The sequence below is a fragment of the Chiloscyllium punctatum genome, chromosome 1 (assembly GCF_047496795.1).
Source record: "Chiloscyllium punctatum isolate Juve2018m chromosome 1, sChiPun1.3, whole genome shotgun sequence".
Taxonomy (NCBI): Eukaryota; Metazoa; Chordata; class Chondrichthyes; order Orectolobiformes; family Hemiscylliidae; genus Chiloscyllium; species Chiloscyllium punctatum.
In genome coordinates, this window is record NC_092739.1 from 151,058,718 (window position 1) to 151,196,813 (window position 138,096).

The 138,096-nt window shown below is 42.6% G+C and overlaps 1 protein-coding gene across 1 annotated transcript; it reads right to left on the bottom strand.

Annotated features, from left to right (window-relative positions):
- Window positions 1-34,905: 34,905 nt before the first annotated feature.
- suclg1 (succinate-CoA ligase GDP/ADP-forming subunit alph) lies at window positions 34,906-119,492 on the bottom strand. The gene is made up of 9 exons (XM_072576961.1): window positions 119,410-119,492; window positions 78,376-78,482; window positions 69,633-69,749; window positions 67,041-67,253; window positions 65,016-65,073; window positions 62,524-62,607; window positions 60,933-61,084; window positions 49,519-49,707; window positions 34,906-35,148 (listed from the first exon to the last, which is right to left on the bottom strand). Exons 1-9 carry the CDS (start codon window positions 119,441-119,443, stop codon window positions 35,122-35,124), a joined length of 981 nt encoding a protein of 326 aa, XP_072433062.1. The 5' UTR covers window positions 119,444-119,492; the 3' UTR covers window positions 34,906-35,121.
- Window positions 119,493-138,096: the final 18,604 nt, after the last annotated feature.

Below are 138,096 nucleotides of genomic sequence, written 5' to 3' on the forward strand. Positions count from 1 at the left end.
TCTAATCGAATCAAACTTTAATGATAAAAGTCCCTAGTTTAGATAGACTGAATTCATGCATGCTAAAAATTGCAAGGGAAAACATAGCAGGCACACAATTAATATACATAAAAAATGATAGTACTCTCTCTGAAGGAGACAATTCCCAGAGGTAACAGGGGCTGCCTTCTGAATGGAGGCAGGCAGCCAACTGATATGATTAATGGACCAAACAAAGGCAGCTTTCCCAAATCACTGGGCATTCTGCCAGTCACACTCCTGCCTCACGGGAAGGTCACCAGCTCTATCGCGACAAGGAGACATGCTGTCCATCTGAGAACCACTGAGATAATAGGATCTTCAGCACTACAAAAATCCCATACAGGGATTCTCCTTCACCTCTGTCCGGCTTCAGTGTGATTGGGGAATCAAGGGTTTTGGGAAAACACGGGGAAGTGGATATGAGGAATATTGGACCAGCCATGATCCTATTGAATGGCCGAACAGGCTAGAGGGGCTCCACCACTTCCACCCCCACCAGCGCCACTTACCTGCATTCTGCTGACATGCCCCCCACAGACCCCACTGTCACTATCCCCACCCCCCAGAACCCCGAGGGGAACACTACCCCTGCTCATGACTCCACCCCCATTCCCCCCACCATCACACCCATTCCAGGTACTGGCTCCGACCCCACTCCAAGCTCCACACCCACACCAGATCCCAGGTCCCGGCCCTGCCGAGTTTTCACCATCCCCCCAGACCTCCCACTCACTGAGGACGAACGATCAGTCCTCAGCAAAGGACTCACCTTCATTCCCCTCCATCCACGCATCAATGAATTTAATACACGCCGTGATGTCGAACAATTCTTCCATCGCCTCCGCCTCCGAGCTTACTTTCACAATCAGGATTCCCGCCCACCTTCCGAGGACCCCTTCGCCAACCTCCAACACACTGCATCCACCTGGACACCCCGCGCTGGCCTATTACCTGCCCTCGACCTCTTCATTTCCAACTGCCGCCGGGACATTAACCGCCTCAACCTGTCGACCCCCCTCCCCCACTCCAACCTCTCACCCTCACAACGCGCAGCCCTCCAATCTCTCTGCTCCAATCCCAACCTCACCATCAAGCCAGTGGATAAAGGGGGCGCAGTGGTAGTCTGGCGCACTGACCTCTACACCGCTGAAGCCAAACGTCAACTCGAAGACACCTCTTCCTACTGCCCCCTCGACCATGACCCCACCCCCCCCATCACCAAACCATCATCTCCCAGACCATACAGAACCTCATCACCTCAGGAGATCTCCCACCCACAGCTTCCAACCTCATAGTGCGGGAACCCCCCACTGCCCAGTTCTACCTCCTTCCCAAGATCCACAAGCCTGACCACCCTGGCCGACCCATTGTCTCAGCATGTTCCTGCCCCACTGAACTCATCTCTACCTACCACGACACTGTCCTATCCCCCCTAGTCCAGGAACTCCCCACATACATTCGAGACACCACCTACGCCCTCCACCTCCTCCAAGACTTCCGTTTCCCTGGCCCCCAACTCCTCATCTTCACCATGGATATCCAATCCCTCTACACCACCATCCGCCATGACCAGGGCCTCCAAGCCCTCCGTTTTTTCCTCTCCAGACGTCCCCAACAGTACCCTTCCACCGACACTCTCATTCGTTTGGCTGAACTGGTCCTCACCCTTAACAATTTCTCCTTTGAATCCTCCCACTTCCTCCAAACCAAAGGGGTAGCCATGGGCACATGTATGGGCCCCAGCTATGCCTGTCTCTTTGTTGGCTACGTAGAGCAGTTGATCTTCCGTAATTACACAGGCACCACTCCCCACCTCTTCCTCCGCTACATTGATGACTGCATTGGTGCCACCTGGTGCTCCCACGAGGAGGTTGAGCAATTCATCAACTTCACCAACACATTCCACCCTGACCTTAAATTTACCTGGACCATCTCTGACACCTCCCCCCCCTTCCTGGACCTCTCCATCTCCATTAATGACGACCGACTTGACACTGACATTTTTTACAAACCCACCAACTCCCACAGCTACCTGGATTACACCTCTTCCCACCCTACCTCTTGCAAAAATGCCATCCCGTATTCCCAATTCCTCCGCCTCCGCCGGATCTGTTCCCAGGAGGACCAGTTCCACCATAGAACACACCAGATGGCCTCCTTCTTTAGAGACCGCAATTTCCCTTCCCACGTGGTTAAAGATGCCCTCCAACGCATCTCGTTCACATCCCGCACCTCCGCCCTCAGACCCCACCCCTCCAACCGTAACAAGGACAGAACGCCCCTGGTGCTCACCTTCCACCCTACAAACCTTCACATAAACCAAATCATCCGCCGACATTTCCGCCACCTCCAAACAGACCCCACTACCAGGGATATATTTCCCTCCCCACCCCTTTCCGCCTTCCGCAAAGACCGTTCCCTCCGTGATTACCTGGTCAGGTCCACGCCCCCAAACAACCCACCCTCCCATTCTGGCACTTTCCCCTGCCACTGCAGGAACTGTAAAACCTGCACCCACACCTCCTCCCTCACCTCTATCCAAGGCCCAAAAGGAGCCTTCCACATCCATCAAAGTTTTACTTGCACATCCACTAATATTATTTATTGTATCCATTGCTCCCGATGCGGTCTCCTCTACATTGGGGAGACTGGGCGCCTCCTAGCAGAGCGCTTTAGGGAACATCTCCGGGACACCCGCACCAATCAACCAAACCGCCCCATGGCCCAACATTTCAACTCCCCCTCCCACTCTGCCGAGGACATGGAGGTCGTGGGCCTCCTTCACCGCCGCTCCCTCACCACCAGACGCCTGGAGGAAGAACGCCTCATCTTCCGCCTCGGAACACTTCAACCCCAGGGCATCAATGTAGACTTCAACAGTTTCCTCATTTCCCCTTCCCCCACCTCACCCTAGTTCTAAACTTCCAGCTCAGTAACTATCCCCTTGACTTGTCCGGACTTGTCCTACCTGCCTATCTCCTTTTCCACCTATCCACTCCACCCTCTCCTCCTTGACCTATCACCTTCATCCCCTCCCCCACTCACCCATTGTACTCTATGCTGCTTTCTCCCCACCCCCACCCTCCTCTAGCTTATCTCTCCATGCTTCAGGCTCACTGCCTTTATTCCTGATGAAGGGCTTTTGCCTGAAACGTCGATTTCGAAGCTACTTGGATGCTGCCTGAACTGCTGTGCTCTTCCAGCACCACTAATCCAGAATCTGGTTTCCAGCATCTGCAGTCATTGTTTTTACCTCGAGGAGCTGAACAGCCTACTCCTATATCCATTTCTTATGGCCCAACTTCTGTGTAACAACTTGAAGAGGTTGTTAGAAACAGTAAATAAAAACTGAAAGAACTGCGGACGTTGGAAATCAGAAACCAAAACAGAAACTGGTGGAAGAGCTCAGCAGCATTTGTGGAGAGAAATCAAAGTTAATGTTTTGGGTCTAGTGACCCCTTCCTGAGAACTGGGCTCAGAAGAAGGGTCACTATATCTGAACTGTTAGCTCTAATTTCTCTCCACAGATGTTTTTCCAGCAGTTTCTGTTTCTGTTAGAAACAGTCTCTCTTTCCAGAACACAGCCCCATTCAATAGAATGTGCAATGGAATGTCAACCCAGCCTTTAGCTTAACATTGTGAAACCAACACTTGGCTTTATCTTTTTCCCCTCGAGACATCATCTTCATTCAACTATTCCTCTTCAAAATCCATGAATCCATGAATGCAAATCCATGATGGTCTTTCTTGGAATTCCAACCTGTCCAGTTGAGATACATTGCCTGCCACAGTCATGTTTCATATAAGACCATAAGATTCAGGAGCACATCAACGTCACAAGTGTGACTGTGGTAAAAGTGAACTGTCCCTCCTCAACCTTCGTGACCTGTCTGCACTTGTTGGCATCGCTGACCGTACTATCATCCTCCACCATATCACAGCTGGCACAAGCTAAGTGGGTCTGCACTCACCCTTCCTTATCCACTGAAGTACAGCTAGGGGATTACCTACAATACCCCAATTCCCTGTTGCCACACTGTGTTATCTCTAATGTCCCCGAGGAATTGATCCTTGGGTTTCCCCTACCATGCATTTACATGTTGCCCCTTGGTGTAAGCTGACACCTCCTTGCATCTCCACCTTAACTTTCTACTGCTTCTAAATTATAAGATTACTTGCCTGACACAAGATACAATTTCCAACAATTTTTGCTTTATTTATTCTTATGTGAGGAGACAGATTTCCCTTCCTAGGCCATAGTGTGCCAACCTGGCGAAATTACAACACACAATTACTTGAGTGCCAAACAGCAGAAACAGCAAGTGATAGACAATTCTATAACGGTCGGATCAGTTCGAAGCTCTGTAGTTCTGCCGCGCCCAGTGGTGAATGGTGGTGGACAATTAAACAAGTCACATGAGGGGGAGGCTCCACTCATATCTCCATGCTCAATAATGGAGGAAGTCCAACACATCAGTGCCAAGATAAGAATGAAGCACCCGCTAAAGCAGTGCTGAGCAGATAGTTCGATGGTCCCCGAGATCACAGGTGAAGGTCTTCAACCAATTTGATTCACTCCACATGAAATCAGGAAACAGTTGGAGGCACTGGAAGCTATAAAAGCTATGGGCCCTAACATCAGTCAGGCAATAGTACTAGACAGAGTAGTCAAGATTTGGAGGTGCCGGTGTTGCACTGGGGTGTACAAAGTTACAAATCACACAACACCAGGTTATGGTCCAACAGGTTTAATTGGAAGCACTAGCTTTCAGAGTGCCGCTCAACCACCTGATGAAGAAGTTTGGTCTGAAAGCTAGTGCTTCCAATTAAACCTTTTGGACTATAACCTGGTGCTGTGTGATTTGCAAATAAATAGAGTAGAGTAGAGTAACTTCATTTGTCATTTCTACCATATACAGCTGGGACAATAAAAACTTGACAGCGTTCCTCTAGAACCAAGGTGCTATATGAACACACAGACTACACAAGAGTACAAAGTGCATTGAGAAGTGCAAAACATGCAAGAAGCACAGTAATTCCTGATAAGACAAGGCAAATTACAATGTAACAATGAGTGATCATTAATAAAACACTGACGTGCAGTCCAAACCTAAGTGTGCTCTTAGTCAAGATGTTCCAGCACAGTTACAACTTTGGCATCCACCTGATGATAAGGAAAATTGCCCAGGTATGTCCTGCACCCAGAAAGTAGGATAAATCCAACCCAGTCAATTACCACCCCATCAGTCTACTCTCGATCCTCATAAAGTGATTGAAGATGTCATCGGCAGTGTTATCAAGCAGCCCTTGCTCAGCAATAACCTACTCAGTGACAGGGTCTCTCCTGACCTCACTACACTCTTCACTGCAGTCTTAGATCAAACAAGAACAAAGGATTTGAATTCTAGCATGGTCAAGAGAGTGACAGCCCTTGACATCAAACCCTTGACATGGGCTTTTGACCAAGTGTGATGAGCTCTAGCAAAACTGGTGTGAATAAAAATCAGAGGAAACTCTTTTCGTGGGTTGGAGTCATAGCTGCCACAAAGGTAAATGGTTGTGTTTGATGGAGATCAGTCAGCTCAGCTCTAGGACATCTCTGCAGGAGTTCCTCAGAGTATGTCCCAAGCCCAAAGATCTTTAGCTACTTTATCAATGATCTACTCTCCATCAGAAAATCAGAAATAGAGTCTTTAGTTAGAGTTAGGGAAAGGGTTAGATTTAGGATTAGGATTAAGGTTAGGCTATGGTTTGTGTTATGGTTAAGGTTAGGGTTAGAGTTGGAGTTAGGGTTTGGGTTTGGGTTAAGATGATTGCACAATGTTCACCCCTGTTGACTCAGATACTGGAGCAATCCATGTCCAAATGCAGCAAGACCTGGACAATATCCGGGTTTGCACTGAAAAGTGGCAAGTAACATTCACGCCACACAAGTGCCAAGCAATGACAATCTCCAAACAAAGTGAATCTAACCAGTGCCCCCTGATATTCCATGGCATTATCACAGCTGTAGTGGGTGGCTTGAGGGAACTTGCAGATGACAGTGTTCCCAATCAAAATGGTAACAGTTATGGACTTGGAAGGAATGGAGTCTTGATGAATTTCTGCAGTGTATCTTGAAGATGATACATACTGCTGCTACTGTGTATCAGTGGCAGATTGAGTGAATGTTTGGTGATATGGTGCCAATCAAATGGGCTGCTTTGTCCTGGATTCTTGTGTGTTGTAGGGGCTGATCTCATACAGGAAAAGTGGGGAGAATTTCATCACAAGTGCCAAGCAATGACAATCTCCAAACGAAGTGAACCTAACCATTGTCCCCTGACATTCCATGACTTGTGTCTTGCGGATTGTAAACAAACTTTGGGGAGTCAGGAGGTGAGTTAATCACCAGAGAATTCCCTGATATTTTGTAAAGACTAAAGTCTTTGTTTTCAATCCCTATTCCAAACACACTCCAATGTCACTGAGGGTATGCATTCACGAGCAGCTATCTGAGGCTGAGCTAGACAGCTTGTAACCTTGAAGACATGATTCGATTGCAAATTTCCAACCACACATATATATGTATATCATCACTGAAGTTCGATGTTTCCAGATCCTTAATATTATCCATCTCCCACTCAACTCACCCACAGCTGAACTTCTCATCCATACCTTTATTACCTCTGCACTCGACTATTCCAATTCACTAAGGTAAAAACAATGACTGCAGATGCTGGAAACCAGATTCTGGATTGGTGGTGCTGGAAGAGCACAGCATCCTTGGATGCTGCCTGAACTGCTGTGCTCTTCCAGCACCACTAATCCAGAATATTCCAATTCACTACCAGCTAGATCCTCACAATCTAACCCGGCTTGAACTGGAGGTCATGCAGAATTCAGGTTCTTGTACTCACACTGAGCCCTATCCACACATCACTCCCATTCTCGCTAATTGGTTCCCAGTTAAGCAATGTCCCAACTCAAAATGTCATCTTTATTTCCCAATCTTTCCGTGACCTCACCCCTCCATATCGCCTCTCACCTAAACATCTGACAACATATCCACGCTCCTCCAATTCTGAGCTCTTGAGCACTCCAGTTTTAATTGCTGTACCATTGGGAGTTGTGCCTTCAGCTACCTCGGATTTAAGCTCTAAAATTCCCTTCCTTTCTCTGTTTTTCTCTATCCTCCCTCGCAATGTTTCCTTTAACCCAGTTTTTGTACATCTGCCAATTTTTTTGCTGGTTGGCTTATCTGTGAGAGCAGCTCAGGGCATTGAACTGCACTGAAGGAGCCGGTGCTCGCTGCTCTGCTTTATGTTGGAAAGTCACGTAGGGACAGCACAGAGGAAAGCTGGAAGTGAGAGAGTGCTTGAACCCGCAGAGCTGAGCATGTGTAATGTAACAAAAGGAGAGCTGCAGAGACTACAGGTGTCAGATTGTTATCAATGCAAGTCACGGAGCACGGCAATGATGGTGAATAGCAATTCTGCGCAACTGCACAATGCCAATACGTCATGGGGCCCTTGCTGTCTTCTATCTTGAACGTCAAGTATCTATTATTAGTGAAACAGCTCTATATTAATATGAAAGCATCCTCAATTACACCCAAATGCGTAAACAAATGCTGATTAAACTTCTGAAGCGTGGCAATTGCGTGTGAGCATCTGTCAGAATAAAATATACTGTATAAAGTAGGTACAGTCATTAAAGACTTGTTCTGCATTTTATTTATCGCACCTAAGTGCTGAACAAGTATTTGACATTTTCCATGAAAATACAGCAGAGTTATGTTTTCATTTGATTGGCTGCAGAGGGAAACGGTGATTTATAAATGGCTGGAAAAGATTTCTTGCTGCAACGGAAAATGAATTTAGTGTTTTATAACAGTGAAATGATCTCAGATTGGCTCTCTGTTGTTTTGTAGTAACTAACAGGCATTTAAATACCAAACAGCAATCACAAAGAGAGAAAATAGTGAGAGCAGAAGAGAGAGAGAAAAAGAGGCATAAACAGCGAGAAAACAGAAAGAGAATGAATGGGAAGATATAACAAAGGGCTACAGCTATTGAGGACTTTAAAACAAAATCTAGAATTTAAAATTATATTCATATTGGTGCCCATTTTAACTATTAGATTTTTATAAAAACCCAACGGATTTAGTGAAATCATTCAGAAAAAGAGACCAGCTATCCTAGGGTCAGAGTCATAGAGATCAGCAGCACAGAAATAGTCCATTCTGCCCACTGTGCTACACCAGTCAGAAACAGCCACTTGACTATTTTAATCCCATTTTCCAGATTTGGCCCATCAGTGTGCCTTGGTATCACAAGTGCCCACCTAAATACTTCTTAAATATTATGAGGGTTTCTGCCACTACACCCTTTCACAGTTAGAGTCACAGCACAAAAACAGACCCTTTCATCCAACTCATCCACACCACCAGACATCCCAATCTGATCTCGTTCCATTTGCCCACTATATGGCCCACTACCCTTTAAACCCTTTCGATTCATATACCCATCGAGATACCTTTTAAATGTTATAAATGCATCCTTTATTTCCTCTGGAAACTCATTCCATACACGCACTACCCTCTGCCATGAAAAGGTTACTGATCAAGCCCTTTTTAAACCTCTCTCCTTTCACATTAAACCTAAGTTCTTTTACTTGGTCTATGTTTACATCTGGTGTTTAAATGTAGGGGTACCCCATTCTACTCAATGAATCCGATCCTTTAAATAACTGATGGCTCATCTGTATCTCAAGCACATCTCTGTGACATAGTACTCTTCGTAAAAGTACTAATGGCAGATATTGCTGCTTAATTGTTTGAGGAAACAAGCAATTTATGAAGCTGGGAACATACCCAGGAATTACGTACTGTTCCAATGCTTCCAGTCTTGAAAAAGAAAGCAATTAAAAAAAACTAATTGTGAACTATTCTGACATGTGCATTGGTGCAGGTGTCTCAACCCACTTTATATTTCCTGTGATCTTGCCAAGTGGTAAGATTCATTTTTGCATGCTTAAAGGATTTCTTGAAAACCTTTTTTTCTTGTTAAAACCTACATCCAACAGGCTGGTCCTTTAATCCATTGGAAAACAGAAGTGTGATGTTCGGCATGGTCACACTACACAGTGTGGTGGGAGAGTTTATGTTGTGGAAAGGAGAAAAGTTCTGACAATTTTAAGTGTAACCAGTTGGAACCCTAATCTAAGAAATCAACTCGTGAGAACATAAAAATGTTGAGGATGAGGAAAAACCATTTGGCCCATCAAAGTTCACCCCCACACTACATTAACTCTCCCATTATGCTACCTAATTGTATCTTGCAGCTCTTGTTTCGATCTCTTTGACATTAACCTCTCCTAGTCACCACAAGTTGGCACTTGGAGGAGATCCTGAATTCTTGGTGACATTGTGCCCTGCTGCCTTTTACACTTGTTTTAATTGTCAGTTCATTCATATTAATGAACAATGAACCAAGAGCTCCACGTGTGAGATCTCAAAGAAAACAAAGGTAAGGCAATAAAAACAGAAAGACTAAATCAGATCATTGATTGTAAATTACATTCAGAGATAGGAAGCTACCACCCAATCAGACTACACTATGTGGTTGACCCAAATGACCCCTATGTGCATTAACAGCCCATTTCTAGTTATCATGAGAAGTTGGTGAGACCTCCTCTTGAAGAAATGGTGTTAGGCCACTTCACATGTTAAACCAGTAGTGTAGGAATACAATGACATGTTGACTCAGACCACAGAGGTCCCACCTTGAAAGAGCTGAGGGTACCAAGCCATTTTTTTCAATGATAACAGCAGCCTCTACTGTCATTGATCTGGTCCCACACCATGGACTATCCGAACAATTCAATTTCACAAACCTGTCAAGGTGTGAGCTTGATTCACAACCACTTTGATTCATAAACCTCTTTCTATTCATGGTCATAGCACAGTGTATTGTACCCATAGGGAAGGGGAGGAAATAATAGATGAAAAAATTACAGGCCAGTCAATTAAGCTTCAATGGGGAGAGTCATAGAGATGTATGGCACGGAATCAGACCCTTCGGTCCAACTCATCTACACTGATTAGATATCCCAACCTAATCCCATACACTCTGCGTGAAAAGATTGCCTCTTAGGTCCTTTTAAAACTTTCTCCTCTCACCTTAAACCTATGCCCTCCAGTTTTGGACTGCCCTATCCTGGCAAAAAGGCCTTGACTATTCACCCTAAATGTGCCCCTCATGATTTTATAAACCTCTATAAGTCACCCCTCAGCCTCCAACATTCCAAGGAAAACAGCCCCAGCCTATTCAACCTCTCCCCATAGCGCAAACCCTCCAACTATGGCAACATCCTTGTAAATCTTTTCTGAATTCTTTCAAATTCAAGAACATCGTTCCTGTAGCAGGTGCGGTGGTGTTCTTAGGAACATCGGGAGGTGCAGAAAGACAGAGGTCTGAAGAAGGGTCGCTGTTCTGCAGGCCAGTTCTGAAAAAGGGTCATTGGACTCCAAACATAATCTCTGCTTTCCCTCCACAGCTGATGCCAGACCTGCTGTGCTTTTCCAGCAATTCCTGTTTTTGTTTCAGCTTTCCAGCAGTACTTTGGTTTATCAGGGACTGTCAGCATGGATTTATTAAAGGAAGATCATACTTGATAGATTTAATTGACATTTTTGAGATAGCCAGGAATGTTGATGAGGCTAAAGCATTTGGTGTGTTCTATGTGGACTTTAGCCATGCTTTTGAAGACTGGGCAAGAAAGCAAAAGCCTGTGGTATTGAAGGCAAAGTGGTACATTGAAACCAAAGGTGGCTGAGGGGCATGGGATGTTAAAGGGATGTTTCTGTGACTGGAAATCTGTTTCCACTGCAGGAGTCCGTGCTGGAGCATTTGCTATTTATGCCGTATGTTTGTGATTTGGACTTAAATGCAGGGAACGTTTGCCAATGACAAGAAAATGGGCAAATAGTGAGGAGGATAGCCATGAATGGCAGGAGCTTAGATTCATCAGCTGTGAGGGAGGCTGCAAGTAAAATTCAACAAGGAAAAGGGTGAAGTAATGCACTTAGGGAGGGCCAAACAGGCAAAGGATTACATATGAATAGAGGACATTGGAAAATACTGAGGATCAGAAGTGTGCATATTCACAGGTCTCTGCATGTGACAGGGCAGGTAGTTATGATGGATAAGAAGGCATATGGGATACTTGCCTTTATTAGCCAAAGAACAAAATGTAGTAGTTAAGAAGCTATGTTGAAACTATATAAACACAACTGGAGTGCTGTCTGCAATTCTAGGCATTTTATTACAGGAGGGATGTGATTACCACTAGAGAGTGTAGAGGACGGTTACTTGGATGCTCTCTGGGTTGGATTAGGAAATATTGGATAGGCTTGATTTTGTTTTAATTTGAAAGGTTAGGAAGGGGCTGGATAAAGGTGCTTCAGCCAGTGAGGGAAATGGATAGGGTGGATACAAAGGTTCTTCTTCCATTAGCAGAGGGATCAATAACCAGCAGCATAGATTTAAGGTGGGAGGTGGGTTGAGGAGAAATGTTTTACTCAGAGTCTGGAATAGACTGCCTAAAAAAAGATGATTGAGTCAGAAACTCCCCTCACATTAAAGCAGTTTTAGATATTCACTTTTTAGATTGCTCCCAGGTCTATGTCCAAAAGCTGGAATCTTTGATTAGTGTAGTCAGATCTTTGCTGACTAGTGCAGACATAATGCGTTAAATGACTTTTAATTATGCTGTAAATTCGGAGTCTGAGTGCCTGTACCTATTAGAAGATGTGAGATATTGTGTTATGGATATCATTACTAACTCACTCACCAGCTGGCCATATTTACTAAAACAGGTCATTCTGTTATAACAAAGAGAATTCTAGAGAAAATTGTAAATCTATCTAAACTAAGTTTGACAAAATTTATTTACCATCAATGGACAGTTACTCAATTTTAACTCAATACAGCAATGAGTGTCATTGTCCTGTCAGACCAAAGGTTACAAGCTATCCAGATAAAAACTACATGGCAGAGGTGGGATAACTATTTTTTATTCATTCATAGGGCGTGGGCCTTGCCAGTATTTAATGTCTATCCCTCGGTACCTGTGAACTGAAAGGCTCTCTAAGTCAATTCAGAGGGCAGATAAGAACACACTGATGAAGCATCATCCAGGACTGAAAGATCAGCTTGCCACTCTCCACGGATGCTGCCTGACCCATTGTGATCTCCAGCATATTTTGTTTTCAGTTGAGAATCAACCAAGTTGCTGTGGGTCTACAGTCACAGACTAGGTAAGGGCAGTAGATGTCCTTTCCAAAAAGACATTAGTGAACCAGATGGGTATTTATGATAATGGTTACATGGTTACAATTGGAGTAGCATTTTATTTCAGGGCATTTCTTCACTAAATTCAAACTGTTGCTAGTTTTCATAGTGGGATTTGTATCAATACCCTGAAAGCTTGAATTAGCAGGCGCAGAAGTGGTACCCAAGTGACATTGCCACTATACCACTACCTCTCCTGGCACTGGAGTACGTTATCTAGATGGGTACATGAATAGGAAGGGTTTGGAGGGATAAGGGCTGGGTGCAGGCAGGTGGGACTAGATGGTCAGCATGGACAGATTGGACTGAAGGGTCTTTTTCCATGCTGTACGTCTCTCTACTATGAATCCTAAGTAGCAATTGAACACATAGGCTACATGAGAGTTGAAAATTGTGTATGCAATTCAGAATAATTTTTAAACGAGTACAGATGCCTTGGCTTCAATATCCTGAAAGTCAGAAATATAGTTAACTAGTTCAAGTGCACAACTGGTTGAGAAACAAATTGCAATCAACCAAACAGTCGACTCCAGAGGGCTTCAGAAGATTAATGGAGGAATCTAAAAAAAAGACTGAACCTGCCGAAATCAGTCCTGCCTGTGCCAACAATCTGTTTCATCAAAATAAGAAAGCTTATTGTCGAAATTACCTGAATTGGCCTCAGGGAGCTCTTTCAAACCGCCTATAGAAAGGAAATCACAGAATTTACAGGAATAGTCGATTTTTTTTTCCCCATCCCTGTCATCACCAATGGATCTTCACATGACAACCTACAGCAAAACTGAGGAGAACAATGTAATACTGAAATCGAGTCCATTGACAAACTTTCAGCTCAAGCTGTCCAGACAGCATACTACTGATTACATTGACAAAACTGTGCAGTCAATGCCAGCAACAGAATTGCAGCTGAGTGAACAACTAATCTTTCAGTAAAATGATTAGAAGTTTAAAAAAGTCTACTTCATCAGTCAAAACACAAAGCGTGACAGGAGATGTCCAACAAAATCAAAGAACTGTGAGAGAGAAACTGCATACCCAGGACATGGTCACAAAGGCAAAAAACACTTCCTGGTCTAATCATCCAAGTAACAGTGAACTAAAATAAAAGACTATCCTTTCCACTTTGGAGCAAATTATCTGATTCAGAAATCCAAGATACTACATGTAAGAAAGAATTTGATTCATATCATGTGAAATAAGGTCATTTCATCATCACCATTTACAGAGAGGGACGTCCTCTGCACAGTGCATTCACAAGATAAAGAATCCTCCAACCCAAACTTAGCTCCAACAGGACATCAACTCTCTGGAGGAGGAGGCTCCACAAATATCCCCATCCTCAATGGCAGAAGAGCCCAGTACATCAGTGTAAAAGACATGGCTGAAGTTTCCGCAGCAGTCTTCAGCCAGAATTGGATGATTCATCTCGGCCTCCTCCAGTGGTCCCCAGCATTACAGATACCAGTCTTCAGCCTATTCAACCAATGCCACATGATATCAAGAAACAGTTGGAGGCACTGGGTACTGCAAAGGATATGGGCCCTGACAACAATCCAGCAATAATCCTGAAGATGTGTGCTCCATAATGTGCAACAACCCAAGCTCTTCCAGTACAGTTACAATACTGACATCTACCCGACAATGTGGAAAATTGACCAGGCACGTCCTGTACACAGAAGACACTACAAATCCAACCCGGCCAGTTACCGTCCCATCAATCTACTCTCGATCATCAGTAAAGTGATGGAAGGTGTCATCAACAGTGCTAGCAAGCAGCATCTGCTCAGCAATAACCTGCTCAGTGACACCAAGTTTAGGTTCTCCCAGGGTCACTCAGCTCCTGGCCTCATTAAAGACTTTGTTAGAGACATAAAAAACTGCACTGTCATGGGTACGGCCTGGTTGATCCATTGGGGGAATGAATCCGGTTGGTGGCTGGAAGGAAGAGTCAGTCAGACAAATGGAAGGGAGGTAGGGCAGCTGGAAAGGGAGTTAGGGGCTGGGAAGGGAGTTTATTTACAATTGGAACTCTTTGTTGAGTCCTCCAGGCTGCAGGTGGAAGATAAGGTGCTGCTCCTCCTATTTGTGGTCTGATTCACTGTGGCAATGGAGGAGGCCAAGGATGGTCATGTTGGAAAGACAGTGGGAAGGGGAATTAAAATGGGCAGTGACTTGGAGGTCAGGTCAGCTCCTATGGGCTTGGCTGAGATGTTTGGTGAACGTGCCTTGAGTTTACGTTTGGTTTCCCTGATGTAGAGAAGACCACATCGGGAGCACCTGATGCAGTAAACTAGGTTGGAGGAAAGGCAGGCGAACCTCTGTCTCACCTGGAAGGACTGTTTGGGGCCCTGGATGGAGGTGAGGGGGGTGGTTACAATTTTGGGGGTAGGTATCGGCGGGGTGGGGAGGGGTGGTGGTTGGGGGCTATGGCAGAGAGAGTGGTGCAAACCAAAGGATTGTCAAAGGGAACAGTCTTTGCGGAAGGCAGAGAGGGATAGGGAGGGGAAGATGTTCTTGGTGGTGGGGTCTAACTGGAGTTGGTAGAATTGTTTAAGGATGATGCATTGGATGCGAAGACTTATTAGGGTGGAAGGTGAGGACAAGGGGGACCCTGTCTTTATTGCATTTGGAGTTGTAGGGTTTAGAGCAGCAGAATGGGGAATGGAGGCAGTGCAGTGGAGAGCTGTCTGGATGACAGAGGGAAGAAAAGCATGTTGTTCAAAATAGGTGGACATCTGGGATGCTTAGGAGTGGAATGTTTCCTATTCCAAGCAGATGCAAGGGAGACAGAAAATTGGGATGGATTGCTTACAGCATACTAGGTGGGAGGAGGTATAGTCCAGGTAGTTATGGGTATCCATGAGTTTATAGTAAACATCCATCCATAGACTGTCACTGGAGACGGAAACAAAGAGGTCAAGAATGGAGGGGGAGGTGTCCGAGATAGACCAAATGAACTGAAGGGCAGGATGGAAATTATTGGCCAAGTCTATGAACTGTTTCAGTTCAGACTGGGTGCAGGATGCAGTCATCGATGTAACGACAAAAGAACTGGTTAACAGTGCCTGTGTATGTACTGAAGAGGGACTGTTCAACGTAGGCGACATGGACAAAACAGGTGAATGCCAGAGAGTGAGGTGAGAATGACAAGATGCACAGCAGGAATTCAACAAAAATCCTTAATCAGCACTTTCCAGACCTATGACCTTTCAGACCTATGACCACTTCCATCCAGAAGGACAAAGGTAGTAGATATATAGGAAGACCACCACCTGTAAGTTCCCCTCCAAGCCACTTGCCATCCTGACTTGGAAATATATCACGGTTACTTCACTGTCATTGGGTCAAAATCCTGGAATTCCCTCCCTAATGACACTGTGGGACATCCCACAGCAGGTGAACTGCAGCAGTTCAAGAAAGTAGCTCACCACCACCTTCTCAAGGGCATCCAGGGACAGACAATAAATGCTGGCCCAATCGGTGACGCCCATGTCCCACGAGTGAATAAAGAAAGAAAGGGTGTCTAAGGAAATAATGCATGTGTGTACATGCATGATTCAATTAGGCACATGGAAGGGCTGAAGGAAACAAACACAAAAATGACAACAATCGCATCCTCCGCAATCTTCAGCACTTGCTGACCCCATCTAAACCCCAAAGAAACAAAGGGAGAGAGATGGAAAAGGACTGAAAGTCAAATATTTGTCCCTCACAGGGATATGCAGTAATTATCTAAAGCTGTGCTTTCACTGCTGGGCTGGAGATTCATGGAATGATTTCAATTTACTCATTTACTCATTGATGTAATTAAAACAGTGAGAAAAAAACCACTCGAAAGTCTGACCTGTCATGCTCATTGAATCCAATTTCATGCAAATTATAAGAATCCTTGATAGTAAGTTTAAAACTTAAATGTCACTGTGCGCGGTGTTTGCATTGTTTTATGTTTCTTTATCCATTGGTTGGATGTGGATGTCATTGACCAACCAATACTTATTACCTGTTCCCCAACTATCCCGTAGGGCACAGGAGCAGAAGGGCCATTCAACCGATTGAGCCCCCTCCACAATTCAATATGATTATGGCACATTGAGCACTTCTTCCTGTCCCCATAACCCTTTGCCTCATGGGGAAATGAGAAATCTATCTATCTCTACTTAAAAATGCTCAAGGATCGAGTTTCCACGGCCCTTTTGGTAGAGAATTCCAAACAGGCCAAATGCAAGCAAACAGAACTAGGTCAGGAGTTGGACTGAAGGGTCTGTTTCCATGTTGTATGATTCTATGACTATGACTCTATGATTTGGAGTAAAAGAAATTCTACTCATCTTCTTCCTCAACGGTATCCCTCTTATTTTTAAATTATGCCCCTTGGCTCTGGATTCTCTAACAAGGGAAAACAGCTTACCTGTATCTACTCTGTCTACCCTTCTCAACATTTTGTAGGTCTCTTCTTGTAGGAAGACAGGCCCAGTTTGCCCAATCTCTCTAACTAAGGCAGTCCCACTATCCTGGGAACAAGTCTGGTGAACCTTCACTGCACTCCCTCTATGGCAATAATATTTTTCCTGAGATAAGGAGATCAAAACTGCACACAATACCCCAGTTATGTTCTAACCAAGCTTCAAAACAATTAAAGCAAGATCTATCTAGTCAAATCTTCTTGTGATAAAGAGTGCCATTTCATTAACTTTCTTAATAGCTTGCTGTATCTGCAAGTAACTTATTGACAAGGACACCAACGTCTCTTTGCACATCTACATTTTACAACCTTTTAAGAAATATCCTGTATATCTGTTTCTCCTAGTAAGTTGAGGAGGAATTCCTTATCCTCGAGGGTCATTTTTCTGGAACTCCCTTATCCAGAGAGCAGTGGAGGCTGTGTTATTCAATAATGCAAGGCTGAATTAGACAGAGTTATAACCAAAAAGGGTACGGTTTGAAGAGTGGAGTTAAGGTCACAAACAAATCAGCCATGATCTTAATGCTTGGTGGATCAGGCTCAATGAGCCTACTCCTTGTCCAATTTATTTTGATCTTATCATTTGGAAAGTATGGGTGGAGACGGGAGGGAAGGGAGGGTTGCTGAAAGGTTAGGACTGGAATGGAGAGGGTTGTGGAGAGGGTAATCCGAGGGAAGCCTGAGGCACACCTGAGAGGTCCACGTGGATGCATTTGCCTGTACTTTAAATGTCAAAGCTGTCTTCAGACCACTTCATGTCCAGGCTGCAGCTTCCAGTATTAGGCTGTTCTCAGACTCAGACTGTCTCTCAGGGTGGGTCAGTGGTTAGAACTGCTGCCTCACAGCACCAGGGTCCCAGGTTTGATTCCAGCCTTGGGTGACCGTCTGTGTGGAGTTTGCACATTCTTCCTGTGTCTGTGTGGGTTTCCTCCGGGTGTTCCAGTTTCCTCCCACAATCCAAAAATGTGCAGGTCAGGTGAATTGGTCATGCTAAATTGTCGATAGTGTTGGGTGCATTAGTCAGAGGGAAATGGGTCTGGATTGGTTACTCTTCAGAGGGTCAGTGTGGACTGGTTGGGCCGAAGGGCCTGTTTCTATGCTATAGGGAATAATCCATCCTCTCTTACTGTCTCCATGCAACAAGGACATTAATATTGAGACAGTGGTCTAAGAATAAGGGGTAAGCCATGAGGTAAGGAAGTATTTCTTCACATTAAAGAGTTGTGAACCTGTGTAATTCTCTCCCACAGAAAGCTGTTGGGGCCAGTTCATTAGATCGATTCAAGAGGGAGCTGGACATGACCCTTGCAACTAAAGGAATCAAAGTGGATGGAGAGAAAGCAGGAGTGGTATTCTGAGATTGCGTGATCAGCCATGATTGTATTGAATGGTGGTGCAGGCTCGACAGGCCAAATGGACTCCTGCTGCACCTATTTTCTATGTTCCTATGGCAGGAAAGGACATGGGACTAATGTATTAAGTGGCACCTTATTCTAACAAAGGGACAGAAGTCAAAATTGGGAACACGCATAACTGTCTAAAACGTGATAGAGTGCAGCAAAAAATGGACAGCCAAATGGTTTTCTCTCTGTTTTTTAAGCTCAAATGTGGGGAGGGAACTGAGTGTGGAATGGCTATGGTTTCCCTTTATCTGTGATGGTATCTCACTGCACCCAATGACCAATTGTCAAAGGCGCCATGTTTATTTGGCAATGAAGCAAGATCAGTGGGGGTGTCTAATATGAACAGACACTGCTCCAGAAAGGAGGCAGTGCTACCAAAGGAGTAGAGTTAACATTCAGATGGACACAGTGAAAAAAACATGCCCAATATAGTCCAACAGCATCTCCTGAGCCTATGACAAACAAGTCACAGAAGGAAACAGGGGCCATTAATGAAACACCATCATCTGACACCATGTGAGAGAATACCGAGGAGTACTCTAGTGATTATCTTACATCTTTAATCCCTAAATTTGGATTCCTTTACAAGTGAAAACATTTCGTTTCATCTACCCTATCAAATATTAATGTCAAATGATTAATTAACATTTGCTAATACAGTAATTAAAACATTAGTTCATTGACGTGAATGCACGTGTTCAGTGAGGAGCAATTAAGGCTGCTCTGGAAATGATAAGCCTCAAGAGGAAGCCAGGTTGGTTTTTTTAAGGAGACCAGACATTTTTAAGATTGATAAATCTTAATTTTTTCAGATTATGAAAGAGAATTGACAATGTTGACGGCAGCAGACTAATTAAGCAGTAGGGACACTGATGAAGAATTAAGAAACCAAGGAAGTAAGAAGTTAAACAAATCAAGTGGAGGTGTTTATCTGAACATAAAGTCATGTTACTAGGGAGATGTCTCCCCCACACCATGAATTAGTAACAAATTAAAGAAATTTGCTTCGAGCCTGGGTCAGCTGATAACACAACACAACCTGCTCAGGGGAATACACTAACTTCTTTGCAGGAGCTGTTAAACTCTTCAAACATAAAACTGAGCAGAAGGATGTTAAGGCGTACAGCTAATGAAGAGCTGAATATTCAGATAAAGTAAAAAGCAGAACCATCAAAGTAGTAATCTCTGGATTGCTACCTGAGTCAAACTCAGGATAAACTGTCCCAGGATAAACAAAGGCAAGGATTTAAATGCATGTCTTAAAGATTGATGTGGGAGGAAATTGCCTCAATTCATGGAGTATTACAATAAGCATCAATCTATGGGGAAAAAGTTATAGTGTCATAGAGATATACAGCATGGAAACAGACCCTTCGGTGAAACTTGTCCATGCTGACCAGATATCCCAACCCAATCTAGTCCCACCTGCCAGCAGCCAACCCATATCACTCCAAACCCTTCCTATTCATATACCTATCCAAATGCCTCTTAAATGTTGCAATTGTACCAGCCTCCACTACTTTCTCTGGCAGCTCATTCCATACATGTACCAGCCTCTTTGTAACCAGTACTGGGTAGAAAGGATTTATTGCAGTGTGACTAGCTTCATTTACTGCACTGGCCTCAGTATCTTGGTAACTAGGGATAGAAAGGGTGTTAATCTATTTTATGTTTACAAAGCAAAGTGATATAAATGTGTTGCAAGGAAAGTATTTTGATAATGAAATCCAGAGGAGCATAGGAAGGGACAGAGTTCACGAGTGTAATGAAAGCCCATCCACAGACGCTATCTCCCTTTCTTGTTGCTACAGATGAGTCAACATCATCAAAGGCCCCTCCCAAACCAGTTATATTCTCATCCAATCTCTTCAGTTAGACAGAAGATGCAGAAGCTTAAACACATACACCAATAGATTAAAGAACAGCTTCTTCCCTGCTGTTATTAAACTGCTGAATGGACCTCTCTAATTTCAAATCTAATGTTGATCTTGTTTTTCCGCACTTCCTGTGCAGCAGTAACCTTGTGTGCTTCGCTCCATCTAAGCACCTTATGATCTTTGTATCCTTGTATGTTATAATCTGCTTTTACTGCTCGCAAAACAAAACTTTACACTGTACATATGTACAAATCAAATCAAACAAAAGCAATAAAAAGAGTCAAAGGGGGAAACTATGGTAAAAGGTCAAATTTAATGGGTCTTTACTTAAGTGCATGTGGTATTCAAAAGAATTAATGGCACAAATAGAGGTTAATGGGTCTGACCTTACATCCACAGAGCATAGAACATTACAGCGCAGTACAGGCCCTTCGGCCCCTGATGTTGCGCTGACCCGTGGAACCAATCTGAAGCCCATCTATCCTTCATTATTCCATTCTCATCCATAGGTTTATCCAATGACCATTTAAATGCCCTTAAAGTTGGTGAGTCTGCTACTGTTGCAGTCAGTGCATTCCATGCCCCCACTCCTCTCTGAGTAAAGAAAATAACATCTGTCCCATATCTAGGAATAATCCAAGGAAATTATATCATTTCAAAAAGTATGGGGTTATCGGTAAAATCACACATTTATGTTTTCTCCGAACATTTCACTCTTCAATCAAGATAATGAGACCACAGATGACACATTCAATTCATACTAAACAAACATACAGTAACCTTGTCAAGTTGTCTTTGAGTTGACTTTTTAATACTCCCCATACATTGTAATTTCACGGTTCAATAAGTCAGTTTCACAGCCATGCGACCAATCACAATTCAGAGTTCATGCACATGTGTCAGTGCTGACAATTTGCAAGAGCGAGTGTCAACTGTGGCCAATTGGAACCAAGTCAGCAATTGTCTCCTGAAGTGAAGTGTTACAAGGAATACTCATGATGCGTCGACAATATGCGCTGCTTTCAAACGAACTGAAATGTATAGGACAGGAGGTCACTCTGGCCTACCTGACCAGACTTTACTGAGTGACACGATTTCACAGGTGTATGATTCTGACTACATGGAAACTAGACACAGGAGTCGGCCATTGGCTCCTTTGAGCCTGCTACACCATTCAATGTGATCATGGCTGATCCTCACCGCAATACCATATACCTGCTTTCTCTCCATACTTCCTGATGCCTTTAAAATCTAAGACTTTATATCTTTCCCGAATGTGTCCAGTGATGTGTTCTCCACAGCTTTCTGCGATACAGAATTCCACAGATTCACCGCCCTTGGAGTGAGGAAATGTTTCCTTATCTCAGTCCTAAATGGTCTATTCTGTTCCCTGAGACTGTGTCCCCTGGTTCTACACTCCCCAACTCAGGGAAAACATCATCCCTGCATCCAATCTGTCCAGTCTTGTTAGAATGTAATAACTTCATAAAACAGTAAGAAATAGGAGCAGGATAAGGTATGCTTACCTTCATCAGTCAGGGCATTGAGTATAAAAGTTGGCAAGTCATGTTGGTGAACTGCCTTCTTGAAGTCCTGCAGCACATGGGGATAGGTACATGCACAGTATCATTAGGAAGTTAAAAGACCTTGACCCAACAACAGTGAGGGAACGACAATATAGTTCCAAGGCCAGATGGTGTGTGTTTGAACAATGTTCTCATGTATCTAAGCCCTTGTCATAGAACATAGAACAATACAGAACAGGCTCTTCGGCCCTTGATGTTGCGCCGACCAAAGAGACGTTTGCTGATCTGCCTTCACTCTGATTTCACTGTAAGCGCTTGAGATTGAGCCATTCCATTAATTGGCTAGTAACCAGGCACCATCCTCACCCACCATCCACATCAGGCCACCTTGTCCTTCTAGGAAATAGAGAGATGAGGATAATGCTGTCTATGGAGCCTTGATGAGTTACTGAGTGCATTTTGGAGACAGTATGCACCACTGCAAGTGAGCATTTGTGGTCAAGAGAGTGAATTTTGAAGGTGGGTATATGAGGTGCCAATCAGGCGGATGATTTGCTTTTGCTTCAATGTAAGCTGCTTCAGTTAAAGTAGTTTCTATTATCTGTTGAACTTGGATGTCAGTCTTTTTCTGAATAATGCACAAAGACTCCCAAACCTCTCTGTATTGCAGGTTTCAGCTGCTTTTTCCTCCATAGAAATAATATTCAGCTCCTCTATTCTACCTGTCAAAGTGCATAAACTCACATTTTCGCACATTAAATTCTATTGGCCGGGTTTCTGCCCACATTCTTTAATCTGTCTACATTCCTCGGCGGACTCTTTGCATTATCCTCACTACTTAACTTCTCACACATTCGTGTGTTATCCGCAAACTTTACAAACTCTTCCACCTTTTAAACGGCTGTTGTTTGAAGCTCCATTCTCATCTGTAGGTGTGTCATTCTGCAGACTGCTGTTTCTATCCAGACATTTTCTTTATTTACTCATGAAATATGGGTGTCATTGGCGAGGTCAGGTTTCCTGATGCTCAAAATGTCGATTCTCCTGCTCCTCAAATTCTGCCTGACCGGTTGTGCTTTTCCAGCACCACACTCTTTAATTCTGATCTCCAGCATCTGCAATCCTCACTTTCTCCTAGGCCAGTATTTATTGCCCATGCCAAATTGCCCAGAGGGCAGATACGAGCTAATCACATTGCTGTGGGTCTGCAGTCATACCTGGTCAGGCCAGCTAAGGATGGTAGTTTCCTTCCCTAAAGGACATTAGTGAACCAAATGACTTCTGGTTGGGTTGCTCTGACAATCAACAACAGAATCCATGACCATCATTAGACTCCTAATTCCAGAGTGCGATTGTATTCAAATTCTACCATCTGCCATGGCAGGATTCGAACCCAGGTTCCCAGAACATTACCTGGGTCTATGGATCAATGATCTAGCAATAATACCACAAGGTCATTGCTACTGAATTTACATACACAGGCATTCTATAACAGGAGAGTGCATCGCGCGGTGGGGGGAGGGTGTGCCCAGCGTGGTGGGGGGAGCGCTGGTCAGTGAGACTTGAGGCGGTATCAGAGGGGTATGCCCAGGAGTGAAAGATGGTGCCTAAGGACTTTGGTGTTAGCTGGGTCTGGTGATTGAGTCTGCTCAGAACCCATACATAGATAACCTCTCTTTCAGCTATAGCTGTCCATTTTCTCTTATTCTTAAACTATTAAAATGGCTCTAGATTATGGTAACAAATGAAAGGTTTTCACTGCATTTTATTGCATTTCACTGTAAAATACACGTGACAATAAACATATCATCCATTCACTCTTAAAAAAACACTTTTGAGGGGATCTTAGATGGTGGCGATCTGAGAAGATCACACGGCAGAGCTTCACATCGCAGCAGAAGCAGGACAGTCCTTTAACCCACCCAACCCGGGTCATCAGGATCTCTTGGGGTGTTGGAAAGATTGTGGAGCCCCAAGAAACATTTAAAAATTGACTTACCTGTATTTTCAGCTGTCCAGAAATGGCTAAAAAGGAAGGAGGAGCATCTGAGGCCGGGCCTGCAGCTCAGCCTGCAGCAGCCTCGGAGCAGATTACTCTCCAGGACCTGGTGAACCAGCTCTTGAAATCTCACGAGATGTTGGGGACACAGCTTGAAGAGAAGCTGGCTCCAGTCTGTCTCATGCTGCAGAAGCATGAGCAGCAGCTGGGAGACCTGGAGAAGAGGACAGATGAGGTGGAGCACAGGGTCACAGTGGTGGAAGCTGATGTCAGTTCATTCAAGGAAGAGATCCAAGCCCTGAAGACGCAGGTTCGTAATGTGCATGACCATGTGGATGATCTTAAAAATAGGGGGAGGAGAAAAAACATTCCGATCATCGGTCTGCCCGAGGGTAAGGAAGGTGAGCGGCCTGCGGAATTTGTTGAAGATTGGCTTCTGAAATTCCTTGACTTGGAGACTGGCATGAGAGGATTGAAGATAGAGAGGGCTCACTGGGTCGCAGCATGGAGGTCGGGTCTGGGTCAACGCCCTCGTCCTTTCTTGGTGTGGTTCCATCATTTCTGGGATAAGGAGAGAGTCATGGAGGCTTCCAGACTCCAGGGGAAGGATCCAAAGGCCCTAATTTACGAGGGGTCTAAGATCATGTTTTTTCAGGACCTTTCAGCGGCGGTGTTTGTATGTTTGTTAAATGTAGTGGTTTTAGTTTATATAGTTTTTAAATTTGGTGGATCATGCGACACTGAGGCTCAGCAATTTGTGGTTCGGGTTCCTCCTCTCTGGAATTTAAATGCAATTGCAGAAGATTATGGTTAATGATTTGCTTAAATGGTGTACCTGGAATATCAAGGGAAGTCACTCACCAATTAAGAGGAAGAAGGTACTCAAGTCTTAGAAAGGAGAAGGGGGATATTGCTTTGTTACAGAGAGACACATTTGGATGTCAAGGAGCATCTGAAATTACAGCAGAATGGCTTTGACTGAGTTTATTTTTCATCATTTAATACCAGAAGTAGGGGAGTGGCTATATTAGTTAGGAAAAATCTCTCATTTAAATTGTTGGAATGTGTTAAAGACACATACGGGAGGTTTGTAATTCTTAAAGCCTTGATAAATGGGGAAGAATATGGCATTTTAAATGTTTATTGTCCCCCAGCTCATCCTCTTAAATTCTTGGTAGATGCTTTTTCTAAACTGATAAGTCTCAAGTCTCGGCACATCATTGTAGGGTGAGATTTTAACTGCCTCATGGACCCCACAGTAGACAGGTTGCCTAAAGGTCCCTCGAGACCCTCTGCACAAACTAAACAGCTATTGGGTTTGTGTGGGGAATTAGGATTGGTGGACGTCTGGAGGTGTCTCCACCCTACAGGTAGGGATTTCACGTTTTTCTCCAATCCGCACAGATGTCACACGAGGATTGATTTTTTTTCTGACCCCTGCGGTAACCCTGGATCTGGTGGCATCCAGTACGATTGGTAATATTGCCATCTCTGATCATGCTCCAGTGTACCTCATGGTTAAAATGAAGGATGTTACAGTGGATTCAAGGTACTGGCGAATGGACCCGTTTATTCTCATGGACAGCATGTTTGTGGAGTATTTCTCTAGGGAATTTCGGGCATTCCTAGACATCAACATAGGCTCGGTTGATAGCTCATCTGTCCTCTGGGAAACTGCCAAAGCTTATGCCAGAGGGTTAGTTATTCCATATTCCACAAGTGGGAAGCGGCAGAAGGGTGAGCAGCAACGTCTCCTTGAAGCATGGTTGAAGGCAGCCAAGAAGGCCTATTTTGACAGAACCTCATTGGTCAAACTACAGAGGATTACGGCACTGCGGTCTGCACTAAATTCCGTGCTCACGCAGACGGCAAAGAAGGAGCTGGCTTTTGCAAAGCAAAGGTTATATGAGCGTGGTGACAAGCCAGACAAATACTTAGCATACCTTGCCAGAAAGAGAAGTGCCCCACAAACCATCACAGCGATTAGGGAAGGGTCTGGGAACCTAACATTCTAAAAAGATTAATGTGGCATTCCAGAGATTCTAATCTAAATTATATCAGTCTGAGAATTGTGAGGAGGGGCAGGCCAAAATGGAATCCTTTTTTAGAGATCTGAAGCTCCCGGGTGTGACTCCTGAACAACAGTCCTTTCTCAATGCCCCATTATCAGAGCAAGAAGTGCAGGAAGCTGTGAGGCAGCTTCAGAGTGGAAAGGCGCCCGGTCCTGATGGACTTCCCAGTGAATTCTATAAGGAATCTATAAGTATACTGTCAGGCCCGATGCTGAATATGTTTAATGATTCATACAGTCATGTTTGTCTCCCACCATCTCGGAGAGAGGCCAATATTTCACTTATCCTTAAAAATGGGAAGGATCCGGAAGACTGTGCTTCATACAGGCCCATCTCGCTCTTAAATGTGGACTTTAAGATCCTTTCTAAGGCTCTTGCGTTAAGGCTGGAGACTATGTTACCTTCTATTATTAAAGGGCTTCATAAAGGATCGCAGATCCTCCAATAACGTTAGGAGGCTGCTTAATGTAATTCAAGCATGCCAACAGCAGTCAATACAGGGATTGGTGATTTCTTTTGATGCAGAGAAGCCATTTGACTGAGTTGAGTGGCCGTACCTTTTCTATACTCTAGACCGGTTTGGTCTGGGCAAAGTTTTCATAAGATGAGTAAAGGTTCTCTACAGTGTATCTCTCGCTGCGGTCATTACCAACGGGGTACGATAAAGCAATTTTAATATTTCTAGGAGCAGCCGGCAGGGCTGTCCCCTTTCACCATTACTTTTTACATTGCTGATTGAACCATTGGCAGAGGCCAATTGTGGGGATCTCAATATATCAGCTCCAGAAGTGGGGTCAAAATTACATAAGATCTAGCTGTATGGAGATGATGTTCGAATTTTCTTGACAAATCCAGCAGTCTCAGTGCCTTGCCTGATACAATGCATTCACGCATTTGGCACTTTTTCAGGGTATAAGATTAATTTTGCTAAATCAGAGGCTATGCCTATGAGTGGTCTTACAAAAGAGTTGGCTCTTGAGAGTGACAATAGATTCCCATTTAGATGGTCACTGGGGGGCTTTGTGTATTTGGGCATATTCATTACTCCATTTCTGGATTGGCTGTTCAAAGCCAGTTTTACTCAATTATTTGAAAAAAATTAAACAATATCTCCAAAGATGGGAGGCACTTCCAGTCTCATGGTTGGGTCGGATTAGCGCTTATTGAGATGAATTATCTCCCTCAGTTTGCTATACCCTATACGGATGCTCCCCCTGATTTTCAATAAACAAACATTCAGGAGACTGAACAGTTGGTTCAGCTCTTTTATCTGGCACCATAAACGGCCCCTCATTAAATTAGCCAAACTGCAGTTGCCTCACAGATTGAGGGGAGTAGACCTTCCAGACATTAAACATTACCAATTAAGCTCGCTTCTGACCTACGTAAGTGATTGGGTTTGTGGGGACCCTCTTTCAATATGGCTAGATATCGAAGACTCCCAGGCAAGGTGCCCCCTTACCAGTTTGCTGTTTTTAGACAAAGTGAGGACAGTTAGGGAATATTGCCATAACCCAATAGTCATCAATACTGTTAAAGCATGGAGGGCAATTCGGCAGAGGGAAGGTAATATTGGCAAAACATCTTTGTTTACACCTTTAGTGGGTATGCCGAGTTTTCAACCGGGTATGATAGATTCAGAATTTAAACGTTGGGCAGCTAGGGGTATATCTTGCATGGGTGATTTATTTGAGGGAGATGTAATGATGTCCTTCGATCAGTTAGTGCAGAAGTAAGAGTTACCTAATAGAGACCTCTTTCGTTTTTCTCAAGTTAGGGATTTTATTCAAAAAAAGAACACACTTTTGACTGATCCCTACATATCTGACATAGAAAGAGGGGTACTAAGGGCTAAGAGTACACTCTCTGTCAGTACTCTATATCACCAGTTGGGGGGTGCCACCTCAGATGAGTCTGATCGACTCTGCAAGATGTGGGAAAGAGAGCTGGGTGTTGAAGTTTCTTCAGCGGCATGGGAGGATATTTGGGAGAATGCAAGGAAGATATCAATTTGCAATAGGACCCATGCTTTACAGCTGAAGATTCTCCACAGGGTCCACTTAGCCCCAGACTGTTTGTCAAAATTTAAACCAGGGGTATCTTCAGCATGTCCCAAGTGCAAGGTCTGTACGGGTACTCTTACCCATTGTCTTTGGTCTTGTGACAGGCTTTAAACATATTGGAGGGCTGTGGTGGGTGCAATGGAGAGGATTTTAGGTGTAGGGGTGGAGAAGGACCTTATTTCGCTCCTTTTGAGCCTACCCATTGTATTTCCTGCAGACTCGCATAAGGCAAATCTTTTCAATATTCTGACATTCTATGCAAGGAAGAATATCTTGCTCGGTTGGATATCAGAAAACCCCCCAGGCCTGTTGGGTTGGCGGAAGATTGTTATGGAGCATATTCCCCTGGATTTTCTCACAAATATGGTACACCACAAAACTGAGAATTTTTATAAGACATGGCAACCCTTTTTGAAATACCTGGTCACAGATTTATCTGCCACACTAACAAGGGCTTTTATATAGCCGTAACGATTGTGTTTCATGAGTCCAATATCCAGGGAGGAGGAACTGTGAATGTATGAGTGTTTTGTTTGGCTGGGCTGAGTTATTACTATTTATTTGTTTGTTGTTAGGTATTTATTTTGTTAGTTTTTTTAATTTTATACTTCTCTATATATGTTTATACATTCGTATAGGAAGGTGGTTTGGGGAATTTTTTTTATTATTTTGGTTTAGTTTTGTACTTTTTTTGTACTGTTTTGAATTGCATTATTTTGTATTTGTGGTAATATTTAAAAATCTATTTTTTCTTAATAAAAATATATTATAAAAAAAACACTTTTTTGAAGCCATAAACTAAAAATGTACACATAACTTTGGGATTCTGACCCATGGTCATGACAAAAATTAGTTTATTAAACTAGATTATTAATTGCTTAATAGGTATATTCTGATACTACCATAGAACATAATTGCCTTGTCAGTTTACACTGGGATACTTAGGAAATCAGTGTTAGGATACCTTCCTGAATTAGAAAGAATTGTGTTCGAGATGGATACACAGTCTGCAAGATGAACCTTGGTTAATTACTGAAACAGACAATATGAAGGAAATATATAGCCTGAAACCTCAAGACCCAAGAAATATCAATACACACACACACAAACTGTTTCCTTTTGACACTGCCAAGAAGCTTGAGAGAGGCTGGCAGCAGACCAGAGGGCAAACTGTGAAGTTTGTGTACCTCTGCTTTAGCAGGAGTCTCCACCATCCTTAATCGACATGTGAAGTTTAAGACTTAATCAGTGAGCTCTCCAAAGGTTAAGGATATCAGGAGTCAAGCCAGTCAGTTCAGAAAGGTCACAAATGCTTTCAGAGCAAATCTCACCTTAAATAGCATTAAAGCCCATGACAATAAGTCTAATAATGGGGTGCGGAGATGATATGATGGCGATATCACTAGACTAGTAATCTCTATAATCCCTGGTCAACATTCTAGGGGACATGGATTCAAGCCCCACCAGCGGTACTAGTGAAATTTGAATTAATTTTTTAAAAATCTACAGTAAAAAGCTACCCTCATGATAACTATGTCAATTGGAGTAAAAATTCCTCTGGTTCACAAGTGCCTCTAAGAAAGAGACCTTGGAGTGCAGGTTCATAACTCGTTGAAAGTGGAGTTGCAGGTAGATAGGATAGTGAAGAAGGCGTTTGGTATGCTTTCCTTTATTGGTCAGAGTATTGAGTACAGGAGCTGGGAGGTCATATTGCGGCTGTACAGACATTGGTTAGGCCACTACTGGAATATTGCGTCGAATTCTGGTCTCTTTCCTATCAGAAAGATGTTGTGAAACCTGAAAGGGTTCAGAAAAGTTTTACAAGGATGTTGCCAGGGTTGGAGGATTTGAGCTATATGGAGAGGCTGAACAGGCTGGGGCCGTTTTCCCTGGAGCGTCGGAGGCTGAGGGGTGACCTTATAGAGGTTTACAAAATTGAGGGGCATGGATAGGATAAATAGACAAAGTCTTTTCCCTGGGGTTGGAGAGTCACTAGAGGGCATAGGTTTAGGGTGAGAGGGGAAAGACATAAAAGTGACCTAAGGGGCAACTTTTTCACTCAGAGGATGGTATGTGTATGGAATGAACTGCCAGAGGATGTGGTGGAGGCTGGTACAATTGCAACATTTAAAAGGCATTCGGATGGTTATATGAATAGGAAGAGTTTGGAGGGATATGGGTCGGATGCTAGCAGGTGGGACTAGATTGGGTTGGGATATCTGGTCAGCATGGACGGGTTGGACCGAAGGGTCTGTTACCATGCTATACATCACTTTGACTCTATAAATTTGTCATCCTTACCTAGTCTAACCTACATGTGATTCTAGACCCACAACTAGTTCAATCTTAACTGCTCTCTGGGCAATTAAGGATGGCTAATCATTGTTAGCTGAAACGAGACATGATGCACATCGTTCTTTTTTTTAAATAAAAAGCCTAAAAATAGGGAAATGCTGACAGTGGGTTTAAAGTCCAGCATCCACCATTGAAACTCCAGGCTCAGCTCTGACATCCTTCAAGATCGCCATTTATTGCCCACTCATACAAATACTGTGGCTATGTATTGAGTTTATCAGCTCACCTCTGGACTCCCCAAAGCCTATCCGAGATTGGGTTTGGGGGGGGGGGGGGGCTTTGAAGGTGAGGGAATGTTTCTTCTTGTGGAGGGAGACTAGACCTAGAGGTCTCCTTTTTGAAAACTGGCAGAACTCACTTCGTCAGAAATCAATGGAGGCTGGGTCATTGAACGTTTTTGAGACTGTATTAAACACAGATTTATCAACAGGAAAGGGAGTCCGAAACAAAACAAATGTAGAGGTACTGAAACCCCCTGACAAGTCACCCAGCTCCACTTTAAAATTGCATGGCTATTTCTGGAGCTTTCTTCTTCCTGATATTTAAGCTCTTTTAGAGCAAACTCACAAACAAACAGCACATTTTCACTGACTGAACCCGCACACATTGCCTGACCTTCCAGATCATTCTATCCTCTTGAGACACTGACTCCTATCATGAGGCAAAAGCAGCTTGTTTTTTTTTCCACCTACTACACCCCTCCTCCTCTTGCAATAAACCGAATTTTTCACCTCAAGGATTTAAAAGGCTTTATTGAAATGCATGTACACAAATTTTTAGATACCATTACTACCCACAAACTTAAAAATGAAACAAAAACTTCATCTTCCCTCTTCCTGACACATATGTGCGCGTACACACACAGACACACAGAAGTACTGGCTGAACTTAAAGCTGTCCATTGTTCTTGCACTTCAGAACCCAAGTTTCCATATTATAATAATATATTATAAACCTCCATCACATCATATATTCCCATCAATGAAAAGCTTTACATTTCTAGTCTGTGGAGACCCCTCATAATTTTGAACACCTCTATCAAAGTTTCCTCACAACTTTTCTTTTCTAAGGAAAGCAACCCCAAGTTTTAATAACGTAAGAATTAGGAGTTAAATCAGGCCCTTCTCCACCATTTAGTAACTATTCAGCCAATCTGATTCTGGCCTTAACTCTGCCGAGCTGCCTGTATCTACCCAAATGTTCCCCTCTTATCTCCAAAAAAACCCCTTTGAATCTCTTGTTGGTCAAAAAGCTAACTCAGCCTGGAATAAAAACCCAAACTTGCACGGATCGCTGCACATACATTTTACAGACTAATGACCCGCTGAAAGAGCAAAACTTCTTGTTTCAATCATAAGGGGGAGACTCCAAACTAATTTTTAGTTAATGTCTATTGGTCCTAGACTGTCGTATAAAAGAAACATCATGTCAGCCTCTACCCTGTCAGTTCCCTCATGATCTTCTATGGTTCAATAAGGCCACATCTTATTTCTCTGAACTCCAATAGCATGCACCCAACCTGCTCAACCTCTCTACAGCTTGTCACTTCATCCCAAGAACCGGTTGAGCTAACCTGCTCCAAACTGCTTCTTACAAAATCATACCCTACAATTAACGAAAACAAAACTGTATGCAGTGCTCTGGGTACAGTCTCACCAACTGTAGCAAAACTCCCCTGCTTTTATACTTGATTCTTTGTGAATTAAATGCCAACATCCCGCTTGCTTTCAGAACTACTTGCTGTTCTTGCGTGTTCTCTATAATTCATGTTCAGGACAACTTGTACAGAGTTCTGCAATCTCTCTCCATTTAAAGAATATGTTGCTTTTCTATTCTTCCTGCAGAAGTGGACAATTTCACATTTTTCTTCAATTATTTTCCAATCCTTTGTTCTTGAAACCATGCCTGAAAATCTTTTCTGCATTCACTTAATGCTTTTTACACGCGGCACCCTGGATACTCCTTAGATGAAAGTGCTTTGAAAAACATTCACCATGACCTTCCTTGAGTACACTCTATACCTATCAATAAACCCCTGGATGCTGTATTAACTTCTCTTTCATCCTGCCCTGCCACCTCGAATGATTTATGCACCTAAATGCACTCTCAGGTTCCTGCACCCTTTGAGCATTCTTGATTTAACAGGTCGTTCTGCTATAACACGTGTTTAGTTAACACAAATTTGCTTTAACACGATTGACGAATTGAGGACACTGTTGCTAAAGTGCAAACTTTTAAAATGGTTATAACACGATTCCGGCTCCATTCGTTTAAATGGTGCTGCTGTTATGCAATTTTCTTATAATACAGGATCAAACGAAAACAGCGTTACAGCAGAACAGACTGTACACAATAATCTTTCCCCATTCTTACTTTCCTATCAAAATGAATCACCCCCACATTTCTCTGCATTAAAGTTTTTCCATCACGTGCACATCCATTCTAACCTCCAAATACCTAATCCCCTCACATTTACAACACTTTCAAGTTGTGAGCCACCCTCAAACTTTGAATTTGTAACCTGCACACTCATAGTCACTGATAAAGATTTATAAAAAGGCAGAGGTCCTACCACAATCTCTATTATACCTCACTATACTCCTTCCTGCATTGCAAAACAAAAACTACCACTCATCACGACTGTTTCCCGTGACTTTGTGTACGAAAACAGAAATAGCTGCAGGAACTCTGCTTTCTCTCCACAGGCACTACAAGATCTGCTGAGTTAACCCTTCTTCAGAAGTGTATTTGCTGCCAGTCCTTAATAATTCAACAGGATTCAGTTTTGTTGGCAAGTCTGTCATGTGGCATTTTATAATAAACTTGTTGGAAGTGCACATACATCAGTAAAATTACCCTCAGCAACGTTCTTTGTTAATCCATATTTGCTCGTAACAAATCTGTCCAGCATTTTTGTTTTTCTTAAATGAAAGTACACCTATCGAAGCAATTATAATTTTGATCCGGATAATCTTCCATTCAAAAGCTTAACCATTAACAAGTGTAAAATGCTGGGCTGGGCTTATCCTGATGTGCCTGTTTGAAGTGGGCTGCAATATTTGCAGTTCTCAGGTCCTATGGCACCAGTGCTGTATGTGGAGGTTGAAAGATTATAGCCAGTGCCTTCACAGCTGACACTCTCCCTCAGAGGTTTTTGATTTGGTCCTGACTTCTCAACCTTAAGTACAGCCAGCCTTCCTAATTAGCAGGGTCTAGCTCTGACCTAATGTTAACAAAAAAGATTGTGGAACAAATAATAAGGTAGTTCACTGAACAATTCATACCAAAATACATGCCATTCTGGAGAGGAGGGACTTGGTGGATTCAGTGACATTTAAAAATACACAAACTGAAGAACACTGGAGAAACTCAGCAAGTCTTGCAGCTTCTGTGGAGAGAGAGAGGTACAGAGTTAACATTTCGGGTCCAACTTGACACTTCAGAAATGTTCAGTTTCGAAGAAATTCTGTTGAGTCCAAAACATGAACTCGGTTTCTCTCTCCACAGATGTTGCCTTACCTGCTGAGTTCCTCCAGCACTTAGAGTCATAGAGTCACAGAGATGTACAGCATGGAAACACACCCTTCGGTCCAACCCATCCATGATGACCAGATATCCCAACCCAATCTAGTCCCACCTGCCAGCACCCGGCCCATATCCCTCCAAACCTTTCCTATTCATATACCCATCCAAATGCCTATTAAATGTTGCAATTGTACCAGCCTCCATCACATCCTCTGGCAGCTCATTCCATGCGTGTACCACCCTCTGCGTGAATATGATGCCCCTTAGGTCTCTTTTATATCTTTCCCCTCTCGCCCTAAACCTATGCCCTCTAGTTCTGGACTCCCCGACCCCAGGGAAAAGACTTTGTCTATTTATCCTATCCATGCTCTTCATAATTTTGTAAACCTCTGTAAGGTCATCCCCTCAGCCTTTGACGCTCCAGAGAAAACAGCCCCAGCCTGTTCAGCCTCTCCCTGTAGCTCAGATCCTCCAACCCTGGCAACATCCTTGTAAATCTTTTCTGAACCCTTTCAGGTTTCACAACATCTTTCTGATAAGAAGGAGACCAGAATTGCACGCCATAACCAATGTCCTGTACAGCCGCAACATGACCTCTCTCAGCTCTTATATTCAAAGCTCTGTCTAACAAAGGAAAGCATACCAAACACGTTCTTCACCATCCTATCTACCTGCGACTTCACTTTCAAGGAGCTATGAACCTGCACTCCAAGGTCTCTTTGTTCAGCAACATTCCCTAGGACCTTACCATTAAGTGTATAAGTCCTGCTAAGATTGGTTTTCCCAAAATGCAGCACCTCGCCTTTTTCTGAATTAAACTCCATCTGCCACTTCTCAGCCCATTGGCCCATCTGGTCCAGATCCTGTTGCAATCTGAGGTCACCCTCTTCACTGCCCACTACACCTCCAATTTTGGCGTCATCTGTAAACTTACTAACTGTACCTCTTATCCTCGCATCCAAATCATTTATGTAAATGACAAAAAGTTGAGGACCCAGCACCGATCCTTGTGGCACTCCACTGGTCACAGGCCTCCAGTCTGAAAAACAACCCTCCACCACCACCCCCTGTCTTCTACCTTTGAGCCTTGCTGGTTTTTATTTCAGATCTCCAGCATCTGTAGTATTTTGCTTTTACGTGAGGCGGTGTCTTGGGGGTTGATACACAAACATAAAAATAACAAATTATTTAATTTCCTGTCCTTAAAAAACGAGCTTCTATCACAGCGAAAAAAATCTGTTCCAAAGTAGAGAGAAAAACAAGTTAGTTTGTTTTTTTGAAACTATTTATTTTCTTTGTGGGCGCTTCATCTAGTGTACAGATTCAGACAAAATAGACATAACATATGTATATGGCTCTGTTCTGTTTTAATATAGATTCAGTCATTTCATCCAGATGATTGAAACAGTGAGATGGATGATTTAGGCACTGAGCTGTGCAAGAAGTTGCTTTCTCTTGTTAAAAAGACTTATTTTTGGGATATTTACAGCAGTTTCCTCTTCTCAAATTCCTGAAAAAGAAAGGATAAAATAAATCAGAGTGGCACATCTCATTCAGCAAAAAAAATTCCAAATTCCACGTTTCTTGTTTAAAAAAGGGTGAAATTTCTCTCTTATCATATGTCAAACAGAAATGTAAAATATTTCTGACTGTCCTCAAGATAATCAGAAGATTACTCATTCAATAATGATTTATCACAGCATTTTGATGTTAAAGTTCTCCCCACCTCTGTCGCCAAACACCTCTGTAAAAGATTCCACGGTTTTAAATTCCTGTACTTGTCCACTCAACATCTTGATTTGATTTGATTTATTATTGTCACATGTAGCAAGGTACAGTGAAAAGTTTTGTTTTGCATGCAGTACAGGCAGCCTTACCATACAAAGATCATAGGGCGATACAACAGAGCGAGGAATACAAAGTTACAGTTGCAAAGGTATAGAAAAAACAAGATTAACTTTTGAAATTTGAGATGTCCTTTCAGAAGCACAGCAGGTCAGGCAGCATCCATGGAGCAGGAGAATCGACGTTTCGGGCATAAGCCCTTCTTCAGGAATGATTCCTGAAGAAGGGCTCATGCCCGAAACGTTGATTCTCCTGCTCCTTGGATGCTGCCTGACCTGCTGCGCTTTTCCAGCAACACATTTTTCAGCTCTGATCTCCAGCATCTGCAGTCCTCACTTTCTCCTAGGTCCTTTCAGAAGTCTAACAACAGCAGGGAAGAAGCTGTTCTTGAATCTGTTGGTCTGTGTTAAAGCTTTGGTATGTTCTGCCTGACAGAAGAGATTATAATGGGGTGGGAGGGGTCTTCGATGATGCTGGTTACAGTGATTACAACACAAGAATAAACATTCCTAATCTGAGATGATGGCACATTGGTAACGCCACTGAATTAGTAATCCCAAACCCCAGGTTAATATACAGGGGACATCATTCAAATCCCACCCCTGAGAGAGAGTTAAATTTGACGTCCGTTAAAAAAAAATCTGTAGTATAAAGCTATGCTAAAGGCGACCATGAAACCATTGTCTGTTGTCTTAAAAAACCAAGCTGGTTCACATCCTTTTATGGAGGAAATTTGTCAATCCTTACTTAGTCTGGTTTACCTGCACCTCCAGACGCACAGCAATGTGGCTGACTCTTATTTAAGGATAGAATGCTGGCCCAGTCAGTGATGCCCAGAGTCCTACTGTTTCCCCTTAGCCTACCGAATTGGAGTTTAAAACATCAAATCTGAAACTCATTCTACCACACAGTCTCTCTCAAAACTATTTTTCCCAACGTTTACAGATGACACCAAAATTGCAGGTGTAGTGGACAGCGAAGAGGGTTACCTCAGATTATAACAGGATCTGGACCAGATGGGCCAATAGGCTGAGAAGTGGCAGATGGCGTTTAATTCAGATAAATGCGAGGTGCTGCATTTTGGGAAAGCAACGCTTAGCAGGACTTATACACTTAATGATAAGGCCCTAGGGAGTGTTGCTGAACAAAGAGACCTTGGAGTGCAGGTTCATAGCTCCTTGAAAGTGGAGTCGCAGGTAGTGAAGAAGGTGTTTGGTATGCTTTCTTTTATTGGTCAGAGTATAGAGTACAGGAGTTGGGAGGTCATGTTGCGGCTGCACAGGACATTGGTTAGGCCACTGTTGGAATATTGCATGCAATTCTGGTCTCCTTCCTATCGGAAAGATGTTGTGAAACTTGAAAGGGTTCAGAAAAAATTTACAAGGATGTTGCCAGGGTTGGAGGATTTGAGCTACAGGGAGAGGCTGAACAGGCTGGGGCTGTTTTCCCTGAAGCGTCGGAGGCTGAGGGGAGACCTTATAGAGGTTTATAAAATTATGAGGGGCATGGATAAGATAAATAGACAAAGTCTTTTCCCTGGGGTTGGAGAGTCACTAGAGGGCATAGGTTTAGGGTGAGAGGGGAAAGACATAAAAGAGACCTAAGGGGCAACTTTTTCACGCAGAGGGTGGTACGTGTATGGAATGAGCTGCCAGAAGAAGTGGTGGAGGCTGATACAATTGCAACATTTAAGAGGCATTTGGATGGGTATATGCATAGGAAGGGTTTGGAGGGATATGGGCCGGGTGCTGGCAGGTGGGACTAGATTGGGTTGGGATATTTGGTCGGCATGGATGGGTTGGACCGAAGGGTCTGTTTCCATGCTGTACATCTCTATGCCTCTATGACTCTATATATTATTTCTGAAACAAGTCCAAGGAGGCCAGTGTTCCATTAGCAAGTCACCCTTTATTTACACGCACGTAGTATGTGGGAAATTGTTGGAGGGAATCCTGAGGGACAGGATTTACATGTATTCGGAAAGGCAAGTACTGCTTAGGGATAGTCAACATGGCTTTGTGTGTGGGAAATCATGTCTCACAAACTTAATTGAATTTTTTGAAAAAATAATGAAGAGGATTGATGAGGGCAAAGCAGTAGATGCGATCTACATGGACTTCAGTAAGGTGTTTGAAAAGGTTCCCCATGGGAGACCGGTTACCAAGGTTAGATCTCATGGAATACAGGGAGAACTAGCCATTTGGATACTGAACTGGCTCAAAGGTAGAAGACAAGTGCTGGCAAATGGGACTCGATTAATTAAGATATCTGGTTGGCATGAAGAAGTTGGACCGAAGGGTCTGTTTCCGTGCTGTACATCTCCAAGAGCCAGTCCCTAAAATGAAGGGACTCTGTTTATATCTGACAGCCAGGGCTCCATAATTCACAGCCCCAATCAGGGAATTCATACTCAATGGACATCCATCTGCCCAACCACATGCCAATTACCACAATTGCTCTTCATCAGAATAAGTGAAACATCACATGAGCAATTCCAATTTTTCCATGAAGAGCACTGAACTGCAGGCAGAACGCAGCATCACACTGATTAACGTAATCACCACTGTTATATCTGCAGCCCGACCTTGTGATTCTGGCCTTTTGTATTCCCACACTATTGCGCCATGCCTTCAGCAGTGTATGCCCCAAGCAACTTCATAAACTCTTCCACCTCGTTTTAGCTTTCCCTTCAGGATACCCAGCTGCCTGGTGGCTTTGGTGTTACGTTTTGGCCAACATTGCTCTCATCAAGTGCCTCGGGACATTTTGCTACATTTGAAAGTACTCCATTAAAGTCAAGCTGCTGCGGCTGACCCAGTTTGACTAATGGTCCAACGACAGTGCAAGTCAGACTGAGGGGTTTGAGGCTGCTGACTTAGGGAAGGCAGAATACACCCAGTTTAGACTGAAGCAACCTGCACGGTTTTGGCATTGAGGGAAGGGGGTTTGCTGAGAGGGTATGATATATGCATCACCGTTAAAATAAAACACACACGCATACCTCTAATAAGGGATATTCATCAAAGTGATGAGTCAAGTGCCAAGAAACACATGGATCATCACAGGAATATATGCTGCTCAGCAGGCTAGACACAGCTAGCATGGTGCATGATCAGTGTTGGCTGACCTGCCGCAGGAAGGTGTGAGAGCACTGCGCGTTACTGCCTAGGACAGCTGGGAACCCGGCAATGCAACTGAGCCACTGCACGTATCACAACAGTGAGCCTTTCAGCTGAATGCCTGCTAGCACAACATGTTATCCAGAGGCACACAGAGAAGAGAAATCCAAAAGCAGATAAGACGAGGACACGCAGCATAAATAAAAGATTATATGCAGCACAATATTTCTTCCATCCTTTGAAACCAGTGGTTATACATATGACAAGTTTTGTAGGAAACACAGGATATAAGTTTATTCCAAGATTTTTATATTTTTACGATGGATGGATAAATAGGAAATGAAATGGAGTTGCTAACAAGCATGTTTAGTTAGTTACTAAATTTAGACAATTTACTGAAGAGAAAGAACTCTTGCCTGTCGTAAACTTGAATTTAGAATTGACATGAAACAAAAACAAATGCCATTAATGACCAAAGGAGCACAACCCAATTTCCTTAAATACAAACACTTGGACCTTTGAGCCTGATCTGCATTCACTGAGATCACAGATGATCGGATTTTAATCTCAATTCTACATTCCTGCAAATCCCCAACAATCTTTCATTTTCATGTTAATCTCCCTTTATCTCATACAAAACTAAGATGCTGAAGATCTGAAACAAAAATAGAAACTGCTGGAGAAACTCAGCAGGTCGGGCAGCATCAATGGAGAGAAAGCAGAATTGCAGTGAGTTCTGAAGATGGTTAACTGGACTTAAAATGTGAACTCTTTCTCTTTGCGCAGATGCTGCCAGACCTGCTGCGTTTCTCCAGAAATCTCCCTACCTCTATATGCTGATTGTTTGTGCTGCGTATTTCTAGCAGAACCTGTCTTTGATTCAGTTTTCAGCATCGTACAATGTTTCCTTCAGTCTAATTGGTACGATAATCTTGATGGGTTATAGAGTCGTACAGCACAGAAACAGACTATTTGGTCCGGTAAAAACAATGACTGCAGATGCTGGAAATCAGATTCTGGATTAGTGGTGCTGGAAGAGCACAGCAGTTCAGGCAGCATTCAAGTAGCTTCGAAATCGATGTTTCGGGCAAAAGCCCTTCATCAGGAATAAAGGCAGTGAGCCTGAAGCGTGGAGAGATAAGCACCCTCCTCTAGCTTATCTCTCCATGCTTCAGGCTCACTGCCTTTATTCCTGATGAAGGGCTTTTGCCCGAAACGTCAATTTCGAAGCTACTAGGATGCTGCCTGAACTGCGGTGATTTTCCAGCACCACTAATCCAGAGACTATTTGGTCCAACCAGTCCATGCCGAACATAATCCCAAACTAAACTAGTCCCACTTGCCTGCCCCTGGCCCATATACCTCCAAGTCTATCCTGTTCCTGTAGCTAGTCAATGTCTTTTAAACATTCTAATTGTGCCCACATCCATCACTTCAAGAAGTTCATTCCATACAAGAATCACCTTTTCCCCTCACCTTAAAAATAGGTCTCCTCGTCTTGAAATCCCCTATTCGAGGGTGCTCTTGAATTTTCTTTTTGTTTGGGGGGAGGGGGTAAAACGTAGGGACCTTATGGAAAGACAAGGAACTTGACCAGCCTCCTGCTCCCTATCCCATTCCCAATTTGACAATCTTTTCTGGAGTCAGTTCACATGGGGATGTTAGACACGGCAGTGATTGTGAGGTTCCACAGTGGAATAACTTGCTGTAAAAAAAATGTCTGGGCACACACAAAAAAGAATAGCTGGGGCACGGTAGCTGAAAGTCCTTGACAACGTGACAGAATTGTTCTTAAACATTTCATTTACAGGTACTGCTAAAACCCTCTTCATAAATAACTCTCCACAAATACACCTCACTTCCAAGAATTATACAGTACCATGGCAATAAACAATCTGGAAAACTCATCAAAACAATTAAATTCCACTCTCAACAAATTATTTCATCTTTAACCTGTTCTTCCCACAATTAGTTTAATTGTTGAATTTAAAATGTACATTAATACATGTTAAAACAATTATAGCTGCCTACCGTAGTTATAAATATATTCTAGCCCAGTGAAACGTTTTCCTGTCCTTCATCTTATTGCAGAAGTACATTTGTGTCTGTCTGTTACTCTGGACGTAGGTTTGCTCGCTAAGCTGGAAGGTTCGTTTTCAGATGTTTCATCACCATACTAGGTAACATCATCAGTGAGCCGCCGGATGAAGCACCGGTGGTATGGCCCGCTTTTTATTTATGCATTTGGATTTCCTTGGAGGTGGTGACATCATTTCCTGCAGTGATGTCATTTCCTGTTCTTTTTCTCAGGCAGTGATAAATGGGATCCAAGTCAATGTGTTTGTTGGTAGAGTTTAGGTTAGAATGCCATGCTTCTTGCGCGGGTCTCTGTTTGGCTTGTCTGAGGATGGAGATGTCGTCCCAGTCGAGGTGGTGTCCTTCCTCATCTAGATGTAAAGATACTAGCGAGACTGGGGAATGTCTTTTTAATGTCATTGAGCAAAAAGGGCAGAAATCCAGCCACCAGGATATATGAACATCAACTAGCCACAAAATGACATGACCCTCTCTCACTAGAATCCTCACATACAGATGAGGAAGGACACCACTTCGACTGGGACAACACATCCATCCTAGGACCAGCCAAACAGAGACACGCGCAAGAATTGCTAGAAGCATGGCATTCCAACCGGAACTCTACCAACAAACAGTGACTTGGATCCCATTTACCACTCCTTGAGAAAAAGAACAGAAAATGACATCACCACAGGAAATGGCATTACCACCCAAGGAAACCTAAACATGCAAATAAAAAGCAGGCCATACCACCAGTGCTTCATCCCAAGGTTCACTGATGTTACCTGGTATGGTGACGAAACATCTGAAAACGAACCTACCAGCTCAGCGAGCAAACCTACATCCAGAACCTCAACCTGAGCTACAAGTCTTCTTAAAACTCACAGCAGGTCAGGTAGCATCCAAGGAGCAGGAGAGTCAACGTTTTGAGCATATTGAGCACATTCCTGATGAAGGGCTTATGCCCGAAACGTCGACAGTCCTGCTCCTTGGACGCTGCCTGACTGGCTGGGCTTTTCCAGCAACACACTTTTTGACTCCTCTCCTCTGCCGTTGCCCATTAAACAAGTCAGCCACAAACCCACCAACTGACTTGAGAAGTCCACTCCTCCGCAATAACAAGGTGCCGGGAACAGAAAACGGAGGAGGGATGAGATTTCCCCTTGACCTTCCCAGCCCGGGACAGGATATAAACCCACCCCACCCCCTCCCAAGAGCTCTCACCAGGCTCACCAGATAGTATTCCAGCAATGCGAGCTGGGGAGCTCCCCTCCAGCAAGGTGTGTGGGGGGGTGGTGAAGGGGTGTGTCTGCCCATGGAAATAACGGCATGGCCACCAGAGGGCAGTAATCCTGAAGAGAGAAGTTAATGACAGATGTCACACAGGGAGTCTAGGGAGGAGTGTGGGCTGCTGGTGGGGGGGGGGGGGGTGCTAAGGCATGGAGGAGCTGGGGTTTGAGGACCAGGTTGGGGTGGGGGAGGGAACCTTTTAACATCTTCTGTACCTGTTTTCTCATTTCTCAACTGAAAAATCTGGCCTTCATACTGTGGCCAGAATTGGGCTGGGGGTTCGGTAGAATTGTAACACCCAGGGAATGGTGCCATGCAGAATTACAATCACCACCAAATATTAACACATTTCTAACCCTATGAAAATCAGAGGCATTATCACCAGACACAGGGTTATAGGGATCTGTGCTTGAATCTCGTCATAATAGGTGGTGGAAGCCAAATTCAACACAAATCCGGAATTAGGCATTTAATGGCGACTGTGAATCCATTATTGATTGATGGGAAAGCCCATCTCAGAGAAAGTGATGACTGCAGATGCTGGAGATCAGAGTCAAAAAGGGTGGCACTGGAAAAGCATAGCAGGCCAGGCAGCATCCGAGAAGCAGGAGAGTCGACATTTTGAGCATTAGCCCCTCAAAGCCCATTTGGTCAACCAATGCCCTTTTGGGGAAGGAAACTGCCATCCTTACCCAGTCTGGCCTACAGGTCACTCCAGACCCACAGCAATGTGGTTGACTGTTAGTTGTCCTCTGGGTAATCAGGGATGGGCAATAAACGCTGCTGCAGCCAACCACACCCTCACCCCGTGAATTAAATTTTTAAAAAAAGATGAGTTGAGAACAAGGATTCAAAGAAATAGAAAACTGGCTTGTGAAAGGCAACTGTGCAGGACCTTTACGCCTATTGCTCTCTATCATTATTTCCAAGTTATTTGTAGGCACAACAAACAGTAATTGCACAGCCAATTTATTAAGCTTCATGCTCATCTTAACATTTGCGTCTTCCAGCGTTTGCCTTTTGTCATTACCAGACAAAGGCAATGGAAACTCACATAAATGTTGTTCTGCTGCCACCTGGTGGCATTTGCCAGCATTAATACGTTGTACTGTAACTGAGTAAACCAAGACCCATCTCTTCTTTATAATTCTGTAATAATGTTAAACATCAGCCACAAGCCATGGAATTGGACAACTGCAGGCACTGAGTGAACATAGCATGGTTCCTGGCAGCAATGAAAGAGCCTTGTAACAAAATAAATCAGCCATTTCGGGCGAGATAACGGAAATTGACTGGGAGTTGTGGGAGTTCAGGGCAACATGACAATATGAAGAAAAAGGCAGAAATATATTCAATGCAAATAAATCAAAAAAATGAAGCAGAGATTCAAAGTTATGGTACGACATAAATGCAGGTGGCTGACAATTCTGACCATATGGAGAAGACGGTAACCTTGTAACCAATTACAGGCAAAAACCCACTGTTTAAATTTTCTAAATTAATGATAATTTTACACTAGTAATTAAAAACTGTTGAAATCACTAAACTAAAGCAATAACATCAACAAGTGCAGCCTCTTTATTCTCAGTTCAGACGAAGAGTCACCAGACTCAAAAGATTGACTCTGTTTTCTCCCAGGTAAAAACAATGACTGCAGATGCTGAAAACCAAATACTGGATTAGTGGTGCTGGAAGAGCACAGCAGTTCAGGCAGCATCCAAAGAGCAGCGAAATTGACGTTTCGGGCAAAAGCCCTTTTATTCCTGATGAAGGGCTTTTGCCCGAAACGTCGATTTCGCTGCTCGTTGGATGCTGCCTGAACTGCTGTGCTCTTCCAGCACCACTAATCCAGTATCTGCTTTCTCCCCACCCACCGATGCTGCCAGACCGGTTGGATCTCTCCTAGAATTTATTTTTGTTTCAGATCTCAGGCATCTGCAGCTTTTGTTTTCTTCCCTTTAATCACGAGTTGCACCAAAATGGGATGGGTTGGCCTGTATGCTATCACAAAGGCGACTTGCATTTCTATAACCATCAGATATCCCAAAGCACTTTGCAGCCAACAAACAACCTCCGAAACAAAGTCGCTGTTATTGTTCAGAAAGTGCAACTCCCACACATAACAATGTGATCATGACCAGATTGTTTCTGTGATGTTGACTGAGAGATAAATATTGATCGGAACAGCAGACTTCGACGTGGTATATTTCATGCTCAGCTGGGAAAGGAGACAGAGCCTTGGCTTAACCCCTCATCGGAAAGACTGCACCTCTGATAGTGCAGCACTCCACTGCAGTTACAGCCCTGGTTGTAGGAATTGAGACCAAAACCTTTTCTTCATTCAATCACAGGATGTAGGCATCGCTGACTAGGCCAGCATTTATTGCCCATCCCTAATTGCCCAGAGGGCTGCTGGGAGTGTTAGGGCTGTGCACATGGACGTGGGTCTGGAGTCACATGTAGACCAGACCTGGTAAAGATGGCAGTTTCATTCCCTGAAGGAAATTAGTAAACAGTTGGTTTTTTCTGACAATCAGTTCATGGTCATCATGAGACTCTTAATTCCAGATTTTTACTGAATTCAAATTCTACCATCTGCCATGGCAGGTTTCGAACCTGGGTCCCCGGATTAACAGACTAGCGATAACACCACTTGGCCATCACCTCCCCTGTAACCATTTGCCCTCTAACCAAGATACACCGCTACCAACGGAACCAAGACTGACACTGGTTAAGGGTGGCTGTGGGGAATTACTTCCAGAACGCACGTCTTGATTTCAGAAACCAAAATCATCTCTCGCTTTGAGACTAGCATTTACTGCCCATCCCTAACTGCCTTTATAGAGTTCAGCAGAAAAGTCAGCCATTTCAGATAGAAGCTGACCATCAATCCTGAGGTCAGACCCAGGAATAGCAGATTTCCAGCCCGAGAATGTCAGTTGTGGAGAGCCTCAGTACGCCTGTCAGCATCCGAGGAGAGGGAAAACAGAGGTGATGCTTCACTGAACTTGAAAGATTAAGTCTGCTCTCTCTCTCCTCAGATGCTGCCAGACCTGTTGAGTTTCTGCAGCCCGTTCTGTTTTTATTTATCTCCCGCAGTTCTTCAATTGTTTTTTTTGTTGAAAATACATGTGGTCCAGCTGTTTAAAATTACAATCTCATCACATCACGACCACTTTCACTAATAGCAGCTTTTATAAAATTTGTTTTCTTTTTTAAATGAAATACAAATTTGTAAATGGCTGCTGCAGGGCTCGAATTCACATTTTTTAAAATAATTATATCAACTATATTACTCGACTGAGGAAAATGTGACACCAATATGTCCTGCACAGCATTGAAGGTACAGTCAGACTTGGCCGGTGAGTCTCACAGTATCTGTTACTACTGCACATGGTTGAATTATCCTAAGTGTCTAATTCTTTGTGGGAAGGTGTGAAGCAGCTCTAACCAGCAAGGTTATAGATCCCAAAGCAACATTCCATCAATAAATCCACATCTGAGCTGATGTGTTAAAAAGAAACAACGAAGACTATTGATTCACTCTGATGAAGTCGCCTAGACTCAAAACGTTAGTTTGCTCTCCAAGGATGCTGCCTAACCCGCTGTGATCTCCAGTACTTCTTTGTTTTCAGTACAGATTCCAGCATTTGCAGTAATTTGTTCCTACAATGGGCTAAAGGCCCTCTTTTGTCCGTGCTGTAAGCACTAACATTCCCATCTCCCGTACCTGCCGAGCTTATGTCTTAAAACCTGAAAAGTGTAAAACGGACAACACTTCGAGAACAAAACACAACTTTGAGAAAGTTTCCCCTTTCTGGCTCCAGTAACGCATTCCAGGAATACGGATAAACACCGGACGTTCCAATTCCAATATGCAGCATTAAATTTCACATTTTATAAAAACAAAACAGCTTTACATTCATTATTCATTCATGGGATGAGGGCGTCGCTGACTAGACAAACATTTATTGCCCATCCCTAATTGCCCAGAGGGCAGTTAAGAGTCAACCACATTGCTATGGGTCTGGAGTCACATCTAGGCTAGACCAGGTAAGGATGGCAGTTTCTGTCCTGAAAGACATGAGTGAACCAGGTGGGTTGTCCTGACAATTGACAATAGATTTGTGGTCATCATTAGATTCATAATTCCAGATATATTTTAAATTGAAATTCCACCATCTCCGTGGCAGGATTCAAACTGGGGTCCCCAGAATATTACCTGGAGCTCATTAACAATCCAACGGTAACAACATGAGGCCGTTGCTTGCCTCCCCAAAGCCAGTGACATTACATCTTGCGAGTGAATTTTTTTTAAAAGTAATTCACCATCTGCGTCGGGATTCAAATACATGTCCCTAGAGCATGATAATGTTTACTGAAGCAAATCCATCTCTGGATTAACAGTTCAGCAATAATACTAAGCTCTCACCTCCCCAATATGAGGTTCCCACCTGAAATGGCAGACCTTCAGGAAAATTCACTACTTCCCCCGAAAATTGTTATGTCATTAAGACAGAAGCAGCAGAGCAAGATAAACACATTTGCATGACAACTTTTGTTTTGTTTCTTCGAAACAAAAAGTTAGCAGTTGCATTAGAACAGCATCGATCTTCATTTGCACCACCTCAGGAACATATTAATGCACTGCGCCCTGGATCAGCACAGCAGGGAACGAGGCAAATGCGCAGGTAACTGTGTCACACTGCCCCACAATAAGGATCACAGAGCTCAGTGTGCCAGGCTGCCACAGAGACAGAAACTGCAGATCCCGCAGTGCAAAGCCACACACTGAGCACAATCGCACAAGATATCTGACAGGACAAGGAACACGCTGACAAGAATAATGCATCAAAGAGGTGGAGGAGGTGGGTGCACAGTGGCCATGTGGTGCAGGATAACTGGTTGTGGAAAGAGAGAATGGGAAACAGCTTGATAAGAAAAACAAATTGGATGAGACAAGCTCAACAGATGGCCACTAAGTTCAGGACAGCGACAGCGAGCCCAGGATTTTCTCTTCAATTTAAATTGAACCTTTTAATAATAATATCTAAAGCACCTTCTGGAGAAAAGTTGTAATAGTACAAGTGCAATGATTGGAATTAGGGCCAGGTGGGTCTCATTAACTGAGATTGGGGTTGTTAACCTGGGCCAATCAGGGAGCCCTGGCTGACAGAGATAAACTGGAGTCACCCTGGAGTAGTTCAGGGAGAGGTGGGCACTGCAGGGAGTGGAGTGCATTATTTCCCCCCTCCAACTCTATTTTGATTTAGTCCCTACCCTCCCCTTCACTGTTTTGCTCACACAGCATTGCCCTGTGGGCAGTGCTTGTCACTGGCCACTCGGGTGTCTTTCCTATCTTCCTGGTGGTGGAAATTGAATAAAGATTCGTGCACTTTGTGTCTTTTCACTGTGTCTCACACCTGCACACACACACCATGGGTGCAGGGGATAAAAATAAGCACTACTGCACTTAGGTGGTAGTGTGGGGGTTAAATTAAAAAAAATAATAAACAGGAATGTCAGACATCCTGAAAAAAAACAGGAGTGTCACGTGAGCCCACGTGTCCTTGGAGAGGGAGCACGTGGTGTCCGCCAACACCCTGGAGTTGTGAAAAAAAAAATAAAAAAAAAGAAAAAAAAAGAAAAAAGAAAAAAAAATAAACTGGAGTCACCCTGGAGTAGTTCAGGGAGAGGTGGGCGCTGCAGGGAGTGGAGTGCATTATTTCCCCCCTCCAACTCTATTTTGATTTAGTCCCTACCCTCCCCTTCACTGTTTTGCTCACACAGCATTGCCCTGTGGTTTGAAGGGCAGTGCTTGTCACTGGCCACTTGGGTGCTTTTCCTATCTTCCTGGTGGTGGAAATTGAATAAAGATTTGTGCACTTTGTGTCTTTCACTGTGTCTCACATCTACACACAAAAAAAAAGAAAGAAAGAAAAAAAAAATAAACTGGAGTCACCCTGGAGTAGTTCAGGGAGAGGTGGGCGCTGCAGGGAGTGGAGTGCATTATTTCCCCCCTCCAACTCTATTTTGATTTAATCCCTGCCCTCCCCTTCACTATTTGATCACACTGCACTGCCCTTTGATGTGAAGGGCACTGCTTTTCACTCGGGTGTTTCCTTTCTTCTTGGTGGTGGGAATTGAATAAAGATTTGTGCACCTTGTGTCTCTCACTGTGTTTCACACCTGCAAACACACACCATGGGTGCTGGGGAAAAAATAAGCACTACCGAACTGCGGTAGTGTGGGGGTTTTGAAAAAAAACAGAAGATTCAGGGTTTTCTCAATTTAGGGGACTGACTCTGTGCTGGCTGATGTTATAGTCAGTGTGTTACTGTTAGCTTCTGCTTCCCTTTTCATAAGAGGGGGAAACCTGATTCCTGAACTGGCTGAATTATTGAACCAGTTTGTTAACTGGTATTCCTTTTTAGTGAGGACTGATTGTTACACTCCTGATGCACACACTGTGTTTCAGGCATAACTCAGTTCTCATTAGGGGATTGTTGTTTCACTGGCTGGTTCTCTTTATCCTTTTCTCAAAAAAAAGAGTAAAATGTTAATTTTGTGGTAGGGCTTAGCCCTTGGACTCTAGTTTCCTTTATTTTTTGTATGTGTCTTCACTTTTTATTACTGTTTGGACTAAGAAAAAATAAATAAATAAACAAACTGGAGTCAGAGTCTCTTCATTCTCGGCACAACAACAGAAACTGCTGGAAAAGCTCAGCAGGACTGGCAGTGTCTGTGGAGAGAGATAGAGTTTACGTTGCAAGTCTGGTGACTCAGTCAATTCTGAGGAAAAGACACCGGTTCAAAAAGGTTAACTCTGATTTCTCTCCACAGATGTTACCAGACCTGCTGAGCTTTTCCAGCAATTTCTGTTCTTGTTTCTGACTTAAAGGCATCCGTAGTTCTTTCGGTTTCTCTATTCTAGCAACTGTCTCTGAGGTAGTTTGTCAGAGTCTGTGTACTCTGCACACAGGAATAAAGGTTGACCTGGTGACGGGATACTTGCCTTTGGGAAATTATTCCAAACAGAAAGCAGCAAAATGTGGGCTGGCATTTCCAATACTTCCATGGAGCTTCAAATGGGCAAAAGAAGGACAGCTAAAGGAGGAATAAGAATCCTGCATCTCTTTAGCTGCATCATAAACTCGAGGAGGAGGAAGAGTGCTGCTCAGAGAGTATTGTCTCTTGGAGCGAACATCAGTGTGAAAAGCCTCGATTAACCTTTCGGCACTGAAAGATCAACTTGACAAAAGGTGGAAGTAATTAGAACACAGAACATAGAAAAGTATAGCACAAACCAGGCCCTATGGCCCACGATGTTGTGCCGAGTATTAATTGTAACATGAAATAATAACCCACGCACCCCTCAATTCACTGCTAGCCATGTGCATGCCCAGCAGTCACTTAAGTGGCCCTAATAACTCTGCTGGTTGGTTAGGGAAGAGGCAGATTTTGCACGGCCTGAATTCAAATGGAGGAGACAGCAAGTAACAAAACCTAGCCGGTCCTTGAGTTTTGCCTTGAAACTGATGAGTATTGACCTTCTGTATGGTGCTGCCCAGTTGGGCAGGGGACATGCTGACGACCACACCAGCCTGCTGAAGGGCAGCAATCTTCTCCTTGGCTCCACCTTTACCTCCAGCGATGATGGCCCCGGCGTGGCCCATTCTCCGTCCTGGGGGCGCCGTAAGACCAGCAATGAATGAGACCACCGGCTTGGCATTGGGCCCCTGTCAAACAAAACCGGGGACACGTTAATATCAATACTGACAAGAAGATCGCTTCACTGGACTAACAGTCCAATCGTACTGACAGAACTGTTCAACTCCCACTGTGAGCTGAGATCTTAACTTCAGTTTCCAAAGGAAAACAATGTTGAAAGTGACACCATCAGTAAAAGCTGCAGGTTTATCGTTACAAACTCGGCCAGTTCATTAACATGCTTCAGGGAAGGTAACCTGCTCTCCTTACCTAAACCAGCCCAATTACAACTCAAGTGCCATACTAATGGAGCAGAATTCTAACTGTCCTCTACCTCATCTCAGTGAGGCACTCAAGTCATATTGAGGGAAGCTAGAACGCCTCAGCAAGTCTAGCAGTTTGTGTGAAAGGGGGAAAAGAGAGGAGTTAATGCTTCAGGGAAGGTGCCCTTCCATCATCGGTTGTGATCAAAGATGACCCAGTGACCAGAGAAATTAATCTTTCTCAATCACCACCAACAATCAGCCCAGTACCAGCTGAGGAATCCATGCTTTCAACAGAAAGAGCTGGTTGCAAAGGGTTGGATGAGCCAAATGACCAGGTGAGAGCAGGCACATGAAGTCAGTGACAGCCACATGGAGATTTCAGTCCTTTGAAAAAGTGGAAAACAGGCATAAAAAACTGTTATAAGGTGGCGTTTACCTTTCAAATGTCTTTTTTGGAGGTTGGGCCGCAGGGAGACCAAAGTCTAGTCATTTTGTGAAGTTGAGCCTCTGGGTATGAAGGGATGGATGAGAGTGTTTGTAACTGAAGTGGGGGGGGGGGGGGGGGGGCGCGAAGAAACGACAGAAGCAGATAGAGGTGGAAACAAACAATATTTACAGCAGAGCAGATGTAGGGGAGGGAAGCTGAGTTTCCAGTGGGCTCAGGGGCATCATGCAGTACAACTAGAGGGCAAGGGAGATTGATGACAAAAAAGCTGGAAATGTACAGATGTTAGCATGAGAGCTCCAAATCTGCTCAATACTTCAAGATGAGTAATGACACTGATGAAGGACATAATTTAATATCTCCTTCCCAGAAGGAAGGAGGAAGATTAGGTTATAAAATTATCACAGATATAATTTGCAACAGGAACAAAGTGCTGATCCTCAAACTATAAAAATTTGTAGTGTGGTTTTGCTTTTTTCTCTTTTTTTCCACAAGAGGACAAATTATTCCCAAGTAAAACGATAAAAATATTTTTTTAAACATAGCCAATTAGAATATAACAATACAGATTGGTCAGAGTATTGAGTACAGGAGTTGGGAGGTCATGTTGTGGCTGTACAGGACATTGGTTAGGCCACTTGGAATATTGCGTGCAATTCTGGTCTCCTTCCTATCGGAAAGATGTTGTGAAACTTGAAAGAGTACAGAAAATATTTACAAGGATGTTGCCAGGGTTGGAGGATCTGAGCTACAAGGAGAGGCTGAACAGGCTGTGGCTGTTTTCCCTGGAGCGTCAGAGGCTGAGGGGTGACCTTATAGAGGTTTAAAAAATTATGAGGGGCATGGATATGATAAATAGACAAAGTCTTTTCCCTAGGGTCAGGGAGTGCAGAACTAGAGGGTGAGAGGGGAAAGATACAAAAAAGACACCTAATGGGCAACTTTTTCATGCAGAGGGTGATACATGTATGGAATGAGCTGCCAGAGGATGTAGTGATACAATTGCAACATTTTAAGAGGCATTTGGATGGGTATATGAAAAGGAAGGGTTTGGTGGGATGTGGGCCAGGTACTGGCAGGTGGGACTAGATTGGGTTGGGATATCGAGTCGGCATGGGCAGGTTGGACCGAAGGGTCTGTTTCCATGCTGTACATCTCTATGACTCTAGATAACCTCATAGTCACCCTACTGAGTTTCACATTTCTTACGAGGTGCTACAATGAAAAAGGTATAAAGAAAAAAGATATTTTTGTGCTGTTGGTATATTATCCACTATTATAGAATTACAAAGATTGCTCGTTTATTCGTTTCAGTCTCTACTGACATATCTATTCGCATTATCTCAGAGTCATACAGCACGTCCATGCTGGCCAAGTTTCCCAAACTAAACAAGACCTCTCTGCCCGTCTTTGGCTCATGTCCCTCTAAACCTTTCCTATTCCTGTACCTGTCCAAATGTGTTGTTAAATGTTGTAACCATACCTTTAGCTACCACTTCCTCCTGCAGTTCATTCCACATACGCTCCATCTTCTGTGTGAAAAGGTTGCTCCTTCACTTCCTTTTAAACCTTTCCTCTCTCACTTTAAATGTATCCTCTCTAGTTTTGGACTCCCCTACCCCCAGGGAAAAGATTTCTACTATTCAGCTTACACGCCTCATGATTTTATAAACTTCTATATGGTCACACATCAATCTCCAATACTCCAGAGCAAAATGTCTGAGCCAACCCAACCTCCCTATAACTCACACCCTTCACTCTGGTAACATCCTTGTAACTTAATATGCAGGGTGACCAGACACCACTTTCAAGGTACTATGGACCTGAACCTTTTGATCTCTTCTTGGGCCACAACACACTGATCTTGGCTGAATAGGTGAAGTAACATTGTACAGATGCAGAACACTGTTATAGCAGGAAAAGGAATCTTTTCAAGACTCAAATGCACCATGATGTGTTGTCCCAACGAGGTTATGGAGCTGTCCTCTGGTTGTAGCCAGTTCCTTAAAGGCTTTCAACTCCAAAAAACCTACACCTTGCATTAGAAAACTCGGTCTTTCACATCGTTAGGAAATTTCAACAAAACTGTCGAGAATCAAGTTCCCCAAAGGCGTTCTGTCAAACCTGAACCTCCTTTTGTACATCCCTAACATGCTGTGTTGACAATGCCTTAAAACAATCTTCTTCTGTCACTCAACAGCTGTCAGGCAGCAAAAGAAATCAACATCTTGTTCCTCTGGACTTGGTTCAAGCTAAAGTCTACAGAGAGAAATCTCAGTAACTGAGATTAATGTTACAGTCAGAGTTACCATCTGGTTCTTTAGCCAACAACCATTTTTAGTGTAATTAGCATCAAATGCTCAACAGCCACTGTGCAGCCCTTCTGGGCAGACAGCTCTTGAAGAAGGAAAAATAGACACAAATATTAGTCATCTCTCTGTCAGACCACAGTTTGAATCTGACAATGAATAAAAGGCCAACTGAATTCAACAAGAGACAATATTCCTTATGCTCTATTCAGATAAGGAAATACTTCCAAGAAGAGATTTTTCGAAAATCAAACCACAAAGCTGCCAGCCTTATATAAAGTCATGAAGTGGAGGTGCCAGTGTTGGACTGAGGTGGACAAGGTCAGAAATCACACGACACCAGGTTATAGTCCAACGGGTTTATTTGAGCGCTGCTCTGAAAGCGGGCGATTTCAAATAAACCTGTTGTGTGATTTCTGACCTTACATAAAGATAGAAAAGGAAAATCTTTTCCCATAGATGATGGTTCCAGGACTAAGGCACACAGATGCAGAGCTTTGGGCAAGCACTACAAGAGCATGTGGGATTGAGCTTTTTTTAAAAACACTGCTAGTGGTAATGACATGGAACTTGCTGCCTCGTGAACAGTGGGGGAAACAGACAATGATTTCAAAAATGTAGTTGGATGAACAATTAAGGAAATAAACTTAAAAGGGCTAGAGGGATGGAGCAAGGGAAAGGGACTGAGTGAGAAAAGGGACTGAGTAGTTCTCTCTAAAAATAGGCAGCACAGACTAGATAGCTTCCTTGTGTTCTAAAAATGACTCTACAGCTTAAATCAAAGCCCTTAAACTTGGTAAGTGAATTGAGCTTCCTCAATAGCACGATTGGGATAAACTAGTGACGACTAAGCCACACAGAATATGCAGAGTCCTGGCTGCACTGAGTAATCAGAGTTGGGTGTCTGTCCATATTTGACTCCAGGTTAGAAAGAATGTCAGTTCATGTTGCCCACACTGACAGCAAACTGTGGGCAGGGTGTGTCTGAGCTATGGCTCTCTTCCTCTCTCCATGTTATCGAATGCCCCATCAACATCTTGCAGTAAAAAATCCCAGATTACAATTGCCTTATTATTTTTACACTGCTCTGCAATTGGATGATATATTTGATCTCTTACGTCTCAGACAGTTTTGGGGTGCGTAGTACACTCAACAAAATGCTTGCTTCTTTTGTGTTATTAACTTCCAATGAGCGCCCTAATTTGATAATCCTTTCAAGTTATCATCACAATCACTGCATTCCCTGACCAATGCTGCAAGCCCTACTTCCTCTACTGTCTGGGCCATTGCATTAAAATATATCCCAAGAGCATTGCTAACTTTTCTTATTTGGCCTACATTTCCTCTACCTTGCAAATTTACTAACTCGCATTTTACCTTTAATTCCATCTCAGCCTTTATTCCTTCCAAACTACTTGCTACGGTCCTATTCCCACTGTCAATCTTGATAAACCACCCCCAAAAAGCTTTAGCTTTAGCTTCCCACAAAGATTTTGGTTCTGCTCCTGTTCAGATTTGGCTGTTCATCTTGTACAGGTCCCACCTACCCAGGAATTGTCTCAATGTTTCAGGAATCTAAAGATCTTCCCACTGCTGCACCATCTCTTCAGCCACAAATTCATCTGCGCTATCCTTCTATTCCTAAACTCACTACTGCACTTAGCATCAGGAGTCTACATTAAAAGTCCCACTTTTCAATTTTCTAGCCAAATGACTTAAAAGTTGCTCATAGAACCTTATTTCTCTTGCTTCCCATGTCATTGGCCCTAACATGGACCACCAAGGCCTAACTGCTCATCCTTCTCCAGAATGCTCTGTAACGCGTTTGACCCTGGCAGGCATGAAGCAATACATCAGCCTGAAATCACACGTACGGTTACTAGCCTACTCTCCTCATTAATGAGTCCCTTACCACTAGTGTCCCTCCACACTTCTTAAACTTGTAATTTAAAAGTATTTGAACCTCTAGTTTGATAATGAAGAAGATCAAATTGACAGTTCACAATGGTTTGCAGTTATGGGTCAGTGTAACACACCAAAATCTGTGGAGATTTATTGATCCTTCAGATTCAGCCAATGCAGGATAGAAGTTAAACCAAAACTATAATGAACTTGGAAAGGGTACAGAGACATATAAGGAGCTTGGCTTTACCTCTCTGGATTAATTCTAAAATGTAGGCAATAAAGGCCAGAAATGTCCATCCCTACTTGGCACGAGGAAGCTGCGAAACTCTGGAATGGCTACATTGTAAAAGCTTGATACAATTAAGTAGTTTGTGAAGTCACCTCAGGGGGCAATTAAGAGTCAACCAAGATGGCCTGAAATGGAGCATAAAAAGGTCTAGGTGTGTTAACAGAGGACATTAAAGAACTAGCTGAATTTTGAAACAAATACACCACTGTGGTCACTTCATGTGATGGCAGCTTATTTCCAGAATTGAAATTCTCAAACTGCTACGGCAGAATCTGAAGTCTGGGTTACTAGATCAGATACAATTACATGATCCTACCCATAAAACATACAATGCAAATGTTGCTGGTTAGTTGTCTCCAGTACGTAGCTCTAGTTCTGCTGTCAGACAGGATTTAGCCAGCACTGAACATGTTCAAAACTCATTGATGTGATCCATTTAAAACCTGGAACCAGGTTATAATAAAAATCTGGCATTGCTCTATAAAGTCAGAGATGTACAACACAGAAACAGACCCTCTGGTCCAACCTGTCCATGCCAACCAGGTATCCTAAATTTATCTAGTCCCATTTGCCAGCATTTGACCCATATCCCTCTAAACCATTCCATTCATGTACCCATCCACATGCCTTTTAAATGTTATAAGTGTACCAGCCTCCACCACTTCCTCTGGCAGCTCATTCTATACACGCACCAATCTATGCATGAAAACGCTGCCACTCAAAGTCCCTTTTAAATCTCTCCCCTCTCATCGTAAACCTATGCCCTCTAGTTTTGGACTCCCCTTCCCTGGCTATTAACTGTACCTTGCCCCTCATGTTTTTATAAAGCTCGATAAAGTCATCCTTAAACCTCGGGCATTGGAGCGAAAAATGCCCTTTATTAAAAAAAAGTCTTTATTCTTTAAATTGACGCTACTTCAGTAAATGTTTTTAAGGCTAAGGTAGATTTCTTTTGAACAATGAAGGAATTAAGGGTTATGGTGAAAGGGTGGGTAAGGGGAGCTGAGTCCATGAAAAAAATCAGCTGTGATTTTATCGAATGCCACATTGTTAACTCAGTGTCTTTCATTACAGCAAAATGCATCAGCCTATCAAAACCTAAGACACTGAAATATGGGGTCATAACCTATATGCTACTTCCAACTGAGTTACTTAATATTTTGAATGAATTATCTGAATTAATCAGGTTTCTTTTGCAGTGAGAATCATCAACAAGAATATTTTCATGAAAATAAGCCAAACTGACTTTTCACCTGTCGTATAATGCCAAACATTGCATGAACATTTGTCTCGTTAGTTTTAAATGTATGTCCAAAACAAAAACTCATGGTGTTGACACCTTCCTAACAAAAGAAAAAGCTTAATTCTGTATCCTCACCACTACTTTTACAATATTCTTTTAACATATCTTCTTAAGATTCCTGGCCAGGGGGACATTCCTAACCCAAGTCACCACACTTCATTCAGTCCAGAGAGTGAACATTATAGAATCATACAGTACTGTATAGAAGAGACCCTTTGAGTCTGTACCGGCAAAAGTACACATCTGTCAACACTAGTCCCACTTACCCACACTTAGCCCACAAGCTTGAATATCAACAGATTACAATCAAGTATGCCACCATAGCTGAATTCAAAACAGGCCTCATGACATATCCATGAGAATTCACCAAATAGGGATGAGAGCAGCATTTAAATGGTCTCTCTCTTTTCTCCAAAGCCTTATTCCCCACTTCCCACACCATTCAGGTCAAATGCGACACCTGCACCTGTTTCTTGATTAGTGGAGGGATCAAGGGTTACAGAGAGGAGGCAGGAGAATGAGGTCGAGAAACATATTAGCCATGATATGTGGAGAACAGGGTCACCCGAAACGTTAACTCTAGATTTCCCTCCACAGATGCTGCTGGACCTGCTGACTTTTACTAGCAATTTCAGCTTTTGTTTCAGGTTTCCAGAATCCACAGTCCTTTCAGTTCTTTGTTTACAAGCCTACGCAGTGTGGAAGACAGAAGACTGGTCAGGAGAACATTGGAATATTCAGTCCAGAGTAACAAAAACAAAGAAGAGAATAAGTATTACATTTATAGGTTATGATGCAGGTTACAAAAAGACCACTCTTCAATTTTTTTGTTAATCTTTTATCCGACCTGATCTCCTAGGCCACCACTATGTAGATCAACCCTGCAAATACACTCATTCCGAAGGAAAAGTCTTATACTTCCAATATTAATTTGCAGTACTACTGTGCACAATGATACATTTAACACTGCAAACAGTGGTTTTGGTATTTTTAAAGTAAAACATGGCATGTTAAGTTGAGTATAAATCTATAGCACAGGAACAGATCATTCGGCTCAGATGACCTATGCCAATGTATGTGCTACAGGTAAGCCTCTTCCTGCTTACTTCATCTTGACCCCATTAGCAGAATGATGCATTTCTGTTTTTCCCTCATGTGGATATCTAACATTCCCTCAAACGTCACTTTGAAGTGCTTTGGGATCTTTCTAAGAAAAGGTGCTTAGCAATTTGATTAACTTCCATTGGATTTCACACCAACATCAAAATATTAAATAACAACACGTCAAGGATTTTAATTTTATGGAGTAAAAACAGATCTACGGACTCATGCAAATGAAAAATAATATCAAGCTCTGTTGCACACACAGGGTCTTCTTGCTTTCTTGAATCTGAGCTTCCACAAATCCTCGGACAGTGCAACATTACAAATGGAGGGTAGAATAGGAGAATCGAGTCTTAAATCTTAACTGGGACAGGTTTTTAAAAACAATGCAATCCTTCCTTAATTCCCACAGCACAGAAGGAGCACAATTTCAAAACTTCTGTGCTCAAGCAGCTTACTGTGTTAACAGTCAAATGGCAAGGAACCAGATTTTGTACAGCATAATAAATCGCATGCACCCTGACTCTGGGCAAAATCACAAGGGAGGAGAACAACAGAAGGGGATGTGCAGAATAAACTTTAAAATAATGGAGACAGAAATGATTTATAGGCACAAGGGAGACGCAGATTAGAAGAATCTCCCCTTCCTCAAGACATTATCAATAAATCAACATGTCACAAATCAAGACACAAAGTATATGATGCCCATTGCATACCTGATTAAACATTGAGAAGGCATTTAAAAATATATAAAACCCTCTGCTGAGCATTTCAAGAATACAGGGCACAAAGGGATTCTGAATCATCCAATAAAAGAACAGTGACACCAACCATACACAGATTTTTGTGAATCTTTATTCCAAATTTATATTAAAACTTGTGCCTATCTAAAAAGGGAAAGAAAATGAACCCAGGTCACCTTGTGAAAATGTCAGCACAATGATTTATGCATGTTCAAATGAATATGTATGTGCAATGATACCTGGCTCAGGACACTCCAGAAACATGCTGAGAAACAGAAAGCAGGACTGTAGTGTTGAAATTCAGTTCTTGTTTACTATTTGAGGATTTTTTTGAGGATGTAACTCTGAAGAGGGACAAGGGAGATCCAGTAGATGTAGTGTACCTGGACTTTCAGAAAGGTTTTGATAAAGTCCCACATAGGAGGTTAGTGAGCAAAGTTAGGGCGCATGATATTGGGGGCAAAGTACTAACTTGGATTGAGAGTTGGTTGGCTGACAGGAAACAAACAGTAGTGATAAACGGCTCCATTTCAGAATGGCAGGCAGTGACCAGTGGGGTACCGCAGGGATCCATGCTGGGACCGCAGCTTTTTACAATATATGTTAATGATATAGAAGATGGTATTAGTAATAACATTAGCAAATTTGCTGATGATACTAAGCTGGGTGGCAGGGTGAAATGTGAGGAGGATGAAAAAAAACACCATTTTGATTGGGACAACACAGCTATCCTGGGACAGGCTAAGCAAAGACATGCCAGAGAATTCCTAGAGGCCTGGCACTCCAACCACAACACCATAAACAAACACATAGATCTAGATACCATCTATCAACCCCTCAGAAAACGAACAGGAAATGACATCACCACAAACCCCAGGAACCCCATCCTGGACAAACATATAAATAGAAAGCAGGAGACAACAGCTTCGCTTCACTTGGAGGTCGCCACTGATGATGTTACCTAGCCAGGTAATGAAACGTCTAGATACCAAACCTACAGCTCAGCGAGCAAACCTACACCCTAAACCTTAAACATATGCCCTCTGGGCTTAGTCTGCCATGGGGAAATGTTTCTCACAATCTACTTGGTCTACGCCTCTAGTAATTGTGGGTATCTCAATCAGATCCTCTCCTAGCCTCATCTATTCCAAAGAATAAAAACGCAGTCTATCCAGTCTCTCCTCGCTCTTGGACTTTTCCTCCCAGGCAACATTCTGGTGAATCTCTTCTCTGCACCTCTCTAGTTCAACCACATCTTTCCAACAGTGTAGCGATCAGAACTGCACACAATATTCACAGTAGCCAATCAATGTTTTGAAAGTTGTAACAAGACTTCCTTGCTCCCATATTTTACGCCCTATCTAATGAAGGCAAGCATCATGTATGCTTTCTTCATCATCCTGTCTATGTGTGCTGACACCTTCAGGGATCTATGGATCCATACACCAGGGTCCCTTTGTTCCTCAGTACTCCCTAGGCACTTACTATTCATTGTGTATGCAATTCTCTTATTTGACCCAATCATCACATATCATTTACCAGGATTAAATTCCAACTACCAATACTCTGCCAGTTTACCAGCTGATTAATAACAGACTGGAGCCTGAGTGTTCCTCCTCACTACGAAAAATATCAAACTTTCATGACATCTACAAACTTACTAATTATATATTCTACATTCACATTCAAGTAGTTAATGTAATAACAAATAGCAAAAGGTCCAAGCACCAACCTTTGCGGTACACCCTGGTGACAGGCTTCCAATCACAAAAACAATCCATTATCACCCTTTGTGTCCTATATGCATGTTTTAATTTGTATTGTAATAGCTTCTATCTTGCTGATGCAAAAAAATCAGGATCTTGAAGCCAAGCTGCAAAGCATTAATTTGACCATAAGAGAAATTCCAACAGTGAGAGGTTTAGGCATTAGTTGGTACCAGGTAAAATTTAAATATCCGCAAAACTATACAGAATACTGCTGATCTTCAACACCTGACCAAGGATTCAAGGCTGACACCCATAGCACTCAGGAGGATAACCTTGATGATTGGCCATGATCAGATCAAATGGCAGAGCATGCTCAAAGGGCCAAATAGCGTTTATGTATGTTTCTATATCAATGTAAGAATTAACAGACAGATCTTCGCTTCATCCTTCATGTTACCCAAATAAAGAAAAAATGAGGACGGGAAAAAGGGGAAAAAAAAATGAAGAAATCTAAAAAGTAGAGTCTTCGCATGGAGACCCTCATCATACCTTAGTATTTATACTTCCACATTCACAGCTGCCCTCCTCCCTTTCTCAGCAGCTTAAGTATTTTGTTTACCCTGCTCTGGAAGGGTCATATTTTCCCTCCTTGGCCTGCATCAATTCACTAATGCTATGGTTTTCAACATCGGCCCTCTGTTTTCTTTACAGATGTTAACTGACTCTCCTCCCTGTTGAATCCTCTCTGTGTAAGCATCCTTGCATCCTACCATGCATGTGAGAAATACCCACCTCAACTCCCACCAGTCATTGAAAATGTTCACACTACACTGCAGCATTATTGTGGCATAGTCACTTCAATCCTCTTTAACCACTGTGACCAGATTGTGCTGAGAAGAATCAAATGAAAACATGTTTCTTTCAAATAATATTTTTTCATTCTCTTTTCCTGCTAAAGGAGCTGGTGATTATTCCAGGGAATTTGAGGTTAACTGGCTCCCGGCATATATCAAACTGGGAACATTCTGATTCAGCACCAAGTCTCAAAGTTCTTCAGTTTATCAGCTGATTATCCAATCCTACTGCTGAACATGGCAAGATCACAAACGAACACATGGTTTTCATTCCGATTCAAGAAAACAACTGATTAATTAAATGACAAATTAAAAGCGTGTACACACCGTGTTGCGCTGTTTCAAAAAATCTGCTGCGTTCTCCTCTGCGTTTCCACCAATCTCTCCAATGAGAATAATGCCTTCTGTTTTGGGGTCCTTCAGGAAGACATCAAGGCAATCAATGAAGTCTGTTCCATTGAAAGGATCTCCACCAATACCTAGGATTTAAATCGCCAAATTAAGGTGAAGTCTTCTACATAAATCAAAAATGCACAAGAATATTTCACTGTCCAGTTTGTTTCTTTCTCAGGTTGTCAGTCAAACCCTTCCTTTTCTCAAAACAAAGAAAACAAAGAACTACAGATGCCGAAACCAGAAACAACAATTGCTGGGAGAACTCAGCACATCTAGCAGCATCTGTGGAGGGAAAACGGAGCCAATGTTTCAGGTTCTGCAGCCGTTCTGGGGAAGGGTTCTGAAGTGTTTTCTCTCCTGAAGTACTGCCAGACCTGCTAGGTTTTTTGCAGTAATTTCTGTTTCTGGTCCCATCTTTTTCATTAATATTCTGCACTCACTGTCCAAATTTGAAGTCCACAGGGCTCAGAATTTTTTTTTAAAAATTATGTCACACATCATGATAGAGCGTCAAAACAGCAGTCGCATGATCGATTAGTTTTCGCCAATCCTGTGGGGAGTAGCAGGGAAGACGACTACCTTGACGAAGAAAGCAGAGCAGTAATCATCATTCCAACAGCACAGCATGCTCCTAAACTAGCACAACAATTAGCCATATTCCTGGTTCCTTCTGGGAATCTAGAATCACTTTTCAGCATTCTGTAGCATACATGCAGCCAACTGCAGCAGTATTCAGGCGAGGCATTTTGGGGAATTAAAAACATCTGGATTTTCCTTTCCAGCCCACATGAAGGTGAGCGGGGAGCAGCAGTGGTATCAAGGACAGATATTAAATGCAGAAACAATTAAGTTAAAATAAGATCTTAAAATGGATTTTATCAGATTCCCATCATAGTTCCATTCACTTGAGGACAGTGGTGCTGAACACCGCAAGGCGGAGTGCTATTGAAATCACAACTAAATCAGGCAATAGCAAATATTCATTTGGAATACTATGTCTGCCAAGTTGTGAAACACTACCTTAATTCTGAGAAAACACGCCTTTGAACTGCTTAATTAGTGTGAACCATACAATGTTTACAGGAGAAGAAAGGATGTATATCAAGAGGCAAGGAAGGCTCAAAAAAAATCATGCAATGCACAGATGACACAGACTCTAAAAGTGGCAGATGATACATCAGTGGCAGAGTTTATATTGCTGTTTTATTATGCATAGGCTTTGTGCTGCTGGCAGCTATTCTTGGGGAAAGCGGTGGGCCAGTCATGTCCGCGCCTAGAAATACTTGCAACTTTCCCTAAGATGGCTTAAAGAAACAAACACAAAGAAGCTGCAAATCATGAAATGGTGGCATAATTTAAATCATAGCAATACTCACTGCTGTACTCATAGCAGTGAGAACTCCATGAGAGCGTGACCATGATTGTATTGTTTCAACACAGATTTCTTGGCACATCTGCACTTGTAGCAACACACATAGAATGCAAAACAGGTTCAGCCCTGGAATGAAATCTTGTGACTTACCAATACAGAGAGACTGGCCCAGGCCAACCTGTGTCGTCTGGTGAACTGCTTCATACGTTAGCGTACCAGATCTTGAAACAATACCTAAACATAAATACACTCATTTACAGAAAACACAAAAATACCCCCACTGAAGTAGTTTAATGGTTACAATGCCATAATCTCCAATCTCCATTATGTTGCCTATTTCAATTATCTTGGGTCAATGAACTTATCCCATGTGATCTGCCACATAGAATGAAGAGCTTAGGTTTGATTCCTGTTAGATTGGAAAAGTACAGGCAGATCACCAATTCTTGCTAAGGATTTAAAAGTTGTGACCTTAAGTGCAACTCCATACCAATGTGGTTAGCTCTTAGTTGATCCCTGAAGACGACAAAAGATATGTCTAACAAATGTGCTTTGAAATGTGCTGCCAAGCCTGTGAATTAAAAGAAAAGCCGCAAGCTAACATTCCCCCTTTGCTCTTCTGAAGGGGCTGATTCATGTTGGTGGGCAGTGCCGTGGGGCTCAGACATAAAGACCTGAATTTTCATGCTCCTGTTGGATACTCTCCAACTGTGACATTCATTTTAAAAAATAAGAACTGCACACTCTGGAAACCAGGAACAAAAACAGAAATTGCTGGAAAAACTCAGCAGGTCTATCACAGCATCTGTGGAGAGAAAACAGAGATAATGTTTCTGGTTGACTTTGCTTCGTCTCCACAGATGCTGACAGACTTGCTGAGGTTTTCCAGCAATTTGTTTTTGTGATGTCCATAAAGGTAGCCCTGATCTTTCAATTTTAGGTCGGCACAGAGGTGGGGTGGGATGACAGAGGGGGGGGGTTACTGTAAATTAAAAAGAGTCACAGCAGGCACCAAGAGAAGTATGAAGTTGGAGGTGGGCCCAGTGTGGGTGAGAAAAACAATAAGGCTCTTGGAGAAAAAAAATGGGGAGGTAGGAAGTCTATAATGCAGTTTCCGGTATTTTGGATATGACATTATTACAGTCAGTGCCAACTCTGCAAATGTTGTCCAACTGTTAGCTAACCCTGAAACAGATGGCCAAAAATGGGCTGTACTTGAGAATGAAAACAACAATACTGCTGTCTCTTCGCAGCTCACTGTATTAAAGCACTTGGAGTGGATTCACAAGACATGGCCATGGAGTTGGCCTTATCTTAGGACAGCATCACTAAATGATAAAGACATTCTACAGAACCGTGGCTACCTTTTATACTTCAGTAATTTTGTTCAGCGCCACGTCCTATTCCTTGACTTCTTGCCATTCGTCCTTCTGGCCATGATACTATCATCCAAGTCATATACTGTACAATATCACTCACTGGAGAGGCCTACAATACACCATGACCATTCTTGCTCGGGTGTACTGCAGAGCGCCACCCGAGTGAACCTGAAGCAAACTTTGAACATGTCAAAGTCTGTTAGGTTATACTCCTTTGACCAAATGGGCTGCTGTTGTAGTTGCGATCTGCCTCAATTTAAGGGCTGCTAAAAGATGTAATTGTCCAAGTTTTCAAAAAGTATAATTTGTCCACTAGAAACCAACCACAGATCTGTGTAGGTTGGTGAAAAGCTGAGTACGAAGGAGTCATGGCAACTACTAGGGAGCATATGTCAGAGTTGGAGGAAAACCTTGTTGTGATCACAAGATGCTTGGCCATAAAAGAATGGAAGGAGACTTTCAGTTGACAAAGAGATCCAAATGCTGGTTTGGAACTTTTACGGTGACATGGGATTCAGACAATTAGACAGAAGCTCCTGGTCACTGTGAAACAACAAAGCCTAAGCTAATCAACTCTGGCAGCCACCTCAAGCTGAACACAATTCTGTCATGAAATGAAGACAACAAATATCCTGGAGTCAGAGCACAAACCCAGATAAATACTTTCCTGACTTGACCTACAGCATAAGAATCAACGAAGGCAGGACAGTCTTTTGAGTGAATGTTCTAATTCAGTAAAGACTAAGAATCCATTTCTCCTTTCTGTACAGCCGAGTTCAATATAAGGTGTGCTCATCAATTGCAACAGGGATTCATTTTGATACTGGAGACTGAATGGAGAAATTCAATCACGATTCATTGACCTCTATTGGAAAGCATCTTTAAGTGGAAATCAGATGACAGCCTCGGTTGCAATGCTGTTTCTATGGAGTAAATTCCTAACACTCAATAGTCTATTAGACATCGAAAGCATCTTGATCTCGGTATCAGGGAATCACTGATGACTATGAAACTATGTTCTGTAGGAGTAGCTTTACCCTCAGCTTTTCACGTACATTCGAAAGATTTGGAATTGAAAGCCACTTGTCTATTTCCCCTAATCTTTTTTCAAAATTTTTAATCTCTCATTTGGTTTAGCACCACGTTTCCCTCACAATTCCCAGATTAAATGCATGTCCAGATGAGTTGAAACTTTCCACACTGCACATTACAATACCACAAATCTCAAGTAGAAATAGAAGCCAATTTTCATCCAGTACTCACCAATTCGACCTTTCATATGGATGTGCCCAGGCATGATTCCAATTTTACACTCTCCAGGCTGAGGAGGAATGAATTAATTCAGGGGTAAAGGCATGTCAGTATCTGCACGCAAAAATCAAATGAGCAAAATACAAAAGGGAGGCATAAAAGATAGCAAGCTTTAATCAATGCACTTCAAATAAACAAACACGCCAAAAAGAAGGGAAAGACAAAAGAAATCAATGTTAGCCACTCAAACTAAATGTAATTAATAAATGATACATAACAGCCAGTTACAGAGCATTCATGACTAAACAGCAGATCATCACAACATACAAGGCAGGAGAAACAATACATTTCAGTCTTCAAGCATGATATTTTTCTTTCCCCCTGCTAGATCTAGGCAATGTTGACAAAGCTGTATTTGTTACCCATTCTTTGTTGCTCCAAGAGCATCAAGAATCATTGGCCTAGTTTCAGACTGGAGTCCTGGATGAGGCAGACATTACAGAAGTACTTGGGCTTTCAAGAAGCTCAATCTGGCAGCTTTAATGATCGCTTTTTGTCCAGTACTTGTCCACAAATCACCAATTTCTTTGAATTCGAGTTTACAGTTGGCTATTGTGAAGTTTGCAACCTGTTAATTAACCAAGACCCCCAAGTATTTAAGGGTACCATGGTGGATCAGTGGTTAGCACTGCTGCCTCACAGCATCAGGGACCTGGGTTCGATTCTATTTTCGGGTGACCATCTGCATGCAGTTTGCACATTCTCCATGAGCCTGCTTGGGGTTTCTCCAGGTGCTCCAGTTTCCTCTCACAGTCAAAAGATGTGCAGGTTAGGTGGCATGGCTGTGCTGGGATGTGTAGCTAGGCGTGGTGTGCGTGTGCGTGTGCATGTGCGCGTTGTTAGATTTCTGCTGTCTACTTGTGTAGGAGGTAAAAACAATGACCGTAGATGCTGGAAACCAGATTCTGGATTAGTGGTGCTGGAAGAGCACAGCAGTTCAGGCAGCATCCAGGTAGCTTCGAAATCAACATTTCGGGCAAAAGCTCTTCATCAGGAATAAAGGCAGTGAGCCTGAAGCGTGGAGAGATAAGCTAGAGGAGGGTGGGGGTGGGGAGAAAGTAGCATAGAGTACAATGGGTGAGTGGGGAGGGGATGAAGGTGATAGGTCAAGGAGGAGAGGGTGGAGTGGATAGGTGGAAAAAGGAGATAGGCAGGTCGGACAAGTCCGGACAAGTCATGGGGACAGTTACTGAGCTGGAGGCTTAGAACTAGGGTGAGGTGGGGGAAGGGGAAATGAGGAAACTGTTGAAGTCCACATTGATGCCCTGGGGTTGAAGTGTTCCAAGGTGGAAGATGAAGCATTCTTCCTCCAGGCGTCTGGTGGTGAGGGAGCGGCGGTGAAGGAGGCCCAGGACCTCCATGTCCTCGGCAAAGTGGGAGGGGGAGTTGAAATGTTGGGCCACGGGGCGGTGTGGTTGATTGGTGCGGGTATCCCGGAGATGTTCCCTAAAGCGCTCTGCTAGGAGGCGCCCAGTCTCCCCAATGTAGAGGAGACCGCATCGGGAGCAACTGCCTTCATAATTGTGAAAACAAAAATCAAAAATATCCTATCTAAAGCTAGAAATCACATGACACCTGGTTATAGTCCAACAGGTTTATTTGAATTTACAAACTCTCGTAGTCCTGCTCCTTCATCAGATGAAAAATTAGTGCTTTGACAGCTTGTGATTTCAAATAAACCTGTTAGGAGATAACCTGGCATTGTGTGACGTCTGACTTTCTACATCCTTGTCCAATGGCAACACCTTCACATCCTCTCTAAAGCTGCAAGAGAGTGTTTATGTTGCTACAACTGACTGTCTACAATTTGGTCCTTGACGGACTGCACTAAAAATTCCTTCCTCTTAATCGAACTTCAACCTGCGTCATGCTGAAGCAATAAAGGATTTCTTTTTAAAACGTAGAAATAAACACTCCAATCAATGAAACTTTACCAGTTAAACTAAATGACGTCAATCACTTATTCAAGGCACTTACATTGATCACTCCTGGACAGTTGGGACCAATGAGGCGAGTCTTATTCTGGCGAATAAGTCGATGTTTCACCCGTACCATGTCCTGCTGTGGAATTCCTTCAGTGATGCAGACCACCAGTGGTATCTCAGCATCTATCGACTCCAGAATAGCAGCAGCAGCAAAGGGGGGAGGGACATAGATAACAGATGCATCAGCTCCTGTGTTTTCTCTGGCCTAAAAGTATAAAGATGAAGTGATTATTTACTGGTAGCAATTTACAAACTTTACATTGTTAACTCTTTCTGTTTTCATGCTATAACAACCTGACAGATACAGGGTATTTGCTCAAGATGGTTGATGCACTGAGTTTCCATTCTCAAACAGACTACTTAAAAGGAGCTACATGAGAAACAAAAAGAAAGAAACCAGGCTTAGTCACTTTAGTAAACATCTTAACTGCTAAGTGAAGAACAGATTGGCAGCCCCACATTTGTAGCTGGGGAAAATGCATGTTGTACAATGGGATTGTTGAGGAAAACATCAATATAACTAAACACAAGCCGCTTACTATAATAGTTCAGTGCATAATAATCTATAATTAAACATACATATAGAATATATAATTACAATCAAGTAGAACAAAACTGTTATTAAAAAGTTAAACACAGCATGCACTATATTGAGACTAATGAAATCCATAAAGTTCATGCTGCTGAATCCTACATCCCTGTCATTAACACATCCACGCTCAACTATTTCAATACTTCCCAGATCGGCCTCCCACCTTTTACTTCCCACAAACTCCAGTTCCTCCAAAACATTTTACTGCACGTAACCCATTTGGTACCAAGTTCCACTCACCAATCACCTCCCCTCTCATCAGTGCCTCGAATTTAGAACTCCGTGTTTGTATTTTCTTCATGAATGTGGGTGTCATTGCTGAGCATTTATTACTCATTATGAACTGCCCTTGAGAAGGTGGCAGTGAGTTGTGGGATGTTGATGCAGGTGATATTTAACAATGACAATGCCACTGAATGTCAAGTGTCTGCAAAGCATTATTTTAAGTCACTGGATTACTCATCCACTGACAATACTGCTACGCCACTGCATCCCTAGTTATCTTTTTTATTAATTCACAGCATGAGGACATCACTGACTAGGCCAGTATGGACTGCCCATCTCTAATTTTCCAAAAGGCAGTTAAGAGTCAACCACATTCCTGGGATCTGGAGTCACCTGGTAGGCCAGACCAGGTAAGGATGGCAGTTTCCTTGCCTAAAGGACATTAGTGAACCAGGTGGGTTTTTCTGACAATCAACAATGGGTGCATGGTCATCAGTAGACTCCTAATTCCAGACTCGAAAGTGCATTCAAATTCCACCATCTGCCATGACAGGATTCAAAACCTGGGTCCCCAACACATTCCATGAATAAACCACTGGGCAATCGCCTCACCATCTCTTGATATCACTAATTCCCTTCAGACCTAGAATCTTTTTTCCTGCTCATCCCCAAAGAACGCTCCACTTCTGACTCTAGCCTTTTGTCCCACTTCAGCCAATTAAGCTCCATGTTTTGGAATCTCCTCGGAGTTTACAGCCCTTCTTAAAAGCCACATCCTCAACCAAGGCTTGAACACCATTCTTAATACCTGCCTTGCCTGGATGTCTCAAAGTCTTCCTGACTCTTCTATTAATCATCTTGGGAGGTGTTTCTTTCTTTGAAGGTGCTACAGGAGTTCAAGCTTTCATTGGCATAAACTTAAGTCATGAACCTATTTGATGACATTGGGTTTCATTCAACTATTTTCAGCTCACATTTTGTGAACTGTGCTTAAAGGTTTAAGCAAAATCGTTGCTATTACAGTCAGCCGAATGCCATTTAACAATCACTGGTCAAGGTTACAACACTTCTTTTTTAACGCCAATGTAATCCCATTCTCGGGACAAATGGCTTCCATCAGAAATGAAGCTTAACAACTCAAAACTCTGTAGTAGTGAATTAATGGTCAGCAAACCAAGGTCTCTCAAACATTTCAGCAACAGGTTCGTTCTATTGCTGTGATCCCGCTGTGAGAATTGCAAATATTGGGTGTGGTGAGATAACAAAAAGAATTGGGTGTGGAAATAGAGAGGGTTGTGAGGAGATTTCACTGAGAAAGACCCTGCAAAATCTCCCATTTTAACTGCTGTAAGAGCCAGGCTTCCTAGTCAACTGTATGAAAATAATATTTGAGACATACAACACCAAAATTCTGGCTTGTGAAGACCCTCTTTTGGGTGATCTTGCAGCAAACACTCCACAGTCTATGCTGAGTTGGCCGAGGCAACAAGACAATCACCAATATACCCCAAAATAATTCAAGATTGATTCTGAACTTGTTAGACAGCTCAGGGCTGTGCTGATTCCATTTTTTTGCGTGTAACTCCTACAGAGTTTCCTACAAGCTTCATCATCTGTAAATTGCAGAAATTGTTAGAAATTTGCTATACATTCCAAATTTTTCTTGACTCTTTTACATTTGTATAGATATTTGTAACATTTAGAGAAAGGAGAGAATCTTCTTTGGTGAGAAGATACCATTGTAAATGTTAACTTGACTGTATTTACCTCCTTAACAGAGTTGAAGACAGGCAAATTCAAGTGGCTTTTACCCCCTTTCCCAGGTGACACTCCTCCTACAAGGTTAGTGCCATATTCCAAAGCCTGTTGGCTATGGAAGGTTCCCTGGAATATACAATAAAAAGAAAAATATGTAATTAAATTAACATACAAATATACTCAACAGTATTACACTTTAAGTCATCCAATATAGTCTCCTCTGAGACTTTATCCAAATAATTTTATTCAGCTGTGAGCCACAGAGTGCTTGCATGTAATTGAGTGGAGAACGATCTCACAGCCAGGCAAGATCCTGCTGATCACATCATGCACTTTTCACGGAGTGTAATCAGACGTAAAAATCATCTTTGATTTTACATCCAACCCAATTGAGTTAAGTTATATCGCACCAGCTACTGCCTGAGCTGATAGCAACTAATTCAGCACAAAACTGGAGGGACAAAGGATAGGTGCACTATACCATATGGATGCCATCAGCAGCAGAATTTGCAACCTCATGGATGGGCCTATACCCATTCGAATAAGATCATCAGGCTAGAAGTTCAACTCTAGTTGAATGCAGGACAGCACATCATTGAAGAAGATTCCAGTTGCTGGATGCCAGTCATATCTCCAGAACATCTCTGCAAGAGTTTCTCAGGGCAGTGTCCCAGGTCTAACCATCTCAGCTGCTTTGTCAATGACCTTCTCTCCACCCACTGCACCTTTGCGTACTCTCTGATTTTGCAGCTGGGGTGGAGCGTGCTGGCCCAGCAGTCAGTGACCTCAATGGTGTTTGTGTCTGGGAGGAGGATACATGGTGAGGATCTTCTTGACTCTCCTGAACTCAAAGGTCCAAAGGTCAGAGGCAGAGCAGGGAGGGTGGATGTGGAAGACCCGGTCACCTCTGCAGTGTCCCAAGGGGAGATTTCTGAGGTGTCAGTGCGAGCTTCCTCCTTTGGCTGGGTGCCACTGGTGTTCACCAGCTTTCCCCTGTCCTCCTGTATTGCACCTCAGGTCCTGAGCACTAATGGTTTGGACATGAAGTCCAAGTGTGTAAGTCTGTAAAGCAGACCGAGGGTTCCAGCAGATGCCTGGTTTCCGGCAGTCCTACAAGTGCCTATAGCATTTTTCCCGAAGCCAGCAGAGCTTTCACAGTGAGGTGCTCACCTGAATGTGCTCCAACACAGTCAGGTGTCAGTATTTAAGGTGATGCTGATGGTGGGTTGGGGGGGTGGGGGGCACTGGGTGGGTACTGGAGGCCGTCTTGCCAATTCTCCCGGAGATCTCCCTACTTTCATCCTCAGCCAATAAAACTGATGCAATAAAATGAATATTGGTGTAACATTTGCGATTAGATTAGACGTTCAGCCTAGTTTGTCAGTACTGTTTCATGGGACATAGGCATTTCTGAAACAGCCAGCGTTCCTTCCTCATCCCAAATTGTTCATGAACTAAATGGCTAAAATTTGACAACATTACTGAGGGTCTAAAATCACAAAAAGGCCAGAACAAGTATGGATGGGAAATTTTCTTCTCTAAGGGGCATTAGTAAACCAGATGGAGTTTTATAACAATTGATAGAGAGATACCAGAGCAAAAACAGAGTGTGGTACTTATTATGGCATTGTGGAGAGGGTCACTGCTAGTGTTCATCTGCACCCTCAAGACAGCACTGATTAGGTCGCAACATCAGGCCAGGCTGCCAGGTCCTCGTGATGCAGCCTCCTCTACCAGGCCTCCATGAAAAGGCCTCGTCATCTCTTCAACCCGGGCCTTCAGGTCCCTATCAAAGAAATGCAGAGCCACATTCCCATGCACCGACATCGTCCAAGTCTGCCCTTGACTGAGCAGGGCAGCTTTGCATTGCCAGTGCTTATCCACATGCACAATGGGCTTTTATCTATGGCACAGGCACCACAAATGCTGGTCTTTTGGTGAATGTCTCATGAGTGGCAAGTTGTTCTGGGAAAAGGTGCCTGGTAAATAGGGCTAGATATCAGTCCTGCAGGACACCATAGGTCGGGGGTAGGTAGTTAGTGAGGCATGTTCTGTAATGTACGGTTAGAAATCTCACTGGGCTTCATGGTGAAAATCTTTCAAACAAAAACTTGGTATATCTCACACTCAGTCAAAAGAAAATAAGATTCAGCCCTGAGACTTCTTAAAAGTAAATAAACAGAATTAAAATATAACTGCTAGAAAATCTTAAAAGAAATGAAAAAAAAATGAAAAAAAACAGTAAATAAACTAACAAGAGATTTTTCATTTTACATGTCAAACATCAAAGAGACGATCTTAAAAGTAAACCTTTTGCACAAAGTTACAATTAGGCTTTTATGTCAAAATCTATTTTCTTCAGCTGGCCCAACAGCTTACTCAGCAACAAAAGACCAACATTCTATAATTAAAACACTAGCACAGTTCATTACTGAACAAATTAATTCTCACCTGAATAAAACTGGAAATAGCCACAAGTAAGTTCAACAGTGGAAGAGTGAAGGTGCTATTTAACAGTGTACTGCTTTACAAAGCAAATGGTAAATGTGTGGCAGACTATTCAGCGAAGCTTTGGGCATAAATTAATAAATATGGAACTGCTCTAGATACACACAAACATGTAAGGTATGCAACCGTACTATTGGCCTGTCAACAATTCCCCAGATGTTGTGTTTGCCTATCAAGTTTAACTTGCCAACATTATTTTTCTGGTCTCCTTAACTTCCTTTTTGGCAATGTTAAATGCTGTTTGCCATTTAAACGTCCTCTGTCCATTCCATTCAGATGTCTCATGTTTTGTTTCTATGCTCCTTATGATTTAAACGATTGTCTATCTGGAGTCATTTACAAATTTATACAGGTTAACTTCTGTCACCATCTCAGTTATTTATACGGAGCGTGAGCAGAAATGATCCTCAAGAAACCCCATTGGTATTAATCTGCCTCCCACAGCTCTTTATGTCAACATGGACCAAATTCAGTACAATCTCTGAAAGTGAACACACAAAGTCAATGCAAGTCAGTCCTACCTATAAATTACAAAGACAAAAGGCTTGAATACCCGTCCCCACAAAAAAGTTGTGAGAAGTCCAATGTTTTGTAGCAATTATGATGTACAACTGATGCAATAAAATGAGCACGTGTGTCATATGATGCAGCATTGCATGGGAATAGATTAGACCCACATCTAGTTTATTAGTATTCTTCCAAGGGACATGGGCATCACTGACAGAGCCAGCATTTGTTCCATATCTCGAATTGCTCTTAAACTGAATGGCTAAAGTTACATTGATTGTTGTGGGTCTAGAATTACAGGTAGGCCAAACCAGTTAAGAATGGCAAATTTCGTTCCCTAAAGGACATCAGCAAACCAGATGGAGTTTTATAGCAATCGATGATGATTTTGTCATTGGCACCATTACGAAGACTCACTTTACTTTCCAGCTTCATGAATTAAGTTCTAAAGGCTACCACAATAGAATTTGAATCCATAACCTCAGACCATTAACCTAGCCATCTGGAATGCTAGTCCAAAGACATTATTACTTGGCCACATTCAAGGTAGTTCATCTCAAGTGGGATGCTAATGTGATCCAATGATCCAACAATGTGGTCACATAAGAAAGGGTACTGGGAAGAGTTAAGAATATAGGACTTAAGAACAAGAGTAGATCATGTAGCCCTTCATCCTTGCTCTACCATTCAATGAGATCATAGCCAGATCTGATTTATAAGGGTGTGGCCTGGAATGGAGAATGTTACCTAAGAGAAAAGAATGGATGGGCTAAGGTTATTTTCTACAGAACAGAGGAGGCTGAGTAGAGGTAGTTAAGAGGGGCCCAGACAGAATGAACAGAGGCAATCAATAGAAGGATTAGAGGTGAACAGCAGAGGGTGCTGCAGGTCAGGAATTTGCTATCTAAATGGGTGAGAGACCAGAAACGTGCAGCATATTTTAAAAAATCCTTGGAGATGAACCTAAAGTGCCTTAGTACAATGAGTTACCAATAGCTGGAAAATTGAACAACTCTATTTCAGCCAGTAAAGACACATTGGGCTGAATGGCTTCTTGTGCATTAAATATATGCAATTCTGTAAGTATTCTCTCTCAATTCTTTATGCCCAACTGTCGGGTGTATCTTCGAATGACCATCCTGCAAGGTGGCCTTTGGGACATGCAACAATGCAGAGTTGCCGAACAGAGGCTGATACACACACACTCACACTCACACTCACGTATACTTTCTCAGAGGCATTTACTCCCTTACACTCCTGCACAGTCTCTAAAGCACACACACTCACACACATTCACATGCATGCACATACTCTCACACACATACTCACACTCACGAACATTCTCTCACAATGCTTTCAGAAGACAGTCCACTCATGGCAACCGAAAGATTTGAATCAATAGTCAAGTTGCTTGACACATCAGTGCAGTACTGAATTGCAGTTCAAGAGCTAGGATTTATCCTTCACAAAACAATGACTATTTCAAGTCTTTATTGTGTAACTTAGTCCTGAGTTTGACTTGTGAACAACTATAAAATAACTAAAGAACTGCAGATGCTAGAAATCAGAAACAAAAATAGAAATTTCTGGAAAATGCAGCAGGTCTGGCCCCACCTGTGAAGAGAGAGCAGAGTTAACATGTTGGGTTTAGGAACACTTCTTGTGAACTACTTTTCTCTCCACAAATGATGCCAAATCTTCTGAGTTATTCCAGCAATTTCAGTTTTTGTTTCAAGCTTAGGACTGTTGTGTTACATTGCAGCTTCTATTGTTACTGTTGCAGCTGCCTATTACTAAAGTTGATTAAAATGGCCACCCGGAGTTTTGTAGCTAACACAACATGGCCAAGAAGGGATTGGCAGCTGCACACAGCAGACTCTCACAGCCAGGCTTGTGAGAGTCACCGGATAAGATAAAGAAAGATCCCATGGGAATCATAATAGGGTCCTGGTGAGAAAAGACAGGAATTTAATTATATTTCTGTAGACTGCCAGCTCGAAGCACATAAGTATTCAATAGACAATAGACAATAGATGGAGGAGTAGGCCATTCAGCCCTTCGAGCCTGCACCGCCATTCAATATGATCATGGCTGATCATTCCCTTATATTCCTTACTAAAAAAACTTAGATAAGAAACAACTGGCAATAACCACAGTCCCAAGTTTGTTATTTAGTAAAATATAGAAAGAAAAGTCTGATCCCACACTATTCTGAACTGTTCACGTAATTGTGAATTAAAATGCAACCTACAAATTAACTTGAAGAGATTTAGCTGAATTCCTATGAGCAGTCAACCTTAGACAGCAAAGAGAGGCCCACTTAATTCGCACAAAAGGTAAGCGATACATGGTGTAAACAGATAACCTTGAAGAGAGCACCAACAGACAGTTAGCATGGTAGATGGTGTAAGGAGGTTGTGAAACATGGTCAGTGTGACATCCAGAAGATAAACAAATGCAGCATCACGGTTTAGCAAACAGCCTAAGTACAAATGTAGACAATTTGAGTAGATCCTTGTAGCCAAAGATCAACGGGAGAATGACAGAGATCAATGATAAGATATGGGTGAGGGAGAGGTCATGTCCTGTTGTACCTTGAGAATCCAAATAAGTTTCTTTAAACAATTTGATAAAGCTGTGAAAGTGACTGAATGTCCCCCTTATCAATGGAATTCAAATAGATGCTGTCTTATTAAGTAAGAAGAAATAGTATGAAAAATATTTAAAATAGAGACAGTCAGGTTCATCCAAGTATCAAACTTCTTTTTAAAATCAAGTTACAGAATGCAAATAACAGAAGTTGAAGCTGCAAGACAAAGAGACTATTTGTTTGATCTCTCAAGGGGAGAGAGAGGGGGAGAGAGAGAGAGAGAGAGAGAGAGAGAAAGGGATGTGGGGACACCTCCCACCATGTACATGGCAGGTACTCATGTGACTCAGCCAATGTTGTCTACCTTATACGTTGAAGGCAAGGATGCCCTGAGGCATGGTACATTGGGGAAATGGAGTAAAGGCTACAGCAATGGATGAATGGGCACCACAAGACAATCAACAGACAGGAGGGTTCCCTCCCAGTTGGGGAACACTTAAGCAGTCCATATCATTTGACCTCAGACCTTCGCGTGACTATCCTCCAAGGCGGACTTCGGGACAGGCAGCAACGAAAAGTGGCAGAGCAGAGGCTGATAGGTAAGTTCCACATCCTCAACCGGGACCTTGGTTTCATGTCACACTACAGGTGACCACCATTGCACCACACACACACACACACTTAGACCACTCTATACTCACGCACACATACACACTCTCTCTCACAGACACTCACAACCCTCCACCCCAGACACACACACACTCCCACACGCATCTCCTCAGAGACTTAAGACACTGTACACTCACATACACACACATATACACTCTCTCTCACACGCCCCAACACAGACAGACAGACAGACAGACACACACACACACACACACACACACACACACACACACACACACAGACCCACATGCACACATGTACATTTGTGGGGTGAATTTGTACTTGCAGAGTTACATTGTACTTTATTCAAAAACTGCATGAATTAATGTAAAACTGGTATCTCGTTTTTTAGATTAGAATCAATCTACACATCATGGCACAGACAGAGATCACAGGGGGCTAACACCTTCAACATATTGTCCAGCTAACACCAATTGTTACAGTTAACCTGAGAATGCAACTTTTAAAAAAAAACGTTTTGTGAATTTACACATGAAGGAAGTGAAACTACCATGGTATTCGAACAGATAAAAGACTCAACAGACAACGAAGCTATTTTTCAATATATAATTTCAGTTACATCACACTGTAAACCTTTGCTATAAATTCTGTGCCTTACAATTGTGTCCTCTACTACCACCTGATGAAGGAGCAGTGCTCCTAAAGCTAGTGTGCTCCCAATTAAACCTGTTGGACTATAACCTGGTGTTGTGTGATTTTTAACTTTTAGAGAAAGAGAGTGCAGCTGCTGCCCAACTTGTCAGCTTTGTCAAAGAATTATAATATTAAGTGTAATTATGTAACTTTATATTGGCAGAATATAAAGTTTTGTATCTCTTGTAATAAGTATATAAATTGTCTAACAAAATGCAAAAAGCCCTTAGGTGATGAGCAAGTGTCTAGTCTATTAACAATTAACATGACATAGCTGGCAAATGTCTGGGAAGGAGTACATACCTGTCAGCATTGGAACATGATTGAATGAGTTGCATTGTAAGATGAGACAGGTAATGGAAGTGTCTGGTAAACGTCATGAGATCATGGGAGAGGCTAGGACTGTACATAGAGATATCCGTCATTGATCATGTATTTACAGGATTGGATGTGTAGATTTGGGGGGGAATATAGCTAACAATGACATCAATATTCCATATAATTATTGTAACATGGAATGTATAAGAATTATATGAGGGCGGCACAATGTCCAGTAGAATCTGTTAGAAACTGCTAGACACAGAACTTAAAGCTCCTCTTTGAAATCTCTATGACAAGTACCGACAAAAATTGCCAATATAATTATCATCATTCAGACGAATTGTTAATCTGGAAGCAATCTGACCTTTCAGGTGGGCATAAAGCATTACATGGCACTAGTTGCTGAAGAGTATGGAAGTTCTCTCCAGGGTCTTCACCAATATTTAACCCTCAAACAACATCTCAAGAACAGATTGCTTAGTCTTTTTCTTATGGATATTTGTGGAACCCTGCCTTGTGCAAATCAAAGTTTCTGACATTACAACAGTCAGCTGTAGCTGTGGCCTTCTTGACTGCATTCTTGCCAGAGTCAGTGAATTCAGGTCTTAGTCCAGGATCTTAACATAAATTATCTAGATTTACAATCTAGAGCAATAATAGCATCTTTCCAACGAGACTTTAAACTAGGGGCACATTTGCTCGCTCTCTCTCTCTCTCTCTCTCTAGTAGACGCAAAAGATCCCATGGCATGATTTTGAAGAAAAGCAGACATGATTTCTTTGATGTCCTCATCCACCTTCATCCTGTTCTGAACATCAATGAAACAGATTATCTGGGTCATGACCACACTATAGTTGGTAGAAGCTAATCTTTCCTACATTATAATGGCGACTATGTTTGGGTTCCAAATTGCTTTGGAACATCCTGATGTCATGAAAGGCACTATATAAATGCAAAGTAAAAATTGATAAGAACTGTGGATGCTATAAATCAGAAACAAAAACAGAAGCTGCTGGAAAACTCAGCAAGTGTCTAGCAGCACCTGCGAAGAACAATCCAAGTTAACATTTCGGGTCCGGTCACCCTTCCTTAGAACTGATGGTAGCTAGGATCCTAGCTACCATTAGTTCTGAGGAAGGGTCGTCAGACCTCAAAACATTAACTTTGATTTATTTTTTCAGATGCTATCAGACCTGCTGAGCTTTTCCAGGAACTTCGGATTTGAGTGAAAACTCAAATGGTGGAAAAGTGCTTTGGAAATCCTGAAGGCAGAAGAGACATCATCATTAAAAGTTCTTTTTGCATGGAGTTTTCTGAAGACAAGTTAGACTTTATATCAAAAAGAATTGAAATGCACAGCACCAAAAGCAGCTCTCTATTGTCAAAACATCAACACTCACGGCTGATGGTCAAAAGATGCCAAGTATCAAAAATAAATATGAGAAATAAATACCAGCAGGTTAAATATGAATGTTAGACAGATGGAATGCAAACAAGACGCACCTGCTTCCCAGTAAAACCCTGGCAAATGACCTTTGTTGTTTTGTCTATGTAGAGGTTTTGCCTTGAGCCGCTGTAGCAGTGTCTCACTCCACTCCGCTTTGCTGCAACTAACAAAAGGCCAATGTTAGCAACACACGTCCACTATTGTGCTGAGGTATATAACATGCAGTACTGACTCAGGATACCAAAGGTCTAATTCACACACAGACAATTACAGACAAGCACAGTAGTGATGCTTTGGCGCTCAACTAGATTTTAAAAACAGGCCAATTACATAAAATAATTTTAGGAAATCCCTCTCTGATTTTGCAAGTCCCACCAAGATCACCATCGGGAGATCAAAATCAGTCCAATCCACAAGAATGAGGAGCAGTAGACCATATGACCCAATGAATCGCCAGGAAGGATTGAGAAGATCACAAATGATCCAATTATGGCCTCAGCTTTGTAGAAACATATTTTCCCTCACTAATTCCACCTTGAATGCTTCCCACCCTGATCCTGATGTTCTTGTCCGCCCTTCCATCACTCTTAACTCCCCTGCTGATTAAATCGCTCTAACCCAACCTCAAATATATTCAAGGTCAGCCTCTGTTGCTCTCTGGGGCAGAGAATTTCCAGGACTAAATGATCCTGAGAGAGACCGATTCTCCTCATTTCTGCTGAACCTGCCCAAACTTTCCACTTAAAATAAGGCAATAATGGTAGCAGATTTTAACTATCCAAACATAAATGGTGATGGAAGGAACAAAATTCTTAAATTGCATCCAGAAATTTACTATTTTTTTAAGTTTTTACATAGATGAATAGACCCCAACAAGGGAGGGACAGCTTTAGACCTAATACTTGGAAATGAGCTCAGTCTGGTAGAAGGTGGATTAGTGGAGAAGCATTTTGGACATAGTGACCACAATTCAGTTATATCTAGGATATTCATGGAAAAAGATAAGGATGGGCCAGGAATAAATGCATCTTAGCTTAATAAATTTAGCCTAAGATTTGACCCAAGTGGACAGACAGCAACTACTTGCAGATAAAAATGGGTTAGGGCAGCAGGACGCATTCAAGGAGGACACATCAAATGGACAGGGAAATACATTTCCAGACAGATAAAAGCTGGGATCAAGAATGGAGTATCCTGGATGTCATGGGACAGAAGGTTTAGGGTTAAGAAACAAAATAGAAACTATGGCAGATACCAAGTGCTCAGTATGGCAGAATCCCCAGAGGGTCTAAAAAACATACAGAAACTTAAAAAAGGAAATTAGGAAAGCTGAGAGAGTACCTTACAAGCATTGGCAGGTAGAATAAAGGAAAACTGAAAGGGCTTTGTTTTAAATATTCTAAGTGTAAGAGAGTAACAGGGGAAGAGGAGGGTCTATAGAGGTAAGAAAGATAAAACAAAATAAACCAAACCATTTGCTTGTAACACAAATTCAAAGATTTTTAAGCACATATTAAAAGTATAAATCACATTCACCCCAAAACACCACTCCATAAATGGAAAAGATCTTACTTTCAAAATAGCCCACAAAAAACACTCCAGGTACATTAGGTAAAAGTGTGATTTGTACAGCATTCGTTCCAGAGTGGGTTTACATCACTTATGACTTCAATGTTAAGATGGTGCCTTCGCCTGGTGCTATTATACACCTGATCTTATATTAACTCAGCTGTAAGTAACTTCTGCAGGATTTTATCCCAACAATTCTGGTCCAAGACTAACTTGAACATCTTACTCGGAGGTAACCTTGTTCACTATTTATCCTTCTCTTCACAGGAGCACTGACCTACACAGCTATGGTCTACCACAGATTTCAAAGGTTTGCTCCAAACTCAAAGTAAAACAAAAAAGGAAACGTATTCCTTTAAGCCTCCCTTAAGTTGAAAAAAAACAAGTTCCAAAGGTGTCTATTCTTGAGGCTGGGTCATAAAACAATATATTATAAACTAATTTGTGGTGCACAAAACCCCATACACCCTAACCACAGATGTTAAAATAATTTTTTTTAAATCACTATGGCTACAGAATTACTTACAAGTTAATTAATTTCAGCAACACAGAAAACCCATAACCAAAAATAAAAACTCAAACTTACAATAAATGATTAGACAATAGACAATAGACAATAGATGCAGGAGTAGGCCATTCTGCCCTTCGAGCCTGCACCGCCATACAATATGATCATGGCTGATCATTCCTAATTAGTATCCTGTTCCAGCCTTATCTCCATACCCCTTGACTCCACTATCTTTAAGAGCTCTATCCAATTCTTTCTTAAAAGAATCCAGAGACTGGGCCTCCACTGCCCTCTGGGGCAGAGCATTCCACACAGCCACCACTCTCTGTGTGAAGTAGTTTCTCCTCATCTCTGTCCTCTGATTAATAGAAACAAAGCAGTTAGTGTCAAATTAGGCAGCATGGATTTGTACTGAAAGGTCGTGTTTAACACATTTGATCAAATTGTTTTGAGGAGATAACCATGGCTGTTGATGAGGACAATGCATTTTATGTGGTCTACATGGTCATTAGCAACATTTGGACTTAAATGCAGAGGATATGATCAAGAAGCTTTCAGATGACATGAAATTTAGTAGAATGATAAACAGTGAGTAAGATAACAATAAACTATAGAAAGATATCAACAGACTGGTTAGTGGACAGAGCAGTAGCAAATGGGATTCAACCTAGAAAGTCTCAAACAAAAAGGAACGAAAAGTGGATGAACCACCTAACATCGATCTGGGCACCTAAAACAACGGGCAAAGACATTCCTGTCAATCTGACAACATCCTCCTTACTAACATCTGAGGGCTACTGCAAAATTGGGAGAGCTGTATCACATGCCAGTCAAGTAACAGCCAGACATAGTCCTATGGGAGTTGCCCTGGGAGTCCTCAACATTGATTTCGGACATCATGAAGCATCAGGTCAAACACAGGAAAAGAAACCTCCTAATTACCATGTACAGTCCTCTCTCAGCTGATATGGATCACATGAAGGAAGCACCAAGAGTGGCAAGGAGACAATGAATTTCCCCCACCCAAAGTACAATGTCCACCACCCAGAGTGGTTCAGCAAAAGCAATACTGCTGATTGAGCTGGTCAGATCCTAAAGGTCATTGCTATCTACCAGTCTAGCAGCTAAGGAATTAATAAGAGAATATCATACTTGACCTCATCCTCATCAATCTGCCTGCAGTGGATGGATCTATCCATGACAGTATCATGAAGACCATGCTATCAGGAGCAGAATTAGGCCATTTGACCCATCGAGTCTGCTCTGCAGCCAAATAAAAGAGTGACCACTGCATGGCCCTTGCGGAGACAAAGTCACACTTTTGAAATGAAACAATCTTCCATCATAACTGCCTGGCACTATCACCATAATAAATGTGTCAGACTTCAAATAGATCCAACACAACACAAGGAGGTGCCACAGGCCATTAGCAGCAGCAGAATCATACATCAACACAATCTGCAACCTCATAACCTGGTATATCCCCCCAACCTACCATCATCATCAAATCAGGGGATCAACCCAATGTTTAATGAAGACCCCAGGAGGAGCAACATCAGCCATAATTAAACAGGAGTGTCAAGCTACCAACAGGACTACTTGCATGCCAAACAGCACAAGGAGAAAAATGACAGAGCTAAGCAATCCCACAACCAATGGATCAGATCAAAGCTCTGCAGTCCTACCACATCCGGTTGTGAATGGTGATAAACATTAAACAACTCACTGGAAGAGGAGGTTCCACAAATATTCCCATCCTCATTGATAGGGGTGCCCAGCATTTCAGGTGCAAAAGGGTTTAAGTATTTGCAGCAATATTCAGCCAGAAGTGCCGAGTGGATGATCCACCTCAGCTTCCTCCAGAGGTCCCTAACATCACAAATGTCAATATTCAGACAATTCAATTCACTCCATTGGAAGATGGTCATGGTTGCTGGAGGTCAGTCATCTCAGTTCCAGGACATCTCTGCAGAAGCTCCTCAGGGGAGTGTCCTCAGCCCAACTATCTGCAGCTGCTTCATGAATTACCATCCCTCCATCAAAGCCAGAAGTGGGGCTGTTCACTGACGATTGCACCATTCATGACTCCTTGGACGTTAAACCAGTCAATGTCCAAATGCAACAAGACCTGGATAATATCCAAGCTTTGGCTGAAAAGTGGCAAGTAACATTCGCATCACACAAATGCCCACCAATGACCATCTTCAATAAGATTGAATCTAACCAACACAAGTAACTCACTTCCCCAAAACCTGTTCACCAGCATACAAGACACGCATCACTGTTGCGATGGAGTACTCCCCACTTGCCTGGATGGATGCAGCTTCAACAAGACTCAAGAAGCTTGACACCATTCCAGGTTAAAGAAGCTTGCTTGATTGGCACCAAGACTAAAAAATTCAATTATTCCTCCATCATTGCTCAGTAGCAACAGTGTGATATATTGCAGAAATTCAAAGATCCTATGACACGATCTTCCAAATCCATGACCACTTCCACCTCGAAGGACAAAGGCAGCAAATACACGTGAATATTTCCAGCTGGAAGCTACCCTCCAACCTAACCTGAAAATATATTGCCGTTCCTTCACTGTTTTGAATCAGCATCCTGGAATTCCCTCCCCAATGGCATTATGGACATACCTACAGCAAACAGACTGCAGTGTTTCAAGGCAATAGCTCACCACATTCTTAAGGGCAACTAGGGGCACGCATTAAATTCTTCCCCATCCACATAGCCATAAGAAATAGGAACAAAATCAGGCCTTTTGACCCCCTTGAGGCTGCTCCTCTATTCAATAGGATTGTGGCAGATCAGACATTTCTCACACCCACTTTCCCACCATTTTCCGATAATCCTTGATTACCCTACTGATCAGCTCTCCATGGTAAGGAGTTTCAAAGATTATCAACCATCTGAGAGAAGAAATTCCTCCCCATCTCAGTCTTAAACTGGCACCCTTTTATAATGAGACAATGCTTTCTGATTTGGACTCCCCAATGTGGGGAAATACCTACTCAACATTTATCCTGTCAAGCCCCTTAAGAATCCTATGTGCTTCATTGAGATGGTTTCACCTTTATCTAAACTCCAGTGAATAGAGTCCCAATCTGGTTAGCCTTTCTTCATGAGATAATACCATACTAAGGCTCATCTTAGTAAACCGTCTCTGAACTGCATCCAAGGAAACATCTTTCTTTAAATAAGGGGACCAAAACTGCTCACAGTACTCCAGATGTGGTCTCACCAGCACCTTGTACAGTTACAGTTGGACTTCCTTACTGTAATACTCCAATCCCCTCAAAATAAGGGCTAACATTCAATGACATCCTGATGGCTGCAATACCGGTGTGCTAGCTTTCTGTGTTTCAGGGACAAGTGCCCTCAAGTTCATTTTGCAGTTTTTCTCCATTTTGATAATACTGTTCTTTTGTTCTCCTAACAAAATGAACAACTTCGCTTTTTCCCCATACTACATTCCATTTTCCAACTTTTTGCCAACTTACTTAACCTGCCAATATCTCACTGTGAACTGTTTGCATCTCTTTCTGGTGACACCCACATTTCAGGAACGAAAAAAATAACAACCTGGACAAGTGTGAGGCAATGTGCTTGGGGAGAACCAAAAAAAAAACAAATGATCATACTGTGAATTACAGTTATCCTGGAAGTTAGAATAGATGAGAAGGTCATTGATGCGCATATCCACAGCTCCCTGAAGCTAGCAAGGCAAGTAGTTCAGAAGAAAGCTGAGGCATAGAATACAAGAGTAGGGAGGTTGTGCTGGAATTGTATAAAACACCGGTGATGAAACCCTTCATCAGGCTTCCTGAAACATTGATTCTCCTGCTCCTCAGATGCTGCCTGACCTGCTGTGCTTTCCCAGCACCACACTCTCGACTGTCATCTCCAGCATCTGCAGTCCTCACTTTCTCCTCTTCACTACATTACATTACCCATTTTGAGAAGGCAGAATTCTGAAAGAAACTTAAATATTAACACACCATTGAAATTAGCTGTGAAGTTTTATTTTGCAATGTAGAAGTTAATTTTTTTAAAAATCCGCCATGGGGAAACATACACATCTCCTCTACCACCACAAGAGGAACACTTCAACCGAAGTAACATTCAGGATGCAAAGGGTGCAGAATTGTTTTAGGTCACCCAAACTGGTTCTGCTTCGATACTTATATCTTCACAGAACTTGCATGAAAAATGTTGACAGCATACAAAGTGTGTTTAAACACACTTAGGGACAGAAAGCACTTGCTAGCTTTTAAACAAACAATTTTCATTTATATAGCACCAAAACAGGTCAGAAAACATTTGAAAATACTTCACAGAAATGTCAAACAAAATGTGACAAACTAGACGCTTGCTGGCAGTTGCCCGGCTGGAGAATTTAAAATTCGGAGTAAGTCTCAGGATCAGAGATAGGCCACTGAGGTTGAGGACAAAACTTTTTATTTTTCATTTGGGGACCTTTGCAACTCACCTGTGGATAATTATTTGTTTATGATATGCAAGAAAAAGATTAAAGATTTTGGAGCACTATGGTTATCAGGCAAGAAAAGTAAAGTTCACTGAGTTCAGAGGTGATCTTATTGTATGAAGGAGTAGACGGAAGAAGTCATAGAATGTAGTACTGCTCCTGTTTCTTATGGTTAAATGATGCACACTGAGTAAGGAGATATTAGGAGAACTTGCTAAAAGCTTGTTCAAAGAGGTTTCAAGGAGTGCTTTAAAAGAAAGAGGTAGAGGGGTTCAGGGTGTGATGGTTGAGGGCATATTGCCAACACTGGAGTGATGCACAAGCAGCCAGAATTAGAGCTGAGCAAAGATCACTGGGGGTTGTAAATCTGAAAGAGATAGCAGAAATAAGGAGGCAAAGAAATGAAAGATTGTAAATAATGATCAAAAGTTTCAAATCAAGGCTATTTTTCATGCCTCCTTCCAACCCCTGAGAAGAATTAGTCATTTATAATGTGGTGATTTACAATCAACAACATTAATGCTTTCAAAAACAACAAATCAAAAAGTAGTCAAAGTTGAAAAACCATCACATTGAAATTTAATCTTTGATAATTAACTTTGATAATAATCTTTGATAATTAAGTCTGTTTACAACTTTACCAGGTAATCATTAATCTCCATCAGTCAGCCTATGATGCATTACACTAAACATATTATTTTCTGAGTAAAAGAAAAGTTTTCTTAAAATTAACTTTGTTTAAATGTTAAAATTTTGGTTCTACTGCCTTGACACAATAGCATTAATCCTGAATGACCTCTTCTTCGGCTGTGCACACAGTCTCGACAGGCCTTCCTCAGAGTTCATCATCTTGGAGTCCTTTCTGTTGCTTTTCTCTGCACATTCTTCCTTCAGCAGGAACCAAATGTGATCACAGCATCCCAGATAACGTCTGATCGATGGACAAAAATATCTCAACAAACCTGTGTTCAATCAGTTTTGTTATTTTGTCTGGATGCCTAATGTTCATCAACCCTTTCTTTCCTAAGATCTCACCTGAATAGCCCTACCCAATCTCCTGCTTACTTATAGAAGTTATGTACATTGTTCCTAATCAAATGTATTTTGCATTTGTCAAAATTAGATTCCACCTGTCTTCTCAGCTGCAGGAAACCCTTTGCAAATTATTAACTGACAAGCCCACTGTTATTAGGTTCAGCATACAGGTTTGTTCATGTTTTGCACTTCTTTAAATCTATCTTTAAGTCACTTTTACCCATTGTTAAGTTTGATCATAGGTTGCCATGGCATCCTTCTGAATTGAAAGTTTGGCATGCAGAACTTTAACAAAAGCTATAAAAGTCTAAATAAATTATTTCATAAGAAGCTCCAGCAGCTAGTTTCTCTGTAATCTACTCTCAACTGTTCTAAGCTATTCCTACATTGGGTCCCCTGTGTGGCTCAATGACAAGCTTCCAAATGCTGCTCATTATCTGAGCCCACCACTCAGCACAATGACTCCACATCTTTCAATGAGTGCCAACACGTAATTTAAACAGAGAGAAAATGTTTTTTATTTCGTCCAAGTAGGATTTGATTTTAAATTCATTCATGGAATATGAACATCAATGAGGGGGCCTGCTTTGATCGTTCATCCCTACTTGCTGCTGTCTTCAACCACTGCAGTAACACTGAATGGCTTGCTGGGCCATTTCAGAGGGTAGTTAATAGCCAATTTAAATGCTACAAGTCAGACCAGGTGAGGATGGCAGATTTTTCTTTCCCTAAAAGACATGAGAGAACCAAATGATTGTTTAGGACAATCAACAATGGTTTAATGGTTATGCCTTGTTACACTAATTTTTAATTCCAGGTTTTATTGAATTCAAATTTCATCATTTGCCATGATGGAATTCAAATCCACGTCCCCAGAGTATTCGCCTGGATCTCTGGATTAGTAATCCGGATTAGATTACTACGATGTGTGTTCTATCTACAAGATGCACCACAGAAATTCACTGAAGATCCTTCGACAGCACCTTCCAACCTCATGATCACTTCCATCTAGAACAACAAGGACAGCAAGTACATGGGAATACCACTCCTGTAAATTCCCCTTCCCTGGGCAGGATAGGACTTATCTGAGGATACTCTGGGAAGCTAGAGAGGAGATATCGGAGCTTTTGGCCTTGATCTTTGAGTCATCATTGTCTACAGGTTTAGTACCAGAGGACTGGAGGATTGCAAATGTTGTGCCCTTGTTCAAGAAGGTCAGTAGACATGACCCAGATAATTATAGAGCCTTATGTCTGTTGTAGGAAAAGTTTTAGAAAGGATTATAAAAGATAGGATTTATAATTATCCAGCAAGAAGCAAGTTGATTGCAGATAGTCAGTCAACATGGTTTCGTCAAGGGCAGGTCGTGTCTCACAAACCTCAATGAGTTTTTTGAGAAGGTGATCTAGCATGTTGCAGTTGTATAAGACTCTGGAGCGGCCGCATCTGGAGTATTGTGTGCAGTTTTGGTCGCCATACTATAGGAAGGATGTGGTGACCAGAACTGTACACAATATTCCAAGTGCAGCCGCACTACCATTTTGTATCGTTGCAGCATGACATCACGGATCTGGAGCTCAATCCCTCTACCAATTGAACCTAACACACCGTATGTCTTCTGAACAGCCCTATCAACCTGAGTGGCAACTCTCAGGAATCTATTTTACATGGGCACCAAGATTCCTCTGCACATCTACACTACAGAGGAGGTTTACCAGGATGTTGCCTGGTATGGGAGGAAGATTGTATGAGGAAAGGCTGAGGCACTTGGGGCTGTTTTCATTGGAGAAAAGAAGGTTTAGGGGTGACTTGATAGAGGTGTACAAGATGATTAGGGGTTTAGATAGGGTTGACCATGAGAACTTTTTCCACATATGGAGTCAGCTATTACGAGGGGGCATAGCTTTAAATTAAGGGGTGGTAGGTATAGGACAGATGTTAGGGGTAGATTCTTTACTCAGCGAGTCATGAGTTCATGGAATGCCCTGCCAGTAGCAGTGGTGGACTCTCCCTCTTTATGGGCATTTAAACAGGCATTGAATAGGCATATGGAGGATAGTGGGCTAGTGTAGGTTAGGTGGGCTTGGATCGGCGCAACATCGAGGGCCAAAGGGCCTGTACTGCGCTGTATTTTTCTATGTTCTATGTTCTATGTAGATGAGGGTAGGGCAGTTGACGTGGTGTACATGGACTTCAGTAAAGCCTTTGATAAGGTTCCACATGGTAGGCTGTTGAGAAAATGCAGAGGCATGAGGGTGGTTTAGCAGTTTGGATTAGAACCTGCTTTCTGAAAGAAGACAACGAGTGGTAGTTGATGGAAAATATTCAGCCTGGAGTCTGGTTACTAGTGGTGTGCCACTAGAATCTGGGACCACTGCTGTTTGTCTTTATTTTTAATCTCTTGGACGCAGGCATAGGTGGATGTGTTAGTAATTTGGAAAGACATTAAAGTCGGTGGGGTAGTGGACAGTGTGGAAGAATGTTGCAGGTCGCAGGGGAACTTGCATAAACTGCAGAATTGGGCTGAGAGGTGGCAAATGGAGTTAAATGCAGCTAAATGTGAGGCGATTCACTTTGGGAAGAATAACAGGAAGGCAGAATACTGGGTCAATGGAAAGATTCTTGGTAGTGTAGATGTGCAGAGGAATCTTGGTGCCCAAGTAAAATAGATTCCTGAGAGTTGCCACTCAGGTTGATAGGGCTGTTCAGAAGGCATACGGTGTTTTAGGTTCAATTGGTAGAGGGATTGAGCTCCAGAGCCGTGATGTCATGCTGCAACGATACAAAATGGTAGTGCGGCCACACATAGAATATTGTGTACAGTTCTGGTCACCCCATTACAGGAAGGACGTGGAAGCATTGGAAAAGGTGCAGAGTAGATTTACCAGGATGTTGCTTAGTCTGGAGAGAAGGTCTTATGAGGTAAGGCTGAGAGACTTGGCTCTGTTCTCATTGGAGAGAAGGTGGCTAAGAGGGGATTTAATAAAGACATAAAAGATTATCAGAGGATTAGATAGGATGAACAGTGAGAGTCTTTTTCCTAGGATAATAATGTCAGCTTGTACGAGGGGGCATAGCTGCATATTGAGGGGTGGTAGATTTAAGACAGATGTCAGAGGCAGATTCCTTACTCAAAGAGTGATAAGGGCATGGAATGCCCTGCCTGTCAATGTAGTTAACTCAGCCACATTAGGGGAATTTAAACAATCCTTGGATAAGCATATGAATGATGATGGGATAGTGTAGGGGGATGGGTTTAGATTAGTTCAGAGGTCGGCACAACATCAAGGGCTGAAGGACCTGTTCTGCACTGTATTGTTCTATGTTCTCGAAGTAAGGAGAAATCTACTCAAAGAGAAACTTATTAGCACAGCAAGTGTTGAATAAATAGCTTAGATGTTTACCAAGGATACTGGATAAGTATAGGAGGGAAAAAGGTCTGGAAAGGTATGCTGAAAGTAAAATGAAAAGGGAGGAGACTTCTGGTGAGAAGGATCAGACCAGGATGGTCAAGCTGGATGTCATGTTTCTGTGCTGTACATTCTATTACCAATAATATTATGCAGCCTGTAATGTTAAGTGACTTTCTAAATGAAAAGGAGGCCTTACAAACAAAAACATTTCGTAGAATCGTGGAATTCACTATTCCAGATTGCAGTGGATGCCAGAACACTGAATAAATTTAAGGAGGAGGTAAACAGATGTTCAATTAGTAACAGGTTAAAGGGTTATGAAGAGTGGTCAGGAAAGTGGAGATGAGATCAGCTATGATCAAATTGAATGGCGGTGCAGGGTCACGTGGCTGAATTGCCTCGTCCTGCTCCTTGTTCTGAAGGTCATATGTTTTCGTGGACAACAACTAGAGAAGGTGTGAATTCCAGTTTCATAAATGTCACACAGCTTGAGTAACTGTGAAATTAAGCCTGATGTAAATGCAGTGTCAAGTCTGCTGAGGGTTATGCATGAGTTAATCAACAATTAATTTCCAAGTGATAATTAGTTAAAGCACTAGGACATATAGTTCTTGGTTGGAGAGGCCAGCAAATCGAAATTTCTGTACTGTGTGAACTAGAGCTCAGCAGTGACTCAGTAAATGTACAACCTCATGCAAACCTAATCCAAGCAGACCAGGAAAATGCTAAGCATGATCCCCACTCAAAGCTGAATTAACCTGAATTGCGCAAGGCACCAGCTGAGACACTATAATTGACTTGTGACTGCTCCAGCGAAGTGCACATGTAATTAAAATCAAGATGGGAAATGTCCCGGAACAGTACAGGTCACTAATTGGGCAAACGACAAACAGAAGTTTTGCATCCATGTAACCTACGGAATACTAGAGTAATGAAGGAGGCTTGCAAGACTTCAGTTACAATCAATAGCACTGTGTGCAGCTTGGGATAACTCATTAGAGGAGGGGGAATAGAATCAAAAGAAAGCTACAGAACAGGTTCACGTGGATAAATTCATTCACCGGATATGGCTGTCACTGGCCACGCCAGCATTTATTGCACACCTCTGATCACCTAGAGGGTAGTTAAGAGCTCTGGGTTTGGAGGCCAGGTAAGCAGGGCAGTTTCCTTCCCGAAAGGACTTTCATGAGCCAAATGGGCTTTTCCGGGAATCATTAGATTCATTAGACTCCTCATTCCAGAATTTTTAAAAATTCAATTCAAATTCCACTTTTTCTTGAAATTCACTTCTAGGATGTGGACGTCAGTGACTAGCCGGCATTTATTACCCATCTCTAGTTGCCCTTGAAAAGGTGGTAGTGAGCTGCCTTCTTGAACTGTCGCAGTCCAACACTTGCTGTGAGTTGACCCACAATGCCATAAGGAAGGGAATTCCAGGACTTTGACCCAGGAACAGTGAAGGAACGGCAACATATTTTCAGCTATTACAAGGGGGCATAGCTTTAAATTAAGGGGGGGTAGATATAGGACTGATGTTAGGGGTAGGTTCTTCACTCAGCGAGTCGTAAGTTCATGGAATGCCCTGCCAGTAGCAGTAGTGGACTCTCCCTCTTTATGGGTATTTAAGCGGGCATTGGATAGGTATATGGAGGATAGTGGGTTAGTGTAGGTTAGGTGGGCTTTGATCGGCGCAACATCGAGGGCCGAAGGGCCTGTACTGCGCTGTATTCTTCTATGTTCTATGTTCTATATTTCTAAGTCAGGATAGTGAGTGGCTTGGTGGGATTTGAACCTGGGTCTCTGGAATAACAGTCCAGCCTTAATGCTACTCAACCATCATCATCTCCCCTTGTTCTTCTCAAGTTTCATTTCATTGAGCAGAAAAAAATTGAAGAATGTGTCAATATTAACGAAGATTACAATGAAATTAGTTACTGAAAGATTGTTTTGTTAGTGAGAAGGTACATACATAAAACAGTCACAAAACATTTATGAAAGGGAATTGGATAATTATTTGAAATAAAAGATAGTCAATGGATTTTGGGGGAAGAAGCAAGTATGTTAGATTATATAGGAGGTTCATGCAAGTGTCACAGAGTTATAGAGATGCATGGCACAGAAACAGATGCTTTGGTCCAACTTGTCCATGCCAACACGATATCCAAAATTAATCTGGTCCCATCTGCCAGCATTTGGCCCATATGCCTCTAAACATTTTCTATTCATGTACACATCCAGATGCCTTTCAAATGTTATAATTGTACCATCCTCCACCACTGCCTCTGGCAGATCATTCCATACATGCACCACCCTCTACGTGGAAAAGTTGCCCCTTAGGCCTCTTTTAGATCTTTCTACTTTCATCTACTAGGCTCTCTAGTTTTGGATTCTCCTACCCCGGGGAAAAGAACGCATCTTGCCAATTCACTCCCCTCATGATTTTATAAACTTCTATCGGGTCACCCCTCACCTTCCGACGCTCCAGGGAAAACAGCCCCAGTCTCTTCAACTTCTCCCTATAGCTCAATCCTTCCAACTTTGGCAACATTCTTGCAAATCTTTTCTGAACCCTTTCAAGTTTCACAACATTTTTCCTTTAGCAAGGAGACCAGAATGGCACTCAGTATTCCAAAAGTTATCTAACTAATGTTACATACAGCCGCAACATGATCCCTCAGCTCCGATACTCAATGCACAGACCATCCAAGGCAAGCATACTAAATGCCTTCTTCACTAGTCGAAAGCGTGGTGCTGGAAAAACACAGCAGGTCAGGCAGCATCCGAGGAGCAGGAGAATCAATGTTTCAGGCATAAGTTTCCTGATGAAAGGCTTATGCCCGAAAGGTTGATTCTCCTGCTGCTCAGATGCTGCCTTACTCGCTGTGGTTTTCCAGCACCACACTCTCGACTCTGATCTCCAGCATCTGCAATCCTCACTTTCTCCTAGCCTTCTTCACTATCCTGTCTACCTATGACTCCACTTTCAAGGGACTATGAACACCCATTCCAAGGTCTCTTTGTTCAGTAACACTCCCCAGGGCCTTAGCATTAAGTGTAGAAGTCCTGCCCTAATTTACCTTTCCAAAATGCAGCAACTCACATTTATCTAAATTAAACTCCATCTGCCATGTATAGAGAATAGCACGCCCTAGTATTCATGGTGCAACACCTTACTGTGGTGTTACATTTGATGCGTTACATAAATACATAACGTCTAAACTTGTCAACCATGTCCTAAAACATGTCCTGGAAAGAATCAGTGCCTAAAGGCAGAAAAAGGAAAATCCTTTATTAAAAATTTGGAATAAAACAATAATTTGATACATTGAGTACATGGGCAAAGGTCTGGCATATGGAATACAATGTTATTAAGTGTGAAGTCATACATTTTGGGAGGGGTAACAGCAAAATAGATTATTACTTGAATGGTAGAAAGTTGCAGTATGCTGTTCTGCAGAGGGACCTGGGTGTCATTGTGCATGAATCGCAGAAGGTTGCCTGCAGGTACAAAAGGTAATTGGGAAGATAAATGGAATTTTGTCCTTCATTCTTAAAGGGGTTGAGTTTAAAGGCAGAGAGGTAATGTTACAGCTGTGCAAGGTGCTGGTGAGGTCACACCTGGACTTACTGTGTGCAGTTTTGGTCTCCTTACTTGAGAAAGGATGTACTGCGCTGGAGGGGTGCAGAGGAGGTTCACTAGGTTGATCCCAGAGTTGAGGGGGTTGGTTTATGAGGAGAAGCTGAGTAGATTGGGATTATATTCATTGGAATTTAAAAGAATGGGGGGGGAATCTTATAGAAACATAAAATTATGAAGGGAATCAATAAAATCAAAATAGTTAGGATGTTTCCACTGGTAGGTGAGACTAGGGCAAGAGGGCATGGCTTAAAAAATGTGTTGCTGGAAAAGCGCAGCAGGTCAGGCAGCATCAAAGGAACAGGAGAATCGACATTTCGGGCATAAGCCCTTCTTCAGGAATGAGGAGAGTGTGCCAAGCAGGCTAAGATAAAAGGTAGGGAGGAGGGACTTGGGGGAGGGGGCGTTGGAAATGCGATAGGTAGAAGGAGGTTAAGGTGAGGGTGATAGGCTGGAGTGGGAGTGGGGGCGGAGAGGTCAGGAAGAAGATTGCAGGTTAGGAAGGTAGTGCTGAGTTTGAGGGTTGGGACTGAAACAAGGTGGGGGGAGGGGAAACGAGGAAACTGGAGAAATCTGAGTTCATCCCTTATGGTTGGAGTGTTCCTAGGCGGAAGATGAGGCGCTCTTCCTCCAGCTGTCATGTTGCTATGGTCTGGCGATGGAGAAGTCCAAGGACCTGCAAATCCTTGGTGGAGTTTTAGGGGGAGTTGAAGTGTTGAGCCACAGGGTGGTTGGGTTGGTTGGTCCGGTTGGTTGGTCCGGGTGTCCCAGAGGTGTTCTCTGAAACGCTCCACAACTAGGACATGGAAGGATCCCTTGGGACCTTGGGGGAAGTGAGGGGGGAGGTGTGGGCGCAAGTTTTGCATTTCTTGTGGTTGCAGGGGAAGGTGCCGGGAGTGGAGGTTGGGTTGGTGGGGGGTGTGGATTTGACGAGGGAGTCGCGGAGAGAGTGGTCTTTCCGGAACGCTGATAGGGGTGGGGAGGGAAGTATATCCTTGGTGGTGGGGTCTGTTTGGAAGTGGCAGAAATGACGAAGGATGATGCGATGTATCTGGAGGTTGTGGGGTGGTAGGTGAGGACCAGTGGGGTACTGCCCTGGCGGCGATTGGAGGGGCAGGGCTCAAGGGCGGAGGTGCAGAAGTGGAGGAGATGTGGTGGAGAGCATCATCAACCACGCCTGAGGGGAAATTGCGGTCTTTGAAGAAGAAGGCCATCTGGGTTGTTCGGTATTGGAATTGGTCCTCCTGGGAGCAGATGTGGTGAAGGTGAAGGAATTGGGAATATGGGATGGTGTTTTTACTGGGGGCAGGGTGGGAGGAGGTGTAATCTAGGTCGCTGTGGGAGTCAGTCGGTTTATAGTAAAAGTCCGCGTTGAGTCGGTCGTCTGAGATAGAATTGGAGAGCTTAAAAATGTGTTGCTGGAAAACGCAGCAGGTCAGGCAGCATCAAAGGAACAGCAGAATCAATGTTTCGGGCATAAGCCCTTCTTCAGGCTTATTAAGCTCTGATTTAAGATTTTTAAGCTCTGATCTCCAGCACCTACAGTCCTCACTTTTTCCCATAGAAATGGAGAGGTCTAGGAAGGGGAGGGAGGAGTCTGAGACGGTCCAGGTGGAAGGTGTTAGTAAAATGGATGAACTGTTCAACCTCCTCATGGGAGCACAAGGTAGCGCCGATACAGTCATCCAAGTAGCGGAGGAAAAGGTGGGGGGTGCTGCCAGTGTAACTGCGGAAGATGGACTGTTCCATATATCCGACGAAGAGGCAGGCATAGCTGGGGCCCATGTGGGTGCCCATGGCTACTCCTTTGGTTTGGAGGAAGTGGGAGGATTGGAAAGAGAAGTTGTTCAGAATGAGGACCAGTTCAGTCAGTCGAAGGAGGGCGTCAGTGGAAGGGTACTGGTTGGTACGGTGGGAAAGGAAGAAGCGGGGGCAGTCAGGTTTGTGGATTTTGGGCAGGAGGTAGAAACGGGCGGTGCGGGGTTGTGGGACTATGAGGTTGGAGGCGGTGGATAGTCCCACAACCCGGCACCGCCCGTTTCTACCTCCTGCCCAAAATCCACAAACCTGACTGCCCCGGCTGACCCATTGTCTCAACCTGCTCCTGCCCCACCAAACTCATCTCTGCATACCTCGACATGGTCTTATCCCCCTTAGTCTAAGAAGTTCCCACCTATGTTCGGGACACCACCCACGCCCTCCACCTCCTCCATGATTTGAGCTTCCCCGGCCCCCAACGCCTTATCTTCACCATGGACATCCAGTCCCTATACAGCTCCATCCCCCGTCATGAAGGCCTCAAGGCCTTCTGCTGCTTCCTTTCCCACCGAACCAACCAGTACCCTTCCACTGACACCCTCCTTCGACTGACTGAACTGGTCCTCACTCTGAACAACTTCTCTTTCCAATCCTCCCACTTCCTCCAAACCAAAGGAGTAGCCATGGGCACCCACATGGGCCCTAGCTATGCCTGCCTCTTCGTAGGATATGTGGAACAGTCCATCTTCCGCAGCCACACTGGTACCACCCCCCACCTTTTCCTCCGCTACACCGATGACTGTATCGGTGCTGCCTCATGCTCCCACGAGGAGGGTGAACAGTTCATCCACTTTACTAACACCTTCCACCCCAACCTCAAATTTACCTGGACCGTCTCAGACTCCTCCCTCCCCTTCCTAGACGTCTCCATTTCTCTGGGAAAAAGTGAGGACTGTAGGTGCTGGAGATCAGAGCTTAAAAATGTGTTGCTGGAAAAGCACAGGAAAAGCTTATGCCCGAAACATCGATTCTGCTGTTCCTTTGATGCTGCCTGACCTGCTGCGCTTTTCCAGCAACACATTTTTAAGCTCTCCAATTCTATCTCGGACAACCGACTCAACACAGACATTTACTATAAACCGACTGACTCCCACAGCGACCTAGATTACAGCTTCTCCCACCCTGCCCCCTGTAAAAACGCCATCCCATATTCCCAATTCCTTCACCTTCACCACATCTGCTCCCAGGAGGACCAATTCCAATACCGAACAACCCAGATGGCCTTCTTCTTCAAAGACCGCAATTTCCCCTCAGGCGTGGTTGATGATGCTCTCCACCGCATCTCCTCCACTTCCTGCTCCTCTGCCCTTGAACCCCGCCCCTCCAATCGCTGCCAGGACAGAACCCCACTGGTCCTCACCTACCACCCCACCAACCTCCCGGATACATCGTATCATCCTTCGTCATTTCCACCACCTCCAAACAGACCCCACCACCAAGGATATATTTCCCTCCCCACCCCTATCAGCGTTCTGGAAAGACCACTTCCTCCGCGACTCCCTCGTCAGATCAACATCCCCCACCAACCCAACCTCCACTCCCGGCACCTTCCCCTGCAACCGCACGAAATGCAAAACTTGCACCCACACCTCCCCCCTCACTTCCCTCCAATACCCCAAGGGATCCTTCCACATCCATCACAAATTCACCTGCACATCCACACACATCATTTACTGCATCCGCTGCACCCGATGTGGCCTCCTATACATTGGGGAGACAGGCCGTCTACTTGCGGAACGTTTCAGAGAACACCTCTGGGACACCCACACCAACCAACACAACTGCCCTGTGGCTGAACACTCCCCCTCCCACTCCGCCAAGGACATGCAGGTCCTTGGCCTCCATCACCAGACCATAGCAACATGACGCCTGAAGGGAAAGTGCCTCATCTTCCGCCTAGGAACCCTCCAACCACACTGGATGAATGTAGATTTCTCCAGCTTTCTCATTTCCCCTCCCCCCACCTTTTCTTAGTCTCAACCCTCAGACTGAGCACCGCCTTCTTGACCTGCAATCTCCGTCCTGACCTCTCCGCCCCCACCCCCTCTCCAGCCTATCACCCTCACCTTAACCTCCTTCCACCTATCGTATTCCCAACGCCCCTCCCCCAAGTCCCTCCTCCCTACCTTTTATCTTAGCCTGCTTGGCACACCCTCCTCATTCCTGAAGAAGGGCTTATGCCCGAAACGTCAATTTTCCTGTTCCTTTGATACTGCCTGTCCTGCTGCACTTTTCCAGCAACACGTTTTTAAGTTCTGATCTCCAGCATCTGCAGTCCTCACTTTCTCCAAGAGGGCATGGCCTCAAGATTAGAGGAAGCAGGTTTAGAACTGAACTGAGAAGGAACTTCTTCACCCAGAGGGTTGTTAATCTATGGAATTCCTTGCCCGGGGAAATAGTGGACGCTACATCAATAATCCCTTTTAAACTTTTTTGAAAATAAAGGAATTAACGGATATGCTGAAAATGCGGACAAGTGGAACAAAGTCCACAAAAAGATTAGCCATGATCTTACTGAGTGGCGGAGCAGGCTCTGACGGCCTACTCCTGCTCATAGTTCTTCTGTTCTTATGTATTTACAAAAAAGGAGCTGGGAGGGATCACTGCACCCGGTCCCGAAAAGTTAAAACTATTTTCTTTTTAACAATGAGAAACAATCTTGAGCAATGTGCTGATGTTACTTGCACTCACAGACCCTTCTATGTGAAACAGCTAATTCAAAACTGTGCCAACAGGACAGAACTTGAGGGCTGCTAAAACCTTTTGTCCAGCATTCATCAGGACAGATACAACATCACTAAAGCTCAAAGAGAACAATTATACTGCATGGGAAATGGTGCTGATTGGATTGCAAATGGAATTTGATCAGTCAAGACAATGAAGACCATTTCAGGAAAGTTGCCTCTAAATTCAAAAACTCCAAGTTGACACTGGTTGAGGAATTGGCATGACGAATGCACAAGGGACAATTGTTCCCTATGCTTATGTTTAACTGAAAAGGGACAATATCTGGATACATCTCTCTTTGATTAGAGTGGTGCTCAGGCAGCATCCGAGGAACAGGAAAAATCAATGTTGCGGGCAAAAACCCTTCATCAGGAGAATTCCTCTCTCTGTGCACATGGGCAATCGTTCTCTCCCCCTCCAGGGCCCAGAATTAAGGTTGAAGGACATAAAACTATACTGCATTTGAGTGTTTTGCTTCGCGGAGGGAGGGGGGGGAAAACGACAATTGAGCTTGTAGCCATATCAAGCATCGAACACAAGGTTCCATAGTTATTGCTAACATTGTACTGCCAATGAAATGAACATTAAACTGCAGGGAAACCAATTAAAATGTCAAATAAAAGTGAGGCAGATCAACGCGACACAGTATTCAGTAGGTAGCTTAATGCGCACAGCTATGGAATTACTGCAGCAATTCTTTTAATTTATAGAGATTGCATTAACAAGTGAATTCATTGTTGAGCTGACAGAAGCCACTTTCTCAGAAACAAGCCCAATTAAACAGTAAATCATTGGAAGTGCAAGAATAAAAGCAGAAAATGGGGGAAGTACACAGCACCTGCAAAGGGAAGATATTAATATTTTGGGCACATACAGAACAACAATTTGTATTTAAATAACACTTTTAATGCAATAAAAACATGCCAGGCTGCCTCAGAGGCATTGTAACACACAATACATTAAACCAAGTCATGTAAGAAGATATTATGGACACTATCTTGACCAAGATGTCCAAATTGCAATCAGAGGTAAATATAAAGGGGGGTTTTAAAGGAGAAAAGAGAGGTTTAGTGAATTCCAGAGCTTAAGGTTAAAGAAGGTGATGTCAAGACAACCATTGGTTCAACATTCATTCACAGGATGTGGCCATTACAGGCCATCTACAACAGGCCATTGACAAGGTGGTGGTAAGCTGCTTTCTTGAACTCCCAATGTCCATAGTGAGCGGGAATACATAGTGCTGTCAAAGAGTGAGTTTGAATATTTTTACCTATCAGAGTGAATGAACCTTAATATAGTTCCAAGTTAGGATCTGCAGCTTAAGAAGGAACTTGCAGAGGTGGTTGGGCCAAGTATCCTGTCCTTCTAGATGGTAAAATTCAGGGGTTTAGTTTGGAAGATGTCGAAGGAGTTTTGTTAAATGCTACAATCTATCTTGAATCTAGACACTGCTGCACAGGGGTGCGGAGGGTGATAGTTTAAAGTGGTGGATATTGCAATTCAGTGAGCATAATGAATGGTGAGAGTTTGGATGACCTCTGTTTACAAGATTACAAAATGGGAGTGCTCATGAATGGCCAGAGAACAAAGGTAATGAGGGTTTCCATAGAACAACAGACAGGAACAGAAATGAGCAATGATACAGATGTGGAAAATAATTATCTTAGTGATAACATGAATAAGCATAGTACATGGATAGCAAGTTTTTTTAAAAATGTGAAAAAGGAAGAGAATGTCCATGCTTTTCAACCTTACAAAAATGTTCTCTTATTCTTATCTGCTGAGGTACACTGAATGATGTGCACATATTTACCTGATGTTTTTATTTGACACATCTCTCTCTCCAAAGCCCTAATTTGTATCTGTATTTTCAGCTTTCTTAGTTTAATGTCTAGTTAGTGCAGATACTCTCATTTTGGGAACACAAAAGTTGAGACAAACTACCAAAAGTGAAGTTTTAAAAAAAGAGATACAACCAGTGCTGTTACTAGAACTTCAGTGAAAGGATAAATTGATAGTAGATATGTCATATTTGCATAATATATTCACCTTTCAAATTCAAATTTTGCCCTGTCAAAGCATCAAACACATTTTCGAGATAAGATCAATGCATGGACTGTACAGATGGTGGCAGCAAAAGGAGTAATTGAAAGTATTCAAAAAGGAGCTTTAGAATTATTAGATCATCACACAGTTGAGTCTAGTTCCAACATGGAAATTGCTGTTTGGTGCCTTTTGTTGCAGCAGCAAGAGTTTGAGTATTATAGATATGACAGAAAAGAACCATCCAATAACAACACTGAGCTTTTTTTTGGAGCATGGTTCCACTTTGTGCAAAGACAGGAACAGGCTGTGTCAGCTGCAGCTTAGTTGAAAACACTCTTTAATCAGAGCAAGAAGGTCGTGAGATCAAATCTCAAATTAGAGAAATAGACTGAAAGAACGAATGACGTTCACTGTAACATATAGGGAGTAAACTCAGACCCCATAAACTCAGTTGATGCAGAAAATCTCACAGCATTGCTGTTATGATCCCTGCTGACATTAATAATGAATAAGTCAGATCCCAGAATGAATGACGTGATAGAAGATGTACTTTATTTTTGAAGTTGGTTACTAAACAGATTCCCATGAGGCTGCAGATGTTTTTCAATAAAACATAAGACCTTTATTACACAAAAGGAAAGTTATCTGTAGAAGACAGTTATGAATATGGAATCATAGAATCCCTACAGTGTGGAAAGAGACCATTCAGCCCATCGAGTCCACACAGACCCTCCGAAGAGCATCCCACCATATCCCCATATCCTCACATTTACCACAGCTAATCCACCTAATCAGCACATCTTTGGACTGAGAGACGAAACCAGAGCAGCCAGTGGAAACTCACATCAATGCAGGGAGAACCAAACTTCTCACAGATATTCACCCAAGGCTGGAATCAAACTGGGTCCTTGGCACTGAGACAGCAGTGCTAACTACTGTTTCATCTTCCTTAACACAAACATTAAAACAAAGTTTCAAACTGTTTCCATTTCAGATACTCAATTTCAGAGAACTGTCACTCTTATCGACGTACTGAGGGTACACAGAGGAAGGTTCTATCTGATTATTATCACATTACTGTTTGGGGGTTTCAATTTGCTGTGTACAAAGTGGTTGCCACACTTCCTTCATTAAATCATTGACTACGTATCAAGAGTATTTTATTAGGCATGAAGTGCTTTGGGATATCCTGAGGTGAAGCAAGGCTCTATATAAGCGCCAATCTTCCGAGAGTTGTGATCCCAGCAGTTGGTAATACCAGGCAAGACAGATCCCAGAATGAACCCTTCCTTGACAGGCCATAAATTATATTTTTGAAATTTGGTTACTGTGGAGATCTCGTCGTGGATTGTCACCTTGTCATGGTGGAGAATCTTGTGTAGTCCCGAGATCCCTTGAGCAATGCTGTCTGGAGCAATGCTCCTGGTTGGGTCATCCATGGCAGCATGATAGAGGATGAGGTCCCTGATAAAGAACAATCCAACGGAGATCTCAATGGTGGAACAGGATGGCAAAGTTACTTCAAACATAACGGCTGTGAAGGTGGGTGAAGGCTGCAACAAATCCATCAGCTCCAATCATTGTGGTCTCCATGCCATTGGAATCGTTTGGCTGATTTTGTGAAGTCTCATGTGCTTCTTGGAGTGCAACATCAAGTACACGTGAAACAAATACACACACCGGCATCTTCGCCCTGTGAGTTACTTCAAGTGTTTCGATGACGTAGGGAGGACGACAGAGGCAGGCAATGAGATGGCTGGAAGCTCCTTGTCAAGTACCGGCATAAAAGTGGTGAATGCTTGATTCAGTTGCTGAACGTTTGGACAGAAGCAGGAAAGTTGTTCAGTAGCAGTATTCACGTCTAAGCAGCCCTATTTACAATCCACTCTGCTCGCCCTGAACTGGGAGGGACTAGAGAAAATGCCCTAGTCTGCTTCATCCCATCCTTTCTGGGAAGCTGTGTCCAGAGGGATCATCATTATGCAGTTGAAAAAACATCAAGAAGTGAAACTATGAAAATTGAAACCTGGAATATACAAACGTAGACCGGTCAGATAGGAGAACTGCCTTTGCTATCCAGGAACTCCAAAATTTCAACTTTGACATCATTGCTCCGATGAGATCCGCAGTGCTGGAGCAGGGCAACTAAAGGAAGAGCAAGGTCAATACACCTTTTTCTGGAAAGGAGTTGATCCTGAACAACCGAGGATCCAATGAGTAGGTTTTTCCATCCCAAACAGCCTACTTCAGAAGCTGACAGAGAAACCACTGGGAACCAACAAACCTTACATGACTCTGCAAATCCAGCTGATCAAGAACCAGCATGCTACCATCATCAATGCCTGTGCTCCAACTCTGGACGCTGAAGACAAAGTAAAGGAGAACTTCTACGCCCAACTTGACGAGATCATTCTTTTGCGAGACTTCATTGCCAGAGTCAGGAAAGATCAGAGGCCCTGGACTGCAATAATAGGCAAGGAAGGAGTTGGCAAAGTCAACACCAACGGAACACTCCTTCTCACCAAACGCGCTGAACACAATCTGGTGATTAGAAACATCCCATTTCATCAGAAAAACAGGCATAACGTCTCCTGGCAGCATCCACACTCCAAACACTGGCATCTCTTCTACTACATCATTGTACAATCTTGGGACCAACAAGCGTAGTGATAACAAGAGCTGTTACTGTTGCCGGCAAGTGCAGGGCAGACCATTGACTCATCTCGTCCACCGCGAGAATGTAGATTCAGCCCAAAACGAAACACCAAAATCAGAACACTAAGAAATTCAATGCTGACATCCTCCAAGACATCAACCATGTACAGAAGTTCCAACAAAATCTTCAAAAACAACTGCCTCAACAAATCCCACCATCCGTAGAAGAATACTGGAATCAACAGAAGAACGCTATCATCACCTCCTGCAAAGAAACAATTGGGCTCAAGACAAAAAAAAAAATCAGGATTGGTTCAATGATAATGACAAACTACTCCAACAACTTATTGATGAAAAGAGAACAGCTTTCATCATCTTACAAGATGACCAACAATTGGCCATCAAAAGGAAACGCTATCAGGGATGCAAGGCTGCCATCCAGAAGAGCACCCAAAACCTGAAAAACCAATGGAGGAAAAAAGGTCAGGAAATCCAACAGCTAGCGGATGCCAGTGACACTTGAGGCTTCTTCAACACAACTAAAACTATTTTTGGCCCATCCACTCATGGTCAAGCCCCTCTCGAAATCCTGAAGAGCAACGCTGACATCAATTCGAGATGGAGGGAGCACTGTGAAGATCTTCTAAATCAAACTACCCCATTTGACAGGAATGTGATCAACAACATTCCAGAACACTGTATTAGTGGTGCTGGAAGAGCACAGCAGTTCAGGCAGCATCCAACGAGCAGCTGCTCGTTGGATGCTGCCTGAACTGCTGTGCTCTTCCAGCACCACTAATACAGTATTTGGTTTTCAGCATCTGCAGTCATTGTTTTTACCTTGAACATTCCAGAACAGCCCGTTGATGACTCCCTAAGCAAAATACCAACACTTGAAGTAGTCAAGGAAGCCATCAAAACCTTGAAAAACAACAAGGCCGCTAGACTTGATGGAATACCAGCCGAGGTCGACAAAATTAGAGATAACCTGCTTCATCACCAACTGCATCAACCTCTTGTCAAAATCTAGATATACAAACACGGACCAGCAGACATTAGAGACTCAGCAATCGTTACAAAAGGAAAGGAGATCAATCTGAACACAGAAACTATTGTGGAATTTCCCTGTTTGCAGCAGTAGGAAAGATCCTCACCTGCTCATGAACAACTGGCTCAAGCCTTTAACGGAGAAGATCCTTCTGGAGACAAAAGCCAGTTTGAGATCATCACGAAGATCAATATGATCTCCATGATGAGACAACTATAAGAAAAACATCGTGAACAACTTCAACCTTTGTATGTGGCGTTAAGGGAACTCCTATGGGATATCCTATCCACTTATGGATGCCCTGAAAAGTACATTCAAATTCTGAGACTCCTCCACGATGGCATGCTTGCAACAGTTATGGTCAGCAACAGGAACTGTGAGCCTTTTCAAGCTAGATCAGGAGTAAAACAGGAATGCGCGATTGCCCCAACTTTGTTCACCATCTTTACTGTGACAACCTACCCCCAGGAATCGAAATTGTCGAACAGAACAGAACAGATGGCAGAGTTTTCAATCTTGCCTATCTTAAGTCCAAAAACAAGACAGCTATGAACTCCCTCATCGAGTTCCAATACACAAATGACAACAGTGTTGCAGGCCTCTCAGAAAATCACCTACAACACATTCTAACTGCCTTCAACTGTGCACACACAAAACTTGGACCTACCATCAATTTCAAGGAGGCTTAGGTCATCTATCAACCGTAACTAACTGAGACAAATTTGATAGAACCAACAATTAAACTTGGCAAAACAATCCTGGAAAATGTGGAGCACTTTCCATATCTTGGAAATCACTTCTCCTCCAATGTCAACCTTAATGACGAGATCCAATATAGTCTTAAAATGTGCTGGAACAGCTTTTGGACATCTCCAAACAAGACTCCTTCATGATCATGACATCTGGGCAGACACCAAAATGTTAGTGTACAAAGCAGCGGTGATCCCAACATGGTCTGTATGCATAAGAAACTTGGACAACATACTGACGACATCTGAAGGCACTCGAAAAGTTCCGTCATCGCTGCCTTCGAAACATCTTAAATATTAGTTGGTAAGATAGAAGAGCCAACGTCAGCGTGCAGACTGAAACAAAAACAACAAGCATTGAAACCTATGTCATCAAGAACCAACTAAGATGGAGTGGTCACGTTGTTCAGATGAGAGATGAACATCTGCCAAAACAAATCTTCTACTCCCAGCTTAAAGAAGGCAAATGTAAAAGTGGCAGACAACAAAAGAGATTCAAAGATGTTTTAAAAGCCAACATGAAGAAATGTAACATCGACATCAACAACTGGGAGACCAATGCCAAGGACAGCAAACTGACAAACCATTATCCGAGAAGGAACAGCAACTTTCGAAGCCGACAGACATGCAGAACCAGAAGAAAAGACAAGAAAGTGTAAAGCGAGGCAGCAACAACCAAAACCCGAACTACCATCTGGAACTACTCATCCCAAAAACAGAAGAACTTTCAAAGCCAACATTGGACTCATAAGCCAACTGAAAGCCCATTAATAGATCAATGGAACGAAAACCATCATTCTCGACCTCGCCACGACAATGTCAGTGGAGGTCAGTTACTGAATGTATTCAGAGAAGATTGCCAATGTTCTTTTAACACAAGAAAATACCGGAAATACTCGTGTATAGATCGTTGTATAAGTCAGCCCCTTATTCTTGGCCAAAAAATCTTATATTTTCCATGTATCTTATGTATAAGTTGACCCTATAGAATCGTAGTTGAAAAATGTGGTGCTGGAAAAACACAGCAGGCCAGGCTGCATCCGAGGAGCAGGAGAATCGACGTTTCGGGCATAAGCCCTTCTTCAGGATTCCTACAGAATCACATTAAATCACATCCATTCATTCACACTGGTAACTCCATTCACCAGTCTTTAATCGCATCTCTATTCATTCATAACTCTACTTACTGCACTTGGTTTACTACAGCACATTTTGATTCATTCATTCAGACTGGTATTCAGTCTATCTGTACTTATCGCACTTTGTTCACTATACACTTTTGATAATAAAACAGTATTTCAAACTGCAGCATGAATTTCAGCCCCTCAAAACTTGCGCCCATGTATTAGTTGACCCCCCTAATTTTAGCCTTAAAAAACCATCCTCAAAATTTAACCTATCCACAAATATATACGGTAAGTTGATCACACAAAAGAAAATAAACAAAACAATGCTATGACAATTTAGGAAGATCTTATTATCAACAGTAAAAGGCAAGAGTCAACCCTTTATAGACACTCAACTCCAGTGAAATAACACATCCTTCTTCACTCTAATTTCTTACTCAATTGAAGAGGTCATAAGCAAATTCCTGGTGCTGACGTACTGCACATTCTCTAGATGTGATTCATTCTGTTTCTCCTTGAGACATGCAGACAGGCTACATCACTGACTCTGACTATTAGCACGTGAGCTGGTCTGGATCTTTTCTTCTGAACTGAACCTACTTCTGTAGGTTGTAAAAGCTCAACTTAGTAAACACTTCAGCAATTATCTCACGAGGTAGCTTAACGAATCATTCTAAATCACATGATGAGTAAATGTGTAAGGTATGAGCAGGTAGGGAAAGAGTTAAGTTTTGAGTTTTGTGAAACAAGAGGTTCAGCTAAACATGGCTCAGATAAGAACTTGCAGTAAACAATGAGGTACTGGAGGCAAGGGTAGTGGGTTAACAAGGTGAAAAAGCATTCATTATGTAAAGTCAGTTATTCATTGTACGACACCAGATGGCTTAACCTCCGCTATTCTCACCCACTGATTGTAACGGTGACCCAACCAATATGTATGTTGCCTTATCTGGATGCCCCTCCCTGTAAGTGATTATGTAATTCATTAAGAAACTGCTGTTCAAGAGAAGACCGAGAACTCATGTCTCTGAGCAAGTGTTCTTCCTCCCTCCAGGGCCCAGAATAAAGATGAAGGAGGTAAAGCCATACTGTCTCTCTGAGCATTTTGCTTCAATTGAGGTGGAAATGGGACAACAATGATTTCTAAGAAAGACTGCTTTGATCAAATGCTTAAAACCGTAACCAGAAACAAATCACCACTGTGAATTAAAAGTCTACTTACCTCTACTTTGGAATTCAAGTTCTTATATCATTTATTATAGTCTTGCTTTACACACCGACAATTTTAAAATCAATGACAGCTTTTTAACTCTTACTGTTAGCTATAAGGACACACTCAGCAAATTTGAGGATCTCCAACTTAATGGATACTAAAGTCATGATGAAAGTACACTGTAGATTTGATTATAAGGAGTGTGAAATTACAATTATGAGAAGAGACTTGAAATAGAAGGATAATTTCCAAGAGCAGATTTAACAGATTTTTAAAGCGATAAGGAATTTTAGTACAGTGAACAGTCGAAGAGCCAGAAGAATTGATGTGTTGCTTTATTTTCTCCGTCCAGGTGAATCCTGAGCTGACGAGCCAAGGTCAAGCATGAGAGATTTACTGGGCTGAATTGAGGGTGTCTTACATCAGTTACATGGAGAAATTAGAGAAGCTGGCGTTGTTCACCTTTAAGGACAGAATACAAAGAATAGCTTTGAATGAGATATTCAAAAATCATGATCGGTTTTGAGAGAGTGAGAAAAGGAGAACTTGTTGCAAGTGACAGAAGGATTGGTAACCAGAAAACAACATTTCCAGAAGACAAGTGTCTGCAGGTTATTATCTAGAATGTGCTGGCTAAAGAGATAGGAGAATGATTTAATAATAATATTCAAATTGAAACTGGATAAACACTTGAAGGAAGGAAATTTATAGAATGGGGAAAGAGCAGGTGAGTGTGACTACTTGAATGGCTCCAATAAAGAACTAGCACAAGCATAATAGATTGAAAGGTCTCTTGCAATGCTGCAATACGCTAGAAATCAACTTTTTGTAAATACAGGTCTAATATTAAAACCTATTGACAAATATAGCTTCATCAATAAACCTAATAATAATCAAAATAACAGAATTTTCATTACTATCCAAGATTCAAGAAATCCCCAGTGTACACGTTATCACAGCAATATTTGCAAACATGAAAAACCAAGTAATAAAGTGAAAGTGACTGCCCCTGGAGCCAAAACCTCATTTAATTTCTGCTTAGGAGTGATGTGAGGGATCAGCATAGGTTACAGAAGTAGTATTACTTTTTATATTAGAGGTCCAAGTACAGGATTACAATTTCTTTTCAATATCTGGTTGGCAGTAGCCATCTATTACATAGCATTTCACTTGCACAAAAATATCCTCTAATGTCAAAGGCTGTTAATGAGTTTTTCCAGTGCAGCGAGCAGCTGCTGCTGGCTAAGCTGAACTATTTTGTCCAACAAAAGAAAAACCACTTTCAGATATTGTACACAATAAACATAAAATGCGCTGGTGCTTTAGAGTACAACAGGTATCAGAGAAGAATGCCATACAGTAAGGTCAAACTATTACACCCAGCTTAGCAGGACAGTTCTCAAACACCGAGTGTACAAAAGGGATCAAAGAAGGAGTAATAACACCCACACAGAAACAGAAATTTAGAAAGATATTCATCACCCAGGAAGTGACTTGGCAAAGTTGATCAGCTTGAGAAAAATAAAAGACAAACCTACAGAAACTGATATAACCATTTTCCAAGTTAATTGTCGAGTCCTGGAGATAAGAAAAGCCTCACCCAGGATTGTTAATTTACCCCATGTTTCTCCCACTGCAATGAAACATCCACAGTTCACTTCAACTTCATGGATGAGGGAAAGAAAATCATTCAGTATTTCTACTTTGGAGTGCTATCTCAGGGAGGAGACTGGGCAAGAACAGCATGAGGACTTAGCTGCAATATTTTCTGTCATCCAATAGTCTTCTGGACCCTTCTGTCAAAGTGGCCAAAGCTTGACAAACATCCCAAGATGAAGCCAACTATTCTTGCCCCACTCACCAACCCAGGAGGAGGACAGGAGTGAAGATGACAACAAATGGCACAAATGTGAACTTGTTTTGTTACTGTCAGAATTCTATATATGTTGTTCTGTTACAATATTATGAGAACATTGGAATAATGAAATAAAACAGAAGCTGTTGGAAAAGCTCAGAAGGTCTGGCAGCATCTGTGAAGAGAAATCAAAGTTAACATTTCAGGTCCGATGACCAGGCTTGAAACGTTAACTTTGTTTCTCTTCACAGATGCTGCTGAGCTTTTCCAGCAATCTCTGTTTTTGTTTCTGATTTACAGCATCTGCAGTTCTTTCATTTTTTTTATTGGAATAATGAAATCTGAAGGCAATAAAATCATGAATGTAGCTTGTGCAACAGTTGAAGGGCCAAAGCAGAGATATATGGGTACAAACATTCGACTTAGGAACACTCGTACTTACGAAATCATTCCCTTTCAGGGCTGTAATTTTAAAGATTCGACATACGAACATTCCTTCATACTTATGAACGGCTACATTATATTGTCCTGCATGCTGTTCCCACTTGTGTACAAGTCAACTTGCAAAGGACTCAAGAACAGAACCTTTTGCAACCCATGAACTGCCTGCACAGACAAGAGATGCTATGGAAGTAGAATCACACAGACACAGCCTCGGAATGGATAGCACAGCATGGTGCTCAGCAACATAGTAATGCACAAATTAGGAAGGGCCATTTTACACTGTCAGTCTCTTCAGCTAAGTAGTTTCTACTGAAAGGGAGAACTGGTGATTAAACTTCAGTTTCTTTTAAAATCTTTATCAGTTACATTTGAATCCTATGCTCCAATTCCTAAAACAAATTCCTAAAATTTTCACTGTTGGCAAACTTAGCTGTAGTTTACTATTACTTATCTCATGCAAAAAGGGGTAAAATACATTGGGTCAATAATTTTCAAAGTACGAAACAAGATGACTGATATAATGGTAAAAAATTAACAGAAACAACTTCAAACCCATGATGGATAGCAAATGTCAAACTACAAACATCAAAACAGTAAACACCATAGTCACCGTTTCCAGTTACCGCAATCAATTTGCAGTTCAATCTAATAGATCAACAAGTTTATTCCATGATAATTAAAGCAGCTAGGGGCAACACAGATGTGAGTTATCGAATTAGAGATGTGAATTATGAAGGCAAGACTGGAAAGAGCCTTTGGAGGGGGTATCTTATAAAATGAAGTATACCAAATAGCAAATGATATTTGAGTTCTGGCTGGGTAAGTAACCCTATCCGAATTAAGCCCTGGAATGATGGACAAAACTCCAAGGCTGACCCTTCAGTGCAGTACAGAAAGGCTGTGGCATAGTTGGTGACTTTCAAATGAGACATCAAACCAAGGAGCCATCTTACCCAAAAAGCAATTCGAGACATCCAGTGAAAGGCAATATATAACTGTGTGTTTTTATTTCATGACGTGGAAGTGCCAGTGTTGGACTGGGGTCACACAACACCAGGTTATAGTCCAACAGGTTTATTTGGAAGCACTAGCTTTCAGAGCGCTGCTCCTTCATAAGGTGGATGTGGAACAGACCATAAGACACAGAATTTATAGCAAAAGATCATTGGGTACACGCATGGCCTAGAGGGAACACTGGGATAGTAGTGAAATTTGAATTCAATAAATTCAAAAAATCTGGAAAAAAACTGGCCTAATAATGAACAACGTAACTGAGTGTTGTAGAAGCGCAACTGATTAACAACTGTGCTGAAGGGGAGGAAATTTACTATCTTCACACAGTTTGGATACTTGTGATTGCTCCCAAGATATTCTCCCTTTGTCTCAGATCTCTCTACTTTAAATTTTACTCCCAAAATAACTCAATACAATATAAGCAAGAAAGCCTGATTTCTATGCCCTCTCTTGCCATACAAAATCTCCCTCTTCCTCCTCCTTCAATCCCCAATGTCTCCCCTAGCCCCCTCTAACAGTCATGAAGACATTCACCAACATCCTTTTGATAGCACTTTCCAAACCCACAAAAATCCATCTAGAAAGAGAAGGACAGCAGATACTTGGGATCATGAATATCTCAATGTTTCCCTCCAAGCCATTCAACATTCTAATTTGAAACTGTATGCCATTTGACCCAGTGCATCCAGATCAAAACCCTAGAACTTTCTCCTTAACTATATAATGGATCTGCAGACACCAAATGGACTTTGGCAGTTTAGACTGGCAGCTCACCACCACATTCTCAAGGGCAACTAAGAATGGACAATATATGCTGGCACAGACTGTGGCACCCAGATCCCATGAATAAATTTTTTAAAAGTACTCTCTCTCCCCCCTCCCCCCTCCCCCCGTCTCAAAATATTTGTCAGCCAACATACTACCCACCATTACAAATCACTATCATAATCCTGCAGAAAGTAGTCAGTCCAATAAAAGTCATTTCTCTTTGCCTTCTGTCAGTCTGAGAGGAGGTAACTAATCTCAGGCGGTCTGCATGTTTCAAAACTTGGAATTCAATGCGAAAACATTCCTTTCCTGATCACCGCATGCAGTGAATCTCTGGAAAGTGCACGCGGTGAAACAAGATCAGACTTATGATGTATCTGGCCCCAGTTCATGACAGAACAACTTTCAGATGTTTGGAGGAAGAGTTTCTATTTTGGGGGAAGTCAGCAATTGATGCACAAAATTGTACTCGTTTTCTGCAGTGAATTTGCGTTTCAGGTTGACAAACTTGTTTGCAGAACCACAAATGTACAATCACAAACATAAAATCTTTCATGATCTAATTCAATTAGCCAGTGGTTGTGAATGGTTCACTAGCTTTGCTGGGGTATGCTAACCAGTCATATGTACAAAGATTTGAAACCAGTCCTTCAAGCCCACACTACCATTCAATGCTCTCTGAAGTCCACATTCTTAGCTACTCTCAACAACCTTTGACTAATCCAATAACCTGTCGAACAATCATCTATGCACCTTAGCCTTGAAAATATTCAATGACTCCCACCTCCACTACCTTCTGAGGCAGAGAGAGTTCCAAAGGCAGACAAACCTCAAAAAATTCTCACCTCTGTCCCGAAATGACAATCCCTAATTCTAAAACAGTTCTCCTAGTTCTGGTCTCAACCATGTGAGAAAATATCCTTTCTGTATCGATCTTGTCGAAGCCATTCTAGATCTTAATAAATTTCAATCATGTCACCCTTCACTCTTCTAAACCTCAAGTGAAACAAGCCCACCTTGTCCAGTCTATGCTCATTCAATCTTGTAAACCACTTGACCACCTCCAATGTACTAGCATCCTTCCTAAACAGGAGACCAAATTGGTCAGTGTTCACAATGTGGCTTCACCCATGTGCTGTATAACTGAAGCAGAAGATCCTTACTTTTATGTTGAATTCCCCTCATGAAAGAATAGCACCCCACTAGTTTTCTTGATTAATTGTTATATTTGCATACTTTTTGTAACTCATGCACAAGAATACACAGAAATCTTTCTGAACCTCAGATTTCTGCTGTCAACTTTTTCATTCTTTCCTGCCAAAGTGAACAACTTGACATTTTCTCACTTTATAGTCAACTTGCCATATTTGTCACCTTTCACAAACATTATAGATAATGTTCTGCATCTCTTCTCCACAACATACTTCGTTGATGTTATCTGCCAATTTAGCCACTATTCCTTAGCTCCGTTTATCCAAGTCATTGACATGAATTGTACAAGGTTGAGACCCAGCACAGACCCGTGTGGGACTTCACTCATCATATCCTGTGAATCAGACAAAGATCCATTTATGTATACTGGCTGCCTTCTGCAACCCAATCTTCTGTCCAACCTACGTGATTCTCCACATGAGCTTTTATTTTTTACAATAACCTTTAATCTGGTTCCTGATCAAATACCTCCTGTAAATACCAGCTCCCCTTAATCCACAGCACTCCTGAAAACATTCTTTAAATAAATTGGTTGAACATGATTTTCCTGTCACAAAATCATGCTGACTCTTTCCAATTACCTTGAGCTATTTTTTTAAAAAGCTAGTTATAATCTCTTCGCCATGACAAATATTGATCAATTCAGCCTACAGTACCCTGTTTGCTGCCTCTCACCCTTCTGGAATATAGGGATTATATTGTATTTGCCACTTTCGAGTCTGATAGAATCTTTCATGAATCTAATGAAGTTTGAATAATTAACTCCAAAGCCATGAGCCATCTCTTTTAAGACCCCAGGATGAAACCCATCTGGAGCCTGAAACTTGTCTGGCTCACAGCTTCATCATTTTGCTTATACTGTACTGCTAATTTCAGAAAATTCCTCTCTCACTTCCACCTCTTGATTTACATCTATTACTGGAATGTTTGTTGTATCCTCTGTACTCTTTTCCTTTTTACCTACCTGTTTTACATTCCTTGTTAACTTCCTGTCAAACTCTGGGGTGAAGTAATTTATCTGTTATCATTCCCTGCCTGATCTTTACATTGACCAATTATCTGACCTGCCACTCACCTTTAAGCAGTTATTGGCTTTTTCCTTAAGTTTGATGCTTGTCCTAACTTCTTTAGGGATGGGTGGTGGGTCCTCCCTTCTGAAATTTTATTTTACAGTAGGAATATACTTGAGTATTCTGAAATTTCCCCAAAAATGTTGGCTATTGAATCTCTACTGATGTGCCTTCTAACCTAGTCAAAGAATCATAAATCCCTACAGTATGGAAACAGGCCATTCAGCCCAAAAAGTTCACACTGACTCTCCAAGGAACACCTCACCCAGGCTCACCACCGCCCCCGCCGACCCTATCCCTGTAACCCTGTATTTCCATGGATAGTTCACCTAATCAACATATCCCTGAACACTATGGGAAACTTAACATTGCCAATCTACCTAGCCTGAACATCTTTGGACTGTGGGAAGAAACCAGTGCATCCAGAGGAAACCCACCCAGGCACAGGGAGAACATGTAAACTCTACACAGTCACCCAAGAGTGGAATTGAACCCAGATCCCGGGCACTGTGAGGCAGCAGTGCTAACCGCTGAGCCAATGTGCATTCCCAAACTAGTATTCTAGTTCACCTCAGCTAGCTCAGGTTGATGCCCTTACTTTAGTTCAATATATTAGTCTTGCAGCTAATCTACTCCCTTTGAAACTGATGTAAAGTTTAATCAAATTGTGATTTCTGCAGCAGAGGTTGCCTTATCTCTGAGGTTGTTAACTAATCTTATCATGGTACACAATATCAAGTTAAATATAACCTGCTCTCTGGTCAGTTACAAAGTATGCTGTTATTAGAATCTGATATCTCCAGTTTAGAGCAGATTAAAGTCACCCACAATTATTAGTATTACTCCATCATAAACACTCAATATTTCTTCTTATATTCTTTATCCTACATCATGGTTACTGTTAGCAGGCTTGCAGAATAATCTGTGACTTATTTCCTTTACTATTCCTCATTTCCACCCAAGATTGTATATTCTGATATCCTGAACTAAGGTCATCTCTAACTATTGCACAAACACCATCCTTGATTAACAAGGTGTTGTCTCTTCACCTTTACCAAACTTCTTATCCTTTTCAGATTTCACGCAGCCCTCAATATGCAGGATGTAATCCTGCAGCTACTTCTCTGTAATGGCTACCAGATCATGTTTATTCTAGTGTGTGCTATCAATTAATGTTTTTATGAATGCCACGTGCATTCAGTTACAGGGCTTTTAATTTTATCTTTTTGCTATCTTTGTAACTTAAAGCCTTAATTGATAGAAAATAATTGGGAATGTACTTTCTCTGCACCTTCCTGCTATTCTCTGACCCTCATTTTCAATACAACTATTTTCCTCTCTTATCTGTCGCTACTCTCTGATTAAGCACTCTTTTCCGAATGTGATCCCTTGTCCCCGCTATTTCATTCAAAACCCCCTCTCTACTTCCCGAAATATGCAGTCCACAAGAATACTGGTCCCACCAAGGTTCAGGTGTAGAGCATCCCAATCTTCCCCACTTTCCCAGTACTGTGCCAATGTCCCACAAACTGGAACTCACTTCCTCACATCATGAGCCATGTTCATCATTCTAATTTATATGCCCTAAGCCAAACTGCATACGATTGAGGTAATAAATCAAAGATTATAAACTTTATGATTCTACTTTTAATTTCCTGCCTAGCGCCTCATACTCTTTACATGGAACCTCTTCCCTCATGCTACTTATGTAGTTGGTACCTATATGGACCATGGCAATTGGATCCTTCCCAGCACCGAATGGACATCCTACACCCTGGCATCAGAAAGACAAACAGCCACCTGCACTCACTCTTTCCAGACCATCATATCACCTCCTCACACGGTATTCCCTGTTGCATCACAATCTTGAATAACTTCCTGTACTACAGTGTTATGATCAGTTTACTCATCTATGTTGGAGACCCCGCTCTCATCCAAACTTCAAACCTGCTGGATAATTGCAGAAGCTGATACATCTGCCTTCTGGGTTCCCTTACCTGCCTCACTCACAGTCGCACCCTCCATTCCCTGAGCCATCTGCATGGGTATATGAAGAGGAAGGGTTTGGAGGGATATGGGCCAGGTGCTGGCAGGTGGGATTAGATTGGGTTGGGATATCTGGTCGGCATGGACGGGTTGGACCGAAGGGTCTGTTTCCATGCTGTACATCTATGACTCTGTGACTATTCAAACCAGAGGACCTAACCTAGATAGTGTGACTGCCTCCTGATACAAAGAATCTAGATACCTTTTCCACTCCCTGATGTGTCATGTCTGTTATTTAGCCTCCAGCTCAAACTCTGAGCCAAAGTCAGTCAAATTTCAAATACTGCAGAAATCAGTTCCAAAGAAGGATCACTAGACCTGAAACGTTAACTCTGATTTCTCTCCACAGGCTCTGCCAGATCTGGTGAGATTTTCCAGCAATTTCTGGTTTTGCTATGGCAGACATCCCCTCTTCCCTTTCCTGTCCAGCCTCACAACATCAAAAAAAAGGCAGTGGGTAGCTGGTGGCTTTGTACTTGAGCCAAAGAGTGTGGTGCTGGAAAAGCACAGCAAGTCAGGCAGCATCCGAGGAGCAGGAGAATCAATGTTTTGAGCATAAGCACTTCAACAGGGCTTCTTACTTGACCCTGGCAAGATTCAGCATCTAAATACTGAAATCTCTTGCACAGGCAGCCATTTCTGTCAAAGTGATTTCAGGTACACTCTGCATTAGGCCATGCACATCTTAAGACCTGGGAGAAAGTGAGGACTGCAGATGCTGGAGAGTCAGAGTCAAAAGGTGCGGCACTAGAAAAGTCAAGCAGTCTGCAATCCTCACTTTCTCCTAGTTGCTTGCCTGATCTGCTGTGCTTTTCCAGCATCACACTGTTCTTAAAACTTGCCCATATACAGTTCATAGCGCAATATAAGAAGTTCAAATCAACAAAAAAAAGGAAAAGGCAAGAAAAACAAAATAGGTCAGAATAGTGAACAAAATGAAAGTCAGTCATTAGATGCAAAAAGAAAAATATAAGGGAAGAAATTAGCATAGGAGAGGAGGGGAATATGTCACAAAAGACAGCTGATAGGACACCAAAACAATGGGGATAAGAAATGAACAAACAGGGTATGAAGCAAACTGAAACAACTTTGCAGCAGAAGTTCAACACCATCTAGGACACAGGCTGCTTGCTTGGCATCTATTCACATCTTCAACATTCACTCCTTGCACCATCGACTCAGTGGCAGCAGTGTGTACCATCTACAAGATACACTGGGACAGGTTGCAAAGGTTCCTGAAACAGCACCTTTCAAAGTCACATTTCCTATGACTTAGAAGGACAAAGACCAGTAGATATATGGGAATATCAGCCCCTCTAAGTTGCCCTCCAAACCAGAGACCATCCTGACAAGGAAATTCCTTAATGGTCATCAGGTCAAAATCCTGAAACTCGCTTCTTAACAGTACCATGGATGTCCCTATACTTCAAGAAGTGCTGGGTTTCAAGAAGATGGTTCCCCACCAACTTCTCCAGAGCAATAGTGAATGGGCAATGAAGGCAAAAGTGAAGACTGCAGATGCTGGAGATTAGAGTTGAGAGTGTGGTGCTGGAAATGAATAGCAGGTCAGGCAGCATCCGGGGAGCAGGGGAATTGATGTTTTGGGCATAAGTCCTTCATCAGGAATCTGGTCCAGTCAATAAGGCCTATGTCTCATGACTAAATAAATCAAAACAAACAAAAAATGAACATACCAAATCTGGTCAAACAAAAAAAATTCACCACAAACAAAATAATATACAAAAGCATTTGCAATTATATAAAAATTGTTACAACACAGAAGACAACCAGTCAAACCATTATATTTGCACCAGCTTTCCGAATGATCAGCTTAGCAGGTGCCTCTTGGACTGAATTCTCCCCAACACACTGCACATTGTGCCTCTTCAGATAATCATCGCATTTTCTTGATGCCTCCACTATATGATCAGCAAGCAATCTAGACATTAACAACTCACTTATGACTGTATGACTCGTTGCATTAAGCCATTTTACCTCATTCAACCCCTGCTCTTTTTTAAAAAGCCAATTACTTTAAATCTGTGCCCTCTTGTTCACAATTATTTCATGAATAGTGTATATGGATTTCAGTAAAGCCTTTGATAAGGTTCCACATGGTGGGCTGCTCTGGGAGGTTAGATGGCATTGAATCCAGGGCGAATTGGATACACAATTGGCTCGATGGTAGGAAGCAGAGGGTAAGAGTGGAAGTATGCTTTTCGGACTGGAGGTCTGTGACAAGTGGAATACCTCGGCGGTCGTTGCTGGGCCCATTACTGTTTGTTATCTATATTGATGATTTGCATGAGAATTTACAAGGCATAATGAGTACATTTGCTGATGACACGAAAACAGGAGGTATCGTGGACAGCGAGGAAGGTTACCAGGAATTGCAGCCGGGCCTTGATCAGCTGGGGAAGTGGGCCGAGAAATGGCAAATGGAGTTTAATATAGATGAATGTGAGGTCTTGCACTTTGGAAAATCAAATCAAGGTAGGCGTTTCATGGTGAATTGATGGAGCCTTAAGGAATTTAGTGGAACAGAGGAATTCTGGAGTTCAGGTTCACAATTCTGCAAAAGTGGAGTCACAGAGCATTGAAAAAGGCTTATGGCACACTGGTATTTATCAGTCAGGGCACTGAGTATATAAGTTGGGAACTGATGTTGCAGTTTTACAGGACAGTGGTACAGGGCTTGAAGTATTATGTTCAGTTTTGGTCACCTTGTTATAAGAAGGATATTATTAAACTGGAGAGAGTGGAGAAGAAATTTACAAGGATGTTGGCAGGACTCAACAGTCTGAGTTATAGGGAGAGATCAAACTGGCTAGCTTTTTTTTTAAAGCGTAGGAAACTGAGGGGGGATTTCATAGGGGTGTATAAGATTACAAAAGGCATGGATAGGGTGAATCACTCAGTCTTTTTCCAAAGGTTGGAGAATTGAGGACTAGAGGGCATCAGTCTAAGGTTAGAAGGGAAAGAATAAATGAGCACCAGAGAGAGGCAACTTTTTTTTTTACACAGAGGGTGGTTCGCATATGGAATGAGCTGCCAGCTGAAGTCGTTGAGGTGAGTCCATTAATATTTAAAAGGCACTTGGACATGGATAGGAAAGGTTTAGAAGGACATGGGCCAAATGCAGGGAAATGGGGTTTGCGTGGATGGACATTTTGGTCAGCATGAACCAGTTTGGGCCAAAGAGCCTGTGTTCGTGTTGTAGGACTGAATGGAAACAGTTTTTCCCTATTTATTCTGTCCAGGGATCCTCAGGATTGAATACTGCACTTTGATTGTTAAGGAACAGCCTGTCAAGCTTTCCCCACCATTCAACACAATCATAGCTGACAGAAAACCTCAATGCCATTTACCTACCACATGCCATCAAATTTCCTCTAACCATGGTCAAAGAAAAGTTTCAACTTCTCCAGTCGATACTTAACCGAAGTGCCTCATGCCTGCAACCAACTTGAATATCTTTTCTGAATCCATTCAAATGCCTTCACATCCTTGCTAAAGTGCAGCACCTAAAACAGGACACCATACTCTAGCCAAGGCAGGAACGTGCCTTATACATATTTCAAGAGAATCTCCTTGCTCTTATACTCTACTTCTCAAAGAGTGAAATATAAATGCTGTATGTTATTAACTGATCTCTTAATAATCCTGTCAACTGCAATGAATTATGCAATATACACAAACTAATTACCTTAATGAACATATATGCAGTGAACTTTGTTCAGAAATCAAATGGAAAAGTCACAAAAGGGGCAATGAAGTACACTGGAGACGACTCAAGAACCCCTCAACCATCAAAGACATAAACAGGAATCTGAAGCAGCCATTCAGCTTCTCAGGTTTGTTCCACTATTCATTGAGATTGTGCCTGACTTCATACCACCTAACTCGATGCCTTTACCCCGAATCACTGAATAGATTTTTCTTAAATGACAATGACAAAGTCAAATTTAAAACTCTCAGTTAAGCAAGCATCAATTGCCACTGGTGCAAGACAGTTTCAAACTTCTACTGTTTTTAACGAGATGGCAAACAAAGATGCGACTGTGAAAGACTCTATGGTACAATCAGAAAGAGCAGCAAGCAAGTGATCCTTGAAGACCAATATTTATCCCTCAGTCAACATCACCAGAACTGATAATATGGTTGTGATATTATTTGCAGCAGCTTGTTGTATGCAAACTGGTTGCTTTGTTTCATGCATCACGATAGTAACTACACCTCAAAAGTGCATCACTGGCTCTAAGTGATTATGTAGTTCAAACCACCCCTTAAGGCTTCTAAATTTCAAGGCAATACACAAAAAAAATTTTTTTTCAGAAAAGCTCTTACAGAAAATAAAACATAGTTGCATGCATTCCATAAGTTTAGTGACAATCAGTAATGGTGAGGATAAAGGGGTAAAAATATGACTTTTGCAACAGTGACTGGAGGGGGAAGCAGCCCATGTGTGGCTCTGAGCCCAGAGGTCAGAGGTCACCCTGCGGCCTACAACCTGAGGCTTTTCTGTCTAGCGGCCAAACCGCGCTAGCGGGAGGAGTGACCGCGCCCACAGCAATGTGGACGCTGCACCCAGGTAAAGCGCTGTCGGCATTAGTGTGGGTGCGCCATGCGCTGTCCAATACTCACGGAGGAGCCGCACCCAAGGCCCGCGATGTGCCATCGTCTCCCCGCAAGCGGCGGTCACTCGCCCAATGACAACACACTAGGACCCCGAGCTGACAGCTGCCACCTCCGCCTGATTCCATCACTGACTCCCAACCTTCCCCGATACAGGCAGCCCGCGGCAACGAATCTTCCATTCGTCCAAATTTGAGTCATCTTTTGATTCGAATTAGCAGTCTCGGTTTTTTTTTAATTGGGCGATCGAGGACGTTGCCTAAACAATGTGGTGCAGGCTTCGTGTTCGCGTAGGCTTCTGGGAAATGTAGTTCTTCCCATGCCCACAGGCGGTGTTCTGCACACGTCAAGTGTCAGCATAACAAGTCTATCAGATAGTTAAAGTTGTTAAAGTTAAATGTAACTTTCAAAAAAAGGTTTTGTGATTTACATATGAAAGAAGTGAAACTAACATGGTCTTTCTAACAGATTTAAAAATCACGCAACACCAGGTTATAGTCCAACAGGTTTAATTGGAAGGTAAAAACAATGACTGCAGATGCTGGAAACCAGATTCTGGATTAGTGGTGCTGGAAGTTCAGGCAGCATCCAAGTAGCTTCGAAATCCAGAAGCACACTAGCTTTCGGAGCGACGCTCCTTCATCAGGTGGTTGTGGAGGGCTCGATCACAGAATTTATAGCAAAAATTTACAGTATGATGTAACTGAAATTATACATTGAAGAATTGATTGTCTGTTAAGTCTTTCATCTGTTAGAATACAGTGATAGTTTCACTTCTTTCATGTGTAAATCACAAAACCTTTTTTTAAAGTTGCATTCTCGGGTTAGCTGTTAACAATGGTGATAGCTAGACAATATGTTGAAGGTGTTGGTCCCCTGTGTTGTCTGTCTATGCCATGATGTTTAGATTGATTCTAATCTAAACAGTGAGACAACAGAGCTTTACATAAATTCATGAGGTTTTTGAGCTCAGAGTTCTACATGAGTGCATGCAGATTTTGAGCAAAGTACAATGTAACTCTGCAAGTACAAATTCACCCCACAAAATGTATGTGTGCATGTGGGTCTTTGTCTGTCTGTCTGTCTATCTGGGGTGGGGGTTGTGAGTGTGAGAAAGTGTGTGTGTGTGTGTAGTGAGTGCAGAGTGTCTTAAGTCTGTGAGGGGGTGCATGTGTGAGTGTGGGAGTATGTGGGTGTCTGCACGTCTGTGTACCTGTGTTCGTGTGTATGTGAGAGTGTGTGTAGGAATATCTGTGTGTTTGTGTGTGTGTGTTGTGCAATGGTGATCACCTGTAATGTGGCATGAACCCAAGGTCCTCATTGAGGTCCTCCCTATGGGTACCGAACTTAGCTATCAGCCTCTGCTCGGCCACTTTTCTCTGCTGCCTATCCCGAAGTCCACCTTGGAGGATGGTCACCCGAAGGTCCGAGGCTGAATGTCCTGGACCACTGAAGTGTTCCCCAACTGGGAGGGAACCCTCCTGTCTGTTGATTGTTGTGCAGTGCCCATTCATCCGTTGTCGTAGCCTTTGCTCGGTTTCCCCAATGTACCATGCCTCCGGGCATCCTTGCCTGCAACATATAAGATAGACAACGTTGGCTGAGTCACATGAGTACCTGCCATGTACAAGGTGGGAGGTGTTCCCATGCGTAATAGTGGTATCTATGCCCATAATCTGACACGTCTTGCAGCGTCCACCATGACAGGGTTGTATGGAGTTGTCCTGAGAGCCGGGCAGTTTGCTACAAACAATGATCTTTTTGAGGTTTGGCGGTTGTTTAAAGTCAAGTAGTGGAGGTGTGGGGAAGGTGTTGGTGAGGTGCTCATCCTCATTGATAATGTGTTGCAGGTCACGAAGAACATGGTGTAATTTTTCAGCTCCTGGGAAGTACTGAACAACGAAGGGTACCCTGTCAGTTGCAGCATGTGTCTGTCTCCTGAATTGCATTACTTTATGTAAAACTCTGTTATCTCACTTTTTAGATTAGAATCAATCTAAACATCATGGCATAGACAGACAACACAGGGGGCCAACACCTTCAACATATTGTCTAGCTATCACCGTTGTTAACAGCTAACCCGAGAATGCAACTTTTTAAAAAAAGGTTTTGTGGTGTACACATGAAAGAAGTGAAACTATCACTGTATTCTAACAGATGAAAGGCTTAACAGACAATCAAGTTTTCAATGTATAATTTCAGTTACATCACACTGTAAATGTTTGCTATAAATTCTGTGTTACGATTGAGCCCTCCACTATCACCTGATGAAGGAACGTCGCTCCGAAAGCTAGTGTGCTTCCAATTAAACCTGTTGGACTATAACCTGGTGTTGTGTGATTTTTAACTTTGTACACCCCAGTCCAACACCGGCATCTCCAAATCATTTCTAACAGATGAGTGTCTTAACAAACAATCAAGGTATTTTTAAATGTATAATTTCAGTTACATCACACTGTAAACTTTTGCTATAAATTCCATGTCTTACAGTTGTGTACTCCGCAACCACATGATGAAGAAGCAGCACTTCAAAAGCTAGGTGCTCAGTGGTTAGCACTGCTGCCTCACAGCACCAGGAACCCAGGTTCAATTCTGACTTTGGGCAACTGTCTGTGTGTAGTTTGCACATTCTCCCTGTATCTGTGTGGGTTTCCTCCCACAATCCAAAGATGTGCAGACCAGGTGAATTGGCCATTCTAAATTGCCCATAGTGTTAGTCAGAGGGAAATGGGTCTGGGTGGGTTACTCTTTGGAGGGTCGGTGTGGACTTATTGGGCCAAAGGGCCAACTGTTGGGAATCTAATCTAGTGCTTTAAATTAAACCTGTTGGACTATAACCTGGTGTTGTGTGATTTTTAACTTTGTACACCCCAGTGCAACACCGGCACCTCCAAGTCATGTCTCCTCTTAAGCATTCCAGATTGGAAGGAGCATCCAAAGTTATGAGGGAAGAAAAGCATCTAAAACAACTTCTGTTTATCCTCATGCACAAGATTCAATCTGTTTCAACCGTTTCCCTAACTCTTTACAGAATCTGATATGATTTAATTGGTTTAATTGGAAGCACTAGCTTTCGGAGCGCCGCTCCTTCATCAGGTGGTAGTGGAGGAAACAATTGTAAGACACAGAATTTATAGCACAAGTTTACAGTGTGATGTAACTGAAATTATACATTGAAAAATACCTTGTTTGTTTGTTAAGTTTTTCATCTGTTCGAATACCATGATAGTTTCACTTCTTTCATGTGTAAACCACAATACTTTTTTTAAAAAGTTACATTCTCAGATTAACTGTAACAATTGGTCGGGTTGGGGGAGCGGGGGTTTGTGAGCGTGAGAGAGACTGTATATGTGTGTGGAGTGGTCTAAGTCTGTGAGAGGATGCATGTGTGAGTTTGGGAGTGTGTGTGTCTGTAAGGGTGTATGTGACTGTCTGTGTGCGTGTCTGTATAGTGTATATGTGTGTATATAGGAGTGCCTGAGTGTGTGTATAGTGCAATGGTGGTCACCTGTAATGTGACATGAACCCAAGGTCCCGGTTGAAGTCCTCCCTATGAGTACAGAACTTAGCTATCAGCCTCTGCTCGGCCACTTTTTGCTGCTGCCTGTCCCAAAGTCTGCCTTGGAGGATGGTCACCTAAAGGCTGAGGTCGAATGTCCTGGACAGCAGAAGTATTCCACAACTGGGAGGGAACACTCCTGTCTATTGATTGTTGTGCGGTGCCCATTCATCCGTTGTCATAGCCTTTGCTCGGTTTCCCCCATGTACCATGCCTCAGGGCATCCTTGCCTGCAACGTATAAAATAGACAACGTTGGCTGATTCACATGAGTACCTGCCACGTACATGGTGGGAGGTGTCCCTACGTGTAATGGTGGTATCCATATCCATAGGGAGGGCCTCAACCAGGACCTTGGGTTCATGTCACACTACAGGTGACCAACACTCCTACACACACACACACACACACACACACACACAGCTATACACACACATACACACATATACACAGACACATACACAAACACACACACACGTTTACAGACACACACACTCCCACACTCACACATGCATCCTCTCACAGACTTAGACCACGCTACACTCACGCACACACATATACACTCTCTCACAGACACTGTCAAAACCCCACCTCAGACACACACACACATACAGGCACTCCTATATATATACACATACACACGGACACACATATACAGACACGCACACAGACACTCAAACACACCCTTACAGACACACACAGTCCCACACTCACACATGCATCCTGTCAGAGACTTAGACACTCTACACTCGCATACACACACATATACACTCTCTCTCACACTCACAACCCCCCCCACCCCAGACAGACAGACAGACACACGCACACACACAAAGACCCACATGCACACGTATACATATATGTTTGTAGGGTGAATTTGTACTTGCAGAGTTACATTATACTTTGCTCAAAAACTGCATGAATTCATGTAAGACTCTGTTATCTCACTTTTTAGATTAGAATCAGTCTAAACATTATGGCACAGACAGAGGACACAGGAGCTAACACCTTCAATATATTGTCTGGCTAACACCAATTGTTACAGTTAAGCTGAGAATGTAACTTTTTTTACACATGAAAGAAGTGAAACTATCATGGTATTTGAACAGATTAAAGACTCAACAAACAATCAAGGTATTATTCAAAGTATAATTTCAGATACATCACACCGTAAACTTTTGTTATAAATTCTATGTCTTTCAACTATGTCCTCCACACCCACCTGACGAAGGAGCGGCGATCCGAAAACTGGTGCTTCCAATTAAACCTGTTGGACTATAACCCCTGGTGTTGTGTGATTTTTCAACAGTCCAACAGGTTTATTTGGAAGCACTAGCTTTCGGAGTGCCGCTCACTCATCAGGTGGGTGTGGAGATTAAGATCATGCTCATTGAATTTATAGCCAAAGAGTCCAGTGTCATAGAGATGTGATACAGTAAGCAATTTTAGATTAAAACTTGCATCTTTCATAATGGGATATGCTGGTTACTGTTCTTAGATATGTAAATCCCAGAACTTCTTTTAAATTACATTCTCAAAATAGCTCAGCTTTTAAAACAATAGGTGTGAATCTTGTCAGTGTCCCTATGTTTTTATTTTGCTCAAAAACTGCAGGAATGCATGTTAAACTCTGTAAAACTAGACAGAGGGTTTGTCAGTCTGACATAACATTGGGACACAGACAGACTTCATCCCTATTGTTTAAAAAGCTGAGCTATCTTGAGAACCATCTAAAAGTGAACAAAATTAGGGTGCATGGTATTGGGGGCAAAGTACTAACTTGGATTGAAAGTTGGTTGGCTGATAGGAAACAAAGAGTATTGATAAACGGCTCCATTTCAGAATAGCAGGCAGTGACCAGTGGGGTACCGCAGGGATCAGTACTGGGACCGCAGCTTTTTACAATATATATTAATGATATAGAAGATGGTATTAGTAATAACATTAGCAAATTTGCTGATGATACTAAGCTGAGTAGCAGGGTGAAATATGAGGAGGATGTTAGGAGATTACCGGATGACCTGGACAGGTTAGGTGAGTGGTCAGATGCATGGCAGATGCAGTTTAATGTGAATAAATGTATGGTTATCCACTTTGCTGGCAAGAACAGGAAGACAGATTACTACCTAAATGGAATCAATTTAGGTAAAAGGGCAGTACAAAGAGATCTGGGTGTTCTTGCACACCAGTCAATGAAGGTAAGCATGCAGGTACAACAGGTAGTGAAGAAGGCTAATAGCATGCTGGCCTTCATAACAAGACGGATTGAGTATAGAAGTGAAGAGCTTCTTCTGCAGCTGTACAGGGCCCTGGTGAGACCACACCTGGAGTACTGTGTGCAATTCTGGTCTCCAAATTTGAGGAAAGACATTCTGGCTATTGAGGGAGTGCAGCGTAGGTTCACGAGGTCAATTCCTGGAATGGCGGGACTACCTTATGCTGAAAGACTGGAGCGACAAGGCTTGTATACCCTTGAGTTTAGAAGACTGAGAGGGGATCTGATTGAGACATATAAGATTATTAAAGGATTGGACACTCTGGAGGCAGGAAACATGTTTCCGCTGATAGGTGAGTGCTGAACCAGAGGACACAGCTTAAAAATACTGGGTAGACCATTTAGGACAGAGATGAGGAGAAACCTCTTCACCCAGAGAGTGGTGGCTGTGTGGAATGCTCTGCCCCAGAGGGCAGTGGAGGCCCAGTCTCTGGATGCATTTAAGAAAGAGTTGGATAGAGCTTTCAAGGATAGTGGAATCAAGGGTTATGGAGATAAGGCAAGAACAGGATACTGATTAAGGATGATCAGCCATGATCATATTGAATGGTGGCGCAGGCTCGAAGGGCAGAATGGCCTACTCCTGTACCTATTGTCTATTGTCTATTGAAGGAGCAGTGCTCCAAAAGCTAGTGCTTCCAGATAAACCTGTTGGACTATAACTTGATGTTGTGTGATTTTTAACTTATCTTGAGAATGTAATTTAAAAGAAATTCTGGGATTTACATATCAAAGAACAAAAACCAGCATATCCCATTATAAAAGAAGAAAGCTTTAATCTGAGATTGTTTACTGTATGGCATCTCCATGACACTGGAATCCTTTGGCTATAAATTCTGTGATTATGATCTTAACCTTCATAAACACCTGATGAAGAGCGGTGCTCTGAAAGCTAGTGCTTCCAAATAAACCTTTGGACTATAACCTGGTGTTGTGTGATATTTAACAAGGAGGAGACAAAAGCCGTCAGCATTCTCAAAGCTCCATCCCACCCTGACAATGTTTTTCTACAACCTCTACCATCGGGGAGAAGGTACAGAAGCCTGAACATACGCACCAGCCGGTTTTGAAACAGTTTCTACCCTACTGTTGGTAGAATACTGAATGGACTTAGAAACTCTTAACATTCGCCTGTACCTGTGTTTTGGTTTTTGCCGCTGTTTACCTATTGTTTACTATCTATGCTACTTAACTCTGTGATCTGCCTGTATTGCTCGCAAGACAAAGCTTTTCACTGTGCCTTGGTACACGGGACAATAAATTCAATTCAAATTCAATTCAGTTCAATACATGTTGCATAGATGAAAATAAAAAAAATTGCAACCAAAAATGAGACATCTACTATTTTTTTCCCAATAAATTGTGCATACGGGTATGTTCCATTTGTCAACTCTGCCCCTAGACAATCCCCATATGATGTTGTCTGTCCTGAAGCAATCAATGTTCTCTGGAGTCTGAAAGGTTGCAAACCATGTCCATGTACACTGTAGCTTAAATTCTAATGTCGGAATGTCTTCAGTGTTTGAATGAAGTGCAGCAATAAGCATTGAAAATCATTGTGGATAAATGTATCTGCTAAATGTCCATCCGGACCATCTTCTATTTTAAATACATGAACAAAAACAGGACCGCTGGTGGGTCCACTGCTTTTTGTCATTTATGTAAATGATTTGAATGTGAACATAGGAAGTATGTTTAGTAAGTTTGCAGATGACACCAAACTTTGAGGTGTAGTGGGCAGCGAAGAAGGTTACCTCAAAGTACAGGAACCTCGATCAGGAGGGCCAATGGGTCAAGGAGTGGCAGATGGAGTTTAATTTAGATAAATGTGAGGTGCTGCATCTGGGAAAGGCAAATCACCATAAGACTTATCGGCTTAATGGTAAGGTCCTCAGGAGTGTTGTTGAACAAAGAGACCTTGGAGTACAGGTTCATAGTTCCTTGAAAGCGGAGTCACAGGTAAACAGGAAGGTGTTTGGTATGCTTGCCTTTATTGGCCAGTACATTGAGTACAAGAGTTAGGCGGTTGTGTTCTGCCTGTACAGAACATTGTTTAGGCCATTTTTGGAATAATGTGTTCAATTCTGGTCTTCCTGCTATAGGAAGGATGTTGGGAAACTTGAAGGGTTCAGACATGATTTGCAAGGATGTTGAGGCTTTGAGCTATTGGGAGGGGCTGAATAGACTGGGGCTATTTTCCCTGGAGCATCAGAGGCTGAGGGGCAACTTTGTAGAAGTTTATAAAAGCATGAGGGGCATGGATAGGATAAATAGCCAAGGTATTTTCCTCTGGGTAAAGGAGTCCAAAACCAAAGGACTTTAGGTTTAAGGTAAGAGGGGAAAGATTATAAAGGCGGACCTAAGGGGCAATGTTTTTATGCAGAGGGTGGTGCATGTATGAATTGAGCTGCCAAAAGAAGTATTGGAAGCTGGGACAATTACAACATTTAAAAGGCATCAGGATGGGTATATGAGTATAAAGGGTTTAGAGCAGGGGTGGGGAACCTGCAGCCTTCTAGGCCATTGTGTCTGGCCCTGTGAATGAATCCAAATTTTGCAGAACAAATCTTTTATTTTTTATTAATATGTTTTTTTGTCCTTTATTATCTTAAAATGAATGTATTTAAAATACCAGCGAGTAAAAGAAAATTCAACGAAATAATCCTCACAGGCTGACTGCCATAATTAAAAAATTGGTAAGTCATAAGGGCTGTATTAAGAATATATAATTGAAGTTTTTTGGATGCGGCCTTATTAGATTACAACTAACATAATGCGGCCTTCCAACATGAAAAGGTTCCCCACCTCTGCTTTAGAGGGATATGGGCTAAGTGATGGCAAATGGGACTGGATTAATCCACGATATCAGTACGGCATGGACAAGTTGAACTGAAGGGTTTATTTCCATGCTGTACAGCTGTATGACTCTAGGTGGCACACCACCATTGTGGTTGTGATAGCTTTATAAAACATCAATTGGGAGTCAAGATTTTATGTGGAGTCAAAAAGAACATTGCTACTTTTAAGAACAAACTTCAGAAGTATTTTCCAAATTTTCAACTAACTGGAACAGAGTATCTGTGTTTTGTTTAATACACCCATCAGTACTTTTTATTTTGAATGCAGATCACAAAGGAACCCCTAAAAGTAAGGCTGTTCTTATCGCAGTTCAAGATGTCACTGATCCTTTTTTTAAAGTTAAAAATCACACAACACCAGGTTATAGTCCAACAGATTTATTTGGAAGCACTAGCTGCTCCTGAACAGCCACTTGATGAAAGAGCAGTGCTCCCTCGGTTCACAGCCTCATTCCTGATGAAGGGCTTTTGACCAAAATGACGATTCTCCTGCTCCTCGGATGCTGCCTGACCTGCTGTGCTTTTCCAGCACCACACTCTCGACTCTAATCTCCAGCATCAGCAGTCCTCACTTTTGCCTAGTTGATTTTTTAAACATTGTCCACCCCAGTCCAACACAGACTCCTCCACATCATGACCTTTTTAAAAAGTTGAACCAAAACAACGGAGTATAATCTTGTGACCGTCACCTCATCCATAAAACCTTTGCCACATGTCTCAACGAGAAACTCCAGCTTTAAGGCCCACTCCAGAATTTGTTAGCCAACAAGTAGGTATTCATGACAAATAATCAACCTCTTAAATCATTCCAATGTACCAATGGCAGGCAGTAAGAGTGGAGATTTCTAGTCAACTTGATGCAAAGTGGTGGTCCTCAAACTATAACTAAAACAAAGAATGATACACTTATAATCCCTTGCAGATCACAGGTATTAGGAGGAAGAATAGCCCATTCATGCCCAGACTTTGGCCAGAGCCAACGCAGACCAGGCTGCATAGATAATGGGGATTAAAAACTCACAGATGTAATACCACAGGACATCCAGTCGGAAAGGAACATCATTTATTACTGAAAATAGGGCCCACTACTCATGGCGTGTATAGCTTAGTCCGAGCCCAGGACAGACAGCTCTATAGACCCATCCCTGGGACTGCTTTATGCTTTGTTTTCATTGAATGATGTTATCACACATCAATGGAGCAGATGGAACTTGAAACCAAGCCACCTGGCCCAGATGTATACTGTAGATACTATCACTGTGCCACAAACTCTCTTGGGGTCTGCTTTTTTTTCTTTGTTTTCTACATCCAGAACAGTTTTCGCACACAACTGAACAGCTTTCTCACCTCCCACCATGACATTTTATTGTGTTTAACAATCAACTGTCACATTTAATATTAGATTAGATTACTTACAGTGTGGAAACAGGCCTTTCAAGCCAACAAGTCCACACTGATCCTCCGAAGAGCAACCAACCCAGACCCCTACACCGAGCAATTTAGCATGGCCAATTCACCTAACCTGCACATTTTTGGACTGTGGGATGAAACCGGAGCACCCGGAGGAGATCCACACAGACACGGGGAGAATGTGCAAACTCCACACAGACAGTTGCCTGAGGCAGGAATTGAACCCGATGTCTCTGGCGCTGTGAGGCAGCAGTGCTAACCACTGTACCACCGTGTCAGCCATATAGCCAGTTATGGGTCTGCTTTATCTTCTTTTTCTATTTTCATTTATCCACAAGTGTTATCACATACAACCAAATGACTTTCCACTACCAAATCACCATGACTTTCTTTTAAGTTTAACTATTAACCACCACCAGTAATCACCCTTGCAGCCATTTAGACGTTTAAATGCAAAGCCTATTATGGGCAATACGAACCTCCAAAAATGAAGTGGGTGGGGAAAGATAAAAGGGACTAAATCAAAATGGAGTTGGTAGGGCAGAATAAAGCACTGTCTTTTCCACAGTGCCCACCCCTCTATAAAGGCACTAAGAGAATTGGTGGACATTGGATACTCATGATACCCAGGCACAACCATAATCGAGAAGAGGGACAGACATGACCCCTCCATAAGCAGCTTAGGTCTGCTTGCTTTTTCTTTATTTGCTTTTTTTTTTGGTTATCTATCTTTTTTATATTGTGAGACAGAAAGAAGATGCCATTGTGAATAGATTTTATTATGTATAGTCTCCAACACCAGGAACCCACCCTGAATGTGGCCAGTTGTGTAATAACAAGCAAAGCCTGTTAAACGCAATGTTGACATGCAAGAAGTGAGTGGGATGGGTGTCGGGGGAGGAGGAGGGGACCAAATCAAAATGAAGTTGGGGGGGAAATAAAGCCCTGCAGTGCCCATCTCTCTCGAAAGGCATTGTGGGTATTGGGAGGGAGCATGTTTTCCCTCTCCAGTGACATCAGGGCTTGAACATAACTGCAGAAGAGGGACAAGCAGTCAGCAGACATGAGCCCCTCCACCACCCAAATAGGTCAGCTCGCTTTCTGAAGGATTTAGGTAATGAGTTCCAGCTTGGCAGGCCATTGCCTGTTCTCAAGGGAACTTGTACTCAACGAGCTCCATGAGATTACTTAGCAGTTTGCCATGGGCCTTGTAAGGGTCATCATAGCAGACAATGTTAATGTATTAACTCTAAACACTGATTGAGTCTCCTTCTATAGTGTGAATCGTATTTGCTGTAATTAGGGTGTGAAATGCACTGTCTGGAAATGTGGTGGAAGAAAGGCCAATTGAGGCATCCAAAGGGGTATTGGATGATTAATTTGATAGAAATGGTGTTCAGGGATATGAGGAAAAGGCAAGAGATTGGCACTCAATAAATGAAGCAGTACAGACATGATGGGCCGAATGGCCTACCACAATAACTCTGCGATACTGTTTATCCTCCTGGATAGGCTATCATGATGGCTAACACCTTGTTACATCAACATAGGCAGTCAGTGCTGAGCGTCATGTCACTCTCAATAAGACTGACCACAGGAAAATTCAGTGAGTGGCTTAAGCCTTTGCAAAACATATTGAAAAGGGAAATCTTTCACAAGGCTGGAGTTTTCAGCAGTTTATGTTTGTGTTTTGTTCAAAGACTCACAACCTGTCCAGGTAAAGGAACACATTTCACAAATTCAAGCTATCAAAACACAAGAACAGTGTAGATATTTACTTTGTTAACTCTCGACAGTATTGTTCACAAAAACCTGTAATCCCAATAGCTCCACCAACAGGCATTTAATAATATTACACCATCAATCTCTTCTCAAGTCCCTTCACTGTCCAACACTACTTATTAATTACGAACAGCTCTGGAATCATCTTAAAATCCCCAATGTTTTTCTCAGTATGCGGGATGACTAGAGAAATGGAGGTTTTGTTTAAGAAAAAGAATGAAGCCTATGTCAGTCTCAACAGCAGAGATCGAGTGAATCCTTAGAAGAGAATAAAGGCAATAAGACTATACTGAAGAGGGAAATCGGGAAGGCAAAAATGGAACATGAGGTAGCTTTGGCAAATAGGGTTAAGGAGAATCTAAAGGGAGTTTATAAATACATTAAGGCCAAAAGGATAACTTGGGAGAGAATAGGGCCACTCAAAGGCAGCCTATGTGTGGAACTGCAGAAGATGGGTGTGATATAAACAAGCATTTTGCTTAAGTGTTTACCGTAGAGAAGGATATGAAAGAAATAGAGTGTGGGGCAATGCATGGTGAATTTTGAGAAATGTCCATATTACACAAGAGGTGCTGGATGTCTTAAAACGCATTAAGGTGGATAAATCCTCAGCACCCTAGAACTCTGTGAGAAGCTAGGGAAATGATTGCTGGGTCCCTTGCTGAGACATTTGTATCATTGATAGGCACAGGTGAGGTGCCGTGAGGTGGAGATTGGCTAACATGGTGCCTCTATTTAAGAAAGGTGGGATAAGGGAAAGCTAGAGAACTAAAGACTGCTGAGCCTGATATCAGTGGTGGGCAAGTTGTTGGAGGGAAGCCCAAGGGACAGGATTTACCTGTATTTGGAAAAGCAAGGATTGATTAGGGATTTGTGTATGGGAAATCATGTCTCATGAACTTGTTTGATTTTTTTTAAGAAGTAACAAAGAGGATTGATGAGGGCAGAGTGGTGGAGGTGATCTATATGGACTTCAATAAGGCATTCAACAAGGTTCCTCATGGGAGAATGGTTAGCAAGGTTAGATCACATGGAATACAGGGAGAACTAGCCATTTGAATACTGAACTGGCTTGAAGGTCAAAGACAAAGGTTGGTGGTGGAGGGTTGTTTTTCAGACTGGAGGCCTGTGACCAGCGGTGTGCCACAAGGATCGGTGAATGAAAAGCCACTGCTTTTCATTATTTATATCGGTGATTTGGATGTGAACTTAGGAGGTATCGTTAGTAAGTTTGCAGATGACAATGAAATTGGAGGTGTAGTGGACAGCAAAGAAGGTTACCTCAGATTATAATAGGATCTTGATCAGATGGACCACACACACACACACACACACACACAGTCACTCACACACACTCCTATAGACATACACACTCCAACACTCACACATGCACCCTGTCACAGACTTAGACCCCTCTTTACACTCACACACACATATATACTCTCTCTCACAGACACTCACAACCCCCCACCCTAGACACACCCACACATGCACACATACACATATATGTTTGTGGGGTGAATTTGTACTTGCAGAGTTACATTGTACTTTGCTCAAAAACTGCATGAATCCATATAAGACTCTGTTAACTCATTTTTTTAGATTAGAATCAGTATAAACATTATGACACAGACAACAGCACACAGGGTGCTAACACCTTCAGCAAATTATCTGGGCTGACACCAATTGTTAAAGTTAATCTGAGAATGTAACTTTTAAAAAAAGTTTTGTGGCTTACATATGAAAGAAGTGAAACTAACATGGTCATTCTAACAGACGAGAGAATTAACAAACAAACGAGGTCTTTTTCAATGTATAATTTCAGTTACATCACACTGTAATCATTTGCTATAAATTCTATGTCTTATAATGGTGTACTCCACACCATCCTGATGAAGGAGCAGTGCTCTGAAAGCTGGTGCTTCCAATTAAACCTGTTGGACTATAACCTGGTGTTGTGTGATTTTTAACTGAGTCATTTGCCCTGCCTTATTTCCCAAATGTAGGTTAAATTATGTCCTTCTCTAGTAGGTCCACATTCTGAATCAGAAAATGTGCACATACACACTTAAAGGCCTCTCCTTCCGATCTCTGAACACTATGGTACTTCGGGTCTGTTCCGCCATTCAACAAGATCATCTGATTTTAACCTCAACTCTACCCCAACCCCCCCAATAATCTTTCATCCCCTGGTAATCAAGAATCTCTGTCTTTGAAACATATATGGGGAGCCAGTGCAAACAGAGTGGGCCAAATGGCCTTCTTATATTTTATAACAATGTTGTGATTCTGTGGATAAGGGGCTACAGTTCCTATTCCTAGGGAGCTGAAAAGACTTAGTCTGACTTCCTAGAGGACTGCAATTTTCATCTCCTTGTAAGACCAAGAAGATAGGGTAAGGGGTGGGCTGGATGGAATGCTTCTTGGTGGGTCGGTATGGACCTGATGGGCCAAATGGCCTGTTTCCATGCTGTAGGGATGCTATGATTCTAAAAGGATTCTCTCTCTCAACTTAAATGCTGGAATTCAATCATGGACAAAATGAATCAGACCTACAAAATCTTAACCAATCTGCAAAACTAAGGATCATGAAGGCACCATCAATTATTGGTAACCTCCGCTCCAACGGCAGCAACAGTCAACTGTCTGCCCAGAAACATTATTTTAATACTTTTATTTTGCCTCTCATTTCTGATGTAGGCCCTGTTACTAATCCTTCCCATGTTTAATAATTAATAAATTCATGCTGTTAACTCAATAAAGCTTCAATGAACTGGCTCGTTTCAATATGTATATTAATTTAGGTCTTTCCACAAAGGAAAGGATTGTTTTCAAATTAACCTTATTGCAACCAACCAAACATGAGGATGGGCAAGCGAAGAAAGGGAGCCATTTCATCCCTTTTACCCAGAAGTTGAACATGGAAAGTACAAGCAGGAGTGGACCATTCAGCCCTTTGAGCCTACCCCGCAATTAAAATGATCACGGCTGATCATCAAACTCAGTCTCCTGTTCCTGCTTTTAACCCATACCTCTTGGTCCCTAACTTCTACTTGAAAGCATTCAATATTTTGGCTTCAGCCACTTATGGTGACAGTCATAGAGTCATACATCATGGAAACAGACCCTTTGGTCCAACTCATCCATTCTGACTAAGTGTCCAACACTGAACTAGTCTTATTTGCCTGCATTTGGGTCATATCCCTTCAAACCCTTCCTATTCATATACACAACCAAATGCCTTTTAAGTGTTGCAATTGTACCAGCCTCCACCACGTCGTCTGGCAGGTCATTCCATACACTCATCACTCTCTGCGTGAAACAGTTGTCCCTTGGGTCCCTTTTAAATCTTTCCCCTCTTAAATTTATGCCTTCTAGTTTTGGACTCCCCTACCCCAAGGAAAAGATCTTAGCTATTTAGCTTTTCCATGCCCCTCATGATTTTATAAATCTATATAAGGTCACCTCTCAGCCACTGATGCTCCAGGGAATAAAAGCCCCAGCCTATCCTGCTACTCCATATAACTCAAAATCTTCCAGTCCTGGCAATGCCATGGTCATGATTGGGGCGGCACTGTGGCTCAATGGTCAGCACCGCTGCCTCACAGCACCAGCAACCTGAGTTTGATTCCAGCCTCACGTGACTGTCTGTGTGGAGTTTGCACATTCTCCCTGCGTCTGTGTGGGTTTCCTCCCACAATCCAGAAATGTGCAGGTTAGGTGAATTTGCCGTGGGTAAATTGCCCATCGTGTTCAGGGATGTGTAGGTTAGATGCATTAGTCAGGGGTAAATGTAGAGTAATGGGTGGGTTACTCTTCGTAGAGTCAGTCTGGACTTATTGGGCCGAATAGCCTGCTTCCACACTGTAGGAATTCCATGAACATCCTATTAATTTGTTTCTGTACCTTTTCTAGTTTAACAACATCCTTCCTATCCAGGTTGACTGTTTGATGTAATTTCTTCTCATTTCAGACCGAAATGACTTATCCGGTCTCCTTCGAGTACGGTTAGAATTTTGTTGATTCCATGAGACACCCCCACCCCCAATATTTCTAAACTCGAGTGAATATAACCTAACTTAACTGCAATCTCCCTTTGTCCATCAGTCCTGCCTCCCAGGAATCAGATTCTTCAACTTTTGCTGCACTCCTTCCAATATAAAAAAAATCCAGATCAGCAACGTTCCTGCTAAACTATGCACAAGGTTTTGTACAGTATACAGCATGCATAATACCAGCAAGTATAAAAGAAAACTCACGCACACAATAGCAAAACCTTAAGGGGCATTTTCAACATCAGTAATTGTCTTTCCTCTGCTTGGGAATTCTAGAACTGTGGGCACAGTCTGAGAATTAGGACTAGACTGATCAGGAGAGACAGGTAAAACAAGGACTGCTGTTCTCTGATCAGGAGAGATGTTAGGAAGCACTTCTACACACAAAGGGTGATAGAGGTTTGGAACTCTCTTCATCAAACAGCAGTTAATGCTTGTTCCGTTGTTAGTTTTAAAATTGAGATACATACATCTTTGTTAACCAAATGTATTAAGGGGTATGAGCCCTCTTTAAGATGGCGGCACCAGCACAGTAGGTAGTGTTTGGGCTCCATTCACTCCAGGCAGGCCACATCCTTCTCTTTTTCTCCTTTTTCTTCCTTTTTTGTTTCTTTTCTTCCTCTTTTTTTTTTCTTTTCTTCATCTTCTGACTATCAGAGCAGCATTGGGGGAGCATTGGCTATAGTAGTGGCAGTGTCCGGAGTGGGAACTCCTGGCTGCGGTAGGCCCGGACTATGGACCTGGCGGGTCGTCAGCCACAGTGGTGACAGTGCTTGGAGCAGGCACTCCTGGCTGTGGTAGGCCCAGACTGTGGACTTGGTGGGCCACCAACTGCAGGGATGACAGTGCCTGGAGCAGGCACTCTTGGCTGTGGTAGGCCCAGAGTGTGGATTATTGACGGGGTCTTCATTGCTGCATTCAGAACGGAGACTTCTAGAAGCCCAGGCCACTTACAGAGAACTTGCAGAAGTCCTGGAGCTGTGTGTGTAGACCCCTTACACAGAAAATGAATTCTATTTATATAATTTCTTTATATTTTTGGTAACTCAAAATGATTCTGGATGGTGGCAACACTTTGCACTTTGTATTCTATGATCTACCTATACTGCAGGCAAAACAAAACTTTTCACTGTACATAGGTACATTTAATGTGACAGTAATAAATCAAAACAATCTTTTCATTGCATTTTTCTAGATACATGTGACAATAAATAACTCACTCACTCACTCGAAGGCCGGTATATGAAGACAGCCACAGATTGGTTATGATCTCAGTGAATGGTGGAACAGACTCGAGGGGCTGAATGGCCTACTCCTATTCCTATGTTCCCTCACTGAGATTAGAGGCAGTGTGAATGAAGAAAATAATTTGCAGTATGTAGTTGTCTCTAGTTGCTTCTGTTGGTGCATTTACAATTGGTACATGCAGCGTGCAACATTTCAAACCCTCACCTCAAGATGCTCCTCAATCAGGTGAAGCGTTCAATGACAGAATGGCCCAGAGAAATGTTGAAGTGTGTGCAGACTCCGTTCAAATGAGGGAAACAGTGTCCACAGACTGTGTCGTCCTGCTGTCCCACTGACCATTACATTCAAAGAGTTTGGGAAGTTTCACTGCAACTGTACAACTTGCTGGTGAGACCCAAATCTAGAGTACTGTGAAGAGTTTTGATCCCCTTATTTAAGGAAAGATATTTGTTTCACTGGAGGCAGTTCACTAGGATGATCCGTATAGAGGGATTGTCTTCTGAGCAAAGGAGAAAGAGGTTGGGACTCTACTCACTGGAGTTTAGAAGCATGAAAGTTGATCTCATTGAAACATAAATGATTCTGAAAAGGCTTGACAGGGTCAATGCTGAGAGGATGTTTCTCTTCATAGACCAGTCTAAGGGACATTGTCTCAGAATGAAGGAGTGCTAGTTTAAAGTTGATATGAGGAGGACTTTCTTCTCTCAGACAGTTGAATGCATTTGGAACTCTTTGCCACAGAGAGTGTGGGGGAAGAGTCCTTGTGTATATTTAAGGCTGAGATAGATCGATTCATGATCAGTTGGGGAATCAAGGGTTCAGAGGAAAATTCAGGAAACAGGATGAGAAATGTCAGATCAGCCAGATCCTGCTGAATGGCACACTGTTCGGAGTAACCTCGTTGTAACAGTGGGAAAAAAATATCATTCCTGGACCATCGATAATTGCAAATTGGGAATGTGTGTGTGGAGGTTGGAAGGGGTTTTGACTTAGTTCAGCTCAGCACCTAAGCCTCTGACTCTGAGACAGAGTTCAGTCCCATTCTAGAAATCTGAGCAATTAGACTATGTTGACACTTTGGTGCAGATGGAGAAAGTGCTTCGTGGTCAAACATAGTGATTTTTATTGGAGGTGTTAATCACAGGCCCTTTGACGTGGACAATAACAAACCTCCAGCACAATTTGAAAAAGCATGGAAGCTCCGATGGATTTCTTGTCAATCTTTATTGTAATGGGCGACCTGGTCATAATTATCTCATTAATGTCCATGAGATATAAATTAGGAGCAGGTCATTTGAACTCTCTCATGCCTGAGGCTCCAGTTTTCAATAAAGTCCCCATAATTCCAGAGGACCCATAGGGCTGTTCTCTCTCATGAGAGATGACAGCTGGTGGTTTATCTGAAGGTTCACCATGCCTCAGGCAAAGGGAGAGCTTGAGAAGGAGCGTACTTTATAGAAACCTCAGGTGGGTGCAGGAATTGAACCCATGTTGTTGGCATCACTCTGTA

Bases quoted from the DNA above. Each gene is read 5' to 3' on its own strand.
- suclg1 (XM_072576961.1), bottom strand. From the start codon at position 119,443: ATGGCACATCGCGGGCCTTGGGTGCGGCTCCTCC. The intron at 62,608-65,015 runs GTGAGTACTGGA...ATTTATGTTTAG, and splicing joins CCATATGAAAGGTCGAATTG to GTATTGTTTCAAGATCTGGT. The intron at 61,085-62,523 runs GTAAGTCACAAG...TTTAAATCCTAG, and splicing joins GGGCCAGTCTCTCTGTATTG to GTATTGGTGGAGATCCTTTC.